This window comes from Battus philenor, unplaced genomic scaffold, assembly GCF_028537555.1.
Source record: "Battus philenor isolate CCGP_79_NKW_IND1 unplaced genomic scaffold, ilBatPhil1.0.hap1 SCAF_29, whole genome shotgun sequence".
NCBI lineage: Eukaryota > Metazoa > Arthropoda > Insecta > Lepidoptera > Papilionidae > Battus > Battus philenor.
Genome location: NW_027181692.1, coordinates 7771292 through 7915470, shown reverse-complemented (window position 1 = coordinate 7915470; position 144179 = coordinate 7771292). Strand labels below are relative to the sequence as shown.

Sequence of the window (144179 nt, the reverse complement as noted above, 5' to 3'; positions counted from 1 at the left end):
AGGCAGAGCTGCTGGCTCTAGCTGAGGCAACAGGGTACGCGGCCGGCGAGTCGGCGCAAGTCTGTGCCGTACTGAGCGACTCGCGGTCCGCTCTCGAAACTGTCGCAAGATCGGACACCCTCCATCCCTTAGCGTTAAGAGTGAAGGAGAATGTAATGAAAGCGAGAGAGAAAGGGAAGGATGTAAGGTTGTTCTGGGTGAAAGCGCACGCGGGGATGGAGGGGAACGAGAGGGCGGACCAGCTGGCCAAGGAAGCGGCCCTGAAGAGTAAAAGACGACCAGAGTACGAGAGATGCCCTGTTTCATTCGTCAAGCGGCAACTGAGACTGGAGTCGCTCGACGAATGGAACAGGAGGTATGTGGAAGGAACGACGGCTTCGGTAACGAGGATGTTTTTCCCGGACGCCGTCTCAGCCTACCGCGTGCTCCGCAGCATCGAGGTGGACGCGGTCTCGGCCCAGCTCTTCACGGGGCACGGGGGGTTCTCTGAGTACCTTCATAGGTTCAAGCTCAAGGAGGACCCCTCGTGCTTCTGTGAACCGGGCGTGGGCCAGACCGTGATCCACCTTGTGGCCCGGTGTCCCGCATTCGGGGGACTCCGGTTCGGCTTCGAGTGCCGGTCTGGGGTTCAAATCAGGGAGGAGTCAATAGCCTCCCTGATAGGCGGAGAATACCAGCAAGATTTCATAACCCTCTGCAAAGAAATAGTTAAAAGAACAATAGAAATAAATAAAAGACAAACATAAGTAAGTAACAAAGCGACAATAAAATGGGAAAAAATTAAGAAATAAGACTGTGATAAATAAAAAATAATTATAAAATAAGAAATCCAAATGTAAATAAAAAGATAAAAATGTAATTATTAATAAGAAAAGAGGGAAGAATGAAAGCTGAATAGGGCGAATGAGAAAGAAAGATGAATTGTGGAATGAAAGATAGAAAATAGAATGAAAGAAATGACATTATAAGGAAAGAAAGAAGAGAAAGAAAATAATAAGAAATGTGAAAAATTATATTGATACAAAAGACCCTGTCCCAAACTAGATAGGGGTACGAATTTGAAAAAAAAAAAAAAAAAAAAAAAAAAAAAAAAAAAAAAAAAAAAAAAAAAAAAAAAAAAACCTAACCTAACCTAACCTAACCTAACCTAACCTAACCTAACCTAACCTAACCTAACCTAACCTAACCTAACCTAACCTAACCTAACCTAACCTAACCTAACCTAACCTAACCTAACCTAACCTAACCTAACCTAACCTAACCTAACCTAACCTAACCTAACCTAACCTAACCTAACCTAACCTAACCAGTCCGCCGTACGCTCCCGAGCAGAACGCACGCTCCCACGTGGCCTAGATCGCTCAAAATAGATCGATAAATCAAAAAGTGTCAGTAAAAGTGCTCGAAAATTAGTGAAAATAGTGTCAAAAAAAAGCGCGTTCACAGCCCGAACGCTTTGACACCAAAAAAGTGTAAATTGGACATAATTTGGATTTTTAAACACAAAAACAAAAATTACAGTGAGCAAGTAAGAAAAGAAAAAATTAAAACGCTGCACGATTTTCAGTGGGAAATCGTGTAACGGCAACTGTGACGAGGTGCGCCGTACCAAGGCCTCTCGTTTGACACCTTTTTTGGATTTTTACGACCACAGACGGAGGAGCTGCAGCCGAAGTAAGGGAATTCCAACTGGAAAACATAAAGAAAACCGGTTGGAACCTTACTTCGAGAATACCAGCGAACATCCGGGGCCTTTTAAGGGTCCGAGGACCGCGGAGGTTGCAGCCGGGAGCCGGGAGCGACCTGGACTTAGCATAAGTAAGATAGCCGCCGAGTATTACACGCATTTACAAAGCGTAATATTAAATAAATAAAGTGGTGGGTAATTACATTTTCTTTTTAGCCCACCACAAGGTTAAATTCCCTTTATAAATACTAGAAATTAAAATACTCGGCGGCTGTCACTGGGAGTGAGGTCTTTTTGACCTATCCCATAGTTTTAAGATTAGCATTATAAGTAGAATTAGACAATAGTTGCTGTTTATAACAAAGCACCTTAATAAAAATAAGCGGACGGTAGAAGGTAAAAAACATAAAACCGAGCCAGATTCGCGCCGCCGCGGCCGTAGCAAAACATCTGGTGCGCGCCTGAGCGCCGCGGAAAGGGATAGACCTACCGGGCGGCGCAACCGTCTCTCTCGCACGCGCACGCTTTGTCGTGCGCAGTTGCCGAACTTCGGGCGCGCCCCTGCGGCCGCGGGCGAGGTCAGCGAGCCGGGAGACGTTGCCGTCCGCACCGCGCGAGCGACGCGCCGTGCGTAGCAATAATAATTAATATTACAGGGAGTTAAACGGCGCGCCGCGCGGGGTAATAAATTTTACGACCGGTCTTTGTTATAGACAGCAACTGCAATAGAATAGGGGCCCTATTGCCTTAGTTTAAGAGTCTTTTTGCCTTGTTGCACTAGAGTTAAGTTGACATTATTGTTTACATTTTTAAATTTTGAACTGTAAGACTAAGTATTAAATACTTTAAACTTTTAATAACGGACGAAGTATATAATACTTCAATTTTAAATTAGAACAATTTAGGACTAAGTATATAATACTTTATTTTTGAAATTTTTAAAAAAATTTTTAAATTTTTAATTTTGATTTTAATTTTTAATTTAGAACATTTTAATTATTTACATTTTTGAATTTTAAAAAAAAAAAAATTTTTAAAATTTTTACACTTCAGACGAGTACCCCTACCATGTACCGGACCCCCACAAAGACCACCGACGCGGGCGAGGTGAGCCAGGCAGGCGCCAGCCAGGCGTGCAGGGTGAGCACCTCGCCCATTAAGAGCGTCCGGAGGAGTGTGGGGGAATGGGAGGGACAAGGGAAGAAGCCCAGGACCTCTCCCCGCAGCGTCGCGCCGGCCGTCAAACCGAGGACGCGTGCGGTGCCGAAAGCGGTGGAGCCGACACCTGCTCCTGCGGCGGCCGGGCAATCCCCGAAAGGGGACAAGCCGGCGTCCGCAGATCGAGTGAAGGAGGCGCGAGCGTGCCTAACTAAGGCAAAACTGCACTTGGGCAGCTCGCGCAACCTGAAGACCGAAATAAAGGAGCAGGTAATCAACGCGATAAATCGGCTCTACGAGCTTTACAAGGAGGCGGAGCTCGCAAACAGGGGACGAACCCAGGACCCAAAAGGGGGTCCAGTAGAGGAGCCGGCGAGTGGGGCAAACCGGGTGGAAGTAGAAGTAAAGGACCCACCCGCAAACCCCCCGCCGGCGACCCATTGCGAGCTCCTAAAGAAACTAGAAAGCCACGCGAGACTCCTTGAAGCCAATACCAAGGAATTGGAGGGCTTGAGGGAGTCTCTCGTGGCTACAAAAACAACAATACAAGAAAAGGGGAAGCCTCCCGGCACGTACGCGAGCGTGGCGGCCGCCCCGGCAAAAAGGCCGCCACCGGGGTGCGAACCTAAGCACTCGGTGGCGGTCTCGTCGGGGACCGACACGGGCGAGCAGGTTCTGGGCAAAATTCGAAAGGCCCTAAACGCCACCCAGACCGGCATAAGGGTCGACCGGATCCGCAGGGTGCGGGACGGTCGGGTCATCCTGGGCTGCGGCTCAGAGGTCGAGCTGGAGAGGGTGCGTGAGGGGCTGAGGAGGGCAGGCAAGGACCTGAACCTTGCAGAGGTCAAAAACAAGGACCCACTGGTGCTGCTCAGAGACGTAATGGCCTATAATACTAACGAAGAAATAGTAAAGGCCATTAAGACCCAAAATAAACACCTGCTGGTCGACGTCTCTGAGGAGGATCAGAGGGCGGAGGTAAGGTTCAGGAGGAGGGCGCGAAATGTGCAGACGATCCATGTGGTCATGCGCGTGTCGCCTGCGCTCTGGGGACGGCTGACGGCTGCGGGCTACATGCACGTGGACCTCCAGCGAGTGCGGGTGCATGATCACTCCCCGCTAGTCCAGTGCACTCGGTGCCTAGGTTACGGCCACACCAAACGGCATTGCGCGGAGAGCGAAGACCGCTGCAGCCATTGTGGTGGCCGGCACCTACGCGCCGAGTGTCCGGATCGGCAAGCCGGGAAACCTCCCGCCTGCCGGAACTGCCGACTAGCTAAGGCAGACCGGTGGGACCACGGCGCATTTGACGAAGACTGTCCTGTGCGGAGAAAGTGGGACACCATAGCACGGGCGTCCGTAGCCTATTGCTAAGGGCGCCCAGGTGACCCACCGCACTCTCCGCGCAGGGCACCACCAGTACCGCGTGGCGCAGCTAAACCTGCAAAGGTCCAAGCTCGCTACTGCCGAGCTGATATGCGAAGCGCCGAAGAGAGGCTGGGCGTTCGCATTGGTCCAGGAGCCGTATATCGGCGCTATTGGCGAGATGAGGCACTACCCAGGGACAAGGGTGGTACAATGTGTCGCGCGAGGCAACGGGGAGGTTGTCAAGGCGGCCATTGTGCTATTCGACGACACTATCGATATCACTCAATGTCCCCAACTCACGTCTGGCAACGTTGCTGTGGCCAGGCTGAGGACTGGGGCTTGGGAGATAGGGGTGGTGTCCGTCTACCTGGAGCCTAATACGCCCGTCGGACCATACCTGGACCGGATCGACTCGGCCGTGGAGGGCTTGGGGACTGCCAACGTGGTACTGGGTGGCGACGTCAATGCGCATAACACCTGGTGGGGTAGCCGGTCCACGGACCGAAGGGGGGAGGAGGTCGCAGCCGCCCTCGACCAACTGGGAGTGCACGTGTTGAACCAGGGGTCTGAGCCGACGTTTGATACGTATCGGGGCGGTAAGCATTACTCCAGTCGCGTCGACATTACTGCTTGCTCGACCACCCTGCTCGACCGAGCGGTGGGCTGGAGCCTCGTGGACGACATATCCTCGTCGGACCACAGGGCAATTGTGTTCAATCTGAAGTTTGAGAGGTCCCAAGGCACGGACGTCAAGCGGACCACACGGCAGTACACTACCCGTAGGGCAGACTGGGGCGAGTTCCATCGAACTGTCGCTCGGCTGCTATCGGATCGCTGTCTGACGCCTACCGAGGTGAATCAGATCACCGAAAAGGGGGCGTTGGACAGCACGGTCGGTCGGTATGTGGAAACCGTGAGGGACGCTTGCGAGTTGGTCCTGCCGAAGGTCTCCAAGCGGAAGAGGACGGAATTGCCCTGGTGGTCCGAACAGCTCTCTCTCCTCAAGGCGGATGTCTTGAGGAAGAAGAGAAGGATCAGGGCCGCGAGGCCGGCTCGTAAGGAGCTGGTCTGGCGCGAGTACTGCGACGCGAAGGAGGCATACCGCCTTGAGGCGAGGCGCGCTCAGACCCATAGCTGGAAGCGTTTCTGTGAGAGACAGGATCGCGAGACCATGTGGGACGGGATCCACCGTGTGATGCGTCGCACGGAGGTGAGGCGAGAGGACGTCCCCCTCGTCCAGTCAGGTAAAGTGCTGGACGCAGCGGGATCAGCCAGGTTGCTGGCGGAGGTTTTCTTCCCGGAGGACGACCCCGGGAAGGACAATGCGGACCACAGAACTGTAAGAGCTAAAGCCGATGAAGTCAATTCGGGGGACCATGATGGAACATGCGACCCCCCGTTTACGATGGAGGAGCTCCGATGGTCCGTATCGACCTTCAACGCCAAGAAGGCACCTGGCTCTGACGGACTCACCGCGGACATCTGCCGTGCGGCCGTCGCCGTGGACCCCGTTCTGTACCTCGCGCTCTCCAACCGGTGTCTCGCGCTTTCCCACTTCCCCACGAGATGGAAGGAGGCAGTGGTCGTAGCGTTGCGGAAGCCGGACAAGGAGGACTACACGCACCCGAAATCCTACAGGCCCATCGGACTCTTGCCGATTCTCGGCAAGGTCCTTGAGAAAATGATGGTCCGTAGGATCCGGTGGTACACTGCACCGTATATCAGTAGCCACCAATACGGCTTCATGCCGCAGAGGTGTACCGAAGACTCCCTGTATGACCTGATCCAGCATCTGCGAACCCGGCTGAAGGAGAAGGAGATCGCAGTGCTGGTATCATTGGACATAGAGGGAGCCTTCGATAACGCCTGGTGGCCTGCTATACGGTGCAGACTGGCAGAGACTCGCTGCCCCGCGAATCTGCGGCGTCTTGTTGACAGCTATTTTAGCGATCGCAAGGTGTCCGTACGGTACGCGGGGGCAGAGTGGGCCAGAGAGACCACCAAGGGGTGCGTGCAGGGATCCGTAGGCGGCCCAACCTTCTGGACCCTCCTCATCAACCCTCTCCTGGAGGAGGTGGCAAAGACCGGGACACACTGCCAGGCGTTCGCAGATGACGTCGTGCTGGTCTTCTCGGGGCAGAAGGCCCAGGACATCTCGAGTCGGGCCAACGCCGTTCTCGCCCATGTTCATGAGTGGGGGGTCAGGAACAAGCTGAGGTTCGCACCACACAAAACCAAGGTGATGGTGCTAACCAACAAGCTAAAGTTCGACTACCCATTACTGAGCATGGGAGGTGAGCCGCTTGGCCGGACTGGGGAGGTCCGGATACTAGGCCTCACAGTTGACGATAGGCTCACGTTCAACAGTCACGTGAAGAACGTGAGCAAGAAGGCACAGGGCCTCTATCGTCAGCTGTGCAGGGCTGCGAAGGTATCTTGGGGTCTGAACTCGGAGGTGATCAGAACGATGTATCTGGCGGTGCTGGAGCCGACGATTTTGTATGCAGCGAGTGCATGGGCGCCGGCGGCTAGGAAGCTGCTGGTCCGCAGGCAGTTGGGCGCGGTCCAGCGGGGCTTCGCGCAGAAGATCGCGAGGACCCACAGGACCGCGTCCCTGCACTCGGCCCTTATACTTGCCGGGTTGCTTCCCCTGGACCTTCGGGTCCAAGAAGCAGCCCGCTTATTTGAAATAAGAAAGGGTCATTCCCGGCAGGTGGTAAAGGACCGAGACCTGGAGGTACCGGTCAGCTACCTGAGACTACCGCACCCGTCTGGTCAAGTTGGTGTGGAGTTCTCCTGTCTGGGGGAAAGTGCGGAGGAAGTCCGACTTGCCACCGCGGCTGCCGATCTGGTAATTTATACCGACGGCAGCCGCATAGAGGATAAGGTGGGTGCGGCGTTCTGCGTCAAGCGGGGCGCCGTAGAGTCATACACAAAGAAACTCAAGTTGGGCAACTTCTGCACCGTATACCAGGCAGAGCTGCTGGCTCTAGCTGAGGCAACAGGGTACGCGGCCGGCGAGTCGGCGCAAGTCTGCGCCGTACTGAGCGACTCGCGGTCCGCTCTCGAAACTGTCGCAAGATCGGACACCCTCCATCCCTTAGCGTTAAGAGTGAAGGAGAATGTAATGAAAGCGAGAGAGAAAGGGAAGGATGTAAGGTTGTTCTGGGTGAAAGCGCACGCGGGGATGGAGGGGAACGAGAGGGCGGACCAGCTGGCCAAGGAAGCGGCCCTGAAGAGTAAAAGACGACCAGAGTACGAGAGATGCCCTGTTTCATTCGTCAAGCGGCAACTGAGACTGGAGTCGCTCGACGAATGGAACAGGAGGTATGTGGAAGGAACGACGGCTTCGGTAACGAGGATGTTTTTCCCGGACGCCGTCTCAGCCTACCGCGTGCTCCGCAGCATCGAGGTGGACGCGGTCTCGGCCCAGCTCTTCACGGGGCACGGGGGGTTCTCTGAGTACCTTCATAGGTTCAAGCTCAAGGAGGACCCCTCGTGCTTCTGTGAACCGGGCGTGGGCCAGACCGTGATCCACCTTGTGGCCCGGTGTCCCGCATTCGGGGGACTCCGGCTCGACTTCGAGTGCCGGTCTGGTGTTCAGGTCAAAGAAGACACGATACCCTCCCTGATAGGCGATAAAGCTACTAGGCAGGATTTTGTATATTATTGTAAAACAATAGTTAAAAAGATTATAGAAATAAATAAAACCTAGGTATAAGATAAAAGACTGTTATAAAATAAATAATAAATGTGCAAATATGTGATACCTAGAAAATAAGATATACAAAATAAAAAAAGGGATGAAAGAAGAGTAGTATAGAAGGGCACAAAAGAAAGAAATATAGCATGAAAGACAGACTAAAAGAATATGTGATGAAAGACTGATGAGTATGAAAATAAAAAAAAATATATGTGAAAAAATTACTGTAACAAAAGACCCTGTCCCACAAAAAGATAGGGGTACGAGAGACCCCCAATAGCGGGGGTAATAAGAAAAAAAAAAAAAAAAAAAAAAAAAAAACCTAACCTAACCTAACCTAACCTAACCTAACCTAACCTAACCTAACCTAACCTAACCTAACCTAACCTAACCTAACCTAACCTAACCTAACCTAACCTAACCTAACCTAACCTAACCTAACCTAACCTAACCTAACCTAACCTAACCTAACCTAACCTAACCTAACCTAACCTAACCTAACCTAACCTAACCTAACCCAGTCCGCCGTACGCTCCCGAGCAGAACGCACGCTCCCACGTGGCCTAGATCGCTCAAAATAGATCGATAAATCAAAAAGTGTCAGTAAAAGTGCTCGAAAATTAGTGAAAATAGTGTCAAAAAAAGCGCGTTCACAGCCCGAACGCTTTGACACCAAAAAAGTGTAAATTGGACATAATTTGGATTTTTAAACACAAAAACAAAAATTACAGTGAGCAAGTAAGAAAAGAAAAAATTAAAACGCTGCACGATTTTCAGTGGGAAATCGTGTAACGGCAACTGTGGCGAGGTGCGCCGTACCAAGGCCTCTCGTTTGACACCTTTTTTGGATTTTTACGACCACAGACGGAGGAGCTGCAGCCGAAGTAAGGGAATTCCAACTGGAAAACATAAAGAAAACCGGTTGGAACCTTACTTCGAGAATACCAGCGAACATCCGGGGCCTTTTAAGGGTCCGAGGACCGCGGAGGTTGCAGCCGGGAGCCGGGAGCGACCTGGACTTAGCATAAGTAAGATAGCCGCCGAGTATTACACGCATTTACAAAGCGTAATATTAAATAAATAAAGTGGTGGGTAATTACATTTTCTTTTTAGCCCACCACAAGGTTAAATTCCCTTTATAAATACTAGAAATTAAAATACTCGGCGGCTGTCACTGGGAGTGAGGTCTTTTTGACCTATCCCATAGTTTTAAGATTAGCATTATAAGTAGAATTAGACAATAGTTGCTGTTTATAACAAAGCACCTTAATAAAAATAAGCGGACGGTAGAAGGTAAAAAACATAAAACCGAGCCAGATTCGCGCCGCCGCGGCCGTAGCAAAACATCTGGTGCGCGCCTGAGCGCCGCGGAAAGGGATAGACCTACCGGGCGGCGCAACCGTCTCTCTCGCACGCGCACGCTTTGTCGTGCGCAGTTGCCGAACTTCGGGCGCGCCCCTGCGGCCGCGGGCGAGGTCAGCGAGCCGGGAGACGTTGCCGTCCGCACCGCGCGAGCGACGCGCCGTGCGTAGCAATAATAATTAATATTACAGGGAGTTAAACGGCGCGCCGCGCGGGGTAAAAAATTTTACGACCGGTCTTTGTTATAGACAGCAACTGCAATAGAATAGGGGCCCTATTGCCTTAGTTTAAGAGTCTTTTTGCCTTGTTGCACTAGAGTTAAGTTGACATTATTGTTTACATTTTTAAATTTTGAACTGTAAGACTAAGTATTAAATACTTTAAACTTTTAATAACGGACGAAGTATATAATACTTCAATTTTAAATTAGGACAATTTAGGACTAAGTATATAATACTTTATTTTTGAAATTTTTAAATTTTTAAATTTTTAATTTTGATTTTAATTTTTAATTTAGAACATTTTAATTATTTACATTTTTGAATTTTAAAATTTTTAAAATTTTTACACTTCAGACGAGTACCCCTACCATGTACCGGACCCCCACAAAGACCACCGACGCGGGCGAGGTGAGCCAGGCAGGCGCCAGCCAGGCGTGCAGGGTGAGCACCTCGCCCATTAAGAGCGTCCGGAGGAGTGTGGGGGAATGGGAGGGACAAGGGAAGAAGCCCAGGACCTCTCCCCGCAGCGTCGCGCCGGCCGTCAAACCGAGGACGCGTGCGGTGCCGAAAGCGGTGGAGCCGACACCTGCTCCTGCGGCGGCCGGGCAATCCCCGAAAGGGGACAAGCCGGCGTCCGCAGATCGAGTGAAGGAGGCGCGAGCGTGCCTAACTAAGGCAAAACTGCACTTGGGCAGCTCGCGCAACCTGAAGACCGAAATAAAGGAGCAGGTAATCAACGCGATAAATCGGCTCTACGAGCTTTACAAGGAGGCGGAGCTCGCAAACAGGGGACGAACCCAGGACCCAAAAGGGGGTCCAGTAGAGGAGCCGGCGAGTGGGGCAAACCGGGTGGAAGTAGAAGTAAAGGACCCACCCGCAAACCCCCCGCCGGCGACCCATTGCGAGCTCCTAAAGAAACTAGAAAGCCACGCGAGACTCCTTGAAGCCAATACCAAGGAATTGGAGGGCTTGAGGGAGTCTCTCGTGGCTACAAAAACAACAATACAAGAAAAGGGGAAGCCTCCCGGCACGTACGCGAGCGTGGCGGCCGCCCCGGCAAAAAGGCCGCCACCGGGGTGCGAACCTAAGCACTCGGTGGCGGTCTCGTCGGGGACCGACACGGGCGAGCAGGTTCTGGGCAAAATTCGAAAGGCCCTAAACGCCACCCAGACCGGCATAAGGGTCGACCGGATCCGCAGGGTGCGGGACGGTCGCGTCATCCTGGGCTGCGGCTCAGAGGCCGAGCTGGAGAGGGTGCGTGAGGGGCTGAGGAGAGCAGGGAAGGACCTGAGCCTTGCCGAAGTGAAAAACAAGGATCCGCTGGTGCTGCTCAGAGACGTGATGGCCTATAACACGAATGAAGAAATAGTAAAGGCCATCAAAAACCAGAATAAACATCTGCTGGTAGACGTCTCTGAGGAGGATCAGCGGGCGGAGGTAAGGTTCAGGAGGAGGGCGCGAAATGTGCAGACGATCCACGTGGTCATGCGCGTGTCGCCTGCTCTCTGGGGACGACTGACGGCTGCGGGCTACATGCACGTGGACCTCCAGCGAGTGCGGGTGCAGGACCACTCCCCGCTAGTCCAGTGCACTCGGTGCCTGGGTTACGGCCACACCAAACGGCACTGCGCGGAAAGCGAAGACCGCTGCAGCCATTGTGGTGGCCGGCACCTACGCGCCGAGTGTCCGGATCGGCAAGCCGGGAAACCTCCCGCCTGCCGGAACTGCCGACAAGCTAAGGCAGACCGGTGGGACCACGGCGCATTCGACGAAGACTGTCCTGTGCGGAGAAAGTGGGACACCATTGCACGGGCGTCCGTAGCGTATTGCTAAGGGCACCCAGGTGACCCACCGCACTCTCCGCGCAGGGCACCACCAGTACCGCGTGGCGCAGCTTAACCTGCAAAGGTCCGAGCTCGCTACAGCCGAGCTGATATGCGAAGCGCCGAAGAGAGGCTGGGCGTTCGCATTGGTCCAGGAGCCGTATATCGGCGCTATTGGCGAGATGAGGCACTACCCAGGGACAAGGGTGGTACAATGTGTCGCGCGAGGCAACGGGGAGGTTGTCAAGGCGGCCATTGTGCTATTCGACGACACCATCGATATCACTCAATGTCCCCAACTCACGTCTGGCAACGTTGCCGTGGCCAGGCTGAGGACTGGGGCTTGGGAGATAGGGGTGGTGTCCGTCTACCTGGAGCCTAATACGCCCGTCGGACCATACCTGGACCGGATCGGCTCGGCCGTGGAGGGCTTGGGGACTGCCAACGTGGTGCTGGGTGGCGACGTCAATGCGCATAACACCTGGTGGGGTAGCCGGTCCACGGACCGAAGGGGAGTTGAGATCGCAGCCGCCCTCGACCAACTGGGGGTGCACGTGTTGAACCAGGGGTCTGAGCCGACGTTTGATACGTATCGGGGCGGTAAGCACTACTCCAGTCGCGTCGACATTACTGCTTGCTCGACCACCCTGCTCGATCGAGCGGTGGGCTGGAGCCTCGTGGACGACATATCCTCGTCGGATCACAGGGCAATTGTGTTCAATCTGAAGCTTGACAGGTCCCGAGGCACGGACGTCAAGCGGACCACACGGCAGTACACTACCCGTAGGGCAGACTGGGGCGAGTTCCATCGAACTGTCGCCCGGCTGCTATCGGATCGCTGCCTGACGTCTGCCGAGGTGAATCAAATCACCGAGGAGGGGGCGTTGGACAGCATGGTCGGTCGGTACGTGGAAACCGTGAGGGACGCTTGCGAGTTGGTCCTGCCGAAGGCCTCCAAGCGGAAGAGGACGGAATTGCCCTGGTGGTCCGAACAGCTCTCTCTCCTCAAGGCGGATGTCCTGAGGAAGAAGAGAAGGATCAGGGCCGCGAGGCCGGCTCGTAAGGAGCTGGTCTGGCGCGAGTACTGCGACGCGAAGGAGGCATACCGTCTCGAGGCGAGGCGCGCTCAGACCCATAGCTGGAAGCGTTTCTGTGAGAGGCAGGATCGCGAGACCATGTGGGACGGGATCCACCGTGTGATGCGTCGCACGGAGGTGAGGCGAGAGGACGTCCCCCTCGTCCAGTCAGGCAAAGTGCTGGACGCAGCGGGATCAGCCAGGTTGCTGGCGGAGGTTTTCTTCCCGGAGGATGACCCCGGGAAGGACAATGCGGACCACAGAACTGTAAGAGCAAAGGCCAATGAAGTCAATTCGGGGGACCATGACGGAACATGTGATCCCCCGTTTACGATGGAGGAGCTCCGATGGTCCGTATCGACCTTCAATGCCAAGAAGGCACCTGGCTCTGACGGACTCACCGCGGACATCTGCCGAGCGGCCGTCGCCGTGGACCCCGTTCTGTACCTCGCGCTCTCCAACCGGTGTCTCGCTCTTTCCCACTTCCCCACGAGATGGAGGGAGGCAGTGGTCGTAGCGTTGCGGAAGCCGGACAAGGAGGACTACACGCACCCGAAATCCTACAGGCCCATCGGACTCTTGCCGATTTTCGGCAAGGTCCTAGAAAAAATGATGGTCCGTAGGATCCGGTGGTACACTGCACCGTATGTCAGCAGCCACCAATACGGCTTTATGCCGCAGAGGTGTACCGAGGACTCCCTGTATGTCCTGATCCAGCATCTGCGAACTCGGTTGAAGGAGAAGGAGATCGCAGTGCTGGTATCATTGGACATAGAGGGAGCCTTCGATAACGCCTGGTGGCCTGCTATACGGTGCAGACTGGCAGAAACTCGCTGCCCCGTGAATCTGCGGCGCCTTGCTGACAGCTATCTTAGCAATCGCAAGGTGTCCGTACGGTACGCGGGGGCAGAGTGGGCCAGAGAGACCACCAAGGGGTGCGTGCAGGGATCCGTAGGCGGCCCAACCTTCTGGACCCTCCTCATTAACCCTCTCTTGGAGGAGGTGGTAAAGACCGGGACACACTGCCAGGCGTTCGCAGACGACGTCGTGCTGGTCTTCTCGGGGCAGAAGGCCCAGGACATCTCGAGTCGGGCTAATGCCGTTCTCGCCCATGTTCATGAATGGGGAGTCAGGAACAAGCTGAGGTTTGCACCACACAAAACAAAGGTGATGGTGCTTACCAATAAGCAAAAGTTCGACTACCCATTACTGAGCATGGGGGGCGAGCCGCTTAGCCGGACTGGGGAAGTCCGGATACTAGGCCTCACAATTGACGATAGGCTCACGTTCAACACTCACGTGAAGAACGTGAGCAAGAAGGCACAGGGCCTCTATCGTCAGCTGTGTAGAGCCGCGAAGGTATCTTGGGGTCTGAACTCGGAGGTGATCAGAACGATGTATCTGGCGGTACTGGAGCCGACGATTTTGTATGCAGCGAGTGCATGGGCGCCGGCGGCTAGGAAGCTGCTGGTCCGCAGGCAGTTGGACGCGGTCCAGCGGGGCTTCGCGCAGAAGATTGCGAGGACCCACAGGACCGCGTCCCTGCACTCGGCCCTTATACTTGCCGGGTTGCTTCCTCTGGACCTTCGGGTCCAAGAAGCAGCCCGCTTATTTGAAATAAGAAAGGGTCATTCCCGGCAGGTGGTAGGGGACCGAGACCTGGAGGTACCGGTCAGCTACCTGAGACTACCGCACCCGTCTGGTCAAGTTGGTGTGGAGTTCTCCTGTCTGGGGGAAAGTGCGGAAGAAGTCCGACTTGCCACCGCGGCTGCCGACTTGGTAATTTATACCGACGGCAGCCGCATAGAGGACAAGGTGGGTGCGGCGTTCTGCGTCAAGCGGGGCGCCGCAGAGCTGTTCACGAAAAAGCTCAAGTTGGGCAACTTCTGCACCGTATACCAGGCAGAGCTCCTGGCTCTGGCTGAGGCAACAGGGCACGCGGCCAACGAGTCGGCGCAAGTCTGCGCCGTACTTAGCGACTCGCGGTCCGCCCTCGAAACTGTCGCAAGACCTGACACCCTCCATCCTTTAGCGTTAAGAGTGAAGGATAATGTTATGAAAGTGAGAGAAAAAGGGAAGGATGTAAGGTTGTTTTGGGTGAAAGCGCACGCGGGGATGGAGGGGAATGAGAGGGCGGACCAGCTGGCCAAGGAAGCGGCCCTGAAGAGTAAAAGACGACCGGAATATGAGAGATGCCCTGTTTCATTCGTCAAGAGGCAACTGAGACAGCAGTCGCTTGACGAATGGAACAGGAGGTATGTAGAAGGAACGACGGCTTCGGTGACGAGGATGTTCTTCCCGGACGCCGTCTCAGCCCACCGCGTGCTCCGCAGCATCGAGGTGGACACGGTCTTGGTTCAGCTCTTCACGGGGCACGGGGGGTTCTCTGAGTACCTTCACAGGTTCAAGCTCAAGGAGGACCCCTCGTGCTTCTGTGAACCGGGCGTGGACCAGACCGTGATCCACCTTGTGGCCCGGTGTCCCGCATTCGGGGGACTCCGGCTCGACTTCGAGTGCCGGTCTGGTGTTCAGGTCAAAGAAGACACGATACCCTCCCTGATAGGCGATAAAGCTACTAGGCAGGATTTTGTATATTATTGTAAAACAATAGTTAAAAAGATTATAGAAATAAATAAAACCTAGGTATAAGATAAAAGACTGTTATAAAATAAATAATAAATGTGCAAATATGTGATACCTAGAAAATAAGATATACAAAATAAAAAAAGGGATGAAAGAAGAGTAGTATAGAAGGGCACAAAAGAAAGAAATATAGCATGAAAGACAGACTAAAAGAATATGTGATGAAAGACTGATGAGTAAGAAAATAAAAAAATATATGTGAAAAAATTACTGTAACAAAAGACCCTGTCCCACAAAAAGATAGGGGTACGAGAGACCCCCAATAGCGGGGGTCATAAAAAAAAAAAAAAAAAAAAAAAAAAAACCTAACCTAACCTAACCTAACCTAACCTAACCTAACCTAACCTAACCTAACCTAACCTAACCTAACCTAACCTAACCTAACCTAACCTAACCTAACCTAACCTAACCTAACCTAACCTAACCTAACCTAACCTAACCTAACCTAACCTAACCTAACCTAACCTAACCTAACCTAACCTAACCTAACCTAACCTAACCTAACCTAACCTAACCTAACCTAACCTAACCTAACCTAACCTAACCTAACCTAACCGGTCCGCCGTACGCTCCCGAGCAGAACGCACGCTCCCACGTGGCCTAGATCGCTCAAAATAGATCGATAAATCAAAAAGTGTCAGTAAAAGTGCTCGAAAATTAGTGAAAATAGTGTCAAAAAAAGCGCGTTCACAGCCCGAACGCTTTGACACCAAAAAAGTGTAAATTGGACATAATTTGGATTTTTAAACACAAAAACAAAAATTACAGTGAGCAAGTAAGAAAAGAAAAAATTAAAACGCTGCACGATTTTCAGTGGGAAATCGTGTAACGGCAACTGTGGCGAGGTGCGCCGTACCAAGGCCTCTCGTTTGACACCTTTTTTGGATTTTTACGACCACAGACGGAGGAGCTGCAGCCGAAGTAAGGGAATTCCAACTGGAAAACATAAAGAAAACCGGTTGGAACCTTACTTCGAGAATACCAGCGAACATCCGGGGCCTTTTAAGGGTCCGAGGACCGCGGAGGTTGCAGCCGGGAGCCGGGAGCGACCTGGACTTAGCATAAGTAAGATAGCCGCCGAGTATTACACGCATTTACAAAGCGTAATATTAAATAAATAAAGTGGTGGGTAATTACATTTTCTTTTTAGCCCACCACAAGGTTAAATTCCCTTTATAAATACTAGAAATTAAAATACTCGGCGGCTGTCACTGGGAGTGAGGTCTTTTTGACCTATCCCATAGTTTTAAGATTAGCATTATAAGTAGAATTAGACAATAGTTGCTGTTTATAACAAAGCACCTTAATAAAAATAAGCGGACGGTAGAAGGTAAAAAACATAAAACCGAGCCAGATTCGCGCCGCCGCGGCCGTAGCAAAACATCTGGTGCGCGCCTGAGCGCCGCGGAAAGGGATAGACCTACCGGGCGGCGCAACCGTCTCTCTCGCACGCGCACGCTTTGTCGTGCGCAGTTGCCGAACTTCGGGCGCGCCCCTGCGGCCGCGGGCGAGGTCAGCGAGCCGGGAGACGTTGCCGTCCGCACCGCGCGAGCGACGCGCCGTGCGTAGCAATAATAATTAATATTACAGGGAGTTAAACGGCGCGCCGCGCGGGGTAAAAAATTTTACGACCGGTCTTTGTTATAGACAGCAACTGCAATAGAATAGGGGCCCTATTGCCTTAGTTTAAGAGTCTTTTTGCCTTGTTGCACTAGAGTTAAGTTGACATTATTGTTTACATTTTTAAATTTTGAACTGTAAGACTAAGTATTAAATACTTTAAACTTTTAATAACGGACGAAGTATATAATACTTCAATTTTAAATTAGAACAATTTAGGACTAAGTATATAATACTTTATTTTTGAAATTTTTAAAAAAATTTTTAAATTTTTAATTTTGATTTTAATTTTTAATTTAGAACATTTTAATTATTTACATTTTTGAATTTTAAAAAAAAAAAAATTTTTAAAATTTTTACACTTCAGACGAGTACCCCTACCATGTACCGGACCCCCACAAAGACCACCGACGCGGGCGAGGTGAGCCAGGCAGGCGCCAGCCAGGCGTGCAGGGTGAGCACCTCGCCCATTAAGAGCGTCCGGAGGAGTGTGGGGGAATGGGAGGGACAAGGGAAGAAGCCCAGGACCTCTCCCCGCAGCGTCGCGCCGGCCGTCAAACCGAGGACGCGTGCGGTGCCGAAAGCGGTGGAGCCGACACCTGCTCCTGCGGCGGCCGGGCAATCCCCGAAAGGGGACAAGCCGGCGTCCGCAGATCGAGTGAAGGAGGCGCGAGCGTGCCTAACTAAGGCAAAACTGCACTTGGGCAGCTCGCGCAACCTGAAGACCGAAATAAAGGAGCAGGTAATCAACGCGATAAATCGGCTCTACGAGCTTTACAAGGAGGCGGAGCTCGCAAACAGGGGACGAACCCAGGACCCAAAAGGGGGTCCAGTAGAGGAGCCGGCGAGTGGGGCAAACCGGGTGGAAGTAGAAGTAAAGGACCCACCCGCAAACCCCCCGCCGGCGACCCATTGCGAGCTCCTAAAGAAACTAGAAAGCCACGCGAGACTCCTTGAAGCCAATACCAAGGAATTGGAGGGCTTGAGGGAGTCTCTCGTGGCTACAAAAACAACAATACAAGAAAAGGGGAAGCCTCCCGGCACGTACGCGAGCGTGGCGGCCGCCCCGGCAAAAAGGCCGCCACCGGGGTGCGAACCTAAGCACTCGGTGGCGGTCTCGTCGGGGACCGACACGGGCGAGCAGGTTCTGGGCAAAATTCGAAAGGCCCTAAACGCCACCCAGACCGGCATAAGGGTCGACCGGATCCGCAGGGTGCGGGACGGTCGGGTCATCCTGGGCTGCGGCTCAGAGGTCGAGCTGGAGAGGGTGCGTGAGGGGCTGAGGAGGGCAGGCAAGGACCTGAACCTTGCAGAGGTCAAAAACAAGGACCCACTGGTGCTGCTCAGAGACGTAATGGCCTATAATACTAACGAAGAAATAGTAAAGGCCATTAAGACCCAAAATAAACACCTGCTGGTCGACGTCTCTGAGGAGGATCAGAGGGCGGAGGTAAGGTTCAGGAGGAGGGCGCGAAATGTGCAGACGATCCATGTGGTCATGCGCGTGTCGCCTGCGCTCTGGGGACGGCTGACGGCTGCGGGCTACATGCACGTGGACCTCCAGCGAGTGCGGGTGCATGATCACTCCCCGCTAGTCCAGTGCACTCGGTGCCTAGGTTACGGCCACACCAAACGGCATTGCGCGGAGAGCGAAGACCGCTGCAGCCATTGTGGTGGCCGGCACCTACGCGCCGAGTGTCCGGATCGGCAAGCCGGGAAACCTCCCGCCTGCCGGAACTGCCGACTAGCTAAGGCAGACCGGTGGGACCACGGCGCATTTGACGAAGACTGTCCTGTGCGGAGAAAGTGGGACACCATAGCACGGGCGTCCGTAGCCTATTGCTAAGGGCGCCCAGGTGACCCACCGCACTCTCCGCGCAGGGCACCACCAGTACCGCGTGGCGCAGCTAAACCTGCAAAGGTCCAAGCTCGCTACTGCCGAGCTGATATGCGAAGCGCCGAAGAGAGGCTGGGCGTTCGCATTGGTCCAGGAGCCGTATATCGGCGCTATTGGCGAGATGAGGCACTACCCAGGGACAAGGGTGGTACAATGTGTCGCGCGAGGCAACGGGGAGGTTGTCAAGGCGGCCATTGTGCTATTCGACGACACTATCGATATCACTCAATGTCCCCAACTCACGTCTGGCAACGTTGCTGTGGCCAGGCTGAGGACTGGGGCTTGGGAGATAGGGGTGGTGTCCGTCTACCTGGAGCCTAATACGCCCGTCGGACCATACCTGGACCGGATCGACTCGGCCGTGGAGGGCTTGGGGACTGCCAACGTGGTACTGGGTGGCGACGTCAATGCGCATAACACCTGGTGGGGTAGCCGGTCCACGGACCGAAGGGGGGAGGAGGTCGCAGCCGCCCTCGACCAACTGGGAGTGCACGTGTTGAACCAGGGGTCTGAGCCGACGTTTGATACGTATCGGGGCGGTAAGCATTACTCCAGTCGCGTCGACATTACTGCTTGCTCGACCACCCTGCTCGACCGAGCGGTGGGCTGGAGCCTCGTGGACGACATATCCTCGTCGGACCACAGGGCAATTGTGTTCAATCTGAAGTTTGAGAGGTCCCAAGGCACGGACGTCAAGCGGACCACACGGCAGTACACTACCCGTAGGGCAGACTGGGGCGAGTTCCATCGAACTGTCGCTCGGCTGCTATCGGATCGCTGTCTGACGCCTACCGAGGTGAATCAGATCACCGAAAAGGGGGCGTTGGACAGCACGGTCGGTCGGTATGTGGAAACCGTGAGGGACGCTTGCGAGTTGGTCCTGCCGAAGGTCTCCAAGCGGAAGAGGACGGAATTGCCCTGGTGGTCCGAACAGCTCTCTCTCCTCAAGGCGGATGTCTTGAGGAAGAAGAGAAGGATCAGGGCCGCGAGGCCGGCTCGTAAGGAGCTGGTCTGGCGCGAGTACTGCGACGCGAAGGAGGCATACCGCCTTGAGGCGAGGCGCGCTCAGACCCATAGCTGGAAGCGTTTCTGTGAGAGACAGGATCGCGAGACCATGTGGGACGGGATCCACCGTGTGATGCGTCGCACGGAGGTGAGGCGAGAGGACGTCCCCCTCGTCCAGTCAGGTAAAGTGCTGGACGCAGCGGGATCAGCCAGGTTGCTGGCGGAGGTTTTCTTCCCGGAGGACGACCCCGGGAAGGACAATGCGGACCACAGAACTGTAAGAGCTAAAGCCGATGAAGTCAATTCGGGGGACCATGATGGAACATGCGACCCCCCGTTTACGATGGAGGAGCTCCGATGGTCCGTATCGACCTTCAACGCCAAGAAGGCACCTGGCTCTGACGGACTCACCGCGGACATCTGCCGTGCGGCCGTCGCCGTGGACCCCGTTCTGTACCTCGCGCTCTCCAACCGGTGTCTCGCGCTTTCCCACTTCCCCACGAGATGGAAGGAGGCAGTGGTCGTAGCGTTGCGGAAGCCGGACAAGGAGGACTACACGCACCCGAAATCCTACAGGCCCATCGGACTCTTGCCGATTCTCGGCAAGGTCCTTGAGAAAATGATGGTCCGTAGGATCCGGTGGTACACTGCACCGTATATCAGTAGCCACCAATACGGCTTCATGCCGCAGAGGTGTACCGAAGACTCCCTGTATGACCTGATCCAGCATCTGCGAACCCGGCTGAAGGAGAAGGAGATCGCAGTGCTGGTATCATTGGACATAGAGGGAGCCTTCGATAACGCCTGGTGGCCTGCTATACGGTGCAGACTGGCAGAGACTCGCTGCCCCGCGAATCTGCGGCGTCTTGTTGACAGCTATTTTAGCGATCGCAAGGTGTCCGTACGGTACGCGGGGGCAGAGTGGGCCAGAGAGACCACCAAGGGGTGCGTGCAGGGATCCGTAGGCGGCCCAACCTTCTGGACCCTCCTCATCAACCCTCTCCTGGAGGAGGTGGCAAAGACCGGGACACACTGCCAGGCGTTCGCAGATGACGTCGTGCTGGTCTTCTCGGGGCAGAAGGCCCAGGACATCTCGAGTCGGGCCAACGCCGTTCTCGCCCATGTTCATGAGTGGGGGGTCAGGAACAAGCTGAGGTTCGCACCACACAAAACCAAGGTGATGGTGCTAACCAACAAGCTAAAGTTCGACTACCCATTACTGAGCATGGGAGGTGAGCCGCTTGGCCGGACTGGGGAGGTCCGGATACTAGGCCTCACAGTTGACGATAGGCTCACGTTCAACAGTCACGTGAAGAACGTGAGCAAGAAGGCACAGGGCCTCTATCGTCAGCTGTGCAGGGCTGCGAAGGTATCTTGGGGTCTGAACTCGGAGGTGATCAGAACGATGTATCTGGCGGTGCTGGAGCCGACGATTTTGTATGCAGCGAGTGCATGGGCGCCGGCGGCTAGGAAGCTGCTGGTCCGCAGGCAGTTGGGCGCGGTCCAGCGGGGCTTCGCGCAGAAGATCGCGAGGACCCACAGGACCGCGTCCCTGCACTCGGCCCTTATACTTGCCGGGTTGCTTCCCCTGGACCTTCGGGTCCAAGAAGCAGCCCGCTTATTTGAAATAAGAAAGGGTCATTCCCGGCAGGTGGTAAAGGACCGAGACCTGGAGGTACCGGTCAGCTACCTGAGACTACCGCACCCGTCTGGTCAAGTTGGTGTGGAGTTCTCCTGTCTGGGGGAAAGTGCGGAGGAAGTCCGACTTGCCACCGCGGCTGCCGATCTGGTAATTTATACCGACGGCAGCCGCATAGAGGATAAGGTGGGTGCGGCGTTCTGCGTCAAGCGGGGCGCCGTAGAGTCATACACAAAGAAACTCAAGTTGGGCAACTTCTGCACCGTATACCAGGCAGAGCTGCTGGCTCTAGCTGAGGCAACAGGGTACGCGGCCGGCGAGTCGGCGCAAGTCTGCGCCGTACTGAGCGACTCGCGGTCCGCTCTCGAAACTGTCGCAAGATCGGACACCCTCCATCCCTTAGCGTTAAGAGTGAAGGAGAATGTAATGAAAGCGAGAGAGAAAGGGAAGGATGTAAGGTTGTTCTGGGTGAAAGCGCACGCGGGGATGGAGGGGAACGAGAGGGCGGACCAGCTGGCCAAGGAAGCGGCCCTGAAGAGTAAAAGACGACCAGAGTACGAGAGATGCCCTGTTTCATTCGTCAAGCGGCAACTGAGACTGGAGTCGCTCGACGAATGGAACAGGAGGTATGTGGAAGGAACGACGGCTTCGGTAACGAGGATGTTTTTCCCGGACGCCGTCTCAGCCTACCGCGTGCTCCGCAGCATCGAGGTGGACGCGGTCTCGGCCCAGCTCTTCACGGGGCACGGGGGGTTCTCTGAGTACCTTCATAGGTTCAAGCTCAAGGAGGACCCCTCGTGCTTCTGTGAACCGGGCGTGGGCCAGACCGTGATCCACCTTGTGGCCCGGTGTCCCGCATTCGGGGGACTCCGGCTCGACTTCGAGTGCCGGTCTGGTGTTCAGGTCAAAGAAGACACGATACCCTCCCTGATAGGCGATAAAGCTACTAGGCAGGATTTTGTATATTATTGTAAAACAATAGTTAAAAAGATTATAGAAATAAATAAAACCTAGGTATAAGATAAAAGACTGTTATAAAATAAATAATAAATGTGCAAATATGTGATACCTAGAAAATAAGATATACAAAATAAAAAAAGGGATGAAAGAAGAGTAGTATAGAAGGGCACAAAAGAAAGAAATATAGCATGAAAGACAGACTAAAAGAATATGTGATGAAAGACTGATGAGTATGAAAATAAAAAAAATATATGTGAAAAAATTACTGTAACAAAAGACCCTGTCCCACAAAAAGATAGGGGTACGAGAGACCCCCAATAGCGGGGGTCATAAAAAAAAAAAAAAAAAAAAAAAAAAAAAAAAACCTAACCTAACCTAACCACCAACTGGGAGTGCACGTGTTGAACCAGGGGTCTGAGCCGACGTTTGATACGTATCGGGGCGGTAAGCATTACTCCAGTCGCGTCGACATTACTGCTTGCTCGACCACCCTGCTCGACCGAGCGGTGGGCTGGAGCCTCGTGGACGACATATCCTCGTCGGACCACAGGGCAATTGTGTTCAATCTGAAGTTTGAGAGGTCCCAAGGCACGGACGTCAAGCGGACCACACGGCAGTACACTACCCGTAGGGCAGACTGGGGCGAGTTCCATCGAACTGTCGCTCGGCTGCTATCGGATCGCTGTCTGACGCCTACCGAGGTGAATCAGATCACCGAAAAGGGGGCGTTGGACAGCACGGTCGGTCGGTATGTGGAAACCGTGAGGGACGCTTGCGAGTTGGTCCTGCCGAAGGTCTCCAAGCGGAAGAGAACGGAATTGCCCTGGTGGTCCGAACAGCTCTCTCTCCTCAAGGCAGATGTCTTGAGGAAGAAGAGAAGGATCAGGGCCGCGAGGCCGGCTCGTAAGGAGCTGGTCTGGCGCGAGTACTGCGACGCGAAGGAGGCATACCGCCTTGAGGCGAGGCGCGCTCAGACCCATAGCTGGAAGCGTTTCTGTGAGAGACAGGATCGCGAGACCATGTGGGGCGGGATCCACCGTGTGATGCGTCGCACGGAGGTGAGGCGAGAGGACGTCCCCCTCGTCCAGTCAGGTAAAGTGCTGGACGCAGCGGGATCAGCCAGGTTGCTGGCGGAGGTTTTCTTCCCGGAGGACGACCCCGGGAAGGACAATGCGGACCACAGAACTGTAAGAGCTAAAGCCGATGAAGTCAATTCGGGGGACCATGATGGAACATGCGACCCCCCGTTTACGATGGAGGAGCTCCGATGGTCCGTATCGACCTTCAACGCCAAGAAGGCACCTGGCTCTGACGGACTCACCGCGGACATCTGCCGTGCGGCCGTCGCCGTGGACCCCGTTCTGTACCTCGCGCTCTCCAACCGGTGTCTCGCGCTTTCCCACTTCCCCACGAGATGGAAGGAGGCAGTGGTCGTAGCGTTGCGGAAGCCGGACAAGGAGGACTACACGCACCCGAAATCCTACAGGCCCATCGGACTCTTGCCGATTCTCGGCAAGGTCCTTGAGAAAATGATGGTCCGTAGGATCCGGTGGTACACTGCACCGTATATCAGTAGCCACCAATACGGCTTCATGCCGCAGAGGTGTACCGAAGACTCCCTGTATGACCTGATCCAGCATCTGCGAACCCGGCTGAAGGAGAAGGAGATCGCAGTGCTGGTATCATTGGACATAGAGGGAGCCTTCGATAACGCCTGGTGGCCTGCTATACGGTGCAGACTGGCAGAGACTCGCTGCCCCGCGAATCTGCGGCGTCTTGTTGACAGCTATTTTAGCGATCGCAAGGTGTCCGTACGGTACGCGGGGGCAGAGTGGGCCAGAGAGACCACCAAGGGGTGCGTGCAGGGATCCGTAGGCGGCCCAACCTTCTGGACCCTCCTCATCAACCCTCTCCTGGAGGAGGTGGCAAAGACCGGGACACACTGCCAGGCGTTCGCAGATGACGTCGTGCTGGTCTTCTCGGGGCAGAAGGCCCAGGACATCTCGAGTCGGGCCAACGCCGTTCTCGCCCATGTTCATGAGTGGGGGGTCAGGAATAAGCTGAGGTTCGCACCACACAAAACCAAGGTGATGGTGCTAACCAACAAGCTAAAGTTCGACTACCCATTACTGAGCATGGGAGGTGAGCCGCTTGGACGGACTGGGGAGGTCCGGATACTAGGCCTCACAGTTGACGATAGGCTCACGTTCAACAGTCACGTGAAGAACGTGAGCAAGAAGGCACAGGGCCTCTATCGTCAGCTGTGCAGGGCTGCGAAGGTATCTTGGGGTCTGAACTCGGAGGTGATCAGAACGATGTATCTGGCGGTGCTGGAGCCGACGATTTTGTATGCAGCGAGTGCATGGGCGCCGGCGGCTAGGAAGCTGCTGGTCCGCAGGCAGTTGGGCGCGGTCCAGCGGGGCTTCGCGCAGAAGATCGCGAGGACCCACAGGACCGCGTCCCTGCACTCGGCCCTTATACTTGCCGGGTTGCTTCCCCTGGACCTTCGGGTCCAAGAAGCAGCCCGCTTATTTGAAATAAGAAAGGGTCATTCCCGGCAGGTGGTAAAGGACCGAGACCTGGAGGTACCGGTCAGCTACCTGAGACTACCACACCCGTCTGGTCAAGTTGGTGTGGAGTTCTCCTGTCTGGGGGAAAGTGCGGAGGAAGTCCGACTTGCCACCGCGGCTGCCGATCTGGTAATTTATACCGACGGCAGCCGCATAGAGGATAAGGTGGGTGCGGCGTTCTGCGTCAAGCGGGGCGCCGTAGAGTCATACACAAAGAAACTCAAGTTGGGCAACTTCTGCACCGTATACCAGGCAGAGCTGCTGGCTCTAGCTGAGGCAACAGGGTACGCGGCCGGCGAGTCGGCGCAAGTCTGTGCCGTACTGAGCGACTCGCGGTCCGCTCTCGAAACTGTCGCAAGATCGGACACCCTCCATCCCTTAGCGTTAAGAGTGAAGGAGAATGTAATGAAAGCGAGAGAGAAAGGGAAGGATGTAAGGTTGTTCTGGGTGAAAGCGCACGCGGGGATGGAGGGGAACGAGAGGGCGGACCAGCTGGCCAAGGAAGCGGCCCTGAAGAGTAAAAGACGACCAGAGTACGAGAGATGCCCTGTTTCATTCGTCAAGCGGCAACTGAGACTGGAGTCGCTCGACGAATGGAACAGGAGGTATGTGGAAGGAACGACGGCTTCGGTAACGAGGATGTTTTTCCCGGACGCCGTCTCAGCCTACCGCGTGCTCCGCAGCATCGAGGTGGACGCGGTCTCGGCCCAGCTCTTCACGGGGCACGGGGGGTTCTCTGAGTACCTTCATAGGTTCAAGCTCAAGGAGGACCCCTCGTGCTTCTGTGAACCGGGCGTGGACCAGACCGTGATCCACCTTGTGGCCCGGTGTCCCGCATTCGGGGGACTCCGGTTCGGCTTCGAGTGCCGGTCTGGGGTTCAAATCAGGGAGGAGTCAATAGCCTCCCTGATAGGCGGAGAATACCAGCAAGATTTCATAACCCTCTGCAAAGAAATAGTTAAAAGAACAATAGAAATAAATAAAAGACAAACATAAGTAAGTAACAAAGCGACAATAAAATGGGAAAAAATTAAGAAATAAGACTGTGATAAATAAAAAATAATTATAAAATAAGAAATCCAAATGTAAATAAAAAGATAAAAATGTAATTATTAATAAGAAAAGAGGGAAGAATGAAAGCTGAATAGGGCGAATGAGAAAGAAAGATGAATTGTGGAATGAAAGATAGAAAATAGAATGAAAGAAATGACATTATAAGGAAAGAAAGAAGAGAAAGAAAATAATAAGAAATGTGAAAAATTATATTGATACAAAAGACCCTGTCCCAAACTAGATAGGGGTACGAATTAAAAAAAAAAAAAAAAAAAAAAAAAAAAAAAAAAAAAAAAAAAAAAACCTAACCTAACCTAACCTAACCTAACCTAACCTAACCTAACCTAACCTAACCTAACCTAACCTAACCTAACCTAACCTAACCTAACCTAACCTAACCTAACCTACCTACCTACCTACCTACCTACCTACCTACCTACCTACCTACCTACCTACCTACCTACCTACCTACCTACCTACCTACCTACCTACCTACCTACCTACCTACCTACCTACCTACCTACCTACCTACCTACCTACCTACCTACCTACCTACCTACCTACCTACCTACCTACCTACCTACCTACCTCCACGGGCTGAGGTGTACTGCTACGTGGCGCGTCCCCAAGGTTGCGGATAGGGGAAAGCCCGAGAGTCGCAATTTGCGAAACAGGGTAGGGGTGAAATAAAATAGCCCTCGCGGACAAAACACAACCCGATGTCAGTGGTCTAGCGTGCCCAGGACTGGAAGGCGACAGGGAATGGTCGTCGCAAGCGCTCCCCTGAGGGTACCAGGTCCCACCTCAGGCGTACTTAAGTGGCCTTACTTCGGTAACCGGGGCTCTGCCGAAGCGGACTGTATATTTCCCTAGGTTCTCGTGGGAACAGCATGGATAAATTAATAAAAAAAACAAACGAAAACGAAAGTAATATGGAGCTGAAGAAGGCATTACAGCTCCACGAAAATACAATCACTGCCCTGGCGGAGTACATAAAGGGCAAATTAAACGTTCATGGAGAGATCCGCAAACATGTGGCCGCGCTAGGTACATCGTTTGCAAAGATCACCAGGGAAATTGGAAGCGTCGGAAAATCAAACGCCACCACATCCGTAGGAGAAGTGCAAACGTCACCGTCTCTATACAGATTGTATTCGGACACGACTGTAAAAGAAACCGAAGAAGAAAGCAAATCGGCAACACCGAAGAGCCGAAAAACGCGAAAAGTCAAAAGGACGGAACGCTCTTCACCCTTGGAGATCAGCCAGGCACCGAAACTGCGAAAAGCTAATACAGCGGACTTAGCAGTTACGGTAAGGCCAGAACTGAAGCCAAAGCCGCCACTTCCACACGATCACTCGGAGTGGAAAGAGGTAAAAAAGAAAAAGCAACCCAAGAAAAAAGTAGTAACGCGTCCGAGTGCTCTTATCATTCGCCCAAGCCAGAAGGATCAGTACGCCGAGATCCTTAAGCGGGTCAAAAAAGATGCTTCCGCAGATCATATAGGCAAATGTGTTGATAAAATTAGAAGGACGGCTACGGGCGATATGCTTCTTATCCTAGCGAAAAATCAAAAAGATAAAACGCAGGAGATAAGAAACACCATTTCCACAGTTCTTGGAAAAGATGCTACGGTAGTATGCAAAGTACCTGAACAGGAATTAGAGATTAAGGACCTAGACGAAACCACGACGGTGCCTGAAATCGTAGAAGCCCTACAGAAAATAACTGGCGGAGGAAGCCATATTTCTGAACACTGCGTCAAGTCCCTTCGCAAAGCATACGGAGGAACACTTACGGCTTCTATTAGAGTAGCAGCAGAATTGGCCAGAACCTTAACAGAGCGGCAAAACATCAAGATAGGTTGGGTCAATTGTAGAATAAGAGCTACTCAAAGGCCTATAAAATGCTTCAGATGCTGGCACTATGGTCACGTTGCAAACAAATGCAGCAACAAACATGACAGATCGAAGAGCTGCATCAAATGTGGGGAAATAGGCCACAAAGCCAAAGAGTGCGGTAAGGAAGCCCGATGTGTCCTCTGTGTTGACATTGGGAATTCCGAAGACTGTGCTCACATTGCAGGATGTGGTCATTGCCCTGTATTTAAAAAAGCACTTCAGATGTTAAGACAGCCTCAAAAATGATCAAGGTACTACAAATTAATCTTAATCATTGTGAGGTTGCCCAAGACCTACTCATGCAGACTGTACGGGAGCTAAAATTAGACATAGTACTAATTTCGGAACCCTATAAGCACATCAGTGGCCTAAACTGGATCACCGATAAGGAAGGAAAAGCTGTCATCTGGGCATGTGGCACTAAACCTCTCCAGGGTAATCAAAATAATTGTTCTGGATTTGTAAGAGCCAAATTTAATGGAGTACATTTCTACAGTTGCTATGCACCACCTAGCCTAACACACGATGAGTTCGTCCGGTTCCTGGCCAAATTAGTGGAGGATGCCCGAATGTACTCCCCGGTAGCTATAGCTGGAGATTTTAACGCTTGGGCAGTGGACTGGGGTAGTAAAGCTACTAACACTAGAGGTTGCCAGCTTCTGGAAGCGATGTCACTGTTGGACGTCGCCTTACTTAATACAGGCGATAAACCCACGTTCACAAGAGGCGAGGCGAGCTCAATTGTGGATCTCACTTTCGTCAGCAGTACACTGGCAAGAGGAAATAGCAGTTGGGAGATCTCGGATACTTACACCGCTAGCGACCACTGTGCCATATACTGGGAGGTATCATGTAAGCCAAATACAAATAGAGTACCACACACAAGAACTGGCTCAGTGGGTTGGAGGACTAGCATGTATGATCCCGGCCTGTTCAAGATAGCACTCGAGGATCGACCACTGCTTTCCAAAAGTGCCAGTGAAAAGGCGGCTGAAATCATAAGGAGGCTGACCGAGGCCTGCGATGCAACAATGCCAAGGCGACGCAACAACAACCGAACCCCACCGGTGTACTGGTGGAATGATAACATTGCTGAGCTTAGGAAAATATGTGTTAAGGCGCGTAGAACCTCCCAACGGGCTCGGAAAACACCACAATTCGAGCAGCTCTACGACAAATACAAGGAAGCGCGATTAAAATTAAATAAATCCATTAAAGAGAGCAAGAGAAACGCGTGGAAAATATTGTTGGAAGAGGTTGAAAAGAATCCATGGGGCAAGCCGTACCAGGTTGTAGTTAAACAACTGAGACATGAGAATACAACGCCCACTTGTCCTATTCTACTAGGAAGAATTGTCAGAGCTCTGTTCCCCACACAACCAAAATCCTCCTTTCAACTAGGGATTGTGGATCCGAATGAAATCCCCCCTATTACCGAGAAGGAGCTAATGGTAGCATGCGGTAGGGTTGGAAACAACAAAGCTCCGGGACCGGATGGGATCCCCAACGTAGCTCTTAAGCAAGCTGTTGTAGCAACACCAGGAGTCTTCTTGGAGGCCTACAATAGCTGCTTACTGGAAGGCACCTTTCCTACCGCGTGGAAACGACAGAGACTGGTACTTCTCCCTAAAGGTAAGAAGCCACCAGACGAGCCATCGTCATACCGGCCCCTCTGTATGCTGGATACTGCGGGGAAAATACTAGAACGTATTATCCACAGCAGGATCGAAGCAGCAGTTGAACCCCACCTAGCTAACTCACAGTATGGGTTCAGAAAAGGCCGGTCTACGCTGGACGCTATAGAGCAAGTAGTCAATATAGCAAAACTAGCAGTGTCTGGGAAAAGATGGAAGAGAGGCTCGATAAAATACTGCCTGGTTGCCACCTTGGACATTAAAAACGCCTTTAACTCAGCAAAATGGGAGGTCATCATGGGGGCACTTAGCTCACTGAATGTACCTCTATACCTACGTAAAATAGTCGCTAGTTACTTCTCTGATAGGGTCCTCATATACACTACGGAAATCGGGACGGAGGAGTACAAAGTCACTGGAGGCGTCCCACAGGGGTCAGTACTAGGGCCACTTTTGTGGAACGCTATGTACGATGGACTCCTAAAGAAACATCTACCCAGCGAAACTAAACTCGTCGCATTCGCTGATGATCTAGCAGTCGTTATAGTAGCGAAACACGTGGAGGAAGTGAAGTGGGCATTTGAAAGATCCTTCCAAGTAATCACCCTGTGGATGAGGTCAGTCGGACTAGAACTGGCTGAGCAGAAGACGGAAGCAGTGCTCATTACTGGCAGGAGAGTTGCGGAGACCATCACACTCAATGTCGGCAGCTGTGAAATCGCAACTCAACCAGCTATACTGTACCTAGGAGTAATGATCGACCATAGGCTAAACTTTAAAGATCAGGCTGAGAGAGCAGCAGCGAAGGCGTCTCTGGTGACAGCTAAACTCTGCCGACTCATGCCTAATGTCGGAGGTCCCAAGCAAAACAGAAGGAAGTTATTAGCGTCGGTGACTACGTCAGTGCTTATGTACGGAGTACCCATATGGTCCGACGCACTGAGCAAACAGGAGTCCCGACGGAAAATCGCCTCTGTTTATAGAGTCAGCACTCTACGGGTAGCTAGCGCCTTTCGTACAGTATCGGAGGATGCAGCATGCGTGATAGCAGGTATGGTTCCTGTTGCGCTTCTTGCAGACGAAAGAACTGATCTGTACCGTAGCAAAAAAAGCAAATCAGACCCAACTTCAGCTGAACTTAGAATTCGGGGAAGACTGAAAAGCTTGCAACAGTGGCAATCGTCCTGGGATAAGTCGACGAAAGGAAAATGGACGCGTAAGCTTATACCAAACCTAGAGCCATGGGTGAACCGAGATCATGGAGAGTTGAACTACTACCTGACTCAGATGATATCCGGCCACGGCTGTTACCGAGCGTATCTCCCTGACTGTCCTAATTGTGTCGGAATGATTGAAGATGCAGAGCATGTCTTTTTCGTCTGCCCCCGATTTAACGAAGCCAGGAGGTCTTGGGAAGAAGGTGTAGGATGCAAAATCTATCCTGAAACTCTGATAGCTACAATGCTATCCTCGCCTTCGGCCTGGGAACTTACGAGCGCGTACTGTACGACGGTGCTAAAGGAGTTGCGTAAAATAGAGCAAGAGCGGAGGAAGTTGGCCTGAACAGCCACTCTATCAGAGAAAGCTGCGGCTAAATCCCCCCCGCGAAGTAATGCCTAACGGCCATGCCGTGGGGACCAGGGATACCGAAGAGAGAGGATTGTTTTTAGTCGGTATTGATCTAGATCGAGTCCGACATACGGGGCACCAACATCAGGCCCTATGATACGTAAAGGTATTTTTAAACCTCTATAAAAAAAAAAAAAAAAAAAAAAAAAAAAAAAAAAAAAAAAAAAAAAAACCTACCTACCTACCTACCTACCTACCTACCTACCTACCTACCTACCTACCTACCTACCTACCTACCTACCTACCTACCTACCTACCTACCTACCTACCTACCTACCTACCTACCTACCTACCTACCTACCTACCTACCTACCTACCTACCTACCTACCTACCTACCTACCTACCTACCTACCTACCTACCTACCTACCTACCTACCTACCTACCTACCTACCTACCTACCTACCTACCTACCTACCTACCTACCTACCTACCTACCTACCTACCTACCTACCTACCTACCTACCTACCTACCTACCTACCTACCTACCTACCTACCTACCTACCTACCTACCTACCTACCTACCTACCTACCTACCTACCTACCTACCTACCTACCTACCTACCTACCTACCTACCTACCTACCTACCTACCTACCTACCTACCTACCTACCTACCTACCTACCTACCTACCTACCTACCTACCTACCTACCTACCTACCTACCTACCTACCTACCTACCTACCTACCTACCTACCTACCTACCTACCTACCTACCTACCTACCTACCTACCTACCTACCTACCTACCTACCTACCTACCTACCTACCTACCTACCTACCTACCTACCTACCTACCTACCTACCTACCTACCTACCTACCTACCTACCTACCTACCTACCTACCTACCTACCTACCTACCTACCTACCTACCTACCTACCTACCTACCTACCTACCTACCTACCTACCTACCTACCTACCTACCTACCTACCTACCTACCTACCTACCTACCTACCTACCTACCTACCTACCTACCTACCTACCTACCTACCTACCTACCTACCTACCTACCTACCTACCTACCTACCTACCTACCTACCTACCTACCTACCTACCTACCTACCTACCTACCTACCTACCTACCTACCTACCTACCTACCTACCTACCTACCTACCTACCTACCTACCTACCTACCTACCTACCTACCTACCTACCTACAAGAATGAGAAGAATTAAAAAGAATGAGAAGAATTAAAAAGAATGAGAAGAATTAAAAAGAATGAGAAGCATTAAAAAGAATGAGAAGAATTAAAAAGAATGAGAAGAATTAAAAAGAATGAGAAGAATTAAAAAGAATGAGAAGAATTAAAAAGAATGAGAAGAATTAAAAAGAATGAGAAGCATTAAAAAGAATGAGAAGAATTAAAAAGAATGAGAAGAATTAAAAAGAATGAGAAGAATTAAAAAGAATGAGAAGCATTAAAAAGAATGAGAAGAATTAAAAAGAATGAGAAGAATTAAAAAGAATGAGAAGAATTAAAAAGAATGAGAAGAATTAAAAAGAATGAGAAGAATAAAAAAGAATATGAAGAATTGAAAGAATATGAAGAATTGAAAGAATAAAAACAATAAGATGAATGAAAAGAATAAGAAGAATAAAAACAATATGAAGAATTAAAACAATAAGAAGAATATACGGAATAAAAAGAATAAGAAGAATAGAGCAAAAAGAATAAAAAAATTATAAGAGACCAAAACTAATTTTTAGTTATAAATAATTAAAAATATAATGAAGACTGAGAAATGTAGTTGATTTTTTAAAAATCAAATTAAATTGGATAATTCAAAACAAAGTATATTAACGACATCTAACGCATGTTTTCTTAGATCACATTTATAAGAACATCCAAAACAAACTCTTCTCTTTATTGGGCTTGATACAATTTGCGTTCTGGACTCGTGACAATAACAATTGTTGTGGTTTTTCTTATTATTAATTCATTTAAAAAATAAACAAAACAAATAAAAAATAACAGTCATTATTTGAGTTTTCAGTAGTGTGCGTTCCCCGTCGTGATGTTGTTTTGTTACCAACACCGCGGTGGTGGCGCTGCGAGGTCTTAAATTGTGGTGTCAAAACATGCCGACACGATAAACAATATTCTTTGAGATGATATATATACTAATTATTAATAATGCTATTCTTAAAGTTTAAATAATATCGAGTCTCGCATGTTGAAATAGTAATATATTGTATATATTGTAATGTTTTGTGTATGAACGATTTGAAATATTTTAAAATATGTGTGTTAAGACTATGGTACCAAAAATTACTTACATTTTATAGAATCGTGACTAACCAGCGATACGCCAACGACATCGTAGCCAGTGCAAAGACATTGTAACTCAGCGCGATGTTCGAAGATCTCGTGTGAGTTTGGCTATGATTGGATAAGAATGGGCGCAATTCATTAAACTAGGTTAATCTAATTCTGAAGAATAGGTCAATTGACGAATCCGAATCGGCTGTGCAACGTTCTCGAAACGACGAAACATCTCTTGCAACCGGTTTTGTTAAATATCTATGGGGAATGTCTATGTTCAGCTGTGAGGGTCCTTCTGCTGAAACTATAATAATAAGACACATCAAATAGGTCTCTACTAAACAGTAATAATTGTGAAAATAAGTAAAGTCGTCTCTGCTCATTAATTGTGCATTAGTTTTGTGCATGTAAATAACAAAATATTAAAATTAACTTACGTGTTTACTAAATTAACAAATAAATTTTGGTGCAGATGGCTGAAGAAAAATATTTTCCAGTATCTTATTTTTGCTATAATAAAATAACGTAACTAATAACTTTTATTTTGAGTTCAAACCAAATGTCAATAAAACGCGATCACAGGGCGTTCGCGTTTAATAACTGCCGCCCTTGCACTGGCTGGCCGCTTCTAAACGTTCAATTCGCGAAATAACTTTTATTTTGAGTTCAAACCAAATGTCAATAAAACGCGATCACAGGGCGTTCGCGTTTAATAACTGTGTTCTGCACTGGCTGGCCGCTTCTAAACGTTCAATTCGCGACATAACTTTTATTTTGAGTTCAAACCAAATGTCAATAAAACGCGATCACAGGGCGTTCGCGTTTAATAACTGCCGCCCTTGCACTGGCTGGCCGCTTCTAAACGTTCAATTCGCGAAATAACTTTTATTTTGAGTTCAAACCAAATGTCAATAAAACGCGATCACAGGGCGTTCGCGTTTAATAACTGTGTTCTGCACTGGCTGGCCGCTTCTAAACGTTCAATTCGCGAAATAACTTTTATTTTGAGTTCAAACCAAATGTCAATAAAACGCGATCACAGGGCGTTCGCGTTTAATAACTGCCGCCCTTGCACTGGCTGGCCGCTTCTAAACGTTCAATTCGCGAAATAACTTTTATTTTGAGTTCAAACCAAATGTCAATAAAACGCGATCACAGGGCGTTCGCGTTTAATAACTGCCGCCCTTGCACTGACTGGCCGCTTCTAAACGTTCAATTCGCGAAATAACTTTTATTTTGAGTTCAAACCAAATGTCAATAAAACGCGATCACAGGGCGTTCGCGTTTAATAACTGTGTTCTGCACTGGCTGGCCGCTTCTAAACGTTCAATTCGCGAAATAACTTTTATTTTGAGTTCAAACCAAATGTCAATAAAACGCGATCACAGGGCGTTCGCGTTTAATAACTGTGTTCTGCACTGGCTGGCCGCTTCTAAACGTTCAATTCGCGAAATAACTTTTATTTTGAGTTCAAACCAAATGTCAATAAAACGCGATCACAGGGCGTTCGCGTTTAATAACTGTGTTCTGCACTGGCTGGCCGCTTCTAAACGTTCAATTCGCGAAATAACTTTTATTTTGAGTTCAAACCAAATGTCAATAAAACGCGATCACAGGGCGTTCGCGTTTAATAACTGTGTTCTGCACTGGCTGGCCGCTTCTAAACGTTCAATTCGCGAAATAACTTTTATTTTGAGTTCAAACCAAATGTCAATAAAACGCGATCACAGGGCGTTCGCGTTTAATAACTGCCGCCCTTGCACTGGCTGGCCGCTTCTAAACGTTCAATTCGCGAAATAACTTTTATTTTGAGTTCAAACCAAATGTCAATAAAACGCGATCACAGGGCGTTCGCGTTTAATAACTGCCGCCCTTGCACTGACTGGCCGCTTCTAAACGTTCAATTCGCGAAATAACTTTTATTTTGAGTTCAAACCAAATGTCAATAAAACGCGATCACAGGGCGTTCGCGTTTAATAACTGTGTTCTGCACTGGCTGGCCGCTTCTAAACGTTCAATTCGCGAAATAACTTTTATTTTGAGTTCAAACCAAATGTCAATAAAACGCGATCACAGGGCGTTCGCGTTTAATAACTGTGTTCTGCACTGGCTGGCCGCTTCTAAACGTTCAATTCGCGAAATAACTTTTATTTTGAGTTCAAACCAAATGTCAATAAAACGCGATCACAGGGCGTTCGCGTTTAATAACTGTGTTCTGCACTGGCTGGCCGCTTCTAAACGTTCAATTCGCGAAATAACTTTTATTTTGAGTTCAAACCAAATGTCAATAAAACGCGATCACAGGGCGTTCGCGTTTAATAACTGCCGCCCTTGCACTGGCTGGCCGCTTCTAAACGTTCAATTCGCGAAATAACTTTTATTTTGAGTTCAAACCAAATGTCAATAAAACGCGATCACAGGGCGTTCGCGTTTAATAACTGCCGCCCTTGCACTGACTGGCCGCTTCTAAACGTTCAATTCGCGAAATAACTTTTATTTTGAGTTCAAACCAAATGTCAATAAAACGCGATCACAGGGCGTTCGCGTTTAATAACTGTGTTCTGCACTGGCTGGCCGCTTCTAAACGTTCAATTCGCGAAATAACTTTTATTTTGAGTTCAAACCAAATGTCAATAAAACGCGCCTATAGGCCGCTCGCGTTTCATTACTGTCACCCCTGCACTGCCTGGCAGCTTCTAAACTTTAATCTCGTGAAATAAGAAATTTTTTCAGTTGAAACAAAAACTTAAAGAAAAACCCGTCAATGGGGCGTTCGCGTTTGATAACTTCGCACTTGTAGTGGCTGGCCGCTTCTAAGCTTCAAATTTTGAAATAAAGTTTATTTCAAAATTATTTTAAACATGAATGGTTTCTTCAGTTTTCGAATTTAAAATAAGTGCAGACGATTGCAAGCTGGTCTTGAGTTAGATTTTTTTTTGTAGCGCGTACTACACGCACTGTAATTGGTTTTAAAAGGAACAAAATGTCGGTAAATCAGTGCCACCTCTAAGAGGCTTATTGACTAGCGCCATCTAGTTGGTTGTTAGAGAAATATTATAAAATAGTATGTATTTACCAATTTACGTACGTATATATTTCAAGACTTTGTTATATATCCTATATATACCCTAAAGTTTGTTAAGTAACTTCTCTACGTAAGATTTTGATCCATTTGTACGTCCATACAATGCAAGTAACGCTAAACGTTTCAACTTGTGATGGTCCCTTGTGTAAGTCGCCTACTACTGTGTAATTGGTTTTAAGTTTCACCAACAAGTAAAAAGTGACCACCAAAAACATCCAGCCTGAGTTTGACGTGAGCTCTTAGATCAGGATGTATTTGAAACCTTCGCAGATTCATGTTGAAATATGGCGTATAGGAAAGTTCAATCTTATTCCAATTTCTATTAGATCGTGGTCTACTAGAGCCAGAGAATGCTGAAGTAGAGTCTTGAAACCTGGGATATCGTCTTCTGCTTTTGTGCAGTAAACTCTGATAGTAGACGTGGACATGTATAATGTTACATAGCTCCACGATACAATACAACAGAGATTTTTGGGGTCGTGTGTTTACACGTGGTGCGCGAAGAAGTCGTTTAGTTTCGCGTTCGGGAAGGTTGAATGTTTTTCTTTCTTTTTAATGATTATTTCATTTAATAATTTTACAATTAAATTATTTTGAATTTAAAAATCGACTGAAATTATTCAAGATATAATATTTGTTTTCGAGCGAGCACATGTGTATCACTGCAAGCACTACTTTGCCTGTGTTACTCGAGTCATATAGGAGACAGGGAATATAAATAAAAAACACAATTTAATTATGCAAAAATATATTTATCAAAATAATCATGATTGAAGCGATGATAACACGGCGCGGTGCAGTTTCAAAACGCATCTCTTAACGTTCAAAAGCCGTCGGCGACGCTCTTTGACACGTGTCAAATAAACCGCCAAATTTATTCCAACCGGTGCTAGCAACTAGGAAAGCGCGGACTAAAGATAAAAAACAACAAACTAATAAACTTATGTAAAATCAACGATTGTATATAACTGAGGGGTCGGGTGAGCCCCCGGGCGGCGGCGGCGGGGCTCCGCCACGCGCGGACTCCGGTTCGAATCTCACCGCGGAGCGCCCCCGCCACCCGGGCTTGGGAAACGCGCTTACAACTATCTGAATAATTATAATAATATCAGAATAGAAATACTACATGATTATAATTTCTTCATAAGAACAGATCGAAAAAACAATTTTTCCTCTAAAATTATCAATTGACACAAATTCTTTATTAGATATTTTTGATAGAAACTTAAATGACTAAAACATAAATTATGCAAGGCATGCTTACGGCTAGCGTAAATGATTAAATAGACGAAACACAATATAAATGAACACTAGAATTACACTTACTTTTGAATATTGCTTTAGAAATACTTTTAAAACAGTTGGCAACATTGGAATTTGTTGTGTGGCAATACGGACACTCGGGGAAGTCCCAACATTGTCCTTGCCACATTAGGAATGTTATACAATCAATATATTTATTTAAGTAAATTGTATACCGTCTTAACTACACAATAATTTGTATAAAATTTTATTTCCCGATTAAAAAATATTGGTGGGCGTAACTTGGTCCCATTTTACGATTGTAACGGAATGTCTAATAATTCGTTGGAATTGTTTCACATAATTAAATTCTATCATTACGCGGCTTGCATGTATATATATAATAAACGTCAAACAGAAGGCACTGATTTCTTATATTATTTACCAACATGTACATCGTTTCCAACAATAGTATATATAAAAACCGTGGACTACATTGTTAAAGACATTTTACTTCCGTCTGTCAAACTAAATGCCACAGATAATACAATAGTTTTACTTTTTTTTTAAACCAATTGACAGATGTCAAAATGATTGCGGTAGAGTTTGACAAGGGCTCGGGCCACTACATGTGGCTTTGGGGGCGTTTCTTTCTACTAAAGAGGCCGCCGAAGACTCCTTTCTTGTCCTTCTTCTCCTTGGAGACTCCAGTCACGGACAACTCAGATTCGCCGGACGATCTGTATTTACAAACGAAATTATTACATGAGAAAAACATATCAATGTCCGCGACAGTGAATTCACGCACATTCAAAAACACTTGCGATCCTTATCATTTTATCTTGTTTAGTCCAGACCTTCAGAAAAAAATAAACAATTTATTTTTTATCAAAATCTCACCTGGAGGCGGGCCTTTGATCGAGAGCCGGGGAGCCGCCGCTGCCGGCCACGGAAGCTGGACGTGCACTGCCACCTTCTCCGTACGCTGCGGACCAACGCATTCTCATTACAAATCGCAAAACATTCAAAAATGGTTCAACTCTCAAGCGAGGTATCGCACAAACACTCAACTACCCTCAACGCAACCCAACATCTACGAAACAAACAACACCAGGTAGCTACAGCGCAAACAAAGCTAAAGAAACACCGCTGAGAAGCATCACGTCCTTATAAGGCGAACAGAAGAAGAACCAGAGAAAGCTAAGTGACAACCTTGACCTGCGCTCCACAGGTTACACAAGCGAGTAGATTCAAGCGCACACAGTTTTTTGGAGCAGGACTCGGGGGAAGGGGGGAGTAGTGGGGGTAATAGGATATCACGTACACTGCACCTTGTGGAGCACGTACAGCAAGTGACTCGGACCTGGGAGAGCACCAGCACCTATTTTAGTATCGCAACATACATTTTTAAAATGGCGGCATGCGCCTTAGTGACGTGGTGTGGCATCTTCATACACATTAACAATTCTATATATATATACGATATCCTAAAACTTAGAATTAAACTTTGAAGGTGGGCTAGAAACCTTCAAAGCCTTATTTTAAGTTTCATGACGTAAGAACTCACCACAAACATATTTTTGTTATCACCTAAAACATGTATAAACTTTTTGTTTTGTTCTATCCCCATATATGGACCTGGTACTTCAAAGTTCACCGTGAAAAACTCATAGTAGGCTATAGCCGTCCACCATATCACTAATAAACTTAATATACAAATTCATTAATAAACATATACAATATATAATAATGTACATAAAATAACAAAATATGAAAAAGTAATTGCAACGGGAAATCCCCTAATTTAGAACTCATTCCTTCACCTCTACGTGTCATTTGTTTTTGAATTGAATAGAGCTATCTTGCTTTTTGATTCTCGCACACGCATTTATGTCATATGTGTGACCAAATCAACATATTTGTACAAATTATTGATTTTTATATATATACTAACATATTTTTGTATCAGAGTACATATATCTAATATATATATATATAGCAAGCGAAATTGTATATAGGTATAATTATACAAAATTCTCTTGGCTATTTGCAATTGTGTTACGCGGTGATTTGACCGAACAAACACTAAAAAAACAATAATGGAATATCATTTCAGTTCACCCAATTCGTCATTCCGCTGCCATCTATTAATTGTCCACGTTCACACGCTGTATGTAAGCTAGGAACAACGCGTAAGCCCACTAGTGGTCAAACTTTTTAAAAGCTTATATGTATAGTTCTACATTTTTTTTAATTTTAACTAAATCCTTTCCTTTACAACGTAAGTTGTATGTCCCATAAATCAACGTCAAACCGAAAAAGTTATTTGGCAAGTAAAACCAACCTAACCGCAGCAAAATAATTAAAAAAATACGTTATGTATTGTGTGATTGTAATATGTTACTGTTATTGAAGTAAAAGTAAATTATTTTGTCGACCCTGTGAAGTTTGTATTACAACGCTTTTTAAAAATTTCAAACCAAACTTCACATACAAACGGCCTGATATTGGAACAAAATCGATTTTTTTTATCAAACGGTGTACTACTGTATATTCCTAAATCCAACATTAATTAACCGTAAATTACGTGACATTAGATCTAATTAATCCATTTACTTTGTTATTTTTTCAAGTCCATTTCATATTGACGTTGATTTATGGGAAACTTTTCCTGGTTAAGTATACTAAAGTTAATTTAAACCAGACAGATTAGCCATAACTGGTCTAAGCCGCATCGTAAATCAAGATGACGCATCGTCCGCCCCGATTTCGTCAATTATAAATCGTTCAAGACGCAAACATGTCAACTGTCATGTTCATGCGCAGTTAGACTTCATACAGACTAAGTTTACCAAAGTTCGAGAATTTAAAGAAATCGTAGAGAAAACTTAAAAAGCATTCAATGGTTTATATGTATATGCTTTATCTATCGACTTATTAACTTGCACATTAAGATAAAATGTAAAAAAATATTTTTGTCTCTGTCTCTCTTTTCTTGATATAATTGAAAAGAGATAATATCAAGTCAAAACTGTAGGTTCTGATTAGACATATTACTATTAATGAAACCGACGTTAAGCGCAGCGAATTTTAAAACCGGTAACCAAAAACTAAAATAGAGGTCCAAGGTGAATTCCGTAGGGTACCTCAAACCAATGTTTATCTAACATATACATGCAAACAATTTTGCTGTGACGGTACTGTAATATACAATAAGACTAAAATTCTACTAGAAAGCATAGAGAAGTGGAATCGCTCGTTTCTCCCGCGCACCGGTGGTGGCGCTGAGGTCGCACTGACCGATTTCGCTAGCAGAATAGAACTGCGAGCCGCTCTCCGCCTGCCAGTTGTTGTTCTGCCTCTCCTGCTGCCACGCGGGATTTCTATTCTGGTCCTTCTCCTGCCAACTTCTAGTCATCTTCTGCTGGTAGCTATTCACGAGAGCGGTGACGGACTGTTGGGGATTCTTCTCCAGTAAACCTCTTTCCGCGATCATGGACGCCCTCTCCGCGCGTTCCGTTCTCTCGGTGATTCTCTCCGTGGTGTGGGCTACGCGCTCCGGGAGATTAGGGCCGCGCTCGGGCAGGGCGGGCGCGCGCTCCGGTAGGGCGGGCGGCCGGGCAGGAGGCCCTGACTGCGGCAGTGGTGGAGCCCCTTCCGCTGCTTCACGTATACGTGTCGGTTAGCCATGGCGCTGTGACGTCACACGACATGACGTCACGCGCTAGGGGGCGTGGCTTAAGTGACGGACAATGGCAAGACCGCAGCGCATTCAAATGTATTCAGTAAAGAAATAGAACTAGAACTTATCGTTGTCCGTCACTGAATAGTTTTTTGGGTTCTCGATATGAAGCTATTTTTTGACCTCCCAAATTTTAGGTATCCTGACTTAGAATAATTTTATTATTACTAAACTCCAAATTATGAATTTAATGAAGGCCATATTACTCAACATCTGCTGCAAACAAACAAAATTGCACACAAAGAAGACAATAACTTAAACACAGCACAAGAAGCGAGGACCTCACATGGACAAACAGTACAAAGAACCGCCGGTGACTTCGTCCCTGCTGATTGGTCGAGGGTCTCCCCACTGTTAAAAAATAGAAAACCACCTGACACCCGATATCGGGTGATTAATCCAACGCCCTGCAAATCAATCCGGAATCCATTCATTATCATCATCATCATATCAATCAGGTGCCCGCTACAAGGTACAGTTCTCCCTTCACCATTACGACCAGTCTTGCGCTGCCCACATACAGCGACTCCTCGTGACCTTGTACGTCGACGATCAGCGGAACGGCTGCCGGTTGCGACACAAACAACTGCCACTTAAGATGTCTCGCATTGAGCCTCATTAAATTTGACCTTAAGCCTTTTTGTAAGGCCTTTTGTAAAAGACCACGTCATAAATCCATACGTCATCACCGACAACGCACTGGTGAAAGAATTGTAAGCAAATTAATTGCAATTCTTACCCTCTCTCTGCGAACGTATGAACTCCGCGTTGAGGTCGCGTCCGTTGGAGAAACGTGACCTGCCCCACGGACTGCCTCCCCTCTCCGTGTTCCTGAAATCAAAGCTAATTTGTACCTCATACCATAGAACATATGACATCTTTTTGATTAACATCAGTCTTCTGCAATTAAACTAAATCACACCTTATCCTGTACCGGATACGGTTCATATTTATTTGAAGTTATATTCGAATGTATTTCCTAGTGTTTTGTTGATGTAAACATCCATGCATCGAAATTTATTTCTAGTGTTGTACGTAACAAACAAAATCTAATCTTCCTAGAAATTAGTTAAGTTAGTTAAAGCTATGGAGGGGCTCATCCGTTATATGAGGAGATTCGTAGACGAAGTAATATAGCCCAGCAGATTGACAATTTCAAGTTGCAGTGAACAATCCGTACAGTTCGCAATACTGCTGGCTGTTGGAGCTTTACGTTTCTGGAGACCAGGGTCCAGTCAATTGCAGCATAGGAGATGTCTGTGTCTAGAGAACGCGCTATAACTGCAACGATGACCATAACAACAGTGTTAAGATGGGTGAATGAATGAATGATATGTGGGGCTGTTACCTTAGCACCACGTCAGCGGGTTCCTCAAGCGTGGGCTGCGTGGGCTGGGCGGGCGGCGGTTGGCGCGGCGGCAGCGACGGCAGCACCGCTGACTCTACAAGCAACGAACCCATCTTTAGTATTTTCTAGTATTACATATATATCATATATACTAAAATACGAATGACTGTGTATCTTTTCCGCCTATCAGGGAGGCTATTGACTTCATTTACAAGTATTTTGTTTATTCACTTCTGTGCTATCTTAAGATCTATCTCGCCTTTTTAGTGCTTGAAAACAAAAAAGCTAAATTAGTCAAATTGATCAAGACACAAGCCACATTAGGCGGTTGGGCGATACGACGCGACTGCAATGAACTAGAATTACTGAGCACTTTGGAACAGATTTTCAGGTTAAGTGCTATAGTGATACCGAAACCGCAGTACCGGCTCTGGGAAAGCGCGGCGAGTGGTAGAGGGACGAAAAAACATCGAAACCAGATAACTTGATAGCTGTTTTATCCTCTGGAGTAGTATTTTCTAATTTTTTTAATGCCATGGGCCATTTAAGCCTTTCTAACCCCCCCCCCCCATTTAATACAGATAATAAAATAATTTTTACTAAGCCAAAAGTTTTTACTTAAACCGGGGTTTCCAATGTGATAAACACTGGTAAAGACTACAAGGTACAGTATGTATTCAAGCAAAAAATATCATGTTACATACAATCACATTGTCAAAGTCTTGGCAGTGTGTGAAATCAATTTATTTTATATGAGACAGACTATATATAAATAAAGAAGAAAAAAGAATATATATATAAAGTCTATATAAATCGGAGTTCAACTCACCGATGTTCCTCTCCGGGGTGTGCGGGGCGCGCGGAGGCTGCGAGGCCCTCTCGGGCGTGGCGGAGGCCCGCTGCGAGTTGCGGTGCTCCTGGAGGATCTCCGCCTGGCTGCGGGCGGCGCGCCGGGGCTCCGGCGACGACTCCGCCGATGACGACGACGAAGCGTTCCTGCGAGTCGTATCAGAGTTCAATCAAATTCAATCATTAGTGCCACCAGGAGTATGGGAGGAGATGGAAGAGAAAGAGAAATACAGAAAAGACAGTAGAGTAATTATGGGATGGAGACATCTCCATTTTGACTTAACTAGAATCAGATTATTATTATAGTTTCAGCAATAGTACGCCACTGCTGAACCTATGATTAACAAGAATGAAAGGAAACTGCATTTAGCGTTTTCCGATTTCAACTAGATCCTTTGTAGGTAGCTAAAGATAGGAATCATACTCGAAAAAAGAAAGAAAAGAAAGAGTAACACCCTCAATACCTTTTATCCTTAAACACTCAAAACTCCTGTCTCCTGACTCTAGGATTTGTGCCTACTTACCGTGACTGGAAGTTGGAGACATACGTCCAAGAGGTCTCCCTCAGCAATGAAAACAATGGAGGGAGAGTGACAAAATAATAATTAATAATATCCCTCCTCATTTCTATTCTCACAAGAGATGTGGTGGATCAAGGACATAACTCGGAGTCGTCTGAAGTGGCAGCCCCCCACCTGGATGACCAATGAATTGCAGGGGGGCGGCGTCCATCGACTAAAAAGAACACGAGATGTGGTTAAAGTGTGAATGTGTAGTCCTTACTCGTGCAGCCGCCTGCGCAACTCGTCGGTGGTGAGGGCGGCGGTGAGGGCGGGCGCCGGCGCCGCGCTGTAGGGCGTGAGCTGCAGCTCGGGCGGCAGCTCGGCGTGGAAGGCGAGCTTGGCGACCCAGTCGGCCATCAGCTGCGGCGAGCTGCACGCGAACAGGTACTCGGCGCCGTCGGCGCACGCCAGCCGGAACACGTTGGCGCGCTTCGTGTAGTCGCCGGCGGCGGAGCAGCGCGCCTGGTGCACCAACACCATGTTAAGTGGAGTATAACATCAAACTTCTGGCATCTCACATGGAATAGTCGGGTGGAGATCTTTTTGTCTCTTTTACATCAGTTTTAGAAAGAGACATTATCAAAATATAGGTAAAAGAGAAACTTGGATGACTTACTATGTGATCGAAAAAGTATACGTAGAGATATGAGTGAAAGAGAAAGAGAGAGAGAGAGAAAGAGAAATGAATAGAGGCGTATACGTAGAGTCTAGGTTGTCGTGACAAACAAATCGGAGTTTGATTTTAACATGTAACTAAGATAGTTGTTCGCAAATAAAGTTTTTTTTTTTAAAAACCTTTTCTCTCCCACTATTCCTCCATCATCGCAACTTATACGTAGCTGGTACATTTCGTGAAGGTTGTACTTTTCGACCATCGTAAAGTGATAAATCATAAAGATATTTCTCCATTCACTCTATCCAGAAAAACGAATTTAAATAGTCTCTTTCGGATATAATAAATGCATCTTAACATTGCGATAAGATTAATTTATTTATATGTAAAACCTACAGCTGTAAATATAACTTAATTAAAAAATCCAAATGACTGACGTTGAGTATGGCGACCGGCGGCGCGGCCGCCTTGGCGCTGCCGAAGTCCTGCTGGTCGCGGAAGAAGCAGAGCAGCTGCCCGCACAGCACTGCGTAGTAGGTGCGCCAGGACCTGACCGTCGCGCGCTTGCCGCCGCACCCGGCCTCCTGCTTGCGCTCCAGGTACCCTGCAACACCACCACGCCCTCAATCACTGTCAAGAAATATCCGCAGACCGACAAGCCAGCCAGGATAATTTCAGCTCAGTAATTTTTCTTTTTTTATTTACTGACTCTTATATCTATCTTAATATCATTCACTCATTTCTTCTCCCTCGCGTTATCTCTCACTCATCGTTTACCTTTCATACATCGCTTCTTTTACTTCCACACTGTTTCATTACAGTATTTATTATGATTTTTGCATTTGTTTAACATTTCACAATTCTTTGATTATTTTATAGTATATATATATATATATATATATATATATATATATATATATATATACACACATACATATATATATATATTAAGATCGCTGTAAAACCGGTCATCGTGGCGAAGATGTCCAGCACTGGACACCATAGCTGATATGATGGTGACGTGTCATTGGAAACCCACCTTCGATCTCCACGGGAGGCAGTTCGTCCATGTCGTGGCGGTGGCGACGGAAGCTCTGCGTGCGGCGTCGGGTCGTGAACGAAGGCGTGCGCTTTGGTGTCTTCACCACCTGAACAACATAGTATACATGCCTGATGGTTGTCGATTTTCTTACTTATTGATAATGACAATATTTTTATAAAACATACAGACAAACAAATTATACTAATAATGTGTTAAACTTACACTCATGCTCTCTGCCCTCTTGACGTGTGTGTCGGGCCGCGGCAGCCGCTCGAATTGCGGCGCCGGCGCGAGGCTCTCCTCGGAGGAGGCCGCGGAGGGCTTGCCTCCAGCTGGAGCTGCGGACGGCGAGCTTGGAGAGCCCGTTCCTCCCAGCCGCTCCACCTGCTCAAACACCTGGGGTTAGTTTTCTATTCACTTCAGTTAAAAGTACATGGCAAGCGTCCCCCCCCCCCCACCACCACCACTTCTTGGACCGATGACATAGTCAAAGTCACGGAAAATTACTGGGTTTGGGCTGCGCGAGACCAGTTATGGCGATTTATGGGGGAGGCTTATTCCTTGCAATGGGCTATCGGCTGACATCATCATTATGATGTGAAAATTTCACTTCATATTTCTGTCTCACTCTTTTACTAGTGTAGAAGTTGAGATGTAAAATATAATGTAAATATATTTGATAGACAATACAAAAGATATATAAAGTAATTTTACTATATTATCACATTTATTTTTATTCACTTTGTATCACTTAGGGTGATCAGTTGTATACGTGACAAGAACAATCACCTGCCGTTCACCCACTGTATATACATTTATACATATAAATTCTGAAGAGATATATAGTAGATATAGATGCGAAGAACGTATCAGAATTATTGAAAGAAACCTTTGACGACATAGGAAACACAATAAGGATTGTATATACATAGCGACAGGTAGTTTGAGTATAGAGTGAGAAAGAGTGTATTAAGTGGAGAGCTGTAACAGTGACATATGAAGAAAATGAAAGTGTGAGGAAGTGGGGAATAAGTTAAGAGTGAGGAATAAAAACGGAGTGCGGTAAGATATTGTGCGAGAGTGGAGGGCTGCGCTGACCTCCCGCACGAGGTGCACAGGGTGCGCGGGCGCGGTCTCGCGGCGGCGCTCCTCGGTGATGCGCTCGACCTCGCGGCGCCGGTACTGCTGCAGCCGCTGCGCCTCCTGCTGCTCCGCGTAGCGCCGGCGCGCCGCCTCCTCCTCGTCCTGCTGCTCCTTGAACGCCTTCTCGATCTGCCCACATCAACACTCAATCATATATGCGTTCATAACATGGCCAGATTTCTATTGATTTCAGATATGACCGGTAGGGAACGGCCTGCATCCAAATAACTTTAACAAGGTGTCAAGTCGGCTGCCGGTTTTTGATCCCAATTCAAGAACAAAACCACCAGCGGCCATCTGTTCCGCGCGCTGTTACCTGACCACTGCCAAGTGGCAGGACCGGACTATGTGGGTTACTTGTATTCGTCCACGACTCTTGGCAATGAGACCCAAGATTAGACAAACTACCCCGAGTAGAGAGTAAGACGGAGTGCTCACCAGTGTGATGCGGCGCAGAGCGTTGAACTTGTCCTTCTGCGACTCGATGGTCTCCTCCAGGTCTCGGTGGCGGTTGATCAGCTCCTCGGTCTGGGCTACGCTCTCTCCGTACTTGCCGTCGCGGACCAGCGGCATCCTGACACGAGTATATCATTAGCATGGAATTCTCCCCACCGTCACAGTGAGTGAGTGAGACAGGTGACGAACCTGGTAAGTATCCAGTGTTCGAGCGTGTCGGCGTCGCGGAGGAAGACGAGCGCGTCGAGGTGCTGCTCGTAGACGGTGGCGCGAGCGAGCCAGGCGGAGTCCAGCGCCTGCTTGCGCGCGCGCAGTGTTGCCACGCGCTCCTCGATCTCGTTCGCCATGAAGTGACCCTCGCGGACTAGCTTCTCGCCTGCAAACACGTATCATTATATAATAGCTACATACATAATAACCTTCTTCAAAACAGGCTTCCTGCAAGGATTGCAACGATGATGCATTGCATCCAGTGACTTCCCGTGACCCTGACTATCGGTTCGTGGTCGCCACTCAAAAATCTTTCAACTACGACAGAGGTCTGTTTATTTTTCTTCAGTTTTTTAACAATACGAACGGAATGAATTACGTCTATCAGCCGGCCTAGCTAATTCAAAGTCTATAAAATAATTCCTAATTAGAAAGTAAATTTCACAGTAACCAGTCGAAGGTTTACTTTTAAATTCAGTAATTGTGTTTAATGATTTGATTTGTTTAAGCTCGATTAAGCCATTGGAGACAATTATACACTGCATGAACAATGCGATTCTACCATAGGTATGTTTTGATTAATTTCTAACAAAGTTGTGAGATAAAAGAGAAATATAGGTGAGGTGATAATAAGAGAAGAAGTAGGAGGTGATGGAGCAGTAAACGAGAAGCGAAAGAGGTGCTACGAGAGAAAGGTAAAGTAACAAGTGGTAGAGAAGGTGATTTGAAAAAGAAAAGGTAATGAGTGAGAGAGGTGACCGGTGAAAGGGTAAGTGTTTAGAGAAAGGGAAAATGACAAGTGAGAGAGAAGGTGACGTAATGGAAGGTGACTACGGAAAGGGAAGATGACGAGAAAACAAAATGACAAGGAGAATTGGTGAAGGGCAGAGAAAAACGCTAGAAGATGTAATAAATGGTGAAGACAACGAAAGTGAAGAAATCGGGCGAGATGTGGCGGGGGAGGGGGGGGATGTGAGTCGTGTGGCTCACCGTCGCTGTAGAGCGTGCGGAAGGCGTCCTCCTTGGCGTCGATCTCTGCGCGCACGTCGCGGTGGCGCGCCAGCAGCCGCTCGCCGCCGGCCACGTCTGCGGCCAGCGCGGGCGCAGTCACGCGCGCCAACATCTCGTTGGTCCATGCGCTGTCGACAAACACACATCATCTACAACTCCTGCTTATATCCTATACAATAACTAAATACAATAATCTTTCCACATAACACCTGGCCAAGCTAGGGAAAGCTGAATACCAGCTTTTACTACCGTCCCGGCCATAGCGAGCTGAAGAACGGAGTGCTACTCACAGCAGGTCCTGGTAGGTGTGGAAGTACGCCTGCAGCTGGTCTGCAAGCTCCAGCTGTTGCTCGCAGTGCTCAGCGTGTGACGTTAAAGCTTCCAGCGCTTCGCTGACGTCCTCCAGCTTGACAGTCACGTGCTCCTTGGCGTCAGGGAATGCTGCTCCCAGGCTGGAGAAAAACGGTTTTTTAGTAATCCACCTAGACTTCTTACTTTTATATATAGGTGTCGAGGTTGAGATGTGAGATATCGTCAGATATTTTATCCTGCCGCAATAGACATTTAGGTAATGACATTTGTCAAGTTGATATCCAGCTGTTGGCTTCATGAAATGTGATGATGTGTAGCGAAGGGGGAGAGGGTGTGCACTGACCGATCTGCCTCCTGCTTGAGGTTGTTGTGCGCGTCGCGGATGGCCAGCAGGTCAGCGCGCAGGGCACGCAGCTGGTGCAGCTGGCGGTGCACCTGCAAGGCGGCCTCCTTCTCCGCGATCCAGGCGCCGGTCTCCTCCGCGCTGCGGTCAAACTCGTGCACCTGTCGCGCTCCCGCCAGAGCCTGTCGAACACAACAACAATGTTACACCAACCCCCGTAGACTTTCCCTCATGGTGAACAGATGATAACGTGTATATATATATGCCCGCGGTGTTGGTGAAACAGTGGTGGGGTGTAAGGATGTCTTACCTCCTGCCTGGCGACAGCGAGCTCCTTGAGGTCGTCCCAGAGGCCGCGCACGTCGTCGATGCGCCGACGCACGCGCTCGCCCTCCGGCGTGCCCTCCTCCAGCAGGGCGGCTCCCGCCTCGCAAGCTGCCTCGATACGACCCTCGTTCGCTACAAACATTCAAATGAACTTTTGAAACGTCGATTACTTCAACATCATATGTGATTAGTTACCACCGGCTCGGAGCGCTCTTTTCTGTTAACACGTTCACTGCGGGCCCAATTTTGAAGAACTTTCAGCTGGTGCGGCTGAGGTCGAATCAGCCTCAAGCTGAACTTCCTAGTAGTGCGGTTGAGGCCTTTTCTGCCTCATGTTTCAATCAATGTTTTTTTTACAATATTGAGTCAATGCTTCGCAGACATAAAGAAAGCTATATTTGTCTTTGTCATACCTCATACGGTTGAGTGTAAACAGCCGCCGCACTAGAGAGAAAACACGAGTTTTACGCGCCGCACCAGTGCAAAGTCTACCATAAGGCTGAATCGGCCTCAAGCCGCAGTGAACGTGTTAAGAACAGCCGACCAGAAACTTAACAGCTGCTCTTTTATTTAATACGTGTATGAAAATATGTATTGCATGACCAAAAAAAACTACCATTTTGTTGAAATTATATATATATATATATATATATATATATATATATATATATAATTTCTGAAATGGTTGGACCGATTTTAACTCACACCGGGAAGATGACTATGTTTGTTAAAAAAAAACATCAATCAAAATAATATTATTTTTCTGGTAAATTTCACGCAAAGTCGCGGACACAAACTAGAGTTATACATAAATACAAGAAGCAAAAACAAATTATTTGTACCTAAGAGCAGACTTCATTGATGTATCAAATCTTTCTATGGTCATTGTATACGCTTTTACAATTATTTCACAGATAACATACAGGAAGCTTCCAATGTTAGATTTATATAAAAATCGTTGACATTTTTAGAACGCCCTTAAAACTAACAAGACACCAATAATTTTTTTTAAATTAACTTAGTTTTACATAGTTTAAGATTTAAGTTAATAAATAGGTTCAGAGACTTATTAAGCTGTTACATGCAAAAAGGTGACAAAAAAAAGTTACGTATCATAATCCACGTAACAATAAATTCACCGTGCCTTTGTTTTTACGCTAAAAACGTTTATGTTACTATATGTTAATGACTTCATACAAGAACACCTTGGAAACAAAGTGATCATCACTCGGCTACTTCAATGTTTTTCAAATTATCTACCAGTGAATTCCTTTCTCCTGTTCATCTCAGGTCTGACGCATTTCATCCGAACAGCTGGTAGACTAAATTTGAATAAGAGTGTCATTCCAGAGCGCTGCACTTGTCCCAGGGTATGAACTCACCGTGCAACTGCGTGAGGAAGTTGTCGAAGGCCTGCTGCAGCGTGTCCACGTGCTCCACGTCCAGGCCATAGTCCTCGCTGGCGGCCGTGGCCATCTGCTCGCCGATCCACTCCTGTACCTCGGCGCACTCTTGCACGAACCTGCGCATGCGCAACAAATGTTTAACCCCGTCTACGCGCATGCATATATATTTACATATCCTGTAACTTTGTGCTTTTAAATATAAATAAATAACCACGGTACTCACTTGAAGTACTTGAGCCTCTGCTGCAGGCGCTGCTGACGCCTGGCAGCGAGCAGCTTCAGCTCCTCGTACGAGCTCTTCAGCTCCTCCATCATCTTGCGCACCTGCTCCGCGTCCTGCGGCGACCGGTCCTGAAACATTCAAAGAATTATAACGATCAATCTCAATGAAATTAGTTTCGCGTTATAAGAGACATCTCTGTACTGTATACAGGGTGATCGATTACAGGTACCACAAACACTCGACGATTGCTGTTGCGACTTATATATAAGACATTTTATAAACACATATAAAAAGTATTTTTTTTTTTCGTAATTATTATTTATTTTACGTAAATATATTAACATAAAAGAAAATGAACAAAAAGGATGAATAGAAATTTTCTTTTTTCTTTATTTAAATTTTTTTGATTTATTTTTATATAAGGTGATATATGAGCTACATGTTCACCTATTCAAATCTTTTCCCGCTATAACCATTCACCCTGTATCAATTAAAAAATTACATTAAGACGACGAATGGAGAACGAATTTATGTATCTCTGTCTCTATCTGAGAATGAGTGTCAGATTTCTCTCACCGTCTGTGCGGCGGACTTCTCCAGCTTGGCCAAGGTGGAGTCGAAGGCGGCCAGCTCGCGCAGCTGCGCTTCCAGGCGTCTGGTCAGCGCCAGAACATCCTCCTCATCGCGGCCGATATCTCCAGATGTTAAAGGCGCGCGACGTGCTGCAAGCCAGTCCCCTGCCTCCGCCCCCTCAGCCAATAGCGCGAGGAGTTCAGACCTCGCACGTAGAGAACATGCTCGCGCTCCAGCTGCCTCCAGTAGGCACTGCAGACGGAGGGTCAGCTCGTTGGCGCGCCGCTCCAGGGCAGCCCCGGCGAAGTGTCCGCGCCGCGACAAGCTCGACGCACGCGCCGACAGCGCCTTTATTGACGGCTCCCTGGACATATTCACACGTTATTCACGCTACCATACACTTTGCATTACTCGTATTTTGATTTATTTACAATATTATCGGACTGTAACGCGAACAAATGAATTAATTGGCAGCGGTTTTGCAGAAATTGATCACCACATCCGTGGAAGACAGCAACACAAGTCATCACGTGTGGCAGAACTAGGGTCTCAGAAGCCCAGTTATCTTTCAAAGCGTGTTTTTTCACAGCCCATTGTAGAGTTGTAGTCATGACCGAAAAAAGTTTCAGAGCGTTGGAGTTCCACATCTAAGAACTACAACATTACTGCCTTTACCCAAAAAATAAGGTAAACTGACCTCGCCAGCAGGTCGGCCTCCAGCGCGAGGTGCTTCTTCAGCAGCGCCTGCGCTTCAGGCAACGAATCTCCGAGCGGTGCGTTCTCCTGTTCCAGTTCCGCCCCACGCTCGCGGAGCCTGCAGACATTCAAGAGTTTTTGAGACACGTTTACATAATACAACTTTGTTAAACTGTTGAGTTTCTGGCCGGCTCCACTCAGCAGATCAGCGTTCAGAGCCGGTGGTATTTTGAACTTTAATGGTATGTGGTGGTGGGTGGTAACATTGCCAGGATACGTACCAGTCGAACTCCTCGTCGGCGTCGCGGTCCCAGCGGTGCAGCAGGGCCGCGTCCTCCAGGTTGTCGCGACGGATTTGCATCGGCTCCTGCAGCTGCCGGTATCTGTGCAAACGCAAATACTTCAATTGGCACGCAGCTATAAACAGCCTATTGCAGTATCATTCGTTCATATCGTTCATTCATTTCATCATTCATTCGTTCACGTTAAATGTTTACATTTCCATTTTTATTCTTGGATACGGCCAGATATAGCATGGTGTTAAATTCAAGTTAGGTAATAGTTCTCAGACCTGGTGACTGCGCGGTCTGCCCGCTCGAGGATGTCGTCCGCCATGAAGTGTCCGTTCCTGGCGAGCTGGTGAGCGGTGTCCGCCAGCTGGGCGGCGGCGTCCGCCTTGCTGGCGCACTGCTGCTCCAGCCGCGCGTGCCGCTTCAGCAGCGCCGTCACCGACGTCAGGTCTTTGCCTGCAACACACACCATAAAGCTAACACTCAACCCAGGATATTTACGACACTAGAAAAAGATTTTACTTTATACAAAAAACTTGAGTTCCTTACTGTAAATCAGCGATATATGAGTTAAAATATACTAAGGGTTCTTATCGTTGGGTTTTTATGAGGAGTGATAAAACATACAAAACATAATATATTTCATCCATTTCTAATATGCAGTACTTTTTCAAAACAATTTGGTTCAAATTCAGTGTGCGTTTAGAAGAAACCCTCGTTGCTTGTAGATTAACGACGCAGCTGAACTAATAGTGGGTGCTGACCGTGGTCCTCGCTCAGGAGCTGCGCCTCCACGTCGTCCAGCCAGGCGGTGAAGTCGTCCAGGCCGCGCAGGTACACGCGCGCCTGGTAAGCCTCCTGCAGCCTCTCGCGACGCAACTTAGCGGCCGCCTGCACACAAAACACTCACATGCATCTCCTTCTTCATATTAACGTTGCATCTCTATCACTCATATCGCGGTAGATTGATTTAGAACAGCTGGTAAATGTGTACCTGTAATTCCCTCCACAGGTTCTCCAGATCTTCGACGTGTTTTGCTATCTCCTGGGACGCGTAGTGTTTTTCCTCTGTGAACAAGAAATAACACATACAAAGTGCTGCAATGGAGAAAAATGTCTGAATATATTATAAGGATGGTTTGTAACGTGGTTAGTTACAAAAACGAAGAGTTGTGAGAGATGTTTCAAGAAGGTGTTTGTAATAAAAGATGATGGCAATTACTGATGATGACTGAAAAGGCTGCTTGAAGAGAGAGATGTGATTATTAATACGTCATGTTAGAGGTGTTGTTTGCAAAAAGAGATGGTGGCATTTACAGGTGATGATAGAAGAGGCTGCTTGCAGTGTGGCGTAATGGTATTTACAACTAATGGTAGAAGCGATATTTACAGAGAGAGGGTGGCTTTTACAGGTGATGGTATAAGATGATCGTTGCAGTGAACGGTGAACGGTATAATGGTAGATGTTTTTATTAAGGGTAAAGGCATCGGAGGTTATATTTGACAAAGAGAGGAGTGATGACGATAAGAAGCATCAAAGGATGTTATATTTGATGGTGGTGAGGAGGGGGAGGGGTGGATGCACGCACCGATGAGCTCCTCGCCGGTGTTGGCGACGTCGTCGATTCGCTTCTTGTTGGCGGCCAGCTCCGACTCGAACGCGGCGTGCTTCTGGATCTTGCTTTGCAGGTTCGACAGCTCCCTGCTCACACAAACATACAGGGGGATGTCAAAAGTGTGGTAAACATTAACAATGACCATATCTAACATTTAAAGTAATTTCCTTATGTTATATAACTTGTGGCGCTGAAACCTGGTCTCCAACTCTGCGTATGATGATAAAACTCTCAGTCACATAACGACCCATGGAGAAGGCTAAGCTCAGAATTTCGATGTGAGATTGAATCAAGAGTGAAGACATTCGTAGACGAACGAATGTAACCGATATAGCCCAGCGATTGGGAAAATTGAAGTTGCTGTGGGCAGGCTACACAGCGTGCAGAGCACATGAACACTGGAGCTTTAAGGTTCTGGTGCGGACACCACTAACCGGAAAGGTCTATGGAGAAGGTTATGTCCAGCAGTGGAGGTATGTCGGCTGATGGTTTGTCGCACTCACCTGTAACTCTGGTCGTTGGCGATCTGCATCTTGAGCTCGATCCACTCGCGCTCGTGGGCCAGGTTGCGCCGGAACTGCTGCAGCTGTCGCGCCTGCAGCAGGGTGGCTTCGCGCGTGCTGCACCGCTCCTGTGCCGCAAAGTTATCGGTTAAAGTCATGATAGTCTCTTAGGCTGATCCAATAAATTTAAGGACACCTCAGATGAGTTGTCGATAATACCCGTTAACACACTGCTATCAGAGAGGATTCATCTTTCTCACTCTCTTTCTCTGTTTACCTTGAGGCGCTGCGTGCGTTCCAGCAGCGTGTGCACGCGGCGCTCGATGTAGGCAGCGTCGTAGTGGTCGCGTTGCAGCACGCCCTCCGCGAACGCCTGCAGCTCGCCAACGCGCCCCAGCTGCGACTCCAGCAGCTTCGTGAACTCTGCGTGCTTACGTATCAGCGTCTCCACAGCTGGAAACCACGCTCACATGTTAGCAATACAGAAATAGCACGAACATACGGATAGTTCGTGTGCCGAGCTGAAATATGATTCTCATTCTCTTTCTTCATCTCTTCTTTCATCAAACGGAGCTGTAGAGGTGCACGCTTCATAGGAACCCCCACCACATGGAAATGTCATAGACTAAAATCTCCATTGAAAAAAACAAAAACGCTTCCAAAGTCCAAAATATTAATTTAATCACGTTGGAATTATTTTTTAATACATCTATAAAAGACATTCCCTGCCTTTTAGTCAATTGTTTCATTCGCTTCATGGTTACAAAGTTAGATTTGTAGTCAAAACTTGTCAATGTTGATTTTAAAATAAACAGATATTTCTGTTCATCATGTGGATATATATTTATGGACGTGAACATAAAAAAATCGGCAATTGTGAACTGGAAAGTTGGAGAAAGAAAAGGTATGGTAGCAATTTCTTACCGTCCAAATTTTCTCCCAGGTCGTCGTTGTTGAGGAAGGCTTCCTTGGATGCGAGCCAGTCCTCCGTCTGCTGCGCCTGCTCCTTGAACAGCTGCAGCTCGTGTGCCTGCACGTAAACACTAACTGTTATCACTTACTCAATTTTATTGGGTAGGCACACGTCAAGCCGTCTGTTCTTAAATACCTCGTGTGCGTCTTGATAATCTCGCTCTCTCCGTCTCACTCACACACCTCAGACGGTAAATACTACATGCTTGCATAGTAAGATATTGAATCTTTCGACAGACTGATATCATGTGAAACTTGACTGACTATGAGATAGGTAAGAGAGACAGTCCAATAGGTTAAGACACACGTGGACCGAAATCGTTGGTGGGTTCGTAATATCAGCTGATACACAAGGTCCTCCTCAAAGATTTCCATTATGACTAGTTTTGGACCTCCCGCATTCAGCTACCTTACTTATGTCATTGGTCTACCTAGTGGGGGTTGACGGGGCGACGGTACCGGTGGCCTCGTTGCGTGAACCCTTTAGTCGGGAATTTTTGTCTATGGATTACTATTCGACCGGTTGACCTGCCAGTCGGATTTCCCTAGAACCCTAATCTTCTCTCAGAAGGCATATTATATTAAAAGAGGGGGGGGGGGTCGATGGACGAACAACAAACTCGGTTATTATGGCAATACGGTAAGAATGCTTGGAGGAGATCCATCTGCACTCTTGAACCACCTAATGGGTGGTTAGGAATCTCACTGACATCTTCATCCATTTTTTGGACCGGACTGCTGCCCAAATGACATTTTTCGTAGACTTCTTTTAAGGTAGCTAAGTTGGAAGCTTCGGCACATGGCTGCTGTTTACTACTAATTTACCGGATTGGGAGGATGCTCATTGGAATGACTAGGCCAGCATGGCATAGGAGAAGTGGGTTTATACTGTCGTTCGTGAATAATAGCTGTTTAGATTTTCTTCACAATAGCGCCCCCGGGTGGAACCTCAACTTGGTCGGATGCTATTGCCTGGCTAACATGACTTTGAAAAGTGTTAGTGCTGTTAGAAATGGTGGAAGAAACTCCATGAATGAAAAGGCACCGGGTATTTAAAGCAGAAGACAACGGCTCCCCCTTTCACCTGGATGTACTGTGACTGACCTGCGTGAGGTACTGCTTCCTGTTGAGCCAGGCCTGATCCAGACCTGTGGCCAGGTTGGCGACGCGCTGCAGCTTCTGCGGCTGCGCTCCGCTCTCGGCTTCCTTCTGCAGAGAAGCTATCGCCTTCTGCCGGCCGTCTATCTCCGCCTGCAAGTTAACACATCCCACGTACTTTAGATATTGAATACGTTCCCTTGTCTTACTTCAAAGTAAACAATTTAGAACAAATCGATGTCACATGATATCAACTAACAATTTTTTTAAATATTTATTAAAGGCCAATGAAATGAACAATTTGTTCTGTATTAATTGATTTGTTTTTTCATGTAACAATTGTAAATTTATTGGCGCTCCATAATTAATAAAATATAAAAATATGTGACGTAATTAGAAAAACAGAGCAAATGATTAAATACACCGCTCTTTCCACTGATCATCGGGTGATGGTCTGCACAATATCACACATCAATTATACCAGCTGAAATATGTAATTCAAATATATATTTCATTATCAGCCAATGGGCGCCCAATGCAAAGCCTCAAAAAATCGCCTGCCTGACCAGCTAATGGCGGGTTTACCGGGTCGTGGGCTCCACTTGAGAACCTTTCACACTTGACAGCTGTCAGTTGCACGAGCGATGTATCCCTAACTGCCACTTCACACGAAAAATTTTTCGACATACATCGATAGCTTTTGTTCTTCTCTGGATCTCATTTTTATTGATTGTATTTATTTTTCTATATTCTATTTTAGTGCAGTTATTTAACTTTTTTATTTATTGTGTATTATTGTATTATGAAACATATGTTTAGCTATCTATCTTTAAGGATCTAGAGTGTAGACCTCGAGGTGTAACGTGTCATGTCCACACAAGGTCGTTGGGAGACACTGAATGCCTTCGGATCCAACAGGTCCCAGTGGAAATCTATGACGAAGAGCTGGCCAGCATTGGTCGACTTGTGTATAACTATGTGTATACAGGTTCCGATGGTAGTGTATTCCTCACCTTCCTCTCGTGATGAAGCTCCAGCAGTGCCTCCGCGTCGGACACACTCTCCGGTGGCTCCGCGCTGTCCATCCGCTTCACCGTCTCCGACACCCACAGTTCCAACTCCTGCGCATGACGTTAATTAACATTTAATATTTATTTTTATAATACAATTATGACATGTTATAAACTGAATGTATCTACGTGAGTGTAGGGCATAGGGTCATGCGCAATATATTTAGATAGAGTAACAGACCAATCCTTCAATGTCGATTGTATAATTCGAAAAAGTTTAAAGATGTGTTTACATGAATAACTCTTTTACTAAAAAAAACTAAAGGAACAATAGTTTCTTATCTTTAGTATACGTGTAAACGCATTCTTAGAAAATTATCAATAATTAATTGATGGATTAATTTTTACATTTTCTGGTACTACCTCTGGCCGGCGAACACAGATATTATTCAGTTTACGCTAATTTAAAAAAAAAACAACTATACAGTAAGTAGCAAATGAATTCAATACAAGTGATCGGACCTTGAGGTTCTCGTCGAACTTGTGCTCGGCGATGGCCTCGTCCAGCAGCGCGGTGCGCCGGGCCGCCAGCTGCTGCAGCTTGTGCCACGCCTCGTCCAGCCGCTTCAGGCTCGCCTCTATCTCTTTCGCACTCTCCGGGTGACTGTGGAAGTTACTAGCTGGTTAAACTTTGACTCACAGACCGTGGGGCATGCGATCCCTTATCCCTTATTAGGAACATCAAAAGTAGAGTGTGAGGTGGAGATTGGGAGAGAAATAGAGGGCGTAACTATCGCCTTGCTCTTTGGGCGACGATAAGTGTCGACCACCGTTTCTAAAGAATTACAGGAGCACTTATAAAGAAGGTTATTGGAGGTGGTTGAGGAGGTGATTTCATGGCGGATGAAAATAAAAAGGTACGAAAGATACTGTGAATGAAGAAAGTGGAAAAGTTAATGAAAAAATAATAAAAAAATGACTATACGAAAATGTACTCCCTGTCCCAACAATATAGTATGGAGCAACGAGGTCCTAAAAACGGGCCATTAAAAAAAAGAAATATCAACTCAACAACTGTTCCTGTTTTTACATATATTTTTTTAATTTATCTAAATAATGAAATAGAAAAACTAGGATAGAGAAGAAATGTGCAGAGTCGTCCGCCTTCTTTTAATAAAAGCAATAGTCTGTGTGTCAGCCCGTAGACCCCCCTCCCTTTCCCCACTGCAAGGCACTAAGTTAAGATGAGCCCACCTGGTCGCCAGTCGCGTGCCATCCTCTCGAAGAGTCCTAAGCTTGTCGGCGATGGCGCTGGCCTCCGCCCAACGCGCCAGGTGCCGGCGGTGAAGTTCCTCAGCGGCGCTCAACTCGCGGCCCCTCTCTGAGCTGCTGAACAGCGCTGCCTTCTTCGCGATGCGCTCCTCCGTCTCCTCCACGTCCCTGGACACAAAAGAGTAAACAGTCAATTTCTTAAAATATATAAGGCCTTGTGTATGTGATTTCAACTCGCAGTTAAAACCGTTAAAACTGGTACGAGTGCAGTATAGACTTTTCGCTATCACGCAATAGACGGAAAAGCAATTCATATATTACAATTTATAACAGCGAACGTTTAATGCAGACGCCGTTTATACTATTTTGATGGTGTATGGATAAATTAATAAAGGTAGATCAAATAAGTAAACATTTAAAAAATTTAAATAAAACGGAATTAATTTCAAAGAAAAAAAAGTTTTTTGTTACATCTGCAGGTATTGAAACCTTTTTTTATTCCCTGTTAATAAGTTGCTATTGACTGAGCGATCGTGATGTGAGAAAACTCGGCTGTGATCGTTCAGCCAACTGAACCGATCACATAAACCGATGATCAACTGTGTCTTCTAGTATCTTCAAAAACGGATTGTCATTGTCTCTCTAATGTGTATGACAGCGTGTTACGTATGGCGGTGTCATGTGTATGGAACCGTGTTACGTATGACAGTGTGATGTGTGGAAGTCTTGTGTACGGGTGTGTACCTGTTGAAGGAGTGCAGCAGCAGCGCGGCGTCCAGGCGGTCGCGGTAGGCCTGCAGCGCGCCGCTCAGCGCGCGCCAGCGGCCGAGCACGCTGTCCCTGCGCGCTGCCACGCCGCCGGCCTGCGCCGTCGGACCCTGACGACACACACAGCATTCACTCTCTAGTCGAGTTCATCGAAATAGTGTAATAAATTAAATCGGGGAATCCCAAGCTATTTGTAGAAACCCTCTACAGAAATAACTAAGTCTTTTTCTACCAATTACTTTAATTGTCTAAGTATTATAAGTTAAGTATAAATACACTCTCGCTTCGCGACACTAGCTGCAGGAAATGCGTGCAAACCTATTTTCTGTAAAAATAACCTAACACTCCTTATCATCACGGACAAATTACGTTAAAAATGCCAATCTCTATTGTATTCCCTTTCGACACAAAATACTTGGCAAATCAAAACATGTCTGTAAGACATGTACTCTCAAACACGTCTAGATTGCTTAAGGGCTTCTTGAGTTTTTAAAGGTACTTCCTATTGTCTTAGTCATTGCACGCAATTAACAGGTGACAGCTTTTTGATCTCTAGAATACCGATTTCGACCCCAATCAATCGAATCGATAACTTTGAGTATCTCTGATTTTATATGTTACAATGCTACAAAAATAAGTCTGAAAACTTTTTAAGTTACTTTCGAAATTAGTCTTTAACACCTAGACTTTAAGGTTCATAATCGTGTAGAAGTTATACAAATGAAGAATTCCAGGCGTGGAAGTTGAGGGCGTTACCTGCTGCAGCAGGCGGTCTGCGAGCGCGTTGACGGCGCGCACGCGCTTGTCGTCCACCTTCATGTCGCTGTCCAGGTCGTCCAGCTTGCGCAGCAGCGCGCTGCAGTGCTCGTAGTCGCGGCCCAGCTCGTGCGCTTGCACCTGGACACAAGCAATATTAATTGTCTCTCGTACGTACCTTCAACAATGAAGTCTGAAGAACAAATATACCATAGCAGCAAACACTTAATTTGCTTGAAAATTTGCAGATTTCAAATCGGGCGGAATAAATAATATAACCATTTTGTTTTAGTAACACTTTAACTTCTGTTTGAGGAGTGAAACCACAGCTGCAGCCGTTCCACAATACGGTTTTACCAGAATAGACTACTAAATTCTTAGCTGATAGTGACTAGGGCCAAGGGCTCCCACTAGTGGACTTCAGTTTGCACGTCAATAAAAGAGAACCGTACTAAGTATAAAGCTGATAATGCCAAGGCGCATATAGTTTCAATCATACTGACATCCGTATTAGATATCTAATAGATTCAGGCGTTACTTTGCGGAAGTCCATCCTAAAGTAAGAAAAGTGCGTGTGAGACTGTGTTTGTCACTAATCGGTGTAACATTACTCCTGAGGATGCCCCGTGGAGGGGTAAATCACTTGTTGAGTGATTTAACGGTGGCAGTTGTGTAATTCGCATTGTTTGCCGCATGCGCATTTATCAACGGGCTGGCGAACGGTGCATTTTATTGCACGACTACCATTGCATGTGCGGAAGTGGCTAAATATTAGTCCTTTTCTTACTCCGTATTAGAATACACCAATACCTCGCTTTGCGTCGTTTCATTTTGAGTTTTGTTTCGAAGTTGCGTCGCTGCTTAATTAGTACTAATTTTCACTGTGCGTCGTTAGATTTTAGAGGTTGCGTTGTTTTGGGTTAGAATATTTATTTTTTATCTCTACAGTAAACGTATTAGTTTTGATGCAGTCCATACCATCATCTCCTTGTCCCGGATCCAGGCCTCGATCTTGTCCAGGTGCTGGTTGAACTCCAGGATGTCCTGCGCCTCTTCGAGGCCACGACCTATGAGGTAATTGATAATATAAAATTTAACCATTTATTTAAAGACGCTATGATTTTGCATTGCTTTAGTTCTGTGTGCCAAATCATCAGACAATCGGAATTCCGTAAGAGTATATTTATATGGAAAAAATTATCAAATTGTATAACCGCAATACTAATGGGCGACCCAGTTAGTTGACAAACTAAACCTTGCGTGTGCGCATGCAAAAAAAATTCTTTCCTTAAATTATCTACGGTGCAGATTTTTTTTAAACAAAATAACGGATTTAATCAACAGATAACACAAAACGATATTAGAAATATAATTTTGAAAAATAATATAATCGTAAGAGACAAGGGCAGTTATTGTTTGTCGCACCTCTTTGCTCGGTGGCGGTCTCCAACAGCTGCCAGTCGTTCTGCAACTCCTTGAGCTGTTTCTCCACCTCCTCGTCGGGGCTGAGCTGCTTGGCGAGCTCCTGGACCTCCTGCAGGCGCGCCTTGTTAGCTGCCAGCTCGGCGGTGAAAGCCTGGTGCTTCTTCAACTTCTTTATCTTGTCTTCCAGGTCTGTTACTTCTCCTGGTAGCAACAATAAATGTGTTAATTATGTTTTTCACAAATTTATTAATACAACAATATTAAATGTTTAGTATATATACTAAATATGGTCTATAAGAGCTCTGACGATGGTTATATCCTAGCGCAGTCCATATTAGATTAAATGGCTACTAGGGATTCAAAGTTCTGGAGTAAAGACAAGGGACGTGCAAATAAGGTAACAAAAATGCACTGCTTTCAACAGGTCCTATTATAAGTATATAGGGAAGGCTTAAGTCTAATCATTCCAGACGTATGTCCTCGTGATGATGAGGCAAGATACTCACCGGCTTGAGCTGGCAGTTGGGCCAGCTTGTCGGCAACCCAGGCCCGGGCTTCAGCTGCGTCCCGTGCGAACTGGGCGCGAGCGCGAGACCTGAGCAGCTGCTCGCGCCGCCTGGCGGCCGCCTCGTACAGCTGTCAAATCATAACCACGTGTTAAAATGACAATACAGGGGGAGTTCAATGTGACTTTTGCTTCTCTTTTTTTGTCATCTACTCTCTTTTAGCATCATGTAAACACTTTATCAGTAGATTTTCCACTTGAAAGCGAATTTCCATTGGTCGTTAAAGTCATACAGCATGCAGGGAGTCCCCGGAAGCGTACTTACAGCCGATGAGTACATTGTATGTGAATATGACCGACCTTCTTCCTCCTGGCGTTGATCTCCTGCAGCTCGTCGGCGATGCGCTGGCTCTCCACGTGATTCTGCTGCAGCAACTTGTCGCCGTGGTTGTTCAGGGTCGTCAGCTTTTCATCCTGAATTTATTGGTGCTTTAGTTAAAGTCCTTTATAACAGAAGTTATACGAAGCCTTTTGCTTAAACTATACATTCACCTCTTTAAACCTTATATACCTGTAACTAATCATCCTGTATATCAAAATGATTACATGTGTAGAATTCACGTATTGCTGGCCACTGTGACCACAATCTTCTTCGTGTTAAATCATTTTTGTGTTCCAAATCAAATTCGAAACGCCGATCTAAAACCCGATGCCGTCGAAAGGTTCATTGACAACAATGACAGCTGTCAAAACTAGCGACATCTGTCGAAGTAATTGAGCTGTTTCGTATGCAACGACTAAAAAGGATCACTGGAGCACAAATATAACATCCTGTATAATAAAGAACATCAATTTGTGATTTTAACAATAGGTTCAACTTTCAAACAGCAACATTTTCTCTTTGACGTTTGAAATTTTCTATTTTATTCTCTTTCTTATGAATTGACTTTTTTTCTGGTTTTTATGAATTGATCCGTGGCAGTTAGGACTTATATTTTGTGTTACCTGCGTAGCCAGAAGTTTCTCGAAGGCCTCGTGCTTCTTCAGCTGGTTGTCGACCTCCTCCACGCTGCACGTCGGTGAGATCTCTGTACCTATGAACCAAGGCAGCAAGTTACAGTAACCTCTATTACACGCAGGATTATTTTCACTTAATAGCAAAACGCAGATTGTAGTGAGCGCGGACATATACAAAAGATCTAAAAATGCGTTTACATAGGGCATTATTTTTTAATGTCTTTAATACGAGAACAAAGAATATGTTAAATAAGTTTCTATTTAAAACATCCTTCTGTGTCAGTTGAAAAAACGTCAGGATCTTTCAACATAAGGAACGCGCGTAAATATCGCTAAGATAGATGTGAACGCATCCATTCACTTGTTAGGACTATGCATTTAGTTAATTTGTGGATTTCAAATCTGACTGTTAAATGCAGTAGTAGGAGTACTGGTAGTGGCAGTAGAAATATTAGAAGTAGTATCCGCAGTGGAAGTAGTAGCAGTAAATGTAGTAGGAATAGAAGAAATAGTAGTAAGAGTAGTAGTACTTACTGAGCGCGGCCTCTTGCGAAGCGCACAGCTCATGCAGCTGTTTCGCGTCGCGCAGGAAGCAGTGCAGGTCATGCAGCTGGTCCAGCGCCACCTGCCGCGCCGCCCACGCGCCGTGCAGCTGCGCGCGCTCCTCCAGCAGCGCCTCGCATTTCTCCGCGATCTCCTGCAGTTTGCAAGTGAACACGCTATCACACGCCACACGCGCAGTTTAGCTGATGTAACCAAGTTGTCCGAGTTCAAGGGTTCCTCAGTATCGTCTGACAAAACATCAGTAGGGAGTGGTGTACCTGCGCGGCGGGGTGCCCCGCGTCGATGAGCCGCTGCGCCTTGTCGAGGGCGGCGCGGAAGCCGTCGTCGCGCGCGTCGATCTCCGCGCGCAGGGCGTCGTGGTGCGCGCGCTGCGCCTGCGCTGCAGCCGCCGAGCGTGCGCGCGCCGCCCCCGCCATGCCGCCGCGGAGCGCCGCCGACCAGGTCAGCACGTCGCGCACCTGTGGAAACAGACTTTTTTTTTCTCATATTCCGTCACCAACGCAATATTTCTCGTTTAAAACAAATTCCTCGTCCATCTGCTTCTATATTTCTTTATTTTTACCCACGATCATAAATTCCTTTACAATTTGGAATGTCTTCAGACCTCCGGATGTGACCTTCCAATGTACCTTTTGTCTATAACTTTCTGTGTAAATTCTTAACCATCTGCTGTACCGGTAGATATTAGAATGAAGATATATTGAATTTGAATTAGTGTCACATGAATTAGTTCAGTCTAACAACATGATAGTATCATCTACTGCTTAGTTAAATTTGTATCACTTGCTTAAAGTTCATTTTCATTTGTTCTCGATCTATTTAAAAAATTTGAAACATAGCTCTTTTGTCCACAACTCGCTGTTAAACTTTCAGCCACAGGTATTTAAAGTTGTACAATTTAAAAATAATGTCTTAAAGTGTTTTTAAATCTATCAACATTATATTTTTAATAACTTATTTCTTAAGCAGATTTAATTAATGTCCCAATACACTAGATGGCGTTAGCAGTAGATTGAATGACAAAAACATTGTCTTATAGCATGTAAGGATAGAGATTTTAAACAATGACATTCTTCGAAATCGACAGCTGGTTCTCATTACATATCCGCACAGACTGAGCACGTTTTTTTAATATAACTCCTAATGTATTTATTCCTACTAACATATACTAGACATAAATACAATACGTATTACACTAAAATGTATACATCTATTTCAATTTTTTTAGAATAATTGTTATTAACCTCTGAAAGGAACTGGTGCAGCTCCAGATGTTGCAGCAGCACTCGTCGGCGCTGGTCAGCTGCAGAACGAAGTTCAGCCCATGCGTCTGCGAGCGCCTGCTGGCGTAGCGCGATCTGCTGTTGGTTGCCACCAGGGCAGAGCTTCTGCAAACGCGTGCCTTCCTCCTGGAGCACCTGCAGCTGCGCGTCGACTGCGAGCAGGTCGCTTTCCAGCGCGTCGTGGTCGCGAAGTAGTGCGGTGGCTGCGCGAAGGTCTCGTGGTGGCGGTGGTGCAGCGAGACGTGCAGCGCGTTCACCAGCACGTGCCACCAGCTCGCCCGCGTCGCGGTGGAACCGGTGGATCTCACCCGCCGCGTGCAGCCGCTGCGCACGCGAACCGATCTGCTCCACCAGTCGCTGCCAGGATTCCCTGCACGTAAATAATAAGGAATTATCTTGTCATCAGATAGACGTTCACTGCAAGGAACCGACTTCCCGCGATGACATAGTCAAGTTCGTGTCCACTGGCCCGTGGTCGCAATTCTGGAACTTTTCGGCATAGTGAGTAAAACCTATTTCCAGTAGAGTAAGAGAATACAACTAAGCAAGTTTTGTAGAGGTGGACTTTGTGTCGGAAAGAGAGTTTGCTAGAGAAGCACAGGAGTAACAGACAACTATTCTTAACCTTTCCAATTTCCAATCATCTTGAACACTATCCATAGACCTTGAGGTCTAATAAGTATTTATATTAAGATGTAATAGTTTTTAAAAACTTTTTCAAATATGTTCACGTATCTCTTGTTTAAAGTTGAAAGGAGGTTTTATGGAAAACAATCACAGCCAGCTTGGTTGACCGTTAAATACCGACTGTTGGTCGTGTTGAGTCAATAACCATACGAGTAGCATATGTTTGAAAAATATCACATGTTTTGGATAAATGCAGGTGTAGGTTGCACGTACCCAAGCGCCTCCTGTCTCCGCTCGATGTCTGCTATGTAGGGGCTGTCGGAGGCGAGCAGCTTCTTGGCCAGCTCTTCACACTGGTTAAACCGCTCAGCGCCGCTCTCCACTCGGTGCCGCAACTCCTCGAACTTGGATCGCAAGATCTAGACAACGACAACATTTTTAAAAAACTACATATTATAACAACCTCAGTATAACGCAAAGACAATAAATAAATTTTATAGTCAATAGATGGCGTTACTTGTAACATTATAAATGAAGATATTGGGCCGTGATTCGATTCCCAGATTACAATCTTATATAATTCACACCGTGCATTAGTTATATAGGATTGTCACTGATCAGAAACAAGTTTGCAGATCCTCAGAGGATGGGCAGCAGCTTCCTCTGCGTACCACAATACCACACTGCGATCGCCAACCCACTTGCCAAACGTGGCGATTATGGTATATCCCCCATTGATATCTTTGGGCGAGGCTTAAGCCATGTAAGTGTGCGTCCACACTGATAGTGCGGTGACTGGAGCCTAGGCGGGCGCGGCGAGCGGTGGCGTGCGGTAGCCACAGTAAAGGCGCGAGCTCTTGTAGCGGTTTGACGTACATCAGGTGTTGTAAACTATTATGGACGAGGATTTGCTATTTTTACTAGACAGTCCGATTCTGAGATGGGAGGTGTTGAACACTAGAGATGGTGTGCACGAAATAAATAAAAAAAGAGCAATAACTGGTGAATTTGTTAACTTATATGAAGAATTGAGATTATACCCTACAAAATTCTTTTAGTATACTCGAATGCCCGTGTCAACTTTTGACTACATACTAAGTAAAATATGGATGTTTGCTTTGCCAAATCGGTGGTTTAGACTGAATTGCACATATAAAAGATTCAGTATCTATCGCCATTTTACGACAAACAAAACAAACAGACGCGCATACGCCGAGCGACAAGACTGAACTGGTTTGTTACCCCCGCCATCCGCGCTTTGGGTCGCTCGCTGACTAGGCCCGTAGTGGGGCCAAAACGCGCGGACAGAAGGGTTTGAAACTTAGGCGCGCTGTCTCGCCCAGTCCCGTCGCACTAGGCTTCCGCCTTAGTCACTACAATATGGACGCAGAGGCGCGTTTCATATGTATGATACTTCGCGCCCGTCGTCGCAACCGCGCTAGGCTCGCACTATGGACGCACACTAAGGGATGTCTATGGGCGGAAACGATGATGACATGTATACATAAATATATATATTACATCACATTATAGCTGTACTCACAAGCAGGTGTTCGTAGTCCTGTCCGTAGTCCTCGCTGGAGGCCGCAGCGTACTGCTCCTGGATCCAGCTCTCCAGCTCCGCGCTCTCCGCGAGGTATTCGTGTCTGAATGATGAAAAAGTAAATTTTTATTATTTAAATTTGGAATCCAATTTGATAGACTGGAATCAGAATGAACTACCCTATAAGGGATCTTTCAACTTCAAACTAGGAGGGTCCTGAACGCGGCCAGATCAAAGGCCAAATACCCAAAAGTGTTTATTTATAGTCACGTTTAAGATACTTTTAAAACCATAGAGCAATTTATTTAAGTTCTATTATCACTTCACACTGTTATTGGATTTTTTAAAAAGCCATGTGGCTATAGTACACACCGACACACGCTCTCGACGAGCGCCCCCTGGCGCTGCTGCGCTAGCCGCTGCAACCTGGCGAGGCTGCCGGCCAGCAGGGCGTGTCTCTCCAGCAGTTCCGGCTGGCCCATGCTGCTGGCCACGTGACCCATCTCCGCTATGATCGCCGCGTACGTGTCCAGTTCCAGCTCCACCGCCTGCGAACATCAAATCACAATGTATTCACCGGATCTAAGAAACCCTTGGACGATATCTATTTAAATTTATTTATTATTTAAAACAATACTTTCAATAATAATGATCCATTATTCTCTAAAGGAGGAGTGCTTAAGTTAGTGATTCAAAATAGAGGAGTGAGGTTGAAATAAGTATGTAGGTTGTCTAAACAGTGAATTAGGGGAAGACAAGGCAGTTTAAATAGAGTGTGGAGGGGGGAAGTATATAGACGGTTAGACATAGTGTGAGGGAGAAGACAAATATAAAGGTAGTTTAAATAGAGTGGAGGAGAGATGTAAGAAGATTAAACATACGGTGAGGGAAGTGGACAAGTATGTAAATAGTTTAGTTGAAGGGAGAAGTACATAGGTAGTTTAAACATAGAATGAGAGGACGAAGAAGGAGAGATATGTAGGCGTTTTAAAGAGTCGAGGAGTGGTGGTAGTGTGGTGGTTGTGTGACCTTGTGCCTGGTGAGGAGCTGCGTGGCGCGGTGGCGGTCGTGGCCCACGTCTGCCGAGGCGAGCGCGGCCGCCTTGTCTGCGAGCCAGGAGTCCACCTCGAGCGCGTCGTGCAGGAACTGCTGCGCACGCAGAGCCGCCTCCAGCCGCGCCGCGCGCTCCTCCGCCGCGCGGGACACGCCCCCGTACGCGGCCTCCAGCGACCCGCACAGCCCCACGATCTGCGAACATCAGGGACCTTTAACAAGAGGTGCTTACTCCACACAATATTACTCTCAACACAAATCTATATATAATTTACCAGTTCAATAATCCTACAATATGACGACGACGATATGTGAAGTAATTGTCACAAATGATATGTGAAGTAATATCTTTGGAACTTAAAATCATCGCTTTTCGTAACAAATATCTGTAGTCAGGTAGCTATACACAATGTGTCACTCAACTTTGAGTGACTTTGCTATACAATTTCGTTCGAAAACAAATACATATGTATGTGGGAGTGAATCACGCAGGCGAATAATAGATGTTTTTAGATATTTTTTAAACACTTTAATTTTTCACTTCTTACATAGTTGATACCAACCGGCCCATCGCCATCTTCCCACCTAATGCCATAATTCATTCCTACTCTTCATTCATTCATCAATCAATCGCTCACTTCCTTCACTCTTACGTTCAGTTCCCACATGTATTTATAAGCCCTCAAGTTTTTATACAGGACGATCAGTTACTAGTGTGAAAGGTTTAATTTTAGTATTTAGTATTTCAAATTATAAAAACTCTTTTTTCCTACTATACTATCATTACGTTATCTATTATTTCTGAAGCCATTCGTATGCACTTCACAGAAGATCTCTGGAACGATGTCTTCGCCTCCAAGCCATTTCAATGTTTATTAATCTTATGTCGTCCACGGGCGCGAATTCATGCCCGAGGAAAATACCGTTGAGGCCCTTGGACATGAATTGATGCCCAAACACAATTTCATTTACGATGACATAAAAGCCGCGGACATTAGGCGACAACGGTGTTTTTTGCCCGGGGCCAGACTTAAATAAGTCATTTTGTAATTTTTAAAAAAGGAATTAATATTTCTTTGGCCAGTTCTATGTTCAGACACATGGAACATCTGAACAGGTATATACCATACATCAATTGACCACAAATGAGCTATACATTTACCCATTTGAAGTTTTCACATCTATAACTAATCACCCTGTATATTACTATCCCGAAAGACATAGTGATACATCCTTATATGGAGTACCTGGTGAACACGGTCAGAACTCTTCCAGTGAGACTTCGCCCTAAACCCTAATTTCATACAATGTGTATATATGTTAACCTTCTCCTGCTGAGGGTGTTGGTCGTCGACGAGGGCGTGGCCCTGCGCCAGCACGCGCTCGATGAGGGGACGTCGCCCCACCAGCTCCGCGCGCAGCTTGGCGTGCTTCTTCTGCGCTGACTGCGCAGCGTGCAGGTCTCCCGGCAGCGCTGTGGAGCTGGCCGCCGCCTGCCGCTCTTGCAGCCAGTCCAGCTCGCCCGACACCTCCGCCGCGAACTTGTGGAACCTGGAGTACCATTCACACATTATCACGTGTATTACATACTGGCACACCACAAGACACTTACAGTCAAGTGATAAAAGATAACATCAAAATGCCATCAATAAAAGAAATTATAAAGTATGTAAGGAAAGTCAAAATTATATCGTCCCCAGGACCCCAAAAACGGGGACCAAATAAAGTGATATAAGCGATAGTAAATCCTATATTCATACATACAGACAGATAAACTACTTGTTTAATATCTACTGTGAAGGTAAACTGAAATTGTCTTCTAAAACTGGCAGGACTGTCTATAACATTTGCCAGGCGTCTGTTTATCAAAAGCTGGAATATAATTTGGCTCAGCCATTTTGAAATATGTTTTGTGTCTCAAAGCATGCACTCTCGCACTGCATTGGATCTTTGCAACTTATTCTAGAAAAATCTCCATATTTTATTTATTTAACTCCGTGTAACTTCTATTCAGCAAACTCCAAAGACCAATGCGGGAACGCCGTTTTGAAAAGATTGAGGAGGTAAAAAGCGAATCGAAGAAAAGCTAATACAAATCAGTCCTCAACAGTTTGAAATTATACACTATGACCGACAGAAGAGACTATAACCGCTCCCTATCTTTCAATGTAAATGTATGAGGGTTGGGGGGAAGGGGGGTATGTCCAGGGTACCGACCGCATGCTGGTGTCGAGGGCGGCGCGGCGCGCAGCGGCCCGCGGGCGCAGCTGCTCCAGGGCGGAGAGCAGCGCCGCGCTGTCGCGTTCGATAGCGGCGCCGTCGAAGTGCCCGCCCGAGACCAGGTCCGCGCCCTGCGCTGCCAATGTCCTCGCGCGCTGTTCCGACGCAGACAACTCCTGCTCCAGTGCCTGACAAACACACCCCATCATCTTTCTTAGCTCTCAAGTCCAGATGATTTTTCATTGTCAATATATACGATTAAATTCGCCATACCTAAATCGGTTTGGGATGACCTATGTCCAACTGTGGATAACCTAGGTCTTAATTAATGATAGGGACTCCACGGCGCCGTGCCTGAGGCAATCCGAGCCGTTTTCTCTTTGAGTTTCCCAAACAGTATACAAGGATAATCATTCCCTTGGAAGGATTCATAATGAACACGCTGGTAGGTCAGCACCGAAATACTCCAACTGAGCAGCACTTGGACACTGTGTTTGCAACTTTGCTGTTGTCTTAACATACACCAATACCTCAGTTTGCGTCGTGGTTTCGTTCCAAAAAAACACGACGCAAATTGAAACGCCGCAAAGTGAATTGAGATTTTCTATAGCAAACCATGTAAAGATCGAAGATGGGTTCCAGGGTCACGAAAATAAAACTTTTTAAAAAGAAAATTGAACAAAGTAAACATTTAAAAAACAAAAATAATATAACTCTGCCAATAAATAAATTGGAATAATATTTACTTTTTATAACCAGAAACAACACGTTAAAATTTATATGAATTTAATATTCTCTTTTAAAAAAGCACAACACACTACGTAATTAATACTGAACTCTTAAAAAGTAGCAAAACAAAATGAAAATAAAACTGTATTCAAATTGCGTTGATTTTTAGTTGGAAAGGGAATCCCCGAGTATTGATGGCATGGCATAATTAGAAACAAAAGTGTTGCCATCTTTTAGAAAAATAAGAAAATTTAAAAAAATATACATATATACTGAACATAATATCCAGGATGTTTTCCAGCTAAGATCAACTGCTCACCTGATGTTGATTCAGCAGCCGCTTGCAGCTCCTGAGGTCGGTGCCTATCTCCTCGCTCTTCAGCGACCGCTCCAGGTCCACCAGCCGGGCCTTGGCGTCCTCCACCGCTCTGTGCGCGACCATTACGTTTAATGCAAAGGTATTTACAATGTTCAATTACATATATATATATGATGACAAGGAAAACTGAGCGTATATATACGCTCATGGTGCAAATGGGTTAAGAAGACAACTTTGACAACAGCCCTGGGCCCTCTCACCTTCTGTGCTGACGCTGCTGGGCAGCCTGGCGCAGCTTGCTGCCCTTGTCCCTGGAGGCGGCCACCAGCTCCTCCCACGCGCTCTGCAAGCTCTTCAGCCTCTCCGACACCTGCGCGGCGCGCGCCGGGTCCGACTTCTGCAGGGACTGTCCGATCTGTACACAAAATAAATTCAAATTCAAAATATCTTTTTTTATTTTTTATTTATTTAAATATAAATCCGTAACACTTAAATAAAGTCTTCAAAATTATAATATATCTTTCATGGGTCTGAGTGTGCACATATAAGTTCCACGAGATATCTTAGACTTGTGTGTGTGTGTATGTGTGTGCGAGTGCGTGAGTGTGTGCGTATGTATGTGTGGGTGCGTGTGCGCTTGTGTGTGCGTGTGTGTGCGTATGTGCGCGTGTGTGCTGTTGTGTGTGTCTGTGTGTGTTACATAACAGACCAGCATTGTAATACAGCTTTGGGCGGCAGACGACCTTGCCAGGATCATTAAAAACTGTTGCATGCAGGACTTTGAAGCGGAGAGGAGATCTCTGGAGGTAGCCCATGCCCAACAGTGGACGTTTTACGGCTGAAATGATGAGTTCAGATGTCGACACTTACGCTCTCGACATTTCTGAGCTGTTTCTCGTTGGCCTGCAGCTCGCGTTCGAACGCTTCGTGCTTTTGTAGCTTTCTCTCCAAATTCGCCAGGTCCCTGGAAATTGATGTACTTTATAAATTGTACCCGCGTACGTAAAATTTTAACCTTTGGACACACTTAATGCAATTTTATTAAAAGTTATTGTATCTATTCTTACCATGCTAAATAGGAACAAAGTTTTTACATCATAAAATATTTTAAGTTTTCACTGTACTTAATTTATTTAATAAAATGACAATGTGTATTGTAATTTTATTACATTGTAAACAATTAAAACCCGATATAAATGTTAGTGACGATCGTCATTTTATTAAGTGGGGGAAGGGAGGGGGGGGGGGATATTTTACTTTTTTGGTATTTTATGATATTTAACATCTGCACCGCTTAAAGGTAAACTGGTAGAGAGTGCCTACGGCATTAAATTCGTCGTTATACATACATTGTATAAGTGTATAAATAAATAATTAAATTAAAAAAAATGACACACACCTGTAAATTTAGCATTTACAATTAACTTCAAATAATAATAATAATACGTACAAATATATATGTAAACATAGTTATAATATATAAATAAAAGTAACATTAACATAGTGATCGTGTTCTACCTGTAGCTCTGGTCCTTGGCGGTCCGTGTCTTGTCTTGGATCCAGGCGTGCAGCTCCTCGGCCGCCGCCACGAACTGTTCGAACACACATACAATACGTTCATGGTTGTAAATGGTATGCAATTATTTATTTTTCACCATCACATCAGCTGCACGCCCCCGCTGTAGCCTTAGAACTAGTGGGGGGGGGGCTTACCCACTCCGCGTCTACCAGCGCGGAACCATTCGCGAACCTTCCAACCTCAACGAACTCATTATTCAAATATTATAATTATGTATAGCGCATGTTGGTATGTCTAAAAAAATATTTCTTTTTACTTTAACACTTTGTAACGGTATTTTAAAGAGAATCAGAAGAGTTTTATTTTTAAATAAATAAAGTAAGGCAGCAGTCTCCTTCTCTCTCTCTCTATCTACTTCAATTTTCTCTTTCTTTCTCTCTATCTCAATTTTTCTTACAGAAAAACTGGAATACAGGAGATACAGTCTAACGCAGTGTTTCCCAACGTGAGTCTCACACCCGAATGGGACGTTTTTATTGCTAAGCGAGCAATTTAAAAATAGACTCGACTTGCTTTTCACGCTTTTTCTTTTAGGGGGCGTAAATGCACTAAGTGGGGCATGGAACAATGGTTGCGTGCAGTGAATTGAGGATGTTAAAGTTTTTTAAAGTAGTAGAAAGACACTGGATGAAGGTTGCTTCCAGGAGGTTCTATCGGAAATACATGCGGTATGATCATGCCCAGCAGCGGATGTGAACGGAGACAAAGCTTGAGGCTGACATACCTGCTGGTGCGCGAGGCTGGCCAGCAGGGCGCGGCGACGCTCCGCGGCCGCCTGCCGCACCAGGTCGCGTCGCTGCAGCACGGAGGCCTTGCGGGCTGCGATGCTGTACCACAGAGTTACATACTTAATAAAACTGTGCCAAAAACAAAACCCATTCACCCAGAGGGCAGGGCGTCATATGAAGAAGTTAAAAATTTCTCGCGCAATAGGGTGAAAGGAGCCACACTCACTGTTTGGCCGCGTAGTGCGGAGGTTGCTGCCGCTCGAGGGCGGTGGCGCGCTGCACGAAGCCGGCCAGCCGCTCGTCCTGCGCCGCCAGCCGCGCCTCCAGCTCCTCCTGCCGCTTCAGCAGCGCCTCCACCTCGTCCACCGACGACTGCCAAACAACACCATATCGAGTGATTTGTATAAAATGGGCAGTTCAATTGAACGTTTTGTAGAAGATTCAATAGACAAGAGCGGATAGGAGTAAGAGAGTGAGAGTAAGAGTAAAAGAAAGACTCACGCCGCATTGGTTGTACTCGAGGAAGGCCTCGTGCGCGCCGCTGGACGCGTCGATCTGGTCGGCCTCGCGGTTGAAGCTCTGCAGCTGCACGCACTGCTTCAGGTACGCGTCCTTCTCCTGCCACTCTGGAAACCACAGACCATTTTTACCCTTACTATCAGCTCTTGGAATTACTAATATACTCTAAATTAAAGTGTTACTTAAAAAATATACAGTAATGGAGCTTTTTATAACAGTATATGGTACGAAGTGACCCAAAAAGAAATTTTGGAAATATCAAAAAAATTGCCATAAACACTTACTCAACTTTTTTAGATTATTTTTAGTATTCCAAATTATGTAATTTAATTTAGTTTCTAAAATCATTGTTTTAAATAATATCAAATTAACGTTAAAAGAAAAACAGAAGGGTGAATTTAACTTATGAAAATTAGCGTGCACCCAAAAAAAAGTGACAAGAGTTCTGGATACAGTAAATATTAGTGTCAGTGAAGTTGTAATGCAAGTGCATACCTTTGTGTAGAGCCTTCTGCTCGGCCTCCAGGCTGCGGATCCGGTCGGCCACGTCGGCGAGCGCCGGGTTGCTCGCCAGCAGCTGCTTGCCCAACCCTATCACCTCCTTGAACCTACGCGCGCAAGATTACAAATGTTATTGTTCTAATATTCACATGTACAGGTCCTAAAATAAAAGATAAAATATGTTCATTCAGCATATGAACTTTTAACACAACTTATTCAACTCTAGACTCTACTCTGCTTCGCAAGATGTTATAGCTGTGGAGAAGAATCAGGAAGAAACTCCACAACAAAACATGTTTTAATAAAGTTTAACACAGATGTATACATATACACTTTATCAGATATAGACTGAATGAAATCAAAACAATCGGACGACATCGCTGCCAAACATTCTTGTCATTTAAATATTCGTTGAATACAATAACTTTTCCCTCAATTTACTTTTAAAACGCATTTTGAATTTTATAAATAATAGTCCAATAATGTTTTGGGTCATTAAATTGAAAAATCTGATTCCGTTAATTACAAATGAATTAAAGTCTTTTTAAAGTCAAAACTTTTTTACAGATTTTCACGGCCTTGTAAATACACTATGGATGTGCCCTATTTTGTCAAATTTATTGCAATTATTTAAAAATGTTAGTATTAAAATGATCAAATACTTAGGTATACAAATATTCAAGGTGTTGCAGGACATCAAATGATCAAGTATACAGGTGCTTAAAAATTTAGATGTGTAGGTGATCATTGTTCTGGTGTTCATGTGCAAAAGAGTTTGGATGTACAATATGATGTTGCGGTGTTAGTTGGTGATATGTCCAGGTGTTCTGACATCCAGGTGTACACTCACTCGTCGTCGTAGCCCTTGATGTCGTCGCGCAGCTCCTGGTGCTGCTTGTGCAGCGCCTCCGCGGTCGCCACGTCCTTCGCCGTCACCTCCTGCGACAGCTGCTCGCGCACTTTCTGCAAATAACACATCATCACTGCAGAAGTCTGTCAACCTGAACGCATAGAAATAGAAACATGCAGTATGATTCCTTTAATTTGATTGTGAACATAACCTATGTAGATTTGTGATTAGTCTTATTGAATTATTAAAAGTATCTTTGGAAAGTAAATCTTTAAATTTGTCTTATTATAGACAGGACTGTATTTTTCATGGATAAAAACTTTCCATATCGCTGGATATATTAAACAACAAATTATGAAGTAAGGATGCGTTTACATTAATCCGTATTTGTCACTGCGGAAGCGACTTCTATGTTATTTTTTTCTATATATCTAGTCTTAAATTTCTAGTTTAAAAATAATTATTCTATTTAATCTGGCAATGATAAAAGAAAACTAAAAAAAAAGATTAAGATGAAATGTTTCTCAGTGATAAAAAAAATAAATGCGAAAATTATTATTTCAATCATCTTTTAAAAAAATATTGCGCGTGTAAACGCATCTCTATCTGTATTTATAATTGTTGACGCCCATTAATATCATCTGTCCCTTTCATTTGCTTAAAGGAGAGCGGTTGAATAATACATTTACTATCTGAATGTAGGCACATGCCTCAAAGTCCATGTATAGAATTTTGCTCTTTCACATGTGACAGCTTATAATGCCTGAACGAGACAAGGAGAGACCTTCACTCTGGACTTCTCCAATTGAATGATAGTTACTGAAATAGCCCAGCCAAGCAAGTTGGCCACATAGCGCGCAGCTTGATGACCAAGCGTCAAGATTTATGCAGTGGATTCCACAGACCGGTAAGATCAACATGGAATAAACTCGGGTAAGAATCAAATATGTAATCAAAATAATTAAAAGCTGAAAAATGAGATGAATAATTGATATGGTATATCTACATGACAATAATACCAAAAAAATTAGAGTATACGAAAGTTTTAACTGTAACAATAAGGAAATGGTGGAGAAGAGAGAGAGAGGTGATGTATGGAAGGAGAAAAAATGCCATTAAAAAGCACAACAGGGCGTCCAGCTATAAGGTTATATGACCTTGTTCAGGTGGTCTAAAGATGCTGGGCGCCTCCAACCGGTCTTAATGGAAATCACCATGGAAAGCCAAATATGGATGATCAAATAACAAACCTGGAGACAGTCGTGCAGCTGCGCACTGCTGCTACCGAAGACCTGGTGTCCGACAGCGCTTTCGAGTCGACTCCGTCTCTCGGCCGCCTGGGCCTGGCAGCGCAACCAGGCCTGCTGTATCTGATGCTGACGCACCTCCACGTTGGCGCGCTCGCTTGGGTACTGAGACTTCACACTGCGGACAGAATGTATCAATTTTATACCAGAGTCAGGTTAGAAAAGGACCAATATTTAGCCACTTCCACACATGCAGTGGTAGTCGTGCAGAACTCTGTGTTTGGCACTAATCGGTGTAACATAACTCCTGAACATGCCCCGTGGAGGGGTGAAGCACGTGTTGAGTTATTTGGCGGTGGCGGTTGTGTGATTCGCATTGTTTGCCGCATACGCATTTATCAGCGGGCTGGCGGGCGGTGCACTTTGTTGCACGACTACCACTGCATGTACGGAAGTGGCTAAATATTGGTCCTTTTCTTACTTAGGATGAACTTCCGCGAGGTAACGCCTGATTCCATTAAATATTTAAGAGTCAGGTTATTTATATTTGTATGATAATATAGCTCGACGAAAATGGTTCAAATATTCCGTGTACAGGGTGTTGACAACTAGCTTTAATGAAGCGGTACGGTGACCACGCGAGCGAAGGTGAAGTACGGATAATGCGACGTACCCGTTCATTCTGTACCACTCGAGTAGGCTGTACAGAAAGCACTTATGTATTAACTAATCACAATAACCGCTGTCGAATCATTTTACAGCGAGTTACATGTTTACATTGTATTGTTATACTGGACCACAACGAAATACAAAAGTTGACATATTAAAATAATTCATATCCAATTTAAAAATATGAATTAAAACGAGTTGATCAATTACAACAACAATTAAATTATATGAAAGTAATATTAAATAGATACAACAATGTCGAAATACGATATAATCCTTCTCCGTCTGCTGGCGTTTATTCACGCCCGAGTGAGGTAACCTTGTTATTTTTTTTTTAAATTAAAGGCCTTTCTTAGGCAATAACGGCCTTATTTGTCGAGGAGCGTGTACATATGTGACAAAGACAATGAAGCACGACATAAGATATTCGCGAATATTGTACACACACGAGATCGTTTAAAGTTGACAGAGGTCTTTTAATATCGACCACCTCTTAACATTCTTAATTTAAATCTGTACAGGATGCCTATGTCCAGCAGTGGGTACCATATATAAAGCGTCGCTGTTGGCTTGCCATATTCTCACAGAACAGATGGCGGTTAGGATCTTTAGATTCTGGAGTTAAGACTGTAGACTTGAAAGTGTGGGACGTATATGGAACATGTCTGTGCCCAGCAGTGGACGTCATACAGCTGTAATAATGATGATATACGTCAAGATGTATACAGAGTGTCAGTGATACTAACGAGTCCGCCAGCAGTCCCACGGTGTTGACCTTCTCGCGCAGGGGCTCCAGCTCGCGCTCCAGCTGCGCGTGCCGGCGCTGCAGCGCGCGCACGCTGCGCAGGTCCGCGGGGGGCGCGGCCACGCCCGCCAACTGCTGCTCCTTCTCCGACATCCAGTCCAGCGCTTCGTCGCATGTGCGGTTGAACAGCTCCACGCTGCACAGATACAAACAAAACTTTGTTCACATGTTATTAGCCTTTCTTCTACAGTATTTTATTATGGGGGCAGTAATATAGGAAGCCGAAAATTTCGGATAATAATTTTTAAGAGAACTTGTTATTCTAAAGGTTGCTTCTTAATAATAAATAAAAATAAACTCGCAACCCCTAAATTTCAACTTAAAACTCGATCCTTCATGGGTATGCGTGTATACTTATACAATAAAGTTCTACCAGATATCTTAGACCTTTAAAGAACGAATTTTTTGGATCACAGTTTTAAATCGTCAATAATTTAAACACTATATGTTATTAAAAGAAATATAACAATATTTGATGTGTATAGTATAATGCAAATTAATTAAACCACGTTTCATTTTACCTTTAATCTTAAATTTAAAAGTAAGAAAATACAGATTTTGGATATATTAAAGCTGACACACACCTGGACGCTCCCTCCAGGTGTGTCTCCTTCTGCTGCTTGAGCCGCAGCAGGCGGGCCCACTGCTGGCGCAGCTGCTGCCGGCGGGCGGTGGCGCGCGCCGCCTGGCTGTGCTGCGTGGCCACCAGCTCCTCGGCCGCCGCCTCGATATGCTCCAGCCGTTTGGACGCGGCCGACAGGTCGGTCAAGAATTTCTAAAAGTAAATAAATATTAATATCATGAATTCGTAAACAAGTTTATATAACATCTGGTTCGATGAAATAGTCAAATGAGTGGCTTTCAACTTGCCCACGTGGTTAAAGAAATATATATATATACTTTTTTCTAAACTTTTTAATAACAATACGAGTTTTTTATTAATATTAAGTACGTTAAAAAAATAACCGTTTTAGTTAGTCAAACTTAATGCAATGTTTTAATCTTTTATTTTAATTTCACAGTAATGTTGAAATCACTGTTAAAACGATTACCTTTGTAGTTTTAAATATGTGTATTAAAAAAAAATTAAACCCCATACGACACCAGCTTACTATAGAATAAATATTAATTCCTAACACAAATGTAACAAATACCTCTACTAAAGTACATACTACCTATCACATAAATAAATTTTCTTTTTGGTTACGGATATATATAAATAATAGAATTATATAGCTTAATATATAATGCGACATATAACTCCATGTTTACGTACTAATATTCAACATGCAATTTAAAAAAATAAAAATATCAAATTGCATTTAAAAGAAGTCTTCCACTGAACAGAAAACACCATCTCATCTGTTCAGTGCAAAATAAAAAGAGTCTCACCTCGTACTTCCTCTTGGCGGTGTCGACGCTGTCCTCCGCGTCGTCGGACCGCAGCATCTTCTCTTTCTCTTTTATCCATTTGTCAAAGTCGTCGCACTCCGCGAAGAAGCTGTACAGCTTGATGGCGTCCTCGAGCTGCGCCCGTCGCGCCTCCGACAGCTTCAGCAGCTCGTCTGCGAGCGCACACAAAGAAATAATTCAAAGTAAAAATAAACTCATATATCTCTAAGTAACTTACATATCCATAATAAAACAGTGGTTTCATTTATATACATATTATATATATATATATTCCATTTATTAACATATATTTATACCTTAAGGTACACCAGTTAATTCATAAATAATTCTTATAATTTAAACTTGACTTTTAGGTTTTTCAGTCAAAGGTAGTTTGTTTGTTGGCAATTTCAGCTTCAGAATCTGAGGTGACCCAGCACGTAAGGCTTCTAACTAAGGCTTCATTATATTAACTAAGATTCCCCGAGAGCCCTTTTTTTTGATTTCGGGGTGGGGGGAATCTTTCAGACTCAAGATTCTCCGCCTCTGGGGGGACGACAGGGGTATGTCGGATTCCTACCCACTAAACCCCCCCCCCCCCCCCCAGTGATCGCCTTGCTATTCGAGGGACCGTGGTATCCCCCGGTCAGGGATCGCCACGCGGTCTTCCGCGGTCTTTTTCGCCGTGCTACCTTCGATAGCCTGTCCCGGGATATGCATGTATACGCTACCCCTGAAACCCTTGTGGTGCTAACAAAATGGTTGGAGACCACGTCGAACCATCGTCCGCCTCAGAGTCCCTGAAGCTAGTGGGAGTTTAGGGCTCCCCGAGAGCCCCAGGCTGACACATTATATATCCACCATATAGGGAAGCAAACACATTCTATAGTTATTTAGGTGAATGTTCTATGGAGTGAATTGACGTAAAAGCCCTTTGGTGTGGGAAACAAAGCAAGTCCACTGGTGGACATGTTACTCTCATAGATTTATAATAAAACTACTTTCAGCGCCTTTTGTCGACTTTAATAAGGTTCTATCTAATTAGTCCGTGGTCTCTATGCCAGGACATAGACCTGTCTACCTACTGCCACTTAAACCTGTCAGTCGGTTTGGTTTCACCTACGGATACATACCATACTGTTGTTCGATGTGATCCATCCTCTCTCCGACGGCGGGCGCTTTGGCAAGGGCAGCGGGCGGAGCCCTGGAGGCCCTGCGCGCAGGCCTCGCGGTGCCGCGACGCACTGGCACCACCTGCTTCACCAGTACAGTTTTCTTCACGCGCTGCACCGTACGCACCTTCTCTGGGCGGCGGACTTGGACCTGGAAATGTCAATATGAACAAATTAATGTGTGAAATTGTGGTCCTGCGTGTGGCTACGTGAGTACCAAATGTTCTCTCCCCTCCAGAAAATCGGTCTGGTGTTTTTTCTGTGATAAACCATTCAACAATTACTGTAGAGATACGCCTCTACTATGGCAGACTGCAGAAAAATGTAGCCGCTTCTGAATTTGGTTTCGACAAAACCGTCTGTACGGTACCAACATCCAACCGACCAAACTTGAACACATTTTAATGTTCAAATAAATTGTTTTACAACACTATTAATGTCCAAATAATATCAAAATATTATCAAGACACTTCTTAATGTTGATGAAACACGCTATTGGATATATATGTGGGATGGCTACTATATGTCCAGCGATGGATGTTCTGTACCAATTCTATGGGATTCTGGGAAGGTTGCAAGTCCAAAATGTTTACTCACGGGCACGACTCTGGGCTCGATCTCGCGCACGTAGTTGGCTGGCACGAAGCCGTCGGTGCGGTCTGCCTTGCGCACGGACCACCAGTCGGGGTTGGTCTTGTTCATCAGGAACATGACCTCGCCCTTCGCCATCGAGATGCCTTGTCCGCTGAACGCGTACAGCGCCTTCACCTGTTCACCATCACAAAAGCACTGGTTATTATGGAACTGTGTTGATCCATATGAGGTAGAGTTCTAAGTAGATTTTTTCATTTCACTGCGGCAAAATACTTTTCGAACAACTTTTTTTAATAACATAAAATCTCAATAACATAAAAATATAGCTTCAAACTAATCGCCTATTTTATCCCCTTTTGATATATATATCTTACAATTTCAATATGATTCCATAATAACATATTAAGAAAAAACCTATCATCGTGGCGATTTTTGAAGAGACACTACAATAGACAGGCCTCCCCCATAGTTCACTACAATGGATGGTCGCGCTCCGCGACCATAACTATGTCATCAGCCCATCTAGCGGGGGGGGGGGGGGGGGCTTTCCATCCCGTGTCTACTGGCCCGGTGTCGCCACTCGAAATCCTTCCGGCCTCAACTGCCGTCAGTTCCTCGACCGATGTGCCTCCTCCCACTGCCATTTCAGATGAGCAATTCTTCTTATCGTCACACTACTTGTAAATTGCTGCTATTCCTAATCTTAATATAAAACACAAGTTTCTCACGCTGTAAATAAATAAAAGAGTTTTGCAAATCGGACCTGCGGCACGCTGCGCTCCTCGGTGACAGTGCGGTGCTCGAGGCGCTCCACGGGCTCCTCCTCCCACACCTCGGTGGGCACCAGCCTCGACTCTTTCACCCACTCCTCCTCCTCCAGCGCCGGGCCCGCCTCTACCTCCGTCGGCAGCTGTGTACATCGGCATATATGTTAATAACTTGGATCGCATTGACGATGTTATAAGTTATGCACGTGGTGCAAGGAAGGTCACCTGCAGCTCGTGGATGCCGGCCTGCTGCAGGCGCGCGGCGGCGGCGCGGAGCTGCTGCAGCTCGGGCGCGTAAGCCTGCAGCTCGCCCAGCAGCAGCCTCTGCCGCGCCAGCAGCGCGCCGGCGCCGGCCGCGTCGCGCCCGCAGTCCTCGGTGCCCACCAGCGCCCTCTTCTCCTTCATCCAAGACTCCGCTTCGTTCGCGTCGCCGTAGAACTGCACACAAACATAATTTACTTATATTTTATATACACAAAACATATATACTCTGCATCGTATTCTGTCAAAGTCTGTGTGTATGTTTGTAATATTTAAATAAATGGTTTTCACTAAATGCGTATGTACAAATACAAAAATGACATTTTTAAAATTTTAGTCCATCTATTAGGTCTGGCTGGACCAATTTTGACAGAACTGATAAGTAGGTGATGTAATAAGTAGTAACTAGCTTTTTTTAGCTTTTTTAGAAAAGTTCTTTAACGAAAAATAAAAACTTTTTTTGTTAAATTTCACGCAGACGATGTCGCAGGCACAACTAGTTGTTATATACTATATATATATATATATACCTGGGGCTGTACGTCTTACATATATATCAATAAATAAACTATCTACGATCAGAACCATGGGGGGGGGGGCAATGTCCAGAAGTGGACATTATCGTGGGGAAAGCAGACGCACCTGGTGAGCCTCGGCGGCGTCGGCGAGCTGCTTGTCCCTCGCCTCCGCGAGCTGCCGGAGCAGCTCCCACTGCTTGCTGAGCGTGGCCAGCCGGCGCTCGATCTCCGCGCTCTTCGGATGCTGTGCGTCGATCAGGCTGCAGTAACAATTACATAAGGTTTTTAAGGTTTCCATAACGAGGGTAGGCTTTTACACTGAGTGGACCAAAAACATAATTAGGATCAACAAGAGCGACCGTCATGGCGATATCGGCGATATCACTTTCGATATCACTTCTTTGGCTGGTAGAATCAAAGCTAGCTTCCCTACAAAAACATATTTAACCTTAGTCGTCCGAGTTTATAGAAACGTGATCAAATTAAACAAACCCTCCCCCCTTCACCTCCACCTCTTCGTTATTAGATAAATTAAACTAAAAAATAGAACCATTGATAATAAAATAAGAAACAATGGAGATGATGGATGAAAGGCGGTAGAAAAACCGAAGAATAATCAAAGAGCTTAAGAATTATAAAAGAAGAGAGTAAAATTAAAATGAAAAAAATATTTATTTACGTAAAGTCCCAAACAACTTCCAAAAAACTGCCCCCTTTAATAATCCACATCAAATTAAAATTACGAAGGAAGGCGTCTTGAGATGAGCTACAGTAAAATCTGATTTTTTTTTTTTTGGTAAAATTTCAAATCAATTCATGGTAGGTACTCCATCCCAGTGGTAGTGGTGTTGGGTGGTGGTGGGTACCTGTGCCCGCGCTCGCGGTGCCGCTGGGCCACCAGGTCCCGCGCGCGCAGCTCGTGCAGCAGCGCGGTGTGCTTCTGCCTCAGCGCCAGCACGCCGCGCAGGTCCTTGGCGGCCACGTCGGCGCGGCAGATGCGCTGCTTCTCCGTCACCCAGCCTGCGACGTCGCATTACGTTACAGCACAATCATCGCGACGCACATGAGACGCTTAAGAACAGACAGCTTGACCTATATCTATCTCAATCGTCGTTCAAGGACGTCATATTCAATTTTACTTCTGTATCTACACACTTGCATATTTCTTATTTATACAACACTACATTGATTGGTTTGAGAATATTTACAAGGAATCAAGTCCGCCGATATGTAGGTAAGAATTACGTTATCATCTTGGCACTATTTATTTCAATGGGAGATTTGATATCGGTGTTATAGCTTGAAAGGGCTTTTACGCCAATTTTCAATCATCCTGTATAAAGAGAACACACAAAAATGTTACATTTCTCAAAGTGGGAGCATCCTGCAGATGTGTGGTACTAAAACATATAGAAAAATGTGCATGACGTTTGCAGATGCAATATTTAAATAATATATCACCTTCTTCCTCGTCGTGGTCCTCCAGGAACTGGTAGAGGTTACGAGCGTCCTCCAGCCGCGCCTTGCGCTCCTTCGCCGCGGCCATCAAGCTGGAGACAAAGAGTTTCGTTACAAAGGAACTACTTCTAGGACTGTTCACTAAATTCACTAATTTTTTTAAATTGTTTTATTTAATTTGCATGAAATCAAAGTATGAAGCAGCTAAATGTGGAAAGGAGGGGAGAACATGAGTCACCTGTCGCAAGCCTCCTCCAGCTTGGCGAGCTGCGCGGACAGCTGTTGCCGCGGCTGTTGAGGACCCTCAGCAGCGTTGCCTTGGCGCACCAGGCGGCGGATACTCTCGTCCAGGGCTCCCAGCTGCAACTCCTGCAGCGCATGCGCTTGCAGCAGCCGCTCCACGTCCACCAGGTGCCGGCCCACCTCCTCCGATTGGAATTGAGCCTGGAAATATTACAAATCATTGATATTTCTGACTGGTATAATGAATAGATACTAGCTATACTAATAATACTAGCGTATAATCGAAACATCTCTTTCCCTCTCTCTCCTCCTGTGTTTTTCTCAGTGTATCTGTTAGTGTGTGTCAAAATTTGTCTGTCTCTCTCTCTATGAGTGTTTGTGTATGTTTCTCTCTCTCTGTATGTGTTTGCGAGCGTATGTATGTGCGCTTGTGTGTGACACATGAGAGAGCCAGTAGAAATGAACTGATTGTTATATCATGAAGGTGACCTTCATCTCGCCGAGCGTGTGCGCGACGGCATCAGCCTCCCGCAGCAGTGCCATGAGGTGCGCCAGGCGTGCCAGCGACACGCGGTGCCGCTCCAGAAGCTCCAGCAGTTCGCGCCAGCGCTGCAGCACGGCCTGCTCGGTGCGCGACACCGCCTCCGCGCCGTGGTATCGCTCGCGGACCAGCTCCGCTGCCATCGCGGACAGGTCTTCGAAACGCTCCGTCCTGTTCACACATACACACAACTATCAACGTCACAAATCAAATAAAATATAAATAGAATTTATAAAACATTTTAGACAGAATAGTTCAATTGATACGGCCGGTCTTGCATCAGGTCACATTCGTAATCTTCATATTACTACACGTAACGCCATCTATTGGCTTATTCTTTACTTAACGAACTGGTAAACGAACAAAAACAACCGACATAACCCAACGGATAAGCAAGTTGTGGTGGCAGTACGTAGCCAAATAGCAGAGAGAACAGATGGCCACTGGAACTTTAAGGCTTTCGAAAGGAGAAAATGGAGCACATCAAAGGACGTCTTTACAAAAGGAGAACAGATGAACATGTTAGGGTCGTCGGAAGACTCTGATTGCAAGCCACTTCGTACTGGTTTTATCTGAAATCTATAAGGAAGACCTATGTCCAGTCGTGGACATCCTAGTGTTGAAATGAAAATATAACTAGTTTACAGCAATCATACTAACAAGTTCCTTCTTTGAAAATTGCTGCCTATGATTTCATACATACATATTTATGTATCTTCTAGAACATACCTGGCCAGGATGTCAGCAGAGATAGCCTCGTGCTTCTTCACGGTGGCGTCCACCTGCGGCAGGTTGGAGCCGTAGCGCGGGTCGGACAGCACCTGGATCATCTCCTTCAGGTAGCCCTTACGCAGCACCGACTGGAGACAACCACACATTATATTAGTACTTCAAATTGATTATTACATTTTAACTTCCAGCACTAGTTCTCACCTTGGTGTTGAATTTGTAGTTGAGCTGCTCCAGCCGTTGCTGTCGCAGCAGTTCAGTCCGTAGTGCCAGCTCCCTCGCGTGCTCGGCCTGCCAAATAACCGAAACATCAGTCAAACTACAACCGGTGAATTTAGATTCTCTGGAGACGATCACCCACCTGTTCCAGCTTCTGCCACGCGCGCTCCAGGTCCTGGGGCAGGTGGCCTTCGTTCGGTGCCCAGGTCTCACCCACCAGGCTCTTCTGCATCGTGTTGATGTGGAAATACAGAGCCTCAACCTCTGAACGCTCCTTGTATCTAAGTTTAAGTGCAAATTGAAATAATAATTAATTATTACTATTTGGATTGCTGTGAAACAATTTGGTTTTCCCTGATAGATGTATAATATAGTATAGACAATATTGACTGCGTTGATCAAGGGTGATGACTTTTTTTTTCAGTGGATGAACAAAGGCTGCGAGTCCGACTACTGCCAGCATCCAGCTACTTCCAGCGACCATGTCCTCAGTCTACCTAGCGGGGCCCTAACCACGCTGCGTGTACCGGCCCGTGGCCGCCACGAGACACACGTTTATTGACAAATGAAAAGATCTGCAAATAAAGACGGAAGACTACATACAGACCACTTCCAATCGATCTTATTAGAAATCTATAGGGGAGTGCTTGTCCAGCAGTGGATGTCCACCAATGATAACCGTTCCACAATCACAGCTTCACCTCAGCCAAGATCTACGGTAAGTGTTCCACGGCTACCGCAAGGAACTCAACTGGGACATATACATTACTTATTACATGGAATGCCTCATACTATACACTTGTAGTACAATTGGCAGGTGAGGACTCACTTGGGCGGCTTCTCCACAGTCCGGTATTGCTTGAAGGCGAGCAACAGACGCTGGATGCCGTCTAGCGAATTGGGCAGGTCACGCCCGTTCAGCTCCACGATCTTGAGCCGGATCCACTCGAGCAGTGCGCTCATCAGCTGCCCGTACTCCGCCTTGCGCCCGTCGCAGTCCATCAGCTGCCCGATGATCTGTCAAACACAAAACCTTTACTACTACAAAGAGCATATCCAGTCATAGTTCTCCCAGCCAGGAGCATGCCCTGATCAACTATCATTGTCATCTTGCCACCCAATAAAGACTGTGAGGCATAAGCCTTCCTCAAAGACCGCAACTATGGTCGGTCTTGAGCTGTCTGATTTGCAGCGACCTTGACTATGTCGACGGTCCACCTTGTGAAGGTGGGGGTGGGCATCCACATCACGTCTACCGGCTCGCGGTTCCAGCTCGATAACCTTTCGTTCAACAGCCATCAGTTGCATTTACCAAATTTAGATCGTACACGTAAATACGAGTGAAAAAAAATTACAATTTGTGTATGCCATTCTAGAGGTGGCTAAAGCAATTTAACATCATACAAAAAATATAAACGGATGTGCCTATTTACAAGGTTTTACCTCAACTGTCCAATGTGAACAAGGCTTTTTAATAGACGTTTAGTATTTTGTTAACACGAATAACAACGTGAGTGGTATCCAAAGCCATCCTCTCTCAGAGGCTATTACGCCGGGACTCCATTGAGCGTCCGTCAAGGGATCCCTAAGGGAACTCACCAGCTGAGTGATCAGCTGAAAGCACTAAATCACAGATGCACTGATACTCCTGGAGGACTAAGGAGCGTCAAACAACCATCAGACCCTAGACCCCAAATGAATAGTGGTAGTCCAGCATACAGCATTCTGACATTAGATCTGTTCGTATGGGAGAGGGTGAGAGATAGAGAGGGAGGGAGCACTCACGTTGGCGATACGGCGGCCGCTCTTCTGTTCGTTCTTCATTCGTGCGAAGGTGTGGTAGTAGCTGGCCACGTATGTCATCACCGACTTCTCATCCGGCCGGCTTGTGTCCACGTCTGCTCACAAAAAAACAATATTTAATCACCCTTACATATATTAAATTAATCACTTTTATATACTTTTTGTTTATACATTCCATCAGGTTAACCGTTTTCTTGTATCTAATTTAAATATATATTTTACACGAACGACCACGTCGGGGCTGACGGCGAGTCATCGAAAATTTGCAAATAGGGAAATTAGGGCAATAAAGTTGTGAAAGCTGTATTGTGTGTTCCCTCGCTTTATTGCATCTTCAGCTGCAGCTGGCATGCGTTGAGATGAAATGAATAACAGACTATATTAGACGCTCATTCTTTTGGCTTTATTGTTTCTTTACATCACCTCTCCATCCAGTGTGGAACCTTCTAGAAATTACCTGCCTGCGGTACTTAGCGAGCTGTCTTTAGCAAGGCCGGAGAGTTTGTCGGCACGCAGCCGAATGTCATATTGTAATTTCGGTAGCGTCAATAAAAACATCTTTGGAGCACAAGTGACGTTTTAATTCGACCCCCACCCTGACAGGTAACAGAACGTTTAAGAATGAATGGTTCAAATATAATATACAAAGTGCTAATGGGAAATAACGTGAAGAGTTAGTGATGCTCACCTTCGGCGTCCAGCAGGCGCGGGATGCCGAGGTGTTTGTGCGCCACGTCGAACGCGTGGTTGAGGGTCTCCACGTGGTCCGCCTGCGGGACCTCGGCCCAGCGGAACAGGTCCGGTCTGCAAGCAAGCACACATTATCGATTACAACAAACATTTTATATTGTTTTATATGCATAAGCTTTAAGAGAATGAATGTATAGTTCTCTCTCTGTCTCTCTCAATCTTCTTTATTTGCAGCAAATAAACGCCCACGGCAAAGAATAGGACTGCCATGCTTGGGAGGCAGGTGGGCGATCGATCGCAGTGTGCTATTATAGTACTAGTAGTAAACTTGTTTGTGAGCAGTGGGAATCCCATATAAACAATGCACAAAGTGTGAAATTTATAACATTGTATCCCAAGAATCGAACACGAGACATAGGATCGCTCGTCTCAGTCCACTACCGCTGGGCTATCGCAGCTTCGGCCGTGATCGTCTAGTGTTGAGGATGCTATGATTTTATAATTTCTTTAACAATTTATTCTTAATTCCTGTTAATTTTCTTACTATCTATATTCAACTTGATTTACATTTTTAATACAAACTATTTTACATTTGAAAATATTGTCCTGTGGTAAATGTAGCACGTTAAATAGATCCAAACGACAGTTTAGATGTATTAGGATATAGTACACGACTTATTCAGGAGAGCATTCAAAACTTCACCACCACCAGGGAAAGTTGGAAGTGCTTAATTTTTGCTTTACTTTCTAATGTTTGATAAAAGATCGCATTAGAAACTATCTAACTTCGTTAGACGCCGTTAGACGGCGCTGGCTGTATAATTAAAATATTTTGATGGTAAAATCATTATATCCCAGAGTTTTTAGGTATCTTCGATGCATGTGACGTGACAGGTGGCATGACATGGTGGTGGTGATGGTGGTGGTGATGGGCGTGGAGACGGACCTGTGCGCGTGTATGAGCGCATTGAAGCCGAGCCCGGAGCGCCAGGAGTCGGTGAAGTTGTGGATGTGCACGCCGTGGTACCCGCTCGTCTTGCGCTGGCACCACAGCAGCAGCGCGTCCTTCGCAGACTTCTTCTCCGACGACTCATTCTCTTCGTCCTGTGGGATAGCATACATCATCAAGTCACTTGCAAAGATGACGTTGGTGAAGACCTGCAACCACTGTAACCCGGACTGTATACTCATGAGGTTTAGGTGGCAACGATCAGGCCATATCGCATTCTCTGGGACTTTAAGGATTTGAAGACTTGACAGAATGCAAAATTATAAAGGTCGTCGCGACCCCAGATGTAAGCCATTACTTACATCTGTCTTATGACCAACAGTGGACATCTTATAGCTGAGATGATAATGATAGTTTAAAATAAATTCATGTTCTTTTAAGAAGGTTCTGAGAATGCGGACTCTCTTCTGCCGTGCTGATCAATATTTAGATGGTGTCATTTTATTTTTTGGTTTTATTTACCTTAAATATCTAAATTTATACAAATTTATTTTAAAGAACTAGTATAATTAAATTTAAAAAAAAATCAAGTTATATGTCTATCTCTGTCTCTACAAAAATAGATACATTTCATGAATAAAATATTTTTTTTAAATAGCACCGTTTTCAGGGGCTTCTCATTTTGCTTTGCCATGTCCGGGATAGGGACGTTACATATTCCAATAAAATCCGTAAATATTTTTTTTGAGGTGAAACATTTATTTCTCATTTGTCCTTCACAATATCTATCTTTCCATCGCTTACATCACAGTATTGACATATTTATTTACATTTAATTCCAATTTTTTTAACTTTTATATTTCATGTTTTAACTAGCACCATTTTTATATTTCTTCCTTACAACATTTACTACTTTACTTGATTTATTTGTCCTCTGGTGTTGTTCTACCCCTGTTCTACTATTAAATCTTGTTTTTATGTATTGCATACTGCACTAACTTTCTGAATTAGGATGTTAAAGATCAAACTCACCACATCGATCTCAATCTCCTGGATCTGGAAGCGTAGGATGATGGTCCAGATGAGGCCGAGGATGAGGCGCGGGTTGCCGTCCACGATGTCCTCTGCACCGATCGACTCCAGCCGCACCTGGTGACGGTAGAAACATTGATGAACCCCTCTCTTTCTCTCTCTCTTTCCAGAACAGAAGACCTTGTTAAAAGCCATGGAAGGTAGCTTCCAGTCGATGCTATTATACATCCCGTAAGCTCTTAGAATGTCTTGTCTAAAGTGGCAGTGGGCGTGGCACATCTCTCGTACAACTGACTGCGGAGATGACGTAGGTAGACCCCCCTTCCCCCCTCCCCACTTAAAAGTGCCGAAGACATAATCAAGATCACGGAAAGTCGCTGGATGGCAGCACAAGAATAGCCATCGTAAAGATCTTTGGCGTGAAGATATTCCTTGTAAAGTACCAAAAATACTTTTACCACTACGTTACTTCTGTACCTACTATTACGCCTTATTTGTTTAGGCATGCGATGTTTTTTTTTTATATATAAGTCGACATACACCTCTTACCTAAACCGGCAACCTTATGCTATCTTATTTACAATTGTTTTTCTTTCTAAATTTCCTATTTACTATATCAAATTACTTAACTTTACCCTAGCGTTCCCCAGCGTATGGACAACGCTCTATTGAGGGCCAATTAGATTGATAAGTGGACCAGCTTTAACATGTACATGTTACATAAGTGAGCGAATTTTATAAAGTCTAGAGTTGGGCGTGGCACATAGAATGTTGAATAATACTAACCTAACTCTTGTTGTATTATATGGATCCTAATTATACATGCGCATCTTCTTTAAGACCTAATAGATGGCATTTAGCGTGATGGTATAACTTGTTTGGTTTTTTTACTTACCAATATCTTATTAATTTACTTTTAATTAGTTAAAATCTTAACATTAGCTTCATATCTAAACACTAATTTCTTATCTATTTATGTTATACTATTTCTGTGCTCCGACAAACCTCGTGCTACCTGTTTCTGGCCGGTACATCCTTCATTAGAGCACATGACGTAATTGTAAAACGTAATTATATTTAAATTAGAGTCCTTGTGCCGCGTCGTCCTGCGCTCCGAAAGCGAACGCTGTGAGTCAAGCTTTACGCCTTGACGTCATTATGTAACCTCTCAACGGTCCGGGAGGGAGCAGGGAGGGATACGGAGTGCATCGGAGGTCGTTCGTTTGTTGTCACTGTACTGATGCGAGTAGCTTGCGATCGCTACACTGTCATTGTTTAATTAAGATATAAGAAAACTTAAAAAAAAATTATTCAATATTTGAAATTATAACAGAACTCTTATTGATGAACGGTCAATAAGAGTAGTAGCAATAGTAGTAGTAGTAGTGGTGGTGGTGGTGGTGGTGGTGCTGGTGGTGGTGGTAGTGATGGTGGTATGGTAGTGGTGGTGGTGATGGTGGTAGTGGTAGTGGTAGCAGTAGCGGTAGTAGTGGTGGTGGTGGTGGTGGTGCCAGTGATGGTGGTAGTGGTAGCAGTAGTTGTAGTGGTGATGGTGGTGATGGTGATAGCAGTAGTGGTAGTGGTGGTGGTAGTGGTAGCAGTGGTGATGGTGATGGTGGTAGTGGTGGTCGTATTAGTAGTAATAGTAATAATAATAAAAAAGCTTTATTTCATTACATACAAATGACTTATAATTAATAATTTTAAATAATAGTTTTGATAATTTTGTATGGACCCTCTCAGGGTAAAAGCCTTTTCACAAAGCTTTCCACTTTTCTCTATCTTTGTCAACTTGTAGCCACCCGCGACCTGCCGTAACCACGATCTCGTCAGCACATCTGGCATCAGGTCTGCCTCTCGCTAGGGTACCTCGTGGTCCCGTTCATTTTTCAAATATATATTTTTAACCACTTCATTTTTGACTCTACTCTGCATCGCATGGTGTGAAACTCCACAGCAACACATGTTTTGATATAGTTTAATACATATTTATACATATACACCTTATCATATATAATTAAAATTCATGTATGTATAGCGCTACATTTATTATGCATATACAATCATTGATCACTCTGAAATTCTTTCGGAAACTACAATATTTCAAATTTGAAAATAGTCTCTCTAGTACCACATCGCGTATTGTAAAATTTTACGATTTATATATTTATTTATGTACACCTGCAGTACACATAAATTATAATTGTATTAAAAGTTACCGTATGAGTAATGCTTCTATTGTGTTCCTTTATAGGTGTAACCACATTAAAAGTTACTACATACAGCATTGTAGATATATTTACAAATAAAATATCTGACAAAAGACTTTAGACAACAAAAGTGCTTTTGATTTGAAAACGCTTTCTCCGGCATGCAATCTTCTTTAAAACTAATGTCAGTATCAACACATGTCTCAATTCTCCCAAACAACATATTGTTACAAAGCACGAGTTACAGAACCTTCTAAACAATAAACACGGAACCCTATTGCCATGAACACGCGTGACCTTGAAGTTATTTATAGATTTTTGTGTAAAGTTCTCGGAAATTCTAACCGAGTACTATCTCGAACTTACTAGAACTTTCTCCGTAGTATAAATAGGTGTACTCCCAATGTCGACAGTTCAGTGTTGTTTTTTTTAAGTTACAAGATTAAGATCTACGATCAGTGATACAAAGTGACTATTCAGCAAGTTATTTGAAAACGTAGTTTGGACTAAGCGAAAGTATACTTTGTGTTGAAGTAGGGTGACCATCTGATTTGTGAATAAAGGACTCCTTGTGAACCAGTGGTAAGTAGTAACAATATTGAACACAAAACAAAGAGACCAGGGTGAAGCGCTCCAGCGACTGGTCGCATGAGATGACACGGAGCGGTGCGCGCGCGCGCGGCCGCTATCTGTTGATAGCGCGGCCTTGCAGCGCGTTATCGCTGATTAGATGTAATCCCAAGCTTCACGTCATCGGCCCGCACGACAGCTGCTGCCACTTCACACTTTCGTGTTATATCATTTCATCAAACAGTAATTTATAAAATGAATATTTACACAAATCTTAAATATCGTCACTCATGGAGAAACAATATGAACTTCTTACTGTGTACAATTTGTATTTATAACTTGTTTATGTTTTACAGTTTTACATGTTCCACATAGTTGCCTGACCGTCTGTCTTTTCTCCTTACTTTCTGTTGTCACAGCCCGTTCCTGACTTAACTAACTGTTGCCGCTATAGATATTAAACAATATTTACTTGAATATGTTGCTATTCGCCGCAGATGTTTCAATGATCTTAAAACTTTGAACTCGGGTTTTATATTCGTTCACAAGTTTGATATCTTGAATGGTATAAGGATTAATAAACACCAATGCCTCGCTTTGCGTCGTTTCGTTTTGAGTTTTCTTCGAAGTTGCGTCGCTGCTTAATTAGTACTAATATTCGCTGTGCGTCGTTAGATTTTCGAGGTTGCGTTGTTTTGGGTTCGAGTCTTTAATTTTTTTTTGGAAATTTTCTTTTTTTTTTTTAAAAAGATGGCACCACATTTGTTTCTAATTGCGCCATGCCATCAAAACTCGGGGATTCCCTTTCTAACTAAAAAATCAACTTGCTTGCTTGTTTTGCTAACTTTAAGAGTTCAGTTTCAATTACGTAGAGTGTTGTAATGTAGTGTGTTATGCTTTTTTAAAAGAGAATAATGAATTTATATACATTTTTACGTGTTGTTTCTGGTTACAAAAAAGGTAAATATTATTCCAATTTATTTATTGGCAGAGTTATATTATTTTTGTTTTTTAAATGTTTACTTTGTTTAATTTTCTTTTTAAAAAGTAGTATTTTCGTGACCCTGGAACCTACCTTCGATCTTTACATGGTTCGCTATAGAAAATCTTAATTCACTTTGCAACGTTTCAATGTGCGTCGTGTTTTTTTGGAACGCAACCACGACGCAAAGTGAGGTATTGGTGTATTTACATTACTATCCACTTTGTATATATTTACAGTACTCACTTGTTTACTTGAAAAGAATGTTAGAAAAATTTAATTTAATTTCAGCGCCTAATGATGAAAGTCTACAACCAATGTGTTACAGGTAATAACCTTCGGTAAAGAAGTTCAGTCTCTCATTTCTGACCTCATCGAGCAGTTCTATTTGAAATCTGACAAGTCATGTTCTGGAAAGTAACCGACATTGCCGAGCTGGTTTTCATGTTGAAGTGGCTGCAGAACAAATAGCGTGCAGTAAAGATGTCCGCTGACGTGGTGGTGGTGGCGCTGGTAAGAGATCGAGATCTACACTCGTTGCGGTTGGAAAATCTGACCCGAGCTGTTGCTGCATCAATTATGACGCAACCAAAATGGCGCCGCGTCACGGATGGAGCGGCGCGTGCGCATCCGTGAAGTGTGAAATACCGGTGTAACAACTCAATTATTAACTGCGATACGTGGCAGTTCCGGAGCTTTTTTATTTGTTTTTGCAAGATAACGTCAGTGTTTACTTCAATATTTAATGGAATCAGGCGTTACCTCGCGGTACTCTGTGTTTGGCACTAATCGGTGTAACATAACTCCTGAAGATGCCCCGTGGAGGGGTGAAACACGTGTTGAGTAATTTGGTGGTGGCGGTTATGTGATTCGCATTGTTTGCCGCATGCGCATTTATCAGCGGGCTGGCGGGCGATGCACTTTGTTGCACGACTACCACTGCATTATATATTGGTCCTTTTCTTACTGTTTACTTTAATTGCATTAACGTAATGCTCGGATACGAGGCTTTTTTACAATATGAATTCCGTTTTTGGGGACCTCTGGTACCCTGACTTGTGCGGAAGTTTTCAATATTATATTCTACATTCTCTTCCATCCTTCACATTATCTTCTATTGACTCCTTTTATGCTTTACTTGATCTTCTATTTCTTCGCTTGCAGAACTTCTTCCTTGCATCTCCTTCCTACTTGCATCTACATTCAGGCTTCATTTCTTTTATTGTTTTACTATTTGACATTAAGTTACGTATAAGAGGTCGCAAAGCCTTGATATTCCCTCGGGAGCCTCTACTCACATTGTTACATACAATTGTTGTTTTTCTCACAATAGCTAACTTAATGCTCTGTAAGCATTCCAGTTAACTTAGAGCGGCGCAGAGGTAACTTGTATCTGCTAACACGTTATCTATGTAAACAATACAGAAATGTTTACAATACTTTACTGACATTACGAACGACTAGATCTGTATACGAAGTGGCAGCGGGCACGACACGTAAGGCTCTTCAGTGGAGATAACGGAGGAGCAGCAAAGATTGTCCACCCAGAAGCTGGAGGCTAGTCAAGTTAGTCAGAAAACCCTGGAAGCTGGCCGTTACCCACTAGTTCTATAGTAAGTTCCACAGGTGCTAGAACGAGGATTGAATCGTTAATGCGTTCTTAGGTTGGTGGTTGGTGGTTCTTAGGTGCGTTCGGCTTGGAGAGTTATATATTACGTTAGCGCACGGGACACTCGCTTTTAAGAGTACTGCAGTCAGACGCGGTGAAGGCAAAACCTATCGCAAATAATTCCATGTCCTCGGGCGGGTGTACCCATTGGAATGAATGTTAGAAGCTTTGTGAACAGAATAATAAAGTTAAGAATATGTTAGAGACGGTGATGGTTCCATCAGAAATCTAAAGAGTTGGTTTATGTCCACCAGTGGACGTCATACCTCTGAAATCATGATAATAAAAGCAATTTGCCTGTTTTTAATTAAAAAAAATAATAATGTGATTGTACGTGACAATATTTTTTGCTTGAATGCATTCAGTAGCCATTCAGTCTACACCAGTGTTTCTCAACGTGATGCCTACGCCCCATAGGGGGGCAATTTGATTGTCAATGGGGGGCAATTCAAAATAGGACTTCATTATGTATGTTATATAATGGGGCAAAACATTTTGGTCTTATCGGTTTGCAGTAAAACCTTTTGGATAAATGTTAAAAGAAAACAATATTAAAGGAATACATCAAACGTTGAAATAAATAAATACATTTAAAAAACTTTAAAGGTAAACGGTTCTTTGACACCCATATTGTGGTAGTTGTGGAAAAATATGTACCTAGTCCGCCACATTGGAACGGCGTCCATCTTGAATTTTAAATTTTGACATAATCATCGTGTTTTACTAGTGTAGCCCTTTCATTTGATAACCATATTGAGGGGGTTAAGGAAAAATATGTAATCCGCCATTTTGTATCGGCGGCCATCTTAGATTTATAATGTTATTGATTTTATTATATTGTTTTGTCATCTAAATTAAATGTGTGTACCAAATTTCAGATCAATCTGACAACGGTAAGGTGCTTAAATTTCAATTTCTAATTTCGATCCAAGTAAATTCCGTACGAGTCGAACTAAATAAAACCGTTTATTAATAACAAAATCATGTTCGACACGCTAACATTTTTAATTGCTGTAAAATACTTGACCAAATCAGTTTCGATTCAATTTCCCGGACAGAACAGCTTCAGACAGTACAAAGACGTTAGGGACAATTGTACCGTGCACTTACCTTGGTGTGCAGGAAGCCGAGACTCTTGTTCACGTTCTCAATTTTGTGCACGCGCATGCGGCCCGAGTTGGGGCGCGGCAGCCGCTCGCCGCTGATGATCTCCAGCAGCTTCAGCAGGCGCCGCCCGTCCGCCAGGTCCACGAACAGATCCTCCACCTCCATGCGCGCCTGCGCAGACAAAACACGATCAGTATAACAGTGTAAACATTCCATATGACGACCACGAACCGGCTCCCCACTAGCTGGACATATAACAGTTACATTCGAAGTCACTTTATCCCTGCAGCGTCAGGCCATTCATAGTGTCTTTGGGGGCAAGTCTACCAGAGAGCGTCTACAAGCTGATTTATAAGTAGAAACAAATCAGTCCATACGCTTGTAACAGCGTATTGGAATAAATAATATTTTGTTTTTGAATATATCATCTATTTATTTCGTCATAATTAGGACACTATAGGAAAGTATTTCGCATTGGCGAATTAAAAAGACAGTGATAACAAATGACTGTTGGCCATTTAATGGAATCAGGCGTTACCTCGCGGAAGTCCATCCTAAGTAAGAAAAGGACCAATATTTAGCCACTTCCGCACATGCAGTGGTAGTCGTGCAACAAAGTGCACCGCCCGCTAGCTTGATAAATGCGTATGCGGCAAACAATGCAAATCACACAACTACCACCGTCAAATCACTCAACACGTGTTTCACCCCTCCACGGGGCATCTTCAGGAGTTATGTTACACCGATTAGTGCCAAACACAGAATCCTGACTGTTGGCCGTCCTAAAGTTTTAGGGTCGAAACACGAGGTCTGTGTCTAGCAATGGACGTTGTACATGTCAAATGATAATGAATTTGAGAATGTGAGGTTGACAGTTGAAGTACATAGCAAAATATACGAGATGCAACAATACATCGCCTTATCAGCTCGCGGGTCGGAAGGCACGGTGCAGCGAACTCGGCTGGCAGACGCTGCACCACGTTCAATGCACTGATAAGGCGTGACATAGCTTCGATCTTATTAACAGATCGCACTACTACAGCCTGATTTATTTAAAAGGGTGATTGTATATTAACTTTGCTGTCTAATAAACTGCTGTACAGGGTGTACAGTACATTATATATGCGGTAATCGGGATGCAAGGATTGAATTTTAAAGTCTCTCGTGAAGCACAAATATTTATTTTAAAAAAGAACTCCTAACTTAAACTGCGCACACTCCTTCGTCGTTCAACCGTCGTCTGTCTCCCTTCCTCTTTCACACCTCTTCACGTTTTTATTCACGCATGCTATTACGTTCCATTCCACACATATATATATGCATCGTGCGATCAATGGTCTTCATTGGAGCTGAAAGGTTTTCAGGTGGCAACCACGTGCCGCCCTATGCGAAGAGACGACATAATTGAGTTCACGAGAAATCGCTGAACGCGGGCGGCGTAGGGGCGGACATTGTGAGGCTTTGCCTTGCAGTGAGCCTCTTTCGGCTGAAAAGAAGATACCCTATCCAAATGTTTTTTTTATTTTCTACACTACAATACTTTGTACTTTTAAATAAATATGTTATAATAATTCTACAAACTGCGTCTTATGGTTCACTGCCATTTTTGCTATCGAACAATCTAGACGACTCTTGTACAATTTCCGCTCCCAGAGCTGACGGCAGTAGACATTAAAGTTTAGGAACCAAAAGAGCGCGCAGCACAAGACGCGTGGCTGATGTGTGACCATCTTAATGCAGTCAGAAATCGCTGAACACAGACCACTTCTACGAATTTTGAAATGATCAATTATTATTGTACATCTTGTATTGTGCATAAATATTAACATATTTAATTAATTCCATTATGACATTGATATTTTATTACAATGGCTACTGTGAATTTTTCATATTTACCCACGTCAAATTTATTCGCCACTAGGCAGAACACATTTGTAATAATTGTTACAATCATATTTGCGATGTTTTACACAAAGTAAATGATTTGATTTTAAACTATCTTATTGTAAATATACATGGAATGCCTATATCTATCAGTAGACGTCCTAATTAAAAATTATGATTACGAAAAAATACATATTTCCCGCTGAGACTCTTTCGTCTGTTCATCTGAGGTAGACATCGGAGACGTTTCATCACAAGAGATCTATCGATGTTGAATTAAGTTTTTAAATTTAATTTGGATGATGTTCTGAAATGATCCAACTTGTCCGGTGATGGACGCCGCGTCACACATTGCCGAGAGACAAGCGCCGCGTGTTCCCGCGGGCCCCCGCCGCGCTCAGCGGCTGTTTCACGGGTTGTGTTTATTTTAAATCTAAATATACCACACCCTGTATAGTCGTTTGGTATTTTTCAAAGTTAAAATTATATTTATGTTTATTATTACATTATATCCTATAAAGAAGTTAACCCCAAGCAAACAGCGCGGGTCTTTATCCAAATAGGTTTTTATCTATATGTATAAAAATATTTTTTGTATGTCCTGTACAGAAACGTAAACTTTTCTTTTTAGTTGTTGTGCATAGGCCCGAGAAGGTTTCAAAGTTGGTTTGACCTAAACAGCTGGCCAACAACATTGGTACATTGAAATGAACAACAACAAAAATTACTAAAAAAATTAATTTAATATTTATGTAAGTAATGTCCTTTCTCTAAAAAATATTTTAACTGGTGCGAAGTACAGCCAGTACCAAATAAAATAACCACGCTATTATTAAATTTACGTATATTATATATGTACAGAATGATCCATTATAAATGCTATTTTTGCTGTCAATTAATATATTATATAAACTCTATTTAAAAATCAATAGCAACTTGATACTTGACGAAATAAATTCATAAATAAATGAATATTTAAATGACAAGAGTCCTTAGCAGTGGTGTCGTCTGATTGTTTTTATTTAATTTCAGCTTTAATTGTTAAAGTGTACATGTAGAAATCTTTACTAAAACACGTGTTCTTGTGGAGTTTCTTCCTGCTTCTTCTTCAAAGTTATAACACCTCGCGAAGCAGAGTAGAGTCAGTTCCTGGACTCTACTCTCGACTTTTTGAATAAAACTAGTTTACACTGTCATATCTATTAGAGGGCGTGTAGTGTGAGTGTGAAACATGTTGTGAGACTTACCTTCTGCAGGAAGGAGTTGACCCATTTGGTGAAGGTCTTCTTCTGTATGTGCAGGCGCTCCTCCTGCAGGGCCTTGATGCGGCCCTGCTCGAACTTGAGCGCGTCCTCCCGCTGCGTCATGTTGCTGCGCTGCTGCACCGCCGCCGCGTACCCGCCCGGCTCATACTGCGGCCCTGCGCACCACACCAGCGACGACACGTTAGCGACAACACACTCGTGGAGGATGAAGAGAAAGAATAAAGAGAAAAATTGTGAAGGATGAGAGAGGAAGGAAAGAAAAAAATTATGAAGTATGAGAGAGGGAAGAAAGAGAGAAATTGTGAAGGAAGAGAGAGGGAAGAAAGAGAGAAATTGTGGACGAGAAAGAGAAGGAAGAAAGAGAGAAATTGTGGACAAGGAAGAGAGGAAAAAAAGAGAGAAATTGTGAGGATGAGACAGGGAAGAAAGAGAAATTGTGAAGGATGAGATAGAGGGCGACAATAGCAAGGTTTATACCCTTGTTCCAAAAATAAGATGGGGGAACGAGTATAAACAAAAAAACTTGTTTGTAACTTTTAACAGAACTCTTATTGCTCGTCAACTTGCTTTTTTTAAGTCCGGGAACCTCCGGTGATGACAGATATCTTGGGAACAACCATCGTCAACATACCAGACGATACACGTCTACTCCAAGATATAGGCTTTCACCAAATTCAAATTCAAATTTCAATTCTTACCCCCCCCCCCCCCCACTCTATGTAACATATACATTTTTTATATTAAAGCGAAAGTTGAACTCATGTCGAATCCACTTTCAAAATGGCCGCCTCGACAATGAAACTATCGCCTCGCGAAAAAACCACTGGTCTATACAATTAATGAGCATCGTTTACCGAATCGCCTGGTGGGCTGGTAGTCCTGGTAGGAGTGCACGCTGACATTGCTGAGTTGCCTCTGCATCTTCACGACATGGGTGCAGTCGCGCTGCACAACACTACTGCACTTTCGTCTATTTGGTTATCTTTGGTTAGTCTGTTTCCACTGATTTGGCACTTTTATTACTTATGTTTTGCTTCAACTGTGATACAAGTTAATGTATGATTACAGATGTATTTGCTATAAAAGTTCTCCTAGTTTATACGAGAGATTTCCGCTTATGTACTGATTCAACACGATATCTCTTGAATCACGAGACAACAACCTGATATTTGGTTTTCAGAAAAAGGAGTTTCAGAAAAACCTTCGTTATTCAAGACAAACGAACTAAATTCATATAATAGATATTTATTTATGATGAACAAGGTGCAATTACATATCAAAAGCGCTAAAAAACCATCGTTGACGCGTCAGAGAAATCGTTGGGAAAAATCGCTCTATTGTAATGAATGTGCGCATCATGTAAGTAAAATGAACGCGACGAAATTAATACGACTACACTTTTATACTACTGAGAGTATTATGAAAAATATTATTTAAAAATAACTCGTAAAAATAGGTCGGCCCTGCACCGGGTGGATCTGCTACATAGTTAAGATAAGGTAAGACGTAGACCGCCCACAGAGATCAGTGCGATGATCCAGCGAAGTCCCGCCCACGTCGCGGCGGCTTGTGGTCGTCACTTGATAACCACCAACGGGCATCGGCTGCACGAGAGATGTGCCAAACCAACTGCCGCTTGAAATTACGTCGATGATGTTGCTGATCTCCTCATTTTTGATTCGATCTCGCAGCGAAACTCTCTGGGTCACCTTGAAAGCCTTCTTATTAGGCTCTTTCTAAGTGACCACGTCTCTGATCGTGACCGTCTATCGGTTAATATACAATGAAAGTGTAAATTTCGGACATCAAAAAGAAATAATTTTTTTTTTAATAATTACTGCTACTCGAAACACTTGTTAATTACGGTACATTTACTTCTACATATTTAGCACACTCAAGGCATAGGGGGAATAATATAATTGGGACACAACGGAAGTTAACGTAGATATAAGACAAATGATATTTAACCCTTTCGTTACCGGCGCCGGAGTCAGCCGGCGTCCATGTACTACGAACTGCGGGAAGGAAAGGGTTAACAAGAGTTTAATAATATCACTGTTGGACTTTTAAAAGTTTGCTGCGTCGAAATTATGGCCAATTCAGTCAACCAACCGCAATTTTTTTGAATCGAAGGTCAATTACAGTTTGTGAGACGTTGAACATGACAACAGAACACGTCGCCTGCAGCGGTCACCCATCCGCGCGCTGAACAAATTGGACACACACCTGCCGATGTTATCACGTGAACAGGGCGCGTCCACTGTTCGTACGTGGGTCACTGACCGATAGGAAACCACAAGTGTTGCCCTGGAGCAAGGGCCAACAATATACTGGCTTATACGAAAGTAACATTTTCAGGAGTGAAATATAGATATACAAGATGTCTTATCTCTATGGGAGTATATTAAGTAATGCGGGTAAGAAAACGACCGACGATTAGTGCCAGACACAGAGTTGACTCTGTGTTTGGCACTAATCGGTGTAACATAACTCCTGAAGATGCCCCGTGGAGGGGTGAAACACGTCTTGAGTGATTTGACGGTGGCAGTTGTGTAATTCGCATTGTTTGCCGCATACGCATTTATCAGCGGGCTGGCGAGCGGTGCACTTTGTTGCACGACCACTGCATGTGCGAAAGTGGCTAAATATTGGCCCTTTTCTTACTTAGGATGGACTTCCGCGAGGTAACGCCTGATTCCATTAAAAATAAGTCATGCGGGGTTCCTAAAGCAGTGTACCTTTTTGAGCAAAAACCGCTTCTATTAAAAAATCCCTCAAGAAATTTTACATTTATCCACCTTCTCTTTCTCACCAAAACACTCACGCACGTAAAGATCTTAGTTCAACCTGATCTATTTCATTTTATCCGTCCATCTGCTTGATCGCGAACTTCTGGTGAATGGTCGCTTTAGTACAGCGCCCACAATATCCCCGGCATTATTAGCTGCACATTTTCGTCTCTTTCGTTAAGCAACAGACGTTCCCACCACAAATTTTATCTACAATCGCTTGCTTCATCATTTCTGATGATTATATTCCACCCTGTCGAGAGCGTTGATGAAACGACACCCTTCGCTGGTGAACTTGCCAGCGGGTCTGATTAAGTTGTCTCACCGCAAGGAAGAAGTAATTGTGATCAAAACCAAACTCGGCATTCGTACACTATGTGGACACATGTATTAAGTTTGCTGGAGTATGTATGTCATTGGATACAAAGTGCCCGCGTTACGTGGGAAGGCCGCGAGCCGGTTGAACCAGTCCGGCTTGCGTGACGTCACGCCGCGTCCGCCAAAGCCTACGACGCTGCACACGGCCACGCCAGCCTATTGTAATCTCGCTCGTGCTGACAAAACCTTCATTCACTCGCCTGGGCGCCTCCCAGGAATCGCCGCGACAACCGCTCTTACGCTGCCCGCCTCTCCAAGAGGCTTTGTCCTTTTAAAAGCAAACAATTCGTTGACGTTCATAGTAATGCTCTTAAAATTGGCTTCCAATGTGTCGAGGGACAAACGATTCCATTCGGTACAATCGAACACCGTGCGTGTCTGGACAAGGCGACATTAAAGCAAAGTGCTTATAAAACAATTCGGAGTCGTAAAACCAACCGTCTTCAACGGATACAAAGTCGACTATACTACATGCCAATCTCCCATCATTTTACACAGAAGTTGGAGTTAATTCCACCACTTCTCCCAGTGCTGATGCTTGTCAAAGTTAGCAATGTTATCCTGGCAATAGCAACTGACTAGGTTAAATCAGTGCATTTCAATACCATCCGTCACAAAGTTCAGGTACCTAGAGTCAACCTTAAACGATGCAAACTCAACCGCTAATGTTAAGAACAGGGTTCAAACTCCATGGTTGAAGTGGAGGAAAGTGTCAGGCGTTCTATGTGATAACCGTATGCCCAAGACCAAGGGTAAAGTCTACAAAGCAGTTGTCAGACCAGCTATGCTCTACGGCTCGGAATGCTGGACTGTAAGTCAGAGACACGAGCAAACACTTCATGTCAATGAGATGAAGATGCTTAGATGGTCGGGTGGCGTCACTAGAATGGACAGAATACGGAACGAATATATCAGAGGTTCGTTTAAGGTAGCTCCGATCCCCAGCAAATTACAGGAAAATAGATTGCGATGGTATGGCCATATTCAACGAAAACCAGATGACCCACGTGGTAAAAACTGCCTTAAGCCTCCCAGAATTCCCAAGAGGCAGAGGGCGTCCAAAAGCTACGTGGTGGTATAATATCGGAGAGGAACTGGAAACTCTTCAACTTGATGCAGAGACAACCCACGATAGAGTGACCTGGCGCAAATTGATAAGGAGACCCGATCCGAAATGATCTTTTTCTCCAAGTGAGTGTAATTTTTTTTTAAGATTTGTTACAAATAAAATAATATAATGGCGGAATACGTGATTGTGTTGGCGTTCAAGCACATGTTCGCGCGGCGGGCGCAGTGAAAGCCGCGGCGCGTGCGCGTGCGCAGTCGCGCGACTTTCATCGCAGTATCTCACGCGGAAGTCTGACGATGCGCGCTCTCGTGCACTCTGCACGCGTCATTACTACAGCAGCATGGTGCAGCGCATCACTTCACTGCACCACTTAGATTACATGCCTCCATACCACATGCACCTGTATATTTATATATATATACTTAGTCTGGATATATACAATGCTATAATTAAAAATAAACAACACATAACTTTTGAATTTGGAATCTCATTTCTTATTTACGCGCCTACATATATATATATAGTAAAATAATTTTAGGTACGGAACCAAATACAATTTTTAAAATCCTTCACACGCTTGGTATTAGTCAAATGTGTGTATCTGGCTATAGATAGATGCAACGCAACCTCCTTTGTTTGTGATAGAAAAATCTGACCGTCCACGTAAAAAAAAAGCAAAAGATTTTATCTCGGGAGATGAAGATAGAACAATGTCGTGTATTGTAAGAAATGACTTACGACTTGCAGCCTATGAGAGATGCACTGATTGTTTCTTAACGACAATTTAAAAAGAATAGGTTGGTTAAAATCAAAACAACTACTTATGTTGTACGTAAAGTGATGTCACAGTAAAGTTTTGCTTACGAATGAAACCTGAATGCTGAAAACTATAAAGAAGCTTCACAGTTAGTCCACAGGAGTACAACTTGTGTGTTATTTGACTTCAGTGATAAAGTGACAGAACCATATTTTTTTTTAAAAAGATATCAACAAAGTGGATCAAGATAATATTCTTGAGAAGGTATTTAGTCCATAAAAACCACCGTGTTTATTAAACAAGAATGGCTCTTTCAGCGAAACGTCTATATCTAGTTCTGATCTTTATCCTCTGGATTATTATCTATGGTCAGTTTTAGAGAATAAGGCTTGCTTGTAATAATAATTTGGAGTCCCCAAAATAATCCATATGCTTGGCAGATAAGAGTTTTCCCACAGAAAGAGCGCGCGCTGCTATTGACAACTGATCTCAACACTTAAAGGATTATATTGCACTCAATAGAGACCACTTTGAATTAGCTTTATGTGTTTTTTTTTTTATTATTTTTATAAGATTATTTTAAACCAACACACTGCAATAGCAATAAATGTTACGTACAAACTAAATAGCGTCGTTAGATAAGAGATATATCGCATTCGCACGTACACTCGACATCGAGTGTCCTGCTGAGTGCCCAGCCCGTATGGTGTAGGTGGAATTGTTGACCAATGTCACGTACGCAGAACTTGCAGGCTTCTGCATGTTCAGCAGTTGTTAAATTCAACAGATGCATTACGTGTTGCCTTTTGTTGAAGGCACATCCTGCACCGTGAACAGGTTTCATGTAACAGCTTTATTTATAAAGCCTTCATTCAATCTTTGCGTCATAATTAAAATTGAACATAGAGACAAAATATATGGCAGGCAGAAAAATCGTAAAATTCCTTCTCGACACAAGCAATATTGCTACCAAGTTTCCAGTTCAGACCACCACTTCTCCATGTGGAACGACAACATCCTTTAGCTGGATGCAGCGCAAGTCTTCGTGGCGATCTTTGAAATAGGCCTGCGCCTCGTAGGCTTCAATCAGCTGAAAAGAAAAGCCTCTTATGTTGCCTAAAATATCGCAATGACTGCGTATATAAACGAGAATGTCCCATCTATCAACTTATATATATATCGTTATACTAGATGGTAATACATGAGTCATATATTATATATATCAACTGGATATACAAACATACGACACTGCGTACATATGTTTTGTATAAATCCAGTTCATATGAGAGCCCGGGGACGACCCTGCGGTACGAGAACACTATGTGAATTCTTATGCCATAGACCAGGGGTGGCCAAGCTCCTTGATTATTCGAGACATTTGAATTTTTCCGCGCGCCGCAATTGAATACGCATTTAAACACGCAAACGAATATTTCTTTAACTAAAAATATGTAACAAAAGTACATAATATTACATGTGCATTGAAGTTATATATGACAGCACTCCTAATGATAATTTGAGACGCCGGTTAGGTTAGGTTAATACGATCGGTGTTTTTATTTCGCTAGTTTTATGGTTTAATAATAATAAATATTTACGCCGATAATTTATTTCTATTTCCCAGCAACTGACATAAATAATTCAACAATCAATCGTAGCCAAAAATAATCGTTCATAGAGCCGAAGTTTGGGCACCCCTGCTATAAACCTTTGCACGGTCTTGGTAGAGGAATGAGTAATATAACGGCCCTTTAATTTAATTACTGCGTATACACCTCCCACATATGACCAGATGTAAGCGACCCACATCTGCCGCCCCTGTGCGATAGTACTGTAAGGACACATACATTTTATGTAGTCAGCAAACTTAGCCACGAACTGTCCGGTCGCGTCTGCTTGTGCAACATATCTGCGTGTTAATTAAACATAATTTAAACTGTTCTCCAAGACTTTCACAGTAAAAACAAAAAGCCCAATATGGCATTGATCAATAACAGCTAACAGCCTTTCTAATATTTTCATTTCTTGTCCTCCCCTGATAACAAAGAACCTGTACATCCCTGCAGACTTCACGTCGGTGATACGAAATTTCACATTCATTTTTATTATTCCCTGTCAATAATAGAACATAATTTCGTCGTAACGTCTAACGTCCTTTCAGCGTGCCGTTCCGTTTGAATTCAACGCGAGTCTCCCTGTAAACGCTGGATGCTCCGCTTTCATCCAGTCTTATTGGGAATCTATGCAGGATGCCCAAAAGTGGAAGTCCCACAGCTGCAGTGATACATGTCCGGGTGCCGCGGTCTGCCTGCACACAGGAGCGTGCTGCTCCCCGCGCTCCGGCCGCACACGACGCGGCTGCGCGCGCGCACGTTGTTGCCGCGTTTTTTGCTCGGATTCCGCGCGCGTGACGCGAGCCGCGCCGCAGACGCGACGAGCGTTACGTCACCCGACCTTAGGGCCGATCACGACTCCATATTTATTTAATCTTGACCCAGCAGTGGGTTACTTGCAAAGGCCTCACAGTCCTCCGCCATATTTTCCGAGACAATTCGCATACCAAGTTATAAAATCATACATTTTTATTCAACTTGCAGTTTTGAACCATCAGTAAGATACTATTGACTCAACATGCCAGCTAGGACCACTACGGTCGCTCTTTTAAGCGAATTTAACAATTTTTGACGAATACATTGTAACATTAACAATTTACATGGGTCAATAAACAAAGTTAAAAATATTTATTTAATGACATACTTTTAATTACAGATAAAAAATCAAGAAAGCTATGGGGTGATTTTTTAGGACCCTAACATTCTCCACCAATCGCAAATACCTCTGGACCAAGGTCAATGTGAACACGCTTTAACCCGACGGGCCGCGTTTCTTGACACTTTAGACAAGATTAAATTTTTACGATTTTTTTTTTTAATTTAATATTATCTACTCCGCCTATAAATATACTAGAAGCTGTTTACAGAAATATTGTTTGTAGGTATAAAAACTGTATAAAAGTGAATATACATAAATATGCATTTAATTACATATATGACCCATCAAAATCAAAAATCAATGGTTTTACAAATAATTAACAACGTAATGATAATAAAGTAAGAAAAATCGTTTTTTTTTTATTTGTAACACTACATATTAAAATTAATTATTGTCTGTTGCTGCAGATTTTATATGGCATGTCGCATTAAATAACCTAACATATTTCAATGTGATCACTTATTACAGGTAATTGGAAATAGGTGTAAATCTTCCTGTATAAGATTGTCTTGCTCATTATTTAAACGAGCGCACCCTGTAGATAATTCACGAAAGACATTCATAAATTGCCCCCGAAAAAGGAAGTTGAATTTGACACTATCGAATGTGTTTCAACGTCTGACACATGTGGATGAATTCGTTCCGAAGTGGTTGGTGAACATATGTACGGAAAATAGTACATAAGAAACGCCATATGAATGATAAAACGAAATTACATTCCAAGAAATCAGAGAAAGTACCAGGCGGACAGAAATGACCGCGGAAGAAAGCACACGTGTCTCGCTCACACACGCGCACGTGTCTCGCTCACACAATCCGATGCCAGACAGACAGTTTCTGAACGCAGCGGCAAAGAAAAATATAAAGATATATATATATGTAAAAACGTAACAACGATGAAATGCTTTGCCCGGCTACGTGCTGCAGTACAGGGTACCCTGCACTATAATTTCAGTATTTCTCTAGTTATTTTCTCTGCTCGAAAATTTAATAAAAAACGCAACTTCGAAAAAAACGCAAAGCGAGGTATTAGTGTAGTTGTCAACAAGCGATGGAGCGATACACACGTCAAGAACATGGAATTCTACAGCAGAATCTTTTGACGAGTCGGCCCGGCACATTGTCCAAAATCTCAAGGCATTTAACGGTCTGTAGCGCTTGGGCAGCGACTTGAAATAAAATAATGTACCAACTAATATATAATTGAGTAAAACTTACAAATTTTATTGTTAATATGTATAAATTTTAGCTGTATTTACCCATAAGAGAAAATTGTGTAAGAAAAATTGTAAAAAATTATAAAACGCTGTCGTGTCTCGCAGCTGGGAGAAGAAAGATCCGTATCAAATAGCGGCAACCCTCTCCCAACTGTCTGCGTTTAGTTAAAGCGAATAAATATTGTATAAAAAAAACACTAGCGATACAAATTAGAATTAATAAAAAAAGTGTTGCTCTGGCAAACATCTCCGCGGAAGGCGCATAAATATTTTCATTTAAAAAAAAAACTCGTTAAAAAACCTCGCGTTTGTTGTCGCCTTTTTAGTTCTACATATCAATCTATATATCATAATCTTTTCTAACGTCAACATTTTTAATAATAAACTGTTACGTTTTATCTATGAGGCATTGGAATCGTGACGAAAACTAAAAAAAACACAAGCCTGACTCTCGAACTTTCCATGGAGATATGCACATCGCCGTTTCAATAAATATTTATTACGTACAACATTCACTTTTATTTATTGCAATAAAAGTTCACTATACGAGCGGACTTGGTTTTGCTTTTTTACTTTGCAATGTTCACGTTTGGCAAATAACTTTGCCGACCACTACCACAAGTCATCACTGGAAACACATTAGTTGTAGACTCTCGTCTGTGGGCACTTAGAGATATGCTATTGTTAAAATGAGTTACAGAACCCTCTAATCAATAAACACGGAACCCTATTGCCATGAACACGTGTGACCTTGAAGTTATTTATAGACTTTTGTGCACGGTTCTCGGAAATTCTAACCGAGCACTATCTCGAACTGACTAGAACCTTATCCGTAGTACAAATAGGTGTACTCCCCATGTCAACAGTTCAGTGTTGTTTTTCAAGTTATAAGATTAAAATCTACGATCAGTGATACAAAGTGACTATTCGGCAAGTTATTTGAAAACGTAGTTTGGACTAAGCGAAAGTATACTTTGTGGTTAAAATAGGGTGACCATCTGATTTGTGAATAAAGGACTCCTAGTAAACCAATGGTGTTTCATTTCGAGTCAGAACCCACAGTACGTAACAGTATTATAGTAAATCGACAAGTACGGTACAGTCATACATAAATAAGGATAAATATTTTCAAAATGTTGCAACAAATAATAATTTTCTAGTAATCAACGCGACGAGATGTCCACGCGACTCATCGCCTATTCGTCAGCGGCGCGGCCGCGCGGCGTGGTGTGATGTCATTGACATATATAAACTGCTTATTCTCAGAACAGCTCCGTAAAGCGCACCGGGGGGAGGGGGTGGAGGCTTCTACTACAAGGCATAAGCCTCCCTTAAACATCGCCGCGGTGACCGGACCTGCGCCGCCCGCAACCAGCGATATCCGTGACCACTCCATCTGGTGGAGGAACTGTCCACGACACGTCTACCAGCTCGTGGCTACACGTGAACCTATGGTTCCTTACAGCCATCGATTGCACGAGCGATGTGCCCAGACGGGCAATTCGTGTATCCGTGTATTGAAGGTTCTATCCATACTCCTTATATCTAAATGAAGCCTTTTTTAACCTCTTACGCTCGAAAAGGTTAAAAGGTTGAGTCCATTTTTGAATTTCTCCCCTTAACAATCGAACTGCTTTACTTTTAGGCGCAAGTTCAATAGTTGGAAGCACTAGTTCAACCTATGTTTGGATATATTCTTAATATTGTCACGTAAGGCTGCGTCTAGATACGAGTTATCAGCAGTGATTAGACACTGCAAGGCATATGCCCCCCCCCCCCCCCTAAGTTCACTTCGACGTCCGGTTTGCGCTGGTCGCGACCAGCTGCTGCTCCCCGCGTCCCTGACCCACTGCCGACATACCGTCTAGTATTCACCACACGAGAACACGATATATTTATATTTAAACCCGAATCATCTGTAACTTTATATCAAAATTTCATTGCATTATATATAAGAAGTTGCATTGACAAACTATGTACTGCCAAATATTATCGGCCTCTGGCATTTCAATGTAACAGGTGGCGCAAAATTAATGTCATAATGTGAACGCATCTTATTTTTTTCCAAACATATAGATATACACCTATCCCCCGATTTACACGGTACTTGTTTTACACGTTTTCGCTTTTACACGGTTTTTCAAATAAGTTTGTTTTTTGTTTTAATAACCGATTTTATTACCATCTCTCATAATGTAAATATTTCTGCTTCAAACATCGAATCGGCACAAATAACTTCGAGTGATGAAAATGACTTCGAACTTTTAATTCCAAAAAAAATGAGAGTAATTTCTGACAGTGATAAAGGATAATAAAACACCTTTGGTTTTATTTTTTGTTTTGTTTCCGTAATATATTAAATATTTTAACTTGTCAATGCATTTTATTTTTATTTATATGTACACCTAAAAATATTGAGAAAAATCACAACTGATAAATAGAAAAATTATGGATTTTCTGCAAGGTTTTCGATTTACACGGTTTTGACTTGAAAATTTTTAATTTTCGATTTACACGTTTTTCTCAGGAACGTATCTACCGTGTAAATCGGTGGATAGGTGTACTCCATCGCTTGTTGACAACGAATTCTCTATATATCTACATTATAAATATTAACTGACATTTGGCGCCATTTTTTTAAGGCGCTTTCATATTATGACATTACTTTCGCGCCACCTCATAGATGGAAGCAAAAAAAACGTAACACGGTAGGAAAATGAACAAGTTGTATTATATATAGAATGTGACACCAGCGGGTGCGACGGTGTTTATCTTCGCTAATTACTTGAGATTATCACTAGATAGAGTCCAATGCCTGCGATAATGGAACCGGAGTCGTCCAATACCCGCTGCGTGCATCATCACGCCAGCTCGATATATCAAGACTTTAAAATTATAATATTCTTAAATCAAAATGCGAATAGTTACAATATTGTTAACAAGTTCATTCTACCATCTGTTAAAAAAGCCCTATACCCGAGATGAACAGGCGAAAGAAACTATATATTTTTAAAACACGATAAAATTACATAACATAAATAATTTTTAACATGTCCTATTATCTATTAAGTAATTTACAACGCAGAAGAACCATGATCACCCACATGATGGCAGTAGGCATATCGCTCGTGCAACTGACGCCTGTTGAGGCAGAAAAGAGCGACCACAAGCCGGTGCGACATGAGCAAGTCCTCCGCCTTCAACCCTTGCCTTACCGCAGTACGTTTCGTCGAAGCGACCCTACTAAACCGGGCAGCGCGCCGGGAACTATTCACATTGCATGGCGGTAGGCTGATGTTCCAATTTTCTTATTTACGTGTTACATATATAAACAATTTACTGATATATTAAGAATCCTATGACTATGGCCGTCAATCAATTCACAAGACCAAAACACAAACGTTGTATGACAGTTTCTATATGTCTTACAATTTTTCTTAATATCATATAGGATATTAATATAAAAATGCACACATCGATAAACTGTTCAGTAATAAAAATGCTTGTTTATAACATGAGACTACAATTTTATATAAACAAAAATCAACCTAATATCCCATACAGTGGCATCCTTGATCATAATATACACGGACATGAAAGATCCAAACGCACCCTGATCTGAGAGGAATCCACAACAAACACCGACGGGTTTTTTGTGATCAATGATTACAGGGTGAACAGAGGTGGCTAAACAATACGCGTGAATCTGAACTTATTTGAAAGCTTTCACTCTGTATAGAGTGATCACTATCAAATATATCAAATATTTTTGTAATTCGAATACAACAGACTATTAACTTGTGGCAGTACATATTCTACAGAGACATAGTAAACAATATTTACGTAGTAATTCTAATTTTATTAGTGTATTATTTTATTTTCGTTACGTAATTTGTTTCTGAAAACTTTGGATAGGTATAAATACGTTAACTAACGGGAAATGTATATGTATTCACTACTTTAAAGAATTCACACCCGTAACCATTCATGTATATATATATATATATATATATATATATATATATATATATATATATATATATATATATATATATATATATATATATTGAAAATATTATTTATAAAAGAATTATAACGTAAACTCGAAGATGTGATCTACGAACCACACAGAAACCAGTTTAGACACACGTGATGTTTGTAACAACCTGTTCCATTTACAAATTTGGTGAATTTAAAAAAAGAATGAGTTCGTGCGATGGAGCTGTTTGTTGTAATTGATTCATAAATGTGTTCGATTTATGAAACGAATCGCGGAAACAAAACGTGCCGACGTGCGCGCCTCGAACGGATAAAGATTTACAAATCCGGCAACGGTCGTTCTCGACGACGCGACTGTTTTTCAGTCGAATTGGCGGGAAACACTCGATTTAATTTAAAATGAGAACAAACACTGTTCACTGGGTCACCGGCGCACGCGCCGCACTGCACTCTTTCTCTTTCACTCTCACTCGGCGGTTACGTTAGCACGTCCGCTCGCGCCGGGCTTCGCTCGCAAACTGACGCGTCGGCTTATTCCGTATATGGACGCTTTTCGCCAGATATGCGTTTTTGGGTTCCGCGAGCTCACGGCGGAAACCTTTTTTCGTTATTTTTTTTTACCATACGTATATGATTTTTATTTATGATTATTTTTTTAAATATAAGAACCAGATTCTTACTGCTGGCTATTACTTAAGTGTCATTTGCAGATTCCGCAAGTTCAAGGCAGCAGGCCGCAGAGGACACCTAACCTTAGACCTCTTTTGGGCTAGTATAGCTCGAGGTCTCTGGAGGGAGCCTGGGCTCGAACCGTTGTGATTTTACTTTTATCAACTGCACATTATTCGTAATCTCTCCTGATGATGACCCCTCAAAGTATGTCTGGTTTTCTTCTGTCTGTAAGCTTGCACACATAAACACACACACATACTACTCGAGTATCTAACGGTGGTAGCACAGCGGTAGAGGATTGATACTTCGATATGATCGCCTATTCAATCCTTCAGAAATAATCTTATATAATTCCAACTTTGTGCATTAATTATATAGGATTGCCGCTACTCACAGACAAGCTTCCAGAGGATGGGGCAGCAGTGTCCTCTTCTTATCATACCACCACACTGCGTTCTCCAATCTGTCTGCCAAGCATGTCGATTATGGTATATCTCCGATAGAAATCTTGGAGAGAGACCTGTGTTTACGGCGGGAGTCCATGGGTTGAAATTCCGATGACGACTTGTGAATGTCATGGGTACAATGCCACAGGAATCAAATTGAGAACAAGGATTCCGTGACCTGAATAGACCATGAATTCTGGTCACATAGTGATTGTAGTACCAAATAAGTATATTGAATTGTTAACACTCGTGTACGAGACGCGAAAATGTTGAAGGAAATTTATTTGAATAATATAAACTAGGAATTAGTTGAACACCTTGTAATGATATTCTTTAAACTAAACTACGAGGTTGTTTTTCATTACAGCCGGATGGACTGCAAGGTATAGATCTCTTAAAACATCGCCACGAGGACCTGCGCTCTCGCATCCTGCGACATCCTGCTACGAGATATGAAACGAGGATCTAAGAAGTGTTCACAACAACCTGGGATTTATTTTTTTGGACACATTTACAACACCCTTAATACAGTATTGTGTTGCATTTATTCTAAAGATTATCATTTAAAAGTCCTATCTCAACGGCACGAAACACACCGCACGCCGGGACCCTGTCGGGTGTGATGAACCGCACACTCGTCGCGAGGGTCAGGGTCGGCTCGTGGCACTGCAGACACTTCGTCTTCCCTTTAGGTTCAAACGTCATCTTTGTAACTGGGTCACGATCGGCCAGGTTACAATTTTATATGAACCAGCACAAAACCCAACATAAGCAATAGCAGTTCAAAAATCCTTCAAGCCATTATCGAATCTAAGTTATTGTTAAGTTTTTATTTAAGTACAAAGTAAACACAGCCTGCGCGCAGACCCAACGCGACATCAGAATTTATTTTAAGACATTACCGCTCCGTTGTGACGACATAAATGACTTCTGATCGATCGGTCGATCGTAATTATTTTATAATGTCTAAATCAATAATAAACGGAGATAAGCCAACTGATACTGTACATGTTTATCGAAGCATTGTTTTATTTAACGCGTTATTGTGACAGGAGTACTTTTTACACGTAGATTACACTGCATTGTATGGTTAGTTTATATTTCAATCGTATGGGAACGGACGCAGCGAGGGTGGACTCCCACTAGTTGGACCCACGATATTGTCAAGTTTGCGGGCGTCCGTCGACTAAAAGAAAAATAAGATTATACTGACCGAGTCAGTCTCGTGTGCGTTTTGCACGGGTGCGAGGGATTAAGCTACAAATGGTGCTTAGACTAAAACCTCTTTAAAGTTAACTCTGGTCGTTACATGCTGCAATTTCACCAGATTTTGAGGGAGAATTAAGCATAGGCTGTCAATGGATATTACTACCAGTTGAGAATTACAACTCAAGAACCCAGAAAGCTAAATTGAGACTTCGTCTTTAGATATTTCCTGGTCACCAACACTACCACCATCACCGCTTCGGAAAGCGTGAGCGCTGAAAGAAGTGGCGGAGGAAACTTTAAAACGACCGGACGTTGGCGACCCCTGGGATACAGACACCGCTGTCAACTCCGACGAGACCGATTAGTATCCGAACGGCTGTGAAGCAGAATAGAATAGGCCGACTAATACAAACGGGGTTTCCGTCGAAATAATTATGACGAAATAAAAGTCCCTGTTATTTTTAGATTATTATCTTGGTGAACAGCCCTCTCGAATAAATAATGTTTTGACTTAATTCTTTAAGGACATCGCTACATTATCTTATTACTATAAAAAATGTTTCACTTGTACGTTCGTAACGTACAAGTGAAACGGGGGGACATGCAGACGGCGTATACGCCACGTATACACTTGGACAAAATTCTTTTACAGTAGCACATCTTAACTCCATATGCAGAATAGAAATAGAAAACAATAGTGTATAACACAAGTCGAAATAACTACACTAATATTTGAGAAATGTAAATGTAAGAAAAAATTATTTAAAAATGCAGAACAGAACAAAATATAAACATTTCGTACTCTGGTGGAAAGTCGACGACAGCGAGGTGATGAATGAAATAATTTGTGAAGAGTAAAAGATGAATAAACATATAAATATAAATAAAACCCATAGATGCTCTTTAGTTCTCTTTGTATTCCTGAGTAATGTTACGACCTCAAAGTCCATTCTTCAGACTCAACCGTCTCGACACCAGGTGCACCAGTTGCATGTGTACAGGATATCTCGGAGGGAATCCTTCTATATTTAAACTGAAGCTCGCAGGAACGCGGCGCCGCATCTGTGCACACGTGCGCGGGGCCTGCGCGGGGCCTGCGCGCCGCACCGAACCCAACCACAGACATTTACACCCGACGACATGTCGGCAACGATCAACTCTGTCTTTGGCACTAATCGGTGTAACATAACTCCTAAAGATGCCCCGTGGAAGGGTGAAACACGTGTTGAGTGATTTGGCGGTGGCGGTTGTATGATTCGCATTGTTTGCCGCATACGCATTTATCAGCGGGCTGGCGGGCGGCGCGCTTTGTTGCACGACTACCACTACATGTGCGTAAGTGGCTAAATATTGGTCCTTTTCTTAATCACTGCATTTTTTTAGACATCATCTAGTCTTCCAAAGACAAGGTTATTCGAGATATGGTATAGGTGATCTTTGATGAAGTTGATGTGAAATATAAACTCTATACAATATTCACTATCACCATAATTTCAGTTTAAAGACATCCCATTGGAGACTTGCAATTGGAGCAACAAAGTCAGAGCACCCATCACACATCATACCCACGACACTGGCAGCCGCGTCCGCCAAGCCTGTGTTCAAGCGAGGGCGGTCAGGAGAGGGCCGTGTCGCTCCCGACCGTCGAGTAGTCCTGCCTTAGCACAACTCACACAACACTATACACATGTGGGAGTGAATCACGCAGGCGAATAATAGATGTTTTTATATATTTTTAAACACTTTCATTTTTCACTTCTTCCATAGTTCATACCAACCGGCCCATCGCCATCTTCCCAGAGAATGTTATAATTCATTCCTACTCCTCATTCATTCATCAATCAATCGCTCACTTCCTTCACTCTTACGTTCCGTTCCCACACACATACACGGGTAAAGTCCCTCTGCGTGTAAATGTCTTTGATGTATCTGGGATGCGATCACCCAGCATCATTATTTAACTCCAGTTCAAGCAGGCTCTATATCGCAGAAGCTGCAGAAAGCCTGAGCCGGCTACCAGCGTAACCTCCATCACTTCACATACTAAGTTGTCTGTCCACCTTGTGCGTGGACCCAATGCTGCGCTAATCGGACCGCCGTCTCCACTTTCCACTCTTTTTGTAGTCTGCCCACTTCTGCTTCAACTGACCAAGACGCTGGACTTTATTAGTTACTTGCGTAAGTAACTTTCAAAATTTATTATATTTTTTAGATAATTCTGGATAGAAAGTCCCATGAAGCATATACGCCAAAAACCATCACCAATCACAAAAGAGGTGATCTGTGCAGGTCAGGACCCTGCGAATGTGGCACATGAATCGAAAAAATTATCACAACAACAATTCTCATCCCTTAAAAAACCGTACACCGTGCCCGCATCGTGTCCGTCTCGTGCCGTGTAATTGTTCATCGCGACTGCTCATGAATCACTACCGCCCAAAACTGTGCACATGTGCGTCGGAAAGCATCTAAAAACTAAGCACAATCATATACTTGTGTGACTATTTTGAATTTTTGTATTTAAAGTGGCAGGGTCGAAGAATTACCCTTCCGAAGAAGCAGTGCAACCAGCGGTCGTAGGTATGCCTCTCCCTAGATGAACAGAGGGCATAAAGTCGCCCGAACGTCGCTGCAAGCAGGTAGCGTAAGGCAAGGGTCATCGTGGCCATCTTTGTGGGCGTCCTAAGCCCTGCAGTGGGCATTTGTCATGACACCTCGAACTATCATTTAATATTATCGGAATGACAGCATCGCTGGCTGGTGATGTCATCAATGTCAAACGCATTACGAACAGACTGCAATTACAAGTTCTCGGAACGGACCTCATTTGAGGTCACAAAGGATGCAGTTGACTGCGCTAATGAACGCGGTCTGCGCTTTTGTTCAATCACTTAAGTTATAATCCATTTAGGAGATGGAATGCAGGCGGCATCCGACCGATGCTATTGCAGATCAATGAGGAAGACCTATGTCCAGCTGTGGGCATGTTATGGCTGAGATAATGAGGATGGATCAAGTGAGACATAGATGCAATTTCGTACCATTCTCTAGCCTTCATATAATTAGTATTACTATTACACGTACATATACATTCTGATTTGTCACGTAATAAATTTAAAATAAAAAAAATATATGAAAAATTCCTATTATAGTGTGAAGGTATGTAAAATATAATTGAAAATTAGCTAGGGAGCAAGGAGCAAACCACAGCGCACAGAAGATATGACTGCTAGGGCTTCAAGGTTCTGGATTGGAGACTTGGATCTATGGGAAGGCCTTTGCCCAGCAGTGAACGTCTAACTACGAAATGTAAATAAAAAATTGTAATATTTTGAGAAATATGTCGACGGATACAAGGGCGATATATGAACAGAATATAAATAAAAGCTATAGAGTGAAAGATATTACGAAAGAGAGAAGAATATAGAATGCGAGATCATGTGAAGAATGAAGGAAGAAATGTGAAGAATAAAATACTGAAAAAATTATATAAACCACATCCCTGTTATATATTATGATGATCCCTAAAATAGTTGGCTTTTAAAAATCGTGAAAAAATATTTTAGTAATATTGTTGTTAAAACAACATCGTCGTATAAGCTATAAAAGCCCTCCATTCCTCCCGGAAGACAAGCCTTTCCCAAATATGAGAGGATATACCATAACATACAAGATTTGCAGACGGATTGGCTATAGCAGTTGCAATATATTTTCACTCTGGTTCTCATATGTATTCCCAAAACATTTCCAATTTTGCCAGAAACTGTTAATCAAAGCAAAACTACATTATTTGTACATAAAACTAGACTTAATCGAGTTTCTAAATATTTCTATAAGCAATGTATACACTTTCACAATACCGTCACAGATAATGTATAAATACTTCCGTTATATAAAAAAAGTGTCTTACCTACCTAGTAAATGGCTTCATATAAGATAGCACAATTTTAATAGCTGTATTCGCCTCCCAGCCGTTACAATGTTCATTAAATTATGCAATTATAAATTATCCGAGTTTCTTTCGCCTGCTCATCTTATGTATCTCACGTGAACAAATGTAATCCATCAGATGTTGAATAAATACTATTTGAATTTGTGACAAAAAAATAATGGAATAAAAAACAATGAAGACGCTCTAACGTCACTCATCGCGTATCGTTAAAATGTCTTCCAAGATAACGCTGGAATGCAGTCCCTTATCAGCAGCTCAAGCGCTGCAAGCGTCCAAAGCGCTGCGAGCATTGAAAGGGCTGCAAGCGCTGCGAGCGCTTTCAATTAAAGCAAGCCCTCGCGCCGCCACGCGCCCGGCGACCGTTTGAAAATCGAATTCAAAACAAAGCCCGTTGGATTACGTCATGATATTACTCCAAACACATCTGCGGCCTCCCCCACCTTTATATCCACGCATGTAAGGTTTATTTTTGTCTAACAAAACTCAATATCCTTGCATAAAAATATTGCATCTCCCTGGCATATTGAATTTACGATCTTACGTGCCAACAATACAGTATAAATTCCAAAAAGAATGGATTATATTTAAAAATAGAATCCTTTTTAAAACTGCAACGAACAACAGACTTTGCACAGCCTTATCGTAACGGGATAGAGGCTAAAATAAACAAATCATTCTGTTTACCTGGAAGCAGACAAACATTTGTACAACTCATATAAATCAATATAACCTTATCGTAAAAGGATAAGGTTGAAAATATAACACATAGTACACATCCGTCCGCAAATATAATTTGGTTTCACATTTATGTTACAATATGTTCATCTGCATGTTAAGAAACTAATAACGTACCTAATTACAAGTGCATACGGTCACAAATCATTTGAAACTGATTTGATTGTGTGAAAACATAAGTTTGCGGTTGTAATGACCACAACCGGTCGGTGATGTCATCGTGAGGTTCGAGACGCGGAGGACAGATAACAAAGAGGTTTTCTCTCGCGTTCGATTTTTAACATTTTTAGGGTTCCGTACATTTAATTTAACAATAGCATAAATTAATATTTATAAATATCATACTATATGTCCCCTGCCTGTTTCCCGTAGCTTGCGCTACTATTTTTGGTAGTAATTTCGTACAATCTTTTCTTGGTAATTTTACCGCCTAAATTGGTAGAATTTCATGAAATTCATGTAAGAATTTTTTTGTAGTTTCTGAGCTTTATAACTCCATAGATATCGGAAGTCAGTTACGTCGCTAGAAATTTCATATACATATAATATATTTTCTGAAAATATATATTCCAGACTTCTAGAGTGTTGTATTACCTATATATATCTATCACCATAATAAGTGTTCTTTTTAGCCCTGTTGCTAAATGTTAAAACGTGTGAAAGATTACAACTCTTTCATTATTAAATACTAATGGTAATGTAACAGAAAATTTATATACAGGATGATTTGTTGTAGTTATAAAAGCTATAATGGTGTGAAGAAGGTACAGCTCATTGTATGATACATCCTATCCTAGCGTTTTCAGGTGTGATTACTACATACTAAAATTAAATTTTATTTACTATCTGTCTGTACATCCTTTGTATTGCCAGACGTCATTGGCCTATCGCATTCGTATAAAAAAAATTAATGTTACGTATTTCAGAGTGATCACTTTATACGTGGTGATTGGAAATATACGTAAGAGCTTAAAATATTTTTGCTGACAAATATTCTATGTATACCTCCTTTATAGCAGTGTTTCCCAACGCTGGGCCAAAGACTCACAAGTGGGCAACTTGATTTTTAAGCGGGCAATTGGAGAGTGAACTCGACACATTCGCTTTAATATAAAAATTATAAATGTTACCAATGGGACGAATTTTTGTAAGGTTAGGGTGAGGCATGGTATAAAAAAGGTTGGTGAACACTGGCACAGGTTGAACAGGACAGGTGTTCGTCCTTGTTAAGGAACTTGTCTGCTCTTCAGCAATGATCTACATACTACTACTGGCACGTCATCTTGCCAATCAGCTGGACTTTTTTTAATTAATTCTAATTTGTATTGCCAGTGCTTTTTTTAAATTTTTTTTTCGCTTTAACTAAATGCAGCCCAGTTGGGAGAGGGTTGCCGCTATTTGATACGGATCTTTCTTCTCCCAGCTGCGAGGCACGACAGCGTTTTATAATTTTTTTTAAATTTTTCTTACATAATTTTCTCTTATGGGGAAATACAGCTAAAAGTTATACATATTAACCATACAATTTGGAAGTTTTACTCAATTATATATTAGTTGGTACATTATTTTAATTCAAGTCGCTGCCCAAGCGCTACAGACCGGTAAATGCCTTGAGATTTTGGACAATGTGCCGGGTAAACTCATCAAAAGATTCTGCCGTACATTTTTTCTTGAGAAGGTCCGGTAAGCTGAACGGAGGTATATTAAGGTTTTCACATAAGGTCACGTGGTTACGTCTTTTGGATTCCAATCGGGAGCAGTGTATGAGTAAGTGATGAAGTCTGTACTGTGGAGTCGTGACATGGGCAGCAGCAATCAGCTGGACTATACCGGTTCGTTGATGTCCCATTTGTCATTCAATCTCCACGTGGAAGATAAATTGTAATATATGAGCCGGTGGTCACGCGGGGTCGCCGGCCGTGTCGAGAGGTTAGTCGTATGTATTACAATTACTGTCAATTCAAATCGCTTACGGCGACGCGGCCGCGCCCCCCGGGCTGAGGTGACCGACCTCGTGCACGACCAGAAACTACAGCCTCGATCCTACCGCAGACCCTGGCCTTCCACGTGGAACATTGTCCATGTGGTTTAAATGAACGTGCAGCAGTAGGTCAGGTATTTACTGAATCATCATCAATCAACATTTACATTGAATTCTAATTATATACATTTATAACTGACCATTTTTATTTTCATTCCCTCACTTTTTCAATTTTTTATTATTTAATACAATACCATTATACATAATCATAATTAAAATATTGAAGAAATATGGCAAGGGATAGGAAGCAATGTATGAATGTGAGAATGAAAGAAGGAAGAAAGAGAGAAATAGTGTAGAATGAGAAAGAGTGAGGGTGAAAATATGAGAGTTTGTGAAAAAAAAAATGTAAAACATATCACTGCCCTAAAAATATGATGCGAAACAAGATGCTCCCAATAATGGGAGACAAGAAACGAGGAAACTGGAAGTGGTAAAATCATTGATCTAAGACAAATACAATAAAGGCATACGCCTACCCAAAGATCTTCACAGTGACTGCACCCAGAGACATCCAATGACCCCATGTCTATCAACTGTAGGGCCTGGTGCCTCATACTTGACATTCCAGAACCTTTCAAACCAACTTACATGAGCCATTTGCCAGCTAAAGCAATGTTAAAAGGTTCAAATTACTTATCAAAAATCTTTAAAAAATAATTGTAATATCAGTTGTTTAAATTTCTTTTTTTTTTGTCATAGAATTTCAGTACTCTCTAATGCTGCCTGCCAGTCCAAAGTGTTATTTCAAATATAATTCATATTTCAAATATAATATATTCACTCTATCAGACTGTCCTTGCCCAGTGTAGCGTTGTTACTGAGCATTAGGTTCTATTGTAATTTTTGATTTTATAACAATTATTAGTTTTATTATCCTAGATTACATGTTCACAAATTTATAGCAGGAACACGTTACATCAGGGCAGAGATTATCACTATTTCTCTTATGAGAAACAGGAATGAGATCTTTAGATGAATGAAAGTAACTGACATAGTCAAGTGGATTGGCAAATTGAAGAAGCAGTGGGCAGGCCTCTGGAGCCTTAAGATTCTAGAGTGGAAACCATGGACCAGCAAACATAAGGAAGGATGTCCACCAACAAGCCAGAAGTTGAACTGTTTAAGGTTGTTGAAAGACGCTGAATGCAACCTGCTCCAAACTGATCTATGTCGAAAACTATGACAGGTCGATATCTAGCAGTGTGAGCTACTGCTAAAATAAAATAAAATCATAAGGGTTTCCCAAATTAAAAAACGCAGCAAAAGGAAGCTGCAGACAGGGAAAGAAAGAGAACATCAGAGATTGTTTTGCCTGGAAACCTTGACCTCCAAGGACCTCCGATAATATTTAAAATACATCAGAACATGTACATAAAACTTCTATTTAAAAACCAAAAACTTTTTATTAATTTTTTTTTTCTGACATATTTCAACACATTTAATATTAAAGTCACTGTTCAGAATAAACCATGATATTGGAACACACAAGAATGCATTACATGCAACAAAAGTTCACTTATTCACAATTATTTACACTGATAAGCACACTGCAATGTTGTTGGGTGCAGTCATACCTCGCATCTGTTATCTGACCGTTGTTTCAAAACATACAATGTGAGACATGACTACATTTTCTTTAGGAAAACAGAGGCTTGCTCAAATTTTCACAACAAAAGTGGTAGTAGAGATTTCCATAGTGGCGATAATAGGTTTATAGACTAATGGTGGAGAGGTAAGAATTGCCTGTATGTTCATGAAATAGTCTGTTATTATCATGGCGTAAATATACACTTACACAATAGAGAGACAAAAATACCACATACTGATATTCCACATAGTGTATACCTTGCTATGCATAAGTATCCACCTTCTCAGTCAATATTTCTCGACCTACCTAACCAAATTTGAAAAGAGACAAGCGATGTCCAATTTTACAGGCCTAAGTCTTTCAGCAGGTTAATGAAAGACCTTTATATGAAAAATAGACCAATTACGTATCAATGTAGTACAGAAATATAACACGCAATATCAATTGTTAAATGGAATTACTATGTTATAGAGGAGATTACTGTATATCCTACTGTGATCATAAAGTAAGGTTAAATTGCCATTTAAAACTTCCAGGCATAACCAAACTAGTCAATTTTTTCTGCAGATTTATAGGACTCCATAACATTTACCATAAAAGTTTGAATATAATTCAACTCATCGCAAACCATTTTGAAGGATATTTTGTATCTCAATCTCTGCAATCTGACATCATTCCACAATCAACAATCTTCACCTAAATCTTGCAACTTTTAGCTATTTACCAAACTCAAAAGGCCAATATAGGAACGCCATATTGACACAGTTGAGGAGATAAAACCTGAATTGAAAGTGTTAAAGGATCTACCAGAAAAACGCTATTCTGTTTTAATCACTTGAAAAGAAGTTGGAAAAAGTGTGTTATATCACACGGGGAATACTTTGAAGATGAATTTAATTTAGAAGAATAAACAAAGAATTTACATTTTATAAACAAATTTGCCTTTCTTTTTTTATCACAATATTATTTATATCAATATGTATGTGTGTTTCAGACTATCTTGTCAAAGTGATTTCTCCAATATTTGTATCAGTGTCCATCTCATGTTGAGGGAAGCAAACATTCTTGTTCATATTCCAGTGTAGGTCAATATTTGTGTACATATAATAAATTGACAATTACATATATATTATAGGAACCTTATCAATATTATTGCAGTAAATTCTGACTTTACATATAATATTCAGCAGCCAAATGGCAATGACAGGAAGTTATTTATCTTTCTTCATTATCATTTAATTCACATGATGCTATAAATAAGGAAAAAAATGTTACAAAAACAATATAGTGTGTAAAGAAAAAATGTTAATTGACATTTTTAATAACTTGTAATCTGTATAGATGAATTATTTTAAAAAAGCAGTAAGAAATGTTTTATCAAACTTTATTACAATTACAATAAATAACATTAAAAACGAAAATATAAATAATTACTTGAATTTTTTTACAATATTCTGTTTAAAAACTATTATGTTTGTTTTTATATATACTCTATATCTAAACGACTTTCGGATATTCCTAAATAGTTGCGATAAATATTTTAATTTTAATATTGTCATTTTAATTGTTTCTTTTCTTGTATAATTTATATTTTGGATTTTGTAATGAAATATTGAAAATATAGGTCGTGCAACGAGACTGCGGCTCCTAGCGTGAACTCAATGGTTGCATATTTCTTTAAATGAATAAAACATAAGAAACATAAATATGTGCCATTAATTATTTTTTTCTAATGATTACGAACGTAAGAGATCGTTAATTAGATTAAGTGCATCGCTGGCAGCCGCGGCGCCGGCCCCGGCACATCCGCAGTAACCCGAGAAACCTACTTTCATTCACTTTGAAACGTGTTTCGCAACTTAACCGAAACTGTTGAAGGGAAGATCTAAAGCAGCTGCAAACTAACCAAAAGTACGCAAAGGCACTCACCTTCGAAAGGGCGACCAAGTTCCTTCGGCGGAAATCCAGTCAAAGCGTATTCTTGAACCGCAAACCAACTAATCACTTCATACAAAACTTAACTTTTATAAACTGTATGTAACATTTGTAACAAATTGTCTAGCACTAGGACGGGACTGTACAATGGCACTTGGTTCACTAGTCGTTCGTTGAAATAACAAATAAGGCACCGATTGTGAGTTTTTGGAGTAAAAAAAACTTGTTTCGAAAACAAGTCGCGTTATTTGGGTGCGAGTTGTGAAACTTGCGAGTTTGACAGGCGACGTGCACGCAGCGCCGCCAGCGCACAGACTCCACACGCACCGCGCGACCTGTACAAACAATATTCCACTACTAATGAATAATTACATTGTAATTAAGCGTATCTTTGCCGGACTTTTCATTAAATAAACATTTAGAAGCAATGCATTAACTAATAAGTTCAATTAAAATATCATTAATTCTGTTAATCCCATGTACCTTTGCTTATAATTGAGTAGTTGAATAGCAAATAAACAAATTTAAATATGTTGCCAATTATTCGGTAGAATGTCTATTATATTACCGACCGTACGGGAGTAGCATAATCGCAACAATCAGTTATTTTTATAAATATTGAAGTAACAGCATATAAAATGTCAAAACAACATATATCTTATATTAACTTTGCGTAAATGGAGACAAACCCAGTTGACATCGTATTTTAAACGGACCCCATGTTGTTTACTACAGAAAACACTTCGACAGACTTATATTTTTATATAAAAATCTAAATCCGCATTGCGTGACAATATCAGAGCGGTAGTTATATATAGTAAAGTATTTATTCGTAATTTGGCTTATACGAAATGTATTTTGACGATTTATTAGACGTCAAAAGTGGTTTAGTTGGTAAACATATAGTGTATATAGGACTACGAACAAAATCTAGTAAATGCAAAAAATTTTCACTGATAATTGACGCGTTAAAAACCGCGTTTATCTTTTACGTGAACAACGATTTAGAATACGTAGTATTAAAGGTTACGGGCAGTATATGTGAGCTTTGATTAGACTGCCTGAGGCGCCAATGTTTTTCATTTCTATCCTAATGCATTGCTATCGTAATAAAAATGCTATTTTAAGTATGTTAGTATTTATTGGAAAATACAAGTTATAATTTTAATTTTCATTCAATATTGTAGTTCAATGAAATAAAATAAATAACTAATTATAAAAGCACGCACGGAACTGGCAACACTGTTTGAGGACGCATTCCGTGAATATTTTCCCGCCGGATCGGTGGAACCGGTCTGGCCGCCGGAGACCCCGCCCGGCGTGGCGGCCGAAACATGAATTCTAATCATTAAACTTAAATCACATTGAAATAGCATTGACGTACAATTTTTTTTAATTACATTTATAATTATTTTGTTCATATAATACTAGATTAAATTAGTTTTTTTATATATTCATTTATGTAATCTTAACACGTATACTCTTGACCCAAAATATGCGAGGCCATATATAATGAATGTGTAGCAGCAACAGATTGCTTATCCTGGTGTTCTGACCGACGTCCACACAAAGAGAGACGCAGGAGTAGAAAGAAGTTTTCTATCCTAGAAGAAATTAAAGAATGTGACTAACAATACTTCTATTGACAAAATTACTGTCTGTAAACCTCTGTGGCAATACATGAAGTGTTGATACAATCGCGCGGCATATGGGTCGCTTATTGTGACGACGTTGTTCAGTGCTATGCAATTTGACAAACCCGTGACATTGGCCGTTGCGTTCTAAAATCCAAACAGAATGGCGGTTCGACGCGGCAAACTATAACAATGACTCCGTGACCACAACTTCAATGCGCAAGCGACATTGATTAAATCTTTAAAGTTCCATAAATCCATGATCTAAACTTTAATTTAATAAGTAATAGAGAAATTCATGACGGGGAAACAATTCCCTACTCCCCTACAGTTTGGTTTTCGCACCAAACACTCTTGAACCAAGTGAATGTAGGAATCCAACACGGAAGTCACCTTCATCAACATAGTTGAAGCGACAATATCCTATGGGCCTTTCTGTCGAACAGCATTTTCTAGAACCGAGCAGAAGGTGTACTCTCTACTGCTCGGTCCATCCCAGCAGGCATTCGGTAGAGCTCCTTCCTCTCTCCCCTTATATTGTCGCTCTTCACTAACGATATCCCCAAAAATTTCAAAGTCTACCACGCTCTCTGAATCTGCAACAAGGTCATTAAGCCAGGAAGTCACGTCCTGATTTGAACACAATTAAAAGATCAACTCCAATCCTCGATAAGACAGAAGACTACACTGATATAGTAACACTGCGTCCATTCAGTCGTCCTATTGATTAGTCGATGCATTGTGTTTGTGTTCATGGGTGGGTATTCGAAGGTATTTTAACACATAAAAAAGTGTATGAATGTGTTTGTGAATTATGAATAATACCTAGGGGTGGTGTGTAGATGCCTTTCGTTGGTAGAAGAAAGAAACCCCTCGTGCAGGTTTTAATTTTCGCTTCGTTGACTAAGAGAATTAAAACCAGTTGTGATTTATTTACAACCGTAATTGACTTAAACACGTTGGCAGAAGCTGTCGGAGCGTCAGCACGCAATGATTTAATTGTAACGAGTTCAACGTTCACCAAAATACTCAGTATTACTAGCCACATAACTTTTTAGATATAATCTGTTATTCTTGCGCGTTTAAATTCAAATTCGAACTCCGATTTGAATTCGGAACCTGTCAGTTCGATTATTATACTGAGGTTTCTCGCCGCCACCAGTCTTAACGCGTATTGATGGTCGCAATGATCAGTAACATGGAGGGCTGCCACTCGAAGATTCAATGTTATCGGCCGCTTGCGAACCCGAGGGTCCTGACTGACATCAAAATAATACTTGTGTTAATAGACGTCGGATTGTGAGCGACTGGAGTGCTGAACGCAACTGTGGAAAGTCTTATTAAAAAGGGAAATCCCACAAAAATTTAATTAAAGAAAGAGAGCGCTATACAATACTTCGCGACGTGTGATTGGCTGACGATTTCTATTGGTCGAATATTGTTTTGATAGTTTTAAATCGGTGTAAATATGGGTGAAGCTTGATCAATATACACACTTGTACTTTGCACCTGTTGTTATTATCTCTAACACTCACCGGCCCCAGGAAGAATCCCATAACAGGGTATTATTAACTTTTACATTGGTGTTCCGTATGGAATAGTCACATGGTTTAATTTAATAGGCTTTTATGACAATAAGGATAGAGAATCTTTCTCCTTACAGGTAAGGCCATTCGCCCTAGGCGACTTTTTTTTAGCGAAGCTATCGCTCGTTTAGTAAACTAACTTCACAAAACTAGCGCAGGTTTATAGTATTCGAAGCGTGCTACGGTAGCAATGCCAGTAGCATCATTACTGAATTGTGGCGAAGGGCACACAACTAGCGGTCGCTTTGCGACTATACCGGTAAGGACCCGCGATAGCATCGCTACCGCATCGCTACAAAAAGTCGCTTTGGGCGCGGAAACAACAAAAATATAAAGATGTTAACCCTTTTTAATTAGGATAGATAATCTCCTTACATCTAAGGTACTCTATTTATTAATGTGTATATAACAGATGACGCAAAAGTAATGTCATAATGTGAACGCACCTTAGTTTTCACAAAATTGCGCCAAACGTCACTGTGCTTCGACATTTATAATGTCAATGAGCGACGTAGCGATATACACCTTAAGAACGTAGAATTGTTGTTAGTGATTTTTAAACAAACTTTCAGAGTCGTCGTGCATTATGTGTTCCTTTGGGGCCTTTTAAATCTTGCACCGCAATAAACTACGCACCTCACATGTCATGAAAGTAAACATTGAATAAGATATTGTCTATAAGGTGCCGGATGATTTGCGTGCAACATTTCAAATGCCGTTATACTAGCGCAATTATGCATCAACTTCGGAGGTGGCCACTTGAGTGGTATCATTATTATAATTAATTTCATCAATTTTTAACTATCAAATATGAAAAAAATTATTGAACAACACACCTCTTTTTAATTCATAACAAAATGGCTGCCGGTTCAAATTATGACGTTACTTTTGCACCGTCTGATACAAAAGAAAATATACAAATCTTTCATTCTACAAATCAACAACAAATAATTCTCGATAGTCTTGTAGGCTCAACATAACGCACAAGTATTTTAGGATCTGGTGATGAAATAAAAGAAACAACTCCGCGCTAACATTTATTATCAGTTCATATCTTTGGTTTCAATGTACGTTGCACTACGCCTGTGAACTGGATCATCTCCTAACCTGGCGTTATCCTGTGCCTTTGTTTACCGGAAAGGCTTTAACTGAGAATAAATGAGGCTTTCAGACCGCTCGGCTTAGCCAAGAGAACCTGTAACGTTTCCATGCATTTTGAAATCAACTATGTTCACATTATAAATAGTAAGCTACCACCGACACAGAACGCTGATCTGATAAGAACCTGAAACTCAAGTTGCTCTTTATAAATGAAATTTAACAGTGATAAAATTTGATGTGTATATTATAATATCAACCGTGTAAATGAGTCAACAAACCTATGTATATTTGAAATGCTGTAACTTCGGACGATGCTAATAGATGGCGCTAGTAGCCAAAACCCACGGGCTGTCAATTAACGCGCGCGTAGTCACATATATAGCCACACCTCGGTTGAGATGACAATTAATTAATAAATAACATTCCACTACGACCCTCTCCTTAAAAGCCTACGACCAGTAATTAATCTATTGCTACGAAATCATAAGGGAAAGACATGGGAAAGAAAATAAATTATGCAAAAATTTACAAATGGCCGCCATTTGCACTGCGATCTTAAAAGTAATAGAGCGGAGCGATTATCAAGTGACAGAAATGCGCGGAAACCCGATTTATATCATAAAACTATTTACATACTGTGAAACATATGCCGCATAATTCAAATACAGTATGAAGATATAATTTTCGTGGTTGAACGTGGTGAACTACAATTTCGTCGATCATCAATTCGTTGTCGCTCCTTTCCCCCGAGATCTCAGAAAAACTTCGGCTTTCCTTTAAACATGTCCTTGGATACCGCAGGAAGATAATTGTAATTTCTAGACGATTCGACGCGGGACGGAGAGGTAAAGAAACAATATAGCCACCTAAAGTACGCGTCCGTATTTTATTTTAGCTCACGTCCTGTTAGATGTAGCGAAATAAATCGAAAGATAAACAATAGAGCTCGAATATCATTATTAATTACTCTACATAACCTCTTTTGAACTCGTACCGTCAGCCCCGATAGGATCGTTCGTAGAATTAATTCTTTGTTCCCGGAATATTCGATACAAAGAAGATCTTTTGTGTCGGATATTTGAGCAGTTGTCACAATATGGTTTAGAGCATGGTTCTTTTCAGATCAGGTAGCGTCTGAAGCGGTTGTAGCCTTGTTTAGAGGGATGTGAGAGCTTTTCTGACATTCTTCGCGATTATAAATGATTCAAAACGATGGCCGACTTCCAAAATGAATGATGGCAGGTTAACGCCAGCTTTCGAGGAGTTCCAAAGAACACATTACAATTATATTTCAACTATAATTACATATCTACTAAACATGTATATAAATGTATATATAATTGAGACTCTGTACATCACAAATGAGATTTAATGCCGCAGTTGAGAACTTATTATCTGTGATCAGAATAGCTCAAGCGGTTTGTGAAGATTGCTGTTCATTGTATATTAACGTGGACATGTTACGGGTTTAGAAGTTTAAAAATGGAAATTCGAAATTCGAAATATTAACGAATTTTGTTTTTTTTTTTTAAATCCTTTATAGGCAAAGCATTTGACGTTTTTCTTGCCAAATGAAGCGATGACGAGGTCTATGGTGAAATTATTTGGTGTAGTTCCTCTGCACACTCTCCAAAATATAATATATATATATATACAAAAGGTTGTAAATGCAAAAATTGATATTTGCACTTTCTGTGGATTAAACCACCATACGTCTAGCCTATACCTCTAGTGCTTCACCTCAGGCGGATAATTGCCCATCATTGGGCTATCATTAAATGGCCCACCTATTAAAGATATATAATATAATGATAACCTTTTATTTACAATAACATACCTAAAATAATATCATACTTTATTAAAGCAACATTATGTGACACTATCATTGGAACATCGCACTAGGTACAAGCTTCCTCCGGCTCAGTATAAACTCTTCTATTCTCCACCTCCTTTCTCTATTCCTCTTCTGCTACCGCTCTTATTTATTTCTCCATTTATTTCTTGGCAATATAGCCTTAATACATTCTTAATAAAGATTTAAAAATAGTTTTCGTTTCTTGGATAATACTCCAAATATACATACAAACATAATCTATTGTAAATTTAATTCTAGAATATTCCAGAAGTTAGAGACAAGTTTAACGTAATGTCCATGACGTCACGAATCGCTTCAACTGTTCTGGTCATCGATAAGTGAAAATAAGACCGCTGTACATCGTTCATCTCATCATCAGCTCTATATCAACTCTAGAAATTAGATAACGTATCTGGTGTTTTGTTTTCACCAGTCGGTGATGATTTAGTTTTACATTTAAATTAATTTGATGTTACTATAATAATGAATATGTGTCGATTGAGACCATAAGCTGTATGCATTGGATATCGAGCTGATAATACGATTGATAAAATACATTTTCCCTTAACGAAACGTAAACTTGTGTGATATTATAATTAATGAAAAGCATTCGTGTAATAAACTTTAATACAAGGAGTGCCACAACGGGCGACCCTACAAACTCCACTATTTACACTATATTGTTTATAAATAGACATATTGTTAAACGGACGCGAAATAACGAATACAGCACAGAAACAAAGTTAACTAAACCTGAGTAAACAACACAAGAGCACATAAAACAATTATATTGAGAGTAAACCACGAACCGAAACACAACCAAAGTATTGCCAGTTGAAAATAAAACAGCTCGAAGTAGCAGCCGGTGCGGCTGCACGAAGCGCTGCACATAAAGATATAAGACAAGAATATTTGGGACGAGTTCTAGACGAGCTTATCGGAGTCGACAGCGCGATCACATTCAAAGACGGATTTCTTAATTCAGACGCCAGGACACGAGGAACGATTGTTTAACGATTTGTATTTTAAATTTAGAATCTTATTTGAACCAAAAAAAGAACATATTTCGTTCTTATTTTGACACATTAGAATATTCATAATTAACTTTAGCAGAAACTTCAAGGTCAGCAAGGAGGTCATGCGAGTGACAGTGGGCATGGCACATCGCTCGTGCAATCGACGACTATTGGAGACAAATTATCCTGGAGTGGTGCCCCCCCCCCTCCCCCCTAGCTGGATCTATGACATAAACAAGGACGCAGGAAGTCGCCGGAGGCGGCACAAGACAGGTCATCGTGAACGAAGAACCTTGCAGGGAACGTCTGTCAATTTAAATTCCAAGATACCAAGTATCTTCAAAGCGTATTCATAAAATTACTTTTTCATTTAAATATTTGATAACTTCGATCTAAAATTTTTCAGTGATATAATCAACTGAATATAATGTTTAACATTAATTTTGATACAGAATCTGTAGAAAACGTGTCATATAAAAAGCAAATTATAATGTACACTTTATCTTTAAAGTCATTTTGATATAAATAATACTTGCATAAACTTAGTCTGTTAACTATGTTTGGTTTTTGCCGAAAGTAGATTAAATAAAACATTTATATGTCGACGTAGCGCGTTGTGACATAGCTTATTTGTTAAAATAAATATTGTTGTAAATCCAGTTATACAATAATAAATTTTTCAACAATTATTATTGAAAGAGAAACCTATAAAAAAACGTAACGGTCTGGAGCGATCGGATATTTGAAAGCTGACTCGTAAAAGGTTTTATTTCGTATGTTTTTGTATTTCTAATTATTTGGTCCGCTTTGCCGATACATGACTTTACATCTCTTTCTATCATATGTTAAATGACACATGTCAAAGAGAGACGCCGTGTTACTGATGTCAGCGAGTCTATTTCTCCGAGATGCAGACATAAAAAAGAAACCTAACCTAACCTTCTTTGAATTGAATTTGCCGCGCTTTTGTTTGTATATAATCTGTGTAAACAGATATGTTTTGTAACATACTGTATAGTTTTGTTAAAAGACTTTTATATTATGTTACCATTAGGCGAAGAAAAGTTAAGAATATAAAAAAAATTAAAAGCATAAAGTTTGTTCGAATTTTGAAATTATTTGTTTTATATTTTGACGTTTTACTATTCCACCATATCAAGACAATTGAAGTTAAAATATTATATAGATATTATAATATGATAATATATATGTAAAAAGTTTTAATTTCTTCATCTCTGTTAATATGTTTAAAAAACCTCCAATTAAAATAAAATATTTGAACATGTTTCGAGAGCTGCAAAGAAGTTTCGAACGCACGTGTGCCAACTCTGGTCTGACCGCGAGTTGGTCGCACCCGCAGCTCGTGCACACAAGTGCAAAGCCAAGTGTAAATACGCTTCATCAATAAATAAACTTTCTATCTTCATCTAACCACCAGTTAAAGCTCTGCGGACGCCGGGTAAAGGCTCGAATGCGCGCAACTCCACGCCTTGCATCCACCACTAATGTTAACACGAACAATTCCACGAGCTCTGTGCAATGAGATTCAGCGGCGTGCTCCAGGATGGAGTGAATCCAGGCCTTCTCCTTCCAGGCGTGATAAAAACACGGAGCATTCTAACGCAGCTGCTGCAGCTAGTCGGGCAGCCAGTGCTCCGCTCTCCACAGCAGACAGTACCCGCCGCTGTGGCTGCCTGGGTTGCTTGACTGTAACAGGTATTGCTTCGTCATCATCCTGATACCAGTATAGATGGAAGGTAAGAGGAGGAGGGGACGAGGAAGAAGCAGTTGACATGGGAGAAACAGGATAGCTAAGGTGTGGTGAGAGGTCCACCTAGGCAGGGCGCCACGAATAAGTTGGAGACGAGGAAAAAACGCCTATCCATATTTCTTACTCGAAGGGCGCGGGTGAAACAAGATATAAGGGAGAGGTAGAGATAAAAGTAAGAGAAGAGACGAGAGAGAAGCAAGTAAAAGAGGGTGCTATGGACGGGACAAAAAGAAAAGAATTTAAAAACAGGTGGTTGTCTCAGGAGTTTGAACAGAGAGATGGAGGAGCTTTGCTCAAGAGGGAGGAGGAGAACAAAAGAGTTTAATATTTATACACACAATAAAAACAAAATAAAAATATAATTCAAATAAAATAAAGTAATTGTTGAATATTTTAACCGTGAACATCTATAATGGTCAATGGGACTAACATGTCCTTACAAGGATAAAATTTTAAAAACAAAATAAAGATTTCTAAAAAATACAAAAGTAATAATTAAATAACGTGACTGCGAATGTGATGATTAAACCAATCAAAGAAGAATCAGATCAAGAGGGAAGTAGAGAACTATGAAAAAGGACAAGAAGTATATGAAAGAGACAGAGTACGAACCTGCGCAGGCGCATATCGCTGCAGCAGCGGACGGTAGCCGCCGCCCAACGTAGCCAGCATGCAGGCTCCGCCCGGCTCCAGCGCCGGCAGCGGCACCATGCCAAGCACCTGCAAGTCGTGGAAGATTTAATAATGAAAGCCCGTTCCGTCCATTCAAATTCATAATATCCTTATTCAAGTAGTTTTACACGCACTTTTGAATCGTCATTTTAACATCATAAGATGTAAACTACAACCGAAGTAATCTGTTTAGATGAACTGACTAGGAACACAACAGATGCTCTTTTTAAATGAAGTTTAACAATGTTGGATGTGTAGATTATAATATCAACCATATCGACCAACAAACACTGTTGATTGCAATAGATTTATTTAATAATTATTATGAGTACGGGTATTAGATATCTCGCGGAACTTTATAATATGTACACTCAGACTTATAGCAGTTTTATTAGCTTTTTGTAGAAGAAATTCAGACGTTACGAATTTATTTTTCTATACTCAACTTCTACAGGTATATTTAAGCAGAAAAGAAGAGAGTCGTGTGCCTTGTAGAGGACATGGTAAATATCACTCACCTCCTCCTCGTAGGGTCGGAAGACGGTGAGAGGACGCAGGGAAGCCGCAGCGGCGACCACCACGCAGCCCCACGCCGTGCCCACGTACACCTCCTCGCCCAGCGTGCACAGGGCGGTGATCTGCGCACGCGCACCAATTGTACTGCAGTCTTATCTGGCTTGTGTGTGTCCACATAGAACCATTCACAACGACTACTAGTGTACGTAGTGAGAAGATTGACAGCCTTCAATAAAAGCTACGAAGGCTATAGTTTGAGAATAGCCCATAACAAGTCAGATGGGTTTTTATGGTCACTTTTAAAATATCCTTAATACAGTATAGCTACTCATTGTCAAGCACTTTTAGGAGGGAAATTTTCTTTAAACACTTCTTGGACACAATCATTTATCTAATTCATACGGGGTGTCAGTTGGCGGGGTCGATAAAGAGAGAATGTGGCCAATTGGTGTCGTTACATACTATTATCACTTAAAAAATCTTTCACACTGTAATAAGGCTTTTATTTACAATTTTAAATTTCATGAATTTAAAATAAATAATAGATATTTGTATTGTAATACCGCACACAGTTTTCCATAAAAGAGTTATTCATTTAACTAAGTACAGGGAGATATATAACAAGGTTATATTTATTTGCGTCGCTCACCATGCAGCGATCTTCCGCGAGCCGCTCGTCGATGGCGATGGACTGCAGGCTCTCGGAGCAAGGCGCCAGCTTGCTGCAGTCCAGCCGCCCCGTCAACAGCTTACTTTCCACGCTGTACTGATACACGAACACACCTGCACGAACATCAGCAATTAATTTCCAGTAAGACCTGCATTTGGAAGTCCAGCGCTGTGTTTGCAGGTCTGTGTGGCCTGCTAGCTGCAACTTGTCAATTCGCTGCGCTGTGGCTTTTAGTTTCGTTGGTATATGGATCTCAACATTTATGATTCGATCTTTCAGAAAATCTGACACGATCAGATAAATATAAAATTCATTTATTCAACATAACTTATAAAAAACTTTTATCGATCGACAAGTTATTATTTATTTCTTTATTTATGTCTCTACTCTGCTTCGCAAGGTGTTACAGTTGAGGAGAAGGAAGGAACTCCACAACTAAGTACGGATTAGTAAAATAAATTTAACTGTCACAAAACATCTCTATGTATTATTGTTTGTAGGGACCGGTGTTTGCTTTATAAAGATTAAATGTATTTAATCTTTATAAAGCAAAAAAATCTATTACAATAGTGCGCAAAAAACAAATTGAGTCAACAAGTCATTTTGTTTGGTAAGAGTACAACTTTTCCCGAACAAGAGATACCGAAATTTTGCAATAATTTCCACATTTTATATTTCCGTACATCGATAATTGATTTCCCTAACCTGGCTACAAATAACAGTCACTGAGGTTTTTAAAATATTGTCTGTCTGTTTTGCTGGATCAAGTCAAGCCAATATTTTAGTTCTTCAATATCGAAACCCAGATTTTTTATAACTAGAATGTAAACACTAGTCGATTCTATCGTAGTCACGTGAACCATTTTAGGGACCATGACTCTATACTACTATAGCCTTACTATAGCCTTATAGTTGGTTGTGCTGTGTTTGGAGAGCACCGTTTTCATTTCGAGTAAGAGGTAGAAGCAAAAATAGAAATAGATAACACCGCTCTCCTAATGGACGAATAAAAACGAGACACAAAAGTTGTATAGGGATCGGGTAAGACCCCTAAATCAGGCAGCATTAAGTAAAGTAATAAGTATTGTAAGAAAATAAAATAAAAATAGTGCTAGTAGTTAAAATTGTAAAAAGAGAAATTAAAAAATGGGTATTAATATAAATAAATTAAATAAAAATAAGTCAACACTGTGACACAAAATTTACCTGCGATTTAAAATGTAATCTAAAAGATGATGGAAGGAAGACGATATAAGACAGATATTGTGAATTACGAAAGGAACCCACGAACGAATTTATGAACAAGAGAAAGAGAAGTAAGAAAAGGACCAATATTAAGCCACTTCCGCACATGCAGCGGTAGTCGTGCAACAAAATGCACCGCCCGCCAGCCCGCTGATAAATGCGTATGCGGCAAACAATGCGAATCAAACAACCGCCACCGCCAAATTACTCAACACGTGTTTCACCCCTCCATGGGGCATCCTCAGGAGTTATGTTACACCGATTAGTGCCAAACACAGTTAAATATTTAAGAGAAAAAGAGTGAGAAATAAAAATTTTAACAAGTTAAAATAATTTACCCGAATATGACTACTGCCTAGTCTACTATGACTACCTTAGAGTATCAGTTCGGGTATATTGTGTTTTCTCCTAAGTCGTTTGGGCAAACATTCCATGAAATAGATTCAAAGGGCCAAAACATGGAACATTAACTTTGAGGTAGTCGAACATATCCCTATCGTAAGGTGACTGAGGCCTAAGCCTTGCAGTGGGCGTCTACCGGCAGACTTGATGGTGGGTTGACTGACCAGGCCTGCAGGCGGCGAGCACGTGCGCGCCGGCAGCTGCTAGCAGCGCCACCTTGCCCGGCGCCGCCAGCTGCTCGGCTGCGCTGACGCCCTCCTCGCACACCGTGTACGCGCTCAGCCCGTCGCCGCCCGCCCACACCTCCACGCTGCACAACAACCAATAACATAACATAGTGAACTAACTGGAAGAATCAAATGTATGAATAGTGATTTTTGATTTAAACTTATAATTGTGCTTTCGAATTCAATTCGTGTTGCCCAACACATCGTTATCGAGTATGTACTTATATATATATATATATATATATATATATATATATATATATATATATATATGTATATATATATATATATATACATATATATATATATATAAAGGTAACCTGAGAGAGACAAAATTAATTTATTGAACATTGCAACTTTTAACAGAATTTATTTTGGCTTTTAACTTTTGACTCTTCTCTTCTTCGCAAGGTGTTATAGTTATGGAGAAGCAGGAAGATACTGTACAACAACACATGTTTTAATAAAGTTTAACACAGATGCATTCATATACACATTATCAGACGCAGCCTGAAGGAAATCAAAACAATCAAGCGACATCGCTGCCAAGGATTCTTGTCATTTAAATATTTGTTTATATATTCAATTTTGTAAATGGTAGTGCGATAATGTTTAGCAGCATTAAAGAATGTGATTCCGTTTATTTCAAATGAACGATAGACTTTTTGCATTTGAAACTATGGACGCCCCCCCCCCCCCTATTTTAAATTTATTGCGATTATAAATATATTTTGAGGTCACTGTAAGAATATTGACCTGTTTAAGCCGCTTTCTCAAAGAGATGCGCGACCCTAAGCCGTAAATAACTTGGATGGCTCTCTTAAACACAAATATCACATCTTTTCTAATTCCTATTGGCTGTTGTACAAAATAAATATTGTGAATGTTGTACACGCCTTCAATGAGCAAGCGCTTCGAAATATACAACTGTGTCATTTTAATACATCTGCTCCTGGTGTGCTTTTCTAGGTATATATATACATAAACATACACACATATATGTGTGTATGTGTGTGTGTATGTATATATTTCTGAGATAAATATCATAGGACATTTCTTAAAGACTTTATATCGAAATTTGGTATGCACATGGCGACAGTACTGACCCGCTGTCGGTGGGCACGGTGGCGAGGCAGCACAACTCCGTGGCGGTGCCCAGCTCTGTCAGCACGAAGCTGCCCTCCGCCTCCGGCTTGTGTGACGTCACCAGGAACAACCTGACCAAAGCAAACCAATGTAACAACTGTAGCTCCGGTGCAGAAGTCACACGGAGAAATTAAAAAGAGTCAGTTCATTATTGCTGGATGCAGGCAAAGGCATGTCATTGTGTGCGATGATTGAATCGGCATCCATTGGCTGATAGGAATGAAATAAATATACACATACATTACATGTCAGTGTGTTTTACTGTGTAACTATACATCCAAACTATTACTTACTGTAGATCATTATTTTTAAACTTTTTTATGTCATCCCTAACTCAGTTTTTTTTTAAATTCTTGCCCAACCCCCCCCCCCACATACATAATTTTTATATTGAAGCGAAAGGTTTAAACTCGTATATCTAATAGATTCAGGCTCTAAATGAGTGATTTAATGGTGGTAGTTGTGTTTCGCATTGTTTGCCGCATGCGCATTTATCAGTGGGCTGGCGGGCGGTGCACTTTATTGCACGACTACCTATGCTACTATGTGCGGAAGTGACTAAATATTGGTCCTTTTCTTACTTAGAATGGACTTCCGCAACGTAACGCCTGATTCCATTAAATATTATAAAGACCAACAACAAATTATTTATAACTTATTTATTACATACCGTATTCGGATAATATATTTCAAGTGTGATTATCGTAATATGTATAATTATAGAACTAAGGTACATATGCTCAAAGAGCGTTTGTCCCCTGCTTTCTACTGATGTAAAAACTATTTGTGAAGCACTTACCGGCCAGCGGCGGCCGCGAGTGCGACGCGGCGCAGCGCCGGCAGAGCGCGCAGAGCCCGGACCCCTCCCACGGCGCCCCCCACCACCTCCTGCAGCGGCACGCTCCACAGCAGCGCGCACGACGACGCCCTGACACACACACAATGTACACACCACACACTCTTTTCTCTCTTTACGACTACAACTCGCAACTTGAAGACGTGTAGATAATTTTATTACAAAGTACACGCGCACCAAAAGTACAGTCACGTACAACACGACAATGTTACAAATATTTATTATTTCGAATAAACTTTGATAAGTACTTTTAAAACATCAAAACATAACATAATATTAATGTATTTATGTTGTGTTTTCCAGACTTTGCTTATTAAATATCTGATCGATAAGTCTGAGTGGTTCTCACGAGTACACGAAGACCCTGCCGACGGAGTCGCCCAGCCACATGGCGCCGCCCACGCGGCAAATAGCTGTCACCAGCACCGCCGCCTCCTTGTCTGTTTGCACACACAAAACAATTTTGTTCATATCCACCTTGTCTTTATGTTAAATAAGTTTTATTAGTAAAGCAGAAGGGTGGAAGATCGTGGGAAGGCAGAAAAAGAGAGTCATTAGACAGTGGGATGCAAGATCTAAGCTTATAGGTGGTGATAAGAGTACAAACCTGGCGGGACGCGCAGAGAGTGGTGATGAAGGAAGGTGGTGGAGTTGCAGAGCAGCGTGTGAGCGCGCTCGGGCTCTACACCGCCGAACCACACCTCCCAGCCTAGCCCACCTTCCTCTGCAGGACAGGATAAAACAACAAACTTAATTTATTTATTTTTACCTTGACAAGTTGAAGTAGCAGTACGTCCCGTGTGGAGTTGCCAGACCTTCCATCGGGCGCGTCCCCCGGGTGGCGGATGGGGGAGCGCCACCCAGATGTGGGTGGTATTGGGCATGTTCCGGCGTGGACCAAAACTGGCAGGGTTAGGGGCGTACCATCGGTTCTTTCCAGAACCGAGAAACGGCCAAGGACTGCACAGTCCGAGAGACGAGCCGCTCAGGCTTGAGGTAGAATCCCGTACCCATCTTTAAGAGATGGGACAGAGGATGTGACCAGTGCGGTGATGTGCCAGGTGCACTCGGCTTCTGCCGACACCGGACAACCCGTAATCCCAGTAGGGACCGGGGGCTCCGTACCTGTACGGAGCTGCGAGGAAGAAAACCTCTTCAAAAATAACCCTAATCCCAAGGTTGGACCGTCCCGACGGGATGAATGGCTGGAAGGGAGTTCAGTCACAAGCGCGAAGGGACCTCACCCTTAAAAGGAAAAAAAATAAAATAATGGACGCAGTTAAAAAAAACAAATTTTCCCCCGGGTGGTACCAGCGATGCTGGAGAATCCACCCCTGGGCCTTGCCCAGGCAGCCCCGCCGTATCTGGGGGGGGCAAAAACTTGCGTCGCGGCAACGCTTCAGCGTCTGCCGCTGGGCCCTTAACATCCGGGGCCCAAAATTTTAAAGAGCCGGAGGTGCCGGGCCGTCTATCAGGCCCGGTACGTGATATGCGCGGGCGATCTATGCGCTCCGCCGGTTTGGCGATTAGTACGGTCGGAGAAAGCGACGGCGGATCAGACGCCTCTCGCGCATCGGTCGGCCCTGGCGCGTTCTCAAGGGCCGGTAAGAGAAAGGCCAAGCCTCCGAGCCCTGGTGCTGTGACCGCAAAATATGCGGCTTATTCTGCCCAGGAGACCGAGGGCACGGAGACGGTCGGCGGAACCGACAGTGACGAGGAGGGACTCTTCGACCCCTCTGTGCAGCCATTGCGCACTAGGTCGAAGAAAGGGCTCCCGAGTCAGGAGCAGTTGGCTCCCGAATTGCGAGCATGTGCTGATCCCCGGCAATATGCAGAGACCAACCTCCTGGCTATCGAGAAGGTGACGGACCGGTCCAGCAACCTCAAGGGCACGTACGTGCGTAGCCTGAGGCTCGCTGCGCGGAACGTCAAGGCAGCATTGGAGGAGATGTCGCGCAGGACGGCGGGCGACTCCACCGTCGAGAAGTTAGAGCAAGAAAACGCAGAATTGCGTTCTCAGCTTTCCAGCCTTTCCGCGAAAGTGGAAAGCCTCACGATGGAGCTTCGTCGCGTCCGTAGTGCTACAACGGAGCAGGCCAAGGCAGCTGCCCTCGCGCCTCCGCGGGCCCGGCCAGCACCAGTGCCAAGGACGTCCGCGTCTACCGAAGAGGGGCTCATGCATCGCATTGGAGCCCTCATCGAATCGAAACTGGCTGCCTTCGAGGCCAAACTGTTCCTCGACAGGGCAATAAGGCCGCCGTTGGCCGCCAGTAGGACTGGACCGCGTCCGCGACCGCGGCGGTCTAGGCGCCCCAGGAGGAAGACTGCGCCTCCTCCTGTGCCGGAACTGCCTCCAGTGACAGCACCGCCTCCGGCAGCGTCGGCGATCACGACCCGGAACACCTGGGCTGAAGTTGCCCGAAAACCCAGGTCGGCGCCACGGCCCGTGCCTCGTCCGAGTGCTAAACCGCCTGCCGCACCCAGGAGCCGCGGGACCAAGAAGGCGAAGCGAGCTCCCACTACGGCGGCCGTGACGGTTACGCTGCCGGAAGGCTCCACCTCCACCTATGCAGAGGTAGTAAAGGCGGCGAAGGCGAAAATACGGCTGGCGGACCTCGGCATCGAGGCTCTGCGCCAAAAACGTGCCTTGACTGGAGCGCTCCTCTTGGAGATCAGTGGAGAAGACTGTGGCCGAAAGGCAGACGACCTCGCGGCGAGGATGCGTGAGGTCCTTCGCGATGTGGCGGTCAAGATCAGCCGCCCCGTCAAGACGAGCGAAATCCGCTTGAGGGACCTCGACGACGCCGTCAGTCCGGGCGAGGTCGCGGAAGCAGTGGCAGAGGCGGGCGGCTGTTCGGTGGACGACGTCAAGGTCGGGGACGTCCACCGAACAAACACGAGCATGGGCACCTGCTGGTTGCGGTGCCCGGTCAAGGTGGCCCATGCTCTTGTGACTGCGGGGCGCGTGCGTGTGGGCTGGGGTTCGGTGAGGGTGGC

General features: G+C 43.9%; 2 protein-coding genes across 7 annotated transcripts in view; both read right to left on the bottom strand.

Annotated features, from left to right (window-relative positions):
* Nucleotides 1-37032: 37032 nt before the first annotated feature.
* Nucleotides 37033-126793, bottom strand: kst (spectrin beta chain, non-erythrocytic 5 kst). 6 transcript variants are annotated; one of them, XM_068769761.1, is made up of 83 exons: nt 114030-114836; nt 101778-101962; nt 100906-101078; nt 97778-97945; nt 91237-91353; nt 90202-90359; nt 89254-89369; nt 88548-88660; nt 87592-87779; nt 86905-87043; nt 86748-86834; nt 86544-86674; nt 85763-85985; nt 85269-85474; nt 85034-85122; nt 84439-84592; nt 83697-83832; nt 83019-83231; nt 82790-82936; nt 82030-82200; nt 81394-81583; nt 80261-80433; nt 79453-79643; nt 78810-79004; nt 77398-77572; nt 76148-76260; nt 75292-75404; nt 74779-74903; nt 74504-74649; nt 74274-74376; nt 73489-73562; nt 72841-72934; nt 72231-72385; nt 71971-72079; nt 70920-71110; nt 70028-70253; nt 68679-68897; nt 68022-68197; nt 67650-67752; nt 66380-66525; nt 65441-65849; nt 64454-64654; nt 64167-64329; nt 63621-63709; nt 62976-63089; nt 62617-62746; nt 62111-62311; nt 61664-61752; nt 60686-60826; nt 59906-60039; nt 59144-59329; nt 58412-58553; nt 57893-58000; nt 56886-57032; nt 55734-55839; nt 55087-55262; nt 54810-54937; nt 54280-54392; nt 53685-53758; nt 53455-53581; nt 52972-53146; nt 52682-52783; nt 52402-52518; nt 51708-52068; nt 51132-51259; nt 50885-51024; nt 49486-49634; nt 49176-49357; nt 48811-48972; nt 48500-48648; nt 47489-47675; nt 47282-47417; nt 46799-46972; nt 45923-46084; nt 45698-45806; nt 45096-45262; nt 44266-44507; nt 43463-43629; nt 42634-42727; nt 42025-42116; nt 40844-41206; nt 38444-38528; nt 37033-38283 (listed from the first exon to the last, which is right to left on the bottom strand). In XM_068769761.1, the coding sequence occupies exons 2-83, from the start codon at nt 101842-101844 to the stop codon at nt 38169-38171; spliced, it is 12549 nt and encodes a 4182-aa protein (XP_068625862.1). In that variant the 5' UTR covers nt 101845-101962; nt 114030-114836; the 3' UTR covers nt 37033-38168. The 6 variants fall into 6 exon arrangements, with proteins under 6 accessions (XP_068625862.1, XP_068625866.1, XP_068625863.1 ...); XM_068769765.1 differs by having other exon boundaries at nt 40844-41203; XM_068769762.1 differs by having other exon boundaries at nt 114072-114836.
* An 8084-nt stretch (nt 126794-134877) lies between these two features.
* Lrrk (Leucine-rich repeat kinase) overlaps nt 134878-144179 on the bottom strand; it is an 82468-nt gene continuing 73166 nt past the window's right edge. The window contains exons 49-57 of the mRNA XM_068769670.1: nt 141790-141906; nt 141532-141622; nt 141126-141254; nt 140287-140397; nt 139118-139263; nt 137286-137419; nt 136639-136758; nt 136061-136168; nt 134878-135384 (exon numbers count right to left, since the gene is read on the bottom strand). Coding sequence (XP_068625771.1) covers nt 135313-135384; nt 136061-136168; nt 136639-136758; nt 137286-137419; nt 139118-139263; nt 140287-140397; nt 141126-141254; nt 141532-141622; nt 141790-141906 — 1028 coding nt within the window. The 3' untranslated portion in view covers nt 134878-135312. The remainder of the gene's footprint in view (nt 135385-136060; nt 136169-136638; nt 136759-137285; nt 137420-139117; nt 139264-140286; nt 140398-141125; nt 141255-141531; nt 141623-141789; nt 141907-144179) is intronic.

Bases quoted from the DNA above. Each gene is read 5' to 3' on its own strand.
- kst (XM_068769761.1), bottom strand. From the start codon at position 101,844: ATGCAGAGGCAACTCAGCAATGTCAGCGTGCACTCCTACCAGGACTAC. The intron at 74,377-74,503 runs GTGAGTGTGGCT...TCTGTGGTACAG, and splicing joins CCGCACTACGCGGCCAAACA to CATCGCAGCCCGCAAGGCCT. The intron at 49,358-49,485 runs GTAAGACATCCT...TGTGTTCGACAG, and splicing joins TCGCTGTCGCCAGGCAGGAG to GCTCTGGCGGGAGCGCGACA.